This window comes from Callithrix jacchus, chromosome 1 (assembly GCF_049354715.1).
Source record: "Callithrix jacchus isolate 240 chromosome 1, calJac240_pri, whole genome shotgun sequence".
In the NCBI taxonomy this organism is placed as follows: Eukaryota; Metazoa; Chordata; class Mammalia; order Primates; family Cebidae; genus Callithrix; species Callithrix jacchus.
The window spans coordinates 10,302,237-10,445,000 of record NC_133502.1 but is presented as its reverse complement, the minus strand read 5'-3'; the positions used below and the strand labels follow the sequence as shown (position 1 = coordinate 10,445,000).

At 40.0% G+C, this 142,764-nt stretch overlaps 2 protein-coding genes, 1 long non-coding RNA gene, 1 other non-coding gene and 2 pseudogenes across 9 annotated transcripts; 3 read left to right on the top strand and 3 right to left on the bottom strand.

The window, feature by feature from the left end:
• Window positions 1–11,119: 11,119 nt before the first annotated feature.
• LOC118148060 (U6 spliceosomal RNA) lies at window positions 11,120–11,222 on the top strand. Its single transcript, XR_004734841.2, has one exon. It is a non-coding gene; the product is annotated as a U6 spliceosomal RNA (small nuclear RNA).
• Window positions 11,223–34,828: 23,606 nt separating this feature from the next.
• LOC128929331 (protein GVQW1 pseudogene) lies at window positions 34,829–35,219 on the top strand (annotated as a pseudogene).
• Window positions 35,220–54,554: 19,335 nt separating this feature from the next.
• Window positions 54,555–64,584, bottom strand: LOC144581775 (uncharacterized). Its single transcript, XR_013533013.1, has 2 exons — window positions 62,897–64,584; window positions 54,555–61,492 (listed from the first exon to the last, which is right to left on the bottom strand). It is a non-coding gene; the product is annotated as an uncharacterized LOC144581775 (long non-coding RNA).
• Window positions 64,585–69,630: 5,046 nt separating this feature from the next.
• Window positions 69,631–102,527, bottom strand: GPR180 (G protein-coupled receptor 180). Of its 2 annotated transcripts, none has more exons than XM_078366467.1 (9): window positions 102,336–102,527; window positions 99,033–99,191; window positions 91,553–91,753; window positions 85,985–86,165; window positions 85,797–85,846; window positions 83,926–84,083; window positions 80,357–80,548; window positions 78,126–78,203; window positions 69,631–77,236 (listed from the first exon to the last, which is right to left on the bottom strand). In XM_078366467.1, exons 1-9 carry the CDS (start codon window positions 102,478–102,480, stop codon window positions 77,078–77,080), a joined length of 1,323 nt encoding a protein of 440 aa, XP_078222593.1. In that variant the 5' UTR covers window positions 102,481–102,527; the 3' UTR covers window positions 69,631–77,077. The 2 variants fall into 2 exon arrangements, with proteins under 2 accessions (XP_078222593.1, XP_017825427.2); XM_017969938.4 differs by having other exon boundaries at window positions 80,395–80,548.
• LOC108590681 (NADH dehydrogenase [ubiquinone] 1 alpha subcomplex subunit 3 pseudogene) lies at window positions 92,057–99,110 on the bottom strand (annotated as a pseudogene). The gene has a single exon (XR_013532989.1). The product of XR_013532989.1 is annotated as an NADH dehydrogenase [ubiquinone] 1 alpha subcomplex subunit 3 pseudogene (transcript).
• A 6,915-nt stretch (window positions 102,528–109,442) lies between the features above and the next one.
• On the top strand, window positions 109,443–140,644 carry TGDS (TDP-glucose 4,6-dehydratase). 4 transcript variants are annotated; one of them, XR_008475199.2, is made up of 13 exons: window positions 109,443–109,556; window positions 111,966–112,032; window positions 113,295–113,363; window positions 114,652–114,742; window positions 117,721–117,863; window positions 120,660–120,758; window positions 121,801–121,860; window positions 122,919–122,962; window positions 123,545–123,710; window positions 124,324–124,382; window positions 125,038–125,135; window positions 130,304–130,623; window positions 134,745–140,644. XR_008475199.2 is itself a non-coding variant. In XM_017969953.4 (12 exons), exons 1-12 carry the CDS (start codon window positions 109,471–109,473, stop codon window positions 130,357–130,359), a joined length of 1,038 nt encoding a protein of 345 aa, XP_017825442.1. In that variant the 5' UTR covers window positions 109,443–109,470; the 3' UTR covers window positions 130,360–130,986. The 4 variants fall into 4 exon arrangements, 3 of the variants coding, with proteins under 3 accessions (XP_017825442.1, XP_054098141.1, XP_078222733.1); XM_017969953.4 differs by lacking the exon at window positions 134,745–140,644 and having other exon boundaries at window positions 130,304–130,986; XM_054242166.2 differs by lacking the exons at window positions 130,304–130,623; window positions 134,745–140,644 and adding an exon at window positions 127,252–128,065.
• Window positions 140,645–142,764: the final 2,120 nt, after the last annotated feature.

Sequence of the window (142,764 nt, the reverse complement as noted above, 5' to 3'; positions counted from 1 at the left end):
GGGTTTCTTTTAAATTGGATTATCCGAATGGTCGCCTACATGGCCTTACTCTGCCTGCATAGACTGGCCGGGTGAAGACGAGTGAAAAGACGCACGGAAAGCCTGGGACAGGAGATAGAGAACTTCTTTAGAGCAGCGTAGGAAAAGTGGGTGCTGGGTGAAACGGAAGTCAAAGACAGAGGATAGAAGAAAGTGCGAGAACGAGAAAAGAACTGCAGCACTTCCGACGCACCTTCGGGTTCACCTGCGGAAGACACGCCCAGGGCTAAGGAGTGGCGGGACTCGCGGAAGAGCTGGAGGCGGCGGAGGACCCCAGGTCCCCCAACCCAGACCGCTCCGCAAAGTCCCTGCCTGAGAGAAGAAACTGGCCAGGTCTGGGTGGGAGGGGAGTGCGAGGCGATGATCACCCGGGCTCTTGGAGGATCAGCATGGAAAGGAGGGACCTGGAAAGGAGAGAGGATCTTGGAGAACACCCCAGCCTCCAGTCCCGGCGACCCCTCCCTCTGGGGCTGGAGCCACACTAGAAAGAAGAGTGTCAGAAAATAGGGCCAGCCTCTCACCCCCACGAGTTTAACCCCTGCAGACCCACAGTGCACAGCAGATTTTGTGCAGCCTGAAACTTATCTAAGTCGTGGGAGCTTGTTTAGTAAATAATATGAAATAAATCATTATTCTGACAGGACTTTAGAAGGGGTCTCGGTACAAGTGTGGGAAGCTTTCTTCCCGGGACATCGAGTCTGCCGCTGGTAGACACTTCGGACGACCTCGGGGTCTTGTTCCCAACTCCAGTGGTGAGGCGAGCGCCTGGGGGCATCAATGAGCCCCCCTCTGATCGTCGCCCTTACCCTCCTTCCCACCGGCCGCCCAACTTCGGGCAGCTGGGAGAAGGGTCTGGCGGGACAAAGGCACCAACTGCTTTACCCCCAGACCAAGGCGTCCCTGTGCTTCCAGAGCTCGGATTGCTGTTCTTCCTTTTCGGGGACTACGTTTTCTCCAGCAAACTTAGACTTGAGTAGGTCGAGCGGTTGATTAATATGGATTGGAACCCGGCTGCTCAAGGCCGCGTGAAGTAACATGAACCCGCGGCGGCTGCGCTCACCGTTCCCTGAGCCTCTCTGGGGCGCCGGGAGCCGGAACCGCGGAGCTGCTGGTTCCCGACGCGGGCGGGAGGGCGGGTTCGCCTAAACCAGCGTTGTCTCTGTGCGCCCCCAGACCTGAGCACACGCACCCTACCCTGGGTGCCCGAGCGCACCCCAGGCGGCACGGATATGCGCGCACTCACTCTCCAGGGTCCTTGGACACCGTTTCTTTTCTTTCTAGAAGCTACCTCCATTCTATGATTAAGATTCAGATTTAGGAACGGGAGATTCCTCCCATTCCCCAAGTGTTGGACAAGGATTACCCAACTTGAGTTACTGCTCAAAACCAAGGCGATCCTAAACCTGTCCACGAATGCACGGGGTGGAGATCCTGTCCTTCGAGCGGGAAAGTGTTGAGCTGCGGATTCCGGGGAGGGCACCGCGCTCACAGATAGCGTTTGCTTTCTGAAGTCTGTGGGCCTACAGGCAGCCGCGGGGATCATCACCTATCCAGTGCAAGTCCAAAGCCTTCACCATCTTCCGCTCGGAAAAGTCACCCTGGCGACCTGTCTCCCTGAAGCCACCGCGTCTTCGTCTTTGGAACCTACGAGAAGTGACAACGCTAAGTGTACGTGTAGGCCTCAGCAGCTTCACCACCCGCCCCCGCCCATGGTCTCCAGGTCTCTGTCTCTTCGCTCTGATCCGCACACACTGGGTGACCAGGCCAGGCCGGGGCGGAATTGAGTGCCCTCCAACCCCTGCGCAGTTCAGGGTCTCAGCGAGGAGGCGAAGGCTTGGTGGGATGAGGCTTCCGTGGGCCTTAAGGCCTTCTTCAAGCCCGCAGGCTCCTGCTGCTGCAAAACCAAGGCCCTACGTCCCACCCTGGGCTGCCACCTCTGCCCGCACCGCGAGTCTAAGTAGTCGGCTGGCTTTGCAGCATCCCCAGGACAGCGCGCTTCAGGCGGTGCGGGGCGCAGAGCAGCGCTGGGGAGGTGGGAAGCACTTTGCAAAAGACACACAACGTGACAGTCATTAGGTTGGTGGGATGAGCTCCCGTCCAGGGCGAGAGCGTTACTTGGAGCTTGCCGCCTCCCGCGCCCCCCCACCCCCCCGCTGCCCCCTCTGTCCCTAGCATTTGTCGGAGATCACCCAAAGGCGGCGGCGCTTGAGATAAGGAGCGGGGTTTTTCTGCTAAAGTGTTGGGGACGAGACCAAGCCTAGGACCCAAACCAGATCCCAAGGCTCAAGGCTTTTCTTGAAAACTGTTCCCTGGAAAATGGTGTGGGCTTGGGACGTCTATTGACCCACACGCCCAGGCCAGGTCCTGGGCTGCCTTCCCACATCAAAATCATGCTTATCGGCCATAAATGCAGCCCTAATCCATGGCTGGGAGCTCTTCTCTTTGCGGGAATAATAGAGGCAGACAATTCTAGAAGCCTAGGGCAAGCCTTGGAGGAGCTTTGTGTCTACTGGCAAAGGAGACAAAGCTTTCTGCTGGGAAAATGTTGTCTCATAAGATGGTCAGGAGTGGGCGACAAGACACGTGGGGTCCTGGACTGAAAGATGGAGGTGCAGAGCTAAACAAAGCCCACCTGGGAGAAATTGTATCTATATAATACCAAAAGAGAGACAACCCTAGTCATTTGGGGATGCCGATGAGCCCCTAGTAACTGCTTTTCCTGAGTTCCCAATTTTCTGCCAGTTGGGCCTTTCTGATGAGCTAGGCCAGGAGGCAGCCTTCTCCTTGTATTTCCCATGAATGGCGACCCCTAGAAGCCTCTTTCCCAGGCTTGTCTTTAACCTTCCCGACAAATATTTCTGATATATAGATAAGGAGGGACTTTCCCAAGGTCACACATCAAGTAGAACTTCTAGACGTCTACCCTTCCCCACAGCCGAACTCCTTTAACCTCGCTACCCTTCCTATAGATGACAGGAAGTACACTTCTACAGTTTTAGCCACTTCAGATGTTCCCTGACACCTTTGCAAACCAGAACAGAAACTTACTGATAATGCGCTGTTTCTGGAATGCCCCTCTGGGTCAAAAATCCATCCTATCGTGACCACAGACCGATGGGTGTGGGGATGCTGTAAGCAGTGGGGAAAATCTTTGTCTCACTTTTCTGCCATAGTAAAACAAACCATCGTCAAGGCTTTTTCTCTTGAGCCACAAATGTTCGAAGTCAAGGCCTCTGGCTTAATGTGACTTTTTAAAAGTAAGAGAAACCAAGGAAGGAAAACCCAGCTGGTGAGCAGATTCCCCAGATGATGCCTCACCTTTTCTTCTCTCTCCTCATTTTCCTTCTCCTGGTTATAGTTCCATATGGACCTTCTGGCATTTTTCTTAGTTCAGGGAAGTGAAAGTGTTGCTAAATCCTGGTGTAATGCCTTAAATTCTTCCTTGTTAAGCATTTGAGAGGCTGGAGAGCTGTGTTGTGCTGGATTTAGAATCCTTCTGTCTACGGTGAAGGGTACAGTAGAGCAATGAAGGACAGTGAACCCCGGTTACTAATGCTGTCTCCTGCCATTCTCCCAGGCACCTGGTGCCAGTGAGCAAATACCTTCACTTCCACCCACACAGCTGATCACCTACTATGCTCTGTGTACCCACAGATGTGCTGTGGAGGAACACTCCCTGCTCCCAGCGAGGGCCAGCCTTTCTACTGTGCACCAGATCTCATTCCTTCTCTGGGAAGCAGCCTTTAAGACGACTTCAATCCCCACCGCCTGGTATCCCTGCCTTTGTGTAAATTCAAGTGTAAGCTGGACTTGCTGCTGACACATAGAATATGACCAAGAGATTTCCCTTCTCAGATGGTGACTTCTGTTCCTGCCCCTCTGTGTATCCCCCAAACCTTCCCTGTCTCTTCCTCAGCTCTTGTTTTAAGAGAAACAAGCAGCTCTATGGAAAGGCCTGCTTGGCAAGAGCTGATGTATCTGGCCAAAGGACAGCAAAGACTTGAAGCCTGTCAGCAGCTAAGTGAAAAAGTCACCCAGTAGAGCCTTGAGATGACTACAGTCCCAACTGGCACCTTGACTGCAGCTTTGGAAGAGACCTTGAGCTAGAGGGTACTCAACAGCAAGCCCCCCTGGATTCAAAACCCCTGAAGCCATGAGATAATCCATGTTTGTTGTTTTAAGCCATTAACTTTTGGAGTGACTTGTTACACAGTAAGAGGTAGCAAATATACTGTGTGATGCAGTCAAGGACATAGCTCCAGAAAAATCTCACCCCTTTCTCTTGCGACATCAAACCAAATAGCCTGTAATACCAACTATTTGGGAGTCTGAGACAGGCGGATCACTTGAGCCCAGGAGTTCTGGAGCATAGTTCACGATGCCTATTGGGTGCCTGCAATAAGTTCAGCATCGGTATGTTGACCTCCTGGTAGACAGGGACCACCAGGTTGCCTAAGGGGTGAATTGGCACAGGTTGGAAATGGAGCAAGTCCAAACTCCTGCGCTGATAAGTGGTAGGATTGCACCTGTGAATAGGCAAAACACTATAGCCTGGACAACACAGCAAGACCCCATCTCTTTAAAAAAAAAAAAAAGAAAAGAAAAAGAAAAAAAACAAAAATTTTCTTCCCTACTGAATCGTTTTTGTCAGCATAAAAAATTTATTTCTTATTTTTTTTTTCAAAAAAACTTCTCAATCAAGAGTGGTGGCTAATGCATGTAATCCCAGCAGTTTGGGAGGCCAAGGTGGGAGGATTGCTGTAGCCCAGGAGTTCAGGACTAGCCTGGGAAGCATAGAAAGACTTCATTGCTACAAAAAATAGAAACTTAGTTGGCCTTTGGTGGTATACGCCTGTAGTCCTCGCTACACAGGAGGCTGAGGCAGTGAGGCAGGAGGATGGTTTGGGTCCAGAAGGTTGAGGCTGCAGTGAACCAAGTTCCCTGCCACTGTACTGCAGCGTGAATAACAGAGTGAGACCCTATCTCAAAACAAGCAAACAAAAACCAAACCAGAACAAAAAACTCTCAGGACCTTTTTTTTCCTCTTCTCTCTTTCCTTTTACAATGAATTCCTTAAAAACAAAACATATCTATATTCTCTATTTCTCTGTTTTCTCTTTTCCCTTGAATTCCCTCCAGTTAGGGTTTGCCTTCCCTCCCCAACACCACTTCACCAAAACTTGCTCTGATCCAGGTCCCCAGTGACTCCCCTGGTGCTAAATCGAATGGTCAGTTCTCATATAACTTGATCTATCAGCAGCATTTGATAGAGTTGATCATGCTCCCCCCAGGAAAGTTTACTTGTTTTTGAGGGCTCCACCCTCAGTCTTTCTGCTACCTCACTGGATGCTCTTTGCTGTTCTCCTTTCCTGGTTTCACTCCTCTCCAACCCCTTATCAAGTTTTATCAAGAAAGAAAGGAATTCAGCTGGGTGTGGCAGCTCATGCCTATAATCCCACCATTTTGGGAGGCCAAGGCAGGAGGATCACTTGAGCCCAGGAGTTTGAGAACAGCCTAAGCAACATAGAGAGACCCTGTCTCTACAAAATAAAGGTGGGGAAGGAGAAAGAAAGATAGGAATTCATTCAATATTCTCAAATCTTCAGGGAAGCTGCAATTTTCTTCTGATGTTATTATAACAGCTTTAGTTGGAAACCAATATACTGTCAATCACATATGTTTGGAACTAGCAATATTTACCTGTCACTATGAGCAAAGGTAAGCTGCAAAAATACGTAAGCCCCAAATTTCAATGACTTACTATAAAAAGTTTATTTTTTATTCCAGCAGGAGTTGTGCTCATTCTGGCTGGTGGAGATTCCATCTTAAACCATGCTTCTCTGACCATCTGAGCAGGGGAAGATAGCCCTACAGTCATATACTGGCTCCTAAAATTTCTCACTGAAAGTAATACTCATCTCTTCTGCTCACATTTTATTGGCCAAGGTAGGTCTTATGGCCACACCAAACCATAAAGGGGGCACAGAATAATAATCCTACCATGTAGGTGGAGAGCCAGAACTATTTGGTGAACTGCACTACTGACCACCTTCATAGATAAATATCCACTGATAAACACCCTCGCTCTTAAAAAAAAATCATATACTATTAAGCACCAGTCTTGGTGGCTCACATCTGTAATCCCAGTACTTTGGGAGGCCAAGGAAGAAGGATTGCTTGAGCCCAGAAGTTTGAGGCTGCAGTAAGCTAAAAATTTATCTTCTCTGAATTCAGCAGTCCCATTGCTGCTAAGGATTTCCGGAAAGTTCATAACAACACCGTAGGATTTGAAACTGTCCTTCTGTAGGGCATTAAAGAGTTCTTTGTTGTCTATGCTTATACCAAAGAAGGAGAAGAAGGAGGAAAAGGAAGAGCAATTGACAAACTGTAGCCCTAGCTTTTCCTTCCATCTTTCCAATCTTCTGTCCACCCACCCCCCACACTTACATGCATTCGTCCTTATACACAGGTCACACCAAGTGAGTTCCTTTCAGGAACTTGTGTTGTAATTCTCCTACCTGTGTTCCCCACACCCACTCCCAAAGTCTTATACATCTTTCAACATTCTGCCCAAGTGTCACATTCTCCATAACTTATTTTTTTAGAGATGGAGTCTCACCATGTTGCCCAGGTTGGACTCAAATCCCTAGCCAGAAGGCAATCCTCCTGCCTCGGCCTCCTGAATAGTTGGGACTACAGCTTCAAACCACCTTGCCTGGCTACCCCATCAACTTTTTATGCCATTTAGGATTTTTCTTATCCTTCTATTTTAAAATTTATTCTGCGTTGTTTTTGTTCTATTAAGCACCTATTGGCTTAATTGGATTTAGTGAATCTGTGTATGTGTCAGTATTGGCACAGTTGTGTAAAAAGCAGAGGTGAGGTGTCCTATTTGCCTTTGTATATCAGTATAGCACCATCTCCTCTCCTCAGTGCCTAGCTCACGCTCTGAACCTCAGTATATATTTGTAATAATTTATTCTGTCTGTGATGGGATATTTTCTGGTACCTCCTGGACCTACAGACAATTGAAAACGCTTCTAACTTTAATCACTGCAAGATGTCTCTTCTCTTCTGATCTTGCTACACTCTCACTAGGCACTTTCCAATCAACTCGAATCTAAGTGCAAGATCTATTTAAAGAAACCTAAGTTTTAGCATTCAGATACTCGATTAAGTCATAAATCCTCTGGGCTTCTATCTTATCTTTCTTGTTCATACCTTCTTGGGCATACAAGGCAGTAAAGGAAAGAGATCACTGAAAACACAATATAAGAGGAACCTATATTAGTTGGGATAATTATTGTGAGCTATGATGACAAGTTACCCAAAACCTCAGTGACTTGACACAATAAAAGTTTATTTTTCATGCAAGCCACAGTCTAAGGCAAGACATGTCGTTCTTCTCTAAGCAGTGAGTGAGGATCTAGACTTGCTTCATTTTGTTGCTAGGCCACCACCTAGGATTTTCTGGATCTGATTGACAGGCATTGATGGCTCTTTCAGGGCATTTATCCCGAGCCTGGCAATGAGAGGCTTTACTCCAGCTCATATTGCTCTGGACAAGACACCAACCTAATTGCAATGAATGCTGGGACATATAATTTGCTGGTGTGCCAAAAAAAAAGAAAAGAAGATTGGTGAATGTCTCACCTGCTTCTTCTAAAGTCTAGGAAATTATTTATTCACTTAACAATAATAAAGACACTGCTCCAACACTTTGGTGACAGATAAATTCAATTCTATATAAAGGATGTATGGGGAATTCCCCCATGTCAACAACAAATTTTTGCTCTCCTCTATTTTTCATAAAACCCAGAATTCACTCACTCTTCCCCCCCAAAATCAAGAGCTAGGTAGGGAGCCTCTCCCTTCGGATATTTTTCCTTTTTCCCTAGACTCACATTACAAAAAACTTTCTAGGACTTTTTTTTTTTCAGCTCTGCAAAGCATCAGAATCAATGTGAACTTTTTAACCATCATAGATAATCAAGGCTCTCTCAAGATCTACTGAATTCGAATTTTCTAGGACTAACGTTTGGACATCTATTGTTCTAAAAATATTCCTCTGATGATTTTGGTGCACACCCAGGACTGCCAACCATTGATCAGACCTGAGAAAGGGGTACCCAGTAAGGCCCCAGACAGATAATTTTAATGTTTTCATGCTGTAGTAAATTTTTGTGTTTATTTGTGTTGGCAAATGCATTAGTCCATTTTCACGCTGCTGATAAAGACATACCCAAGACTGGGTAGTTTGTAAATAAAAATTGGTTTAATGGACTCACAGTTCCATGTGGCTGGGGAGGCCTTACAATCATGGTGGAAGGTGAAAGGCATGTCTTACATGGCAGCAGGCAAAGAGCAAATGAGATCCAAGCAAAGGGAAAAACCATCATATCTCCTGAGACTTTACTAACACAAGAACAGTGTGGGGGGAACCACCCCCATGATTCAATTATCTCCCATTGGGTCCCTCCCACAACACATGGGAATTATGGAAGCTACAATTCAAGATGAGATTTGGGTGGGGACACAGCCAAACCATATCAGCAAATAAACATACAAACAGATATCAAAATATCTTCTTCTCAACTAGATTCAATTTAATAAAAAATAAATTAAAAAATTTTGTACTGGTGAAGACATTATGGTGTGAATGAAAGAGAACAAAACCAGAAGCCAAAAGATCAGGTTCTACAAATGTTCATTTATATTACCTTGGACAAGTAATTTGCCCTCCTGGTGTTCATTTGTTTGTTTGTTTCTTTCTTTCTTTCTATACAGCAGAAACATCCAACTTGACCTATCAGTAATCTTTAGCATAGACCATTGCTTTCTCCTTCCAGAAACACTTGCTTCGGTTAATCTCCGGGACCTCACAGTCTACCGGATTTCCTCCTACCACCCTGTTCTCTCCTTCCTATCTTTTTTTTCTTCTGGTTTCTCCTCTTTTCATTAGCTTTAAACATTAGGATGCCCAGAGCTTAGCCCATGAGCCTCTCCTCATCTTATCTACACTCATTCCTTTGGTGATTGTATCAGTTTTCTATTACTGCATAATGAATGACTACAAATGTAGTAGCTTAAATGACATTGACTTTTAGTTCATAGATCCGCAGGTCAGAAGTCCAGGTATGGTGTGATTAGTTCCTCTGCTCAGGGTCTCAAAAGCTGAAGTCAAGGCGTCAGTCAGGCTGAGCTCTTACCTGGAGGCTCAAGGGAAGAATGTGCTTTCAAGCTCATTCAGGTTGTGGGCAGAATTCAGTTCCTTGAGATTATAGGACTGAGGTCCCCACTTCCTGCTAGCTGTCAGGTAAGAGCTGCTCTCAGCTCCTAGTGGCTGCCCACATTCTCACACTGGAAGTTGGCTCCTGTCCTCCAACCTTAAAGCCAGCAATGGAAGATTTATGCATGAAATCCCTTGTGCTTCAAATTTCTCTCTTTGTTTCTACTCTCTGCAGCCAGATGTAAAGGACCCATGGAATTAAGTTAGATCCATTTGGATTATCTCCTTTAATTAACTCAGAAATAGACATATTAGTAGTTGTTAGGAACTGAATGTTTCATACCTCGAAGCCCTAATCCCCAGTGTGATGGCATTTGGAGATGGAGCCTTTGGGAGGAAACTGGAGTTAGGTGAGCTCATGAAGATGAAGCTTTCATTATGGGATTGATATCCTTTTAAAATCGATGCCAGAGAGCTTGCCCTCTGTCTTTCTCTTTGCTACGTGAGGACACAGTGAGAAGGTGGCCATCTGCAAGCCAGGAAGAGAGCCCTCATCAGAACCTGACCATGCTGCCACCCTGATCTCAGACTTCCAGTCTGCAGAATTGTGAGGAAATAAATTTCTATTGTTTAAGTCACCCAGTTTGCGATATTTTGTTATGATAGCCCAAGCTAACTAATACAATAACCTTAATTGTACCAGCAAAATCCCTTTTGCCATATGCTGTAATGTAATCACAGGAGTGACATCATAATTCACAGATTCACCCACAGTCAAGGGGAGGAGATTATAGAAGGGCAGTATCATTGGTAGTTATGTCAGAATTCTGCTTACCATGACAATCTAGTCTCATGGCTTTAAAATCATCTACATGAGTGACACGGTGGCTCATGCCTGTAATCCCAACCCTTTGGGAGGCCAAGGTGGGCAAATCACTTGAGATCATAAGTTCAAGACCAGCCTGGCCAATATGGTGAAACTCTGTCTCTACTAAAAAAAAAAAAAAAACATTAGCTGGGCATGGTGGTGTATGCCCATAGTCCCATCTACTTGGGAGGCTGAGGCAGGAGAATCATTTGAACCAGAGATTGCAAAGAGCTGAGATGGTGCCACTGCATCCAGCCTGGTGACAGAGCCATCTCAAAAAAAATCATCCATATGCTCATAATTCTCAAGTGTATTTATCTAGTCTAGACATCTCCCTTGATAGCTAGACTAATCTATTCAACTACCTCCTAGATATTTCCACTTGGATGTTTTATAGGTGCCTTAAACTCTATATATATGCAACAAAAACTCCTGATATTCCCACCCAGATTTGTTCCTCCCATAATCCTTCTCATCTCCATAAATGGCCTCCCATCCTTTCAACTGCTTGGGGCAAAAACTCCTCTCTTCCCCTAACACTCTGTATTCTACCCAGTAGGAAACCCTCTGGATTTCAGCTTCAAAATATGTCCAAGATCTAAACCATGATCATCTCCCACCCCAAATATTGCAACAACCTCTGTATTTATTTTCTATTGCTGCCCTAACAAACGATTACATATTTAGTAACTTAAAACAATAGCCCTTAATCATCTCACAGTTCTATAGGTCAGAAACCAGGGGGCTTGCCTAGGACTTGTGCTCAGAGTCTCACAGACTGTCTTGAGCTCTTATCTGGAGGCTCTCAGGAGAATCCATTTCCAGTTTCCTTCAGATTGCTGGCAACACTCAGCTCCTTCTCATGGTTTCCATGTGGCCCCTTCAACAAGAGAAAATCAAGTCTCTCTCATACTTTATGTCTCTTGGATTGATTCTTCCTTCTGCCAGAGAAAACTCTCTGCTTTTAAAAGCTCTTGTGATGCTTGCTTCAGCAGCACATATACTAAAATTGGAATGATACAGAGAAGATTAGCATGGCCCCTGTGCAAGGATGACATGCAAATTCGTGAAGCATTCCATATTTTTAAAGAAAAGAGAGAAGAATCAAATAGATGCAATAAAAAATGAAAAAGGGGATATCACCACAGATTCCACAGAAACATAAACCATCATCAGAGATTATTACAAACAACTCTATGCACATAAACTAGTAAACCTGGAAGAAATGGATAAATTCCAGGACACTTGCATCCTCCCAAGCCTAAACCAGGAAGAAGTTGAAACTCTGAACAGACCAATAACAAGGTCTGAAGTTGAGGCAGCAATTAAGAGCCTAACACCCCAAGAAAGCCGAGGTCCAGATGGGTTCACAGCCGAATTCTACGAGACAAACAAAGAGGAGCTGGTACCATTCCTTCTGAAACTATTTCAAACCATCCAAAAAGAGGGAGTCCTTGCCAAGTCATTTTATGAGACCAACATCATCCTGATACCAAAACCTGGAAGAGACTCAGCAAGAAAAGAAAACTTCAGGCCAATATCCATGATGAACATACATGTGAAAATCTTCAATAAAATACTGGCAAACCGACTGCAACAGCACATCAAAAAGCTTATCCACCATGATCAAGTAGGATTCATCCCGGGGATGCAAGGCTGGTTCAACATACACAAGTCTATAAACGTAATTCACCACATAAACAGAACCAAAGACAAAAACCACATGATTATCTCAATTGGTGCAGAGAAGGCCTTTGACAAAATTCAACAGCCCTTTATGCTAAAAACCTTCAATAAACTGGGTATTAATTGAACGTATCTCAAAATAATAAAAGCTATTTCTGACAAACCAACAGCCAATATCATACTGAATGGGCAAAAGCTGGAAGCAATCCCTTTGAAATCTGGCACTAGACAAGAATGCCCTCTCTCACCACTCCTATTCAATATAGTATTAGAAGTTCTAGCCAGAGCAATCAGGCAAGAAAAAGAAATAAAGGGTATTCAAATAGGAAAGGAGGAAGTCAAATTGTCTCTATTTGCAGATGACATGATTGTATATCTAGAAGACCCCATCGTCTCAGTCCAAAATCTCCTGAAACTGATAAGCAACTTCAGCAAAGTCTCATGATACAAAATCGACGTACAAAAATCACAAGTATTCCTATACACCAATAACAGACTTGAAAGCCAAATCAAGAACAAACTGCCATTTGCAATTGCTACAAAGAAAATAAAATACCTAGGAATACAACTAACAAGGAATGTAAAGGACCTCTTCAAGGAGAACTACAAACCACTGTTCAATGCAAGAAGAGAGGACACTAACAGATGGAGAAACATTCCATGTTCATGGTTAGGAAGAATCAATGTCGTGAAAATGGCCATACTGCCCAAAGTAATTTGCAGATTCAACGCTATCCCCATCAAGCTACCTTCTTCACAGAACTGGAAAAAATCACCTTAACCTTCATATGGAACCAAAAGAGAGCCCACATATCCATGTCAATTCTAAGCAAAAAGAACAAAGCAGGAGGCATCACACTACCAAACTTCAAACTATACTACAAGGCTACAGTAATCAAAGCAGCATGGTACTGGTGCCAAAACAGAGATATAGACCATTGGAATCAGAACAGAGGCCTTGGAGGCAACACAACACACCTACAACCATCTGATCTTTGACAAACTTGACAAAAACAAGCAATGGGGAAAGGAGTCCCTGTTTAATAAATGGTGTTGGGAAAACTGGCTAGCCATGTGCAGAAAGCAGAAACTGGACCCCTTCCTGACACCTTACACTAAAATTCACTCCAGATGGATTAAAGACTTAAACATAAGACCTGGCACCATAAAAACCCTAGAAAAAAATCTAGGCAAAACGCATTCAGGACATAGACACAGGCAAGGACTTCATGACCAAAACACCAAAAGCATTGGCAACAAAAGCCAAAATAGACAAATGGGACCTAATCAAACTCCACAGCTTCTGCACAGCAAAAGAAACAGTCTTTAGAGTGAACTGGCAACCAACAGAATGGGAAAAAATTTTTTGCAATCTACCAATCTGACAAAGGGCTGATATCCAGAATCTATAAAGAACTAAAACAGATTTACAAGAAAAAAACAAGCCCGTTCAAAAGTGGGCAAATGATATGAACAGACACTTTATAAAAGAAGACATACAAGAGGCCAACAAACATGAAAAAATGCTCATCATGATTAGAGAAATGCAAATCAAAACCACACTGAGATACCATCTCATGCCAGTTAGAATGGCGATCATTAAAAACTCTGGAGACAACAGATGCTGGAGAGGATGTGGAGAAATAGGAACACTTTTACACTGTTGGTGGGAGTGTAAATTAGTTCAGCCATTGTGGATACAGTGTGACGATTCCTCAAGGATGTAGAAATAGAAATTCCATTTGACCCAGCAATCCCATTACTGGGTATATATCCAAAGGATTATAAATCTTTCTACTATAAGGACACAGGCACACGAATGTTCATTGCAGCACTGTTTACAATAGCAAAGACCTGGAACCAATCCAAATGCCCATCGATGATAGACTGGACAGGGAAAATGTGGCACATATACACCATAGAATATTATGCAGCCATCAAAAATGATGAGCTTGTGTCCTTTGTAGAGACATGGATGAACCTGAAAACCATCATTCTCAGCAAACTGACACAAGAACAGAAAATCAAACACTGCATATTCTCACTCATAGGTGGGTGTTGAACAATGAGAACACATGGACACAGGGAGGGGAGCATCACACACTTGGGTCTGCTGGGGAGGAAATAGGGGAAGGACAACAGGGGGTGGGGAGTTGCGGAGAGATAGCATGGGGGGAAATGCTAGATATAGGTGGTGGGGAGGAAGGCAGCAAATCACACTGCCATGTGTGTACCTGTGCAACAATTTTGCATGTCCTTCACATGTACACCAAAACCTAAAACGCAATAAATAAAAAAAAAGCTCTTGTGTTTCAGTTGGGCCCATTTCAACAAGTCAGGACAATCTCCCTGTTTTCAAGTCTGTAACTTTAACTACATCTGCCAGTCTCCTTTGGTCACGGAATGCAACGTATTCCCAAGTTTTGGGGATCAGGGCATGGACATTTTACCAAACCTTTTCTGTGTGCAGCAGCCTCCCAAACTGGTATCCCTGCTGCACACCCGTTCCCCTTCCTATTTTCAACACAGGAGTCAGAACCGCGATGACTCCTCATCTGACGCAGTGCAAATCCACATCACAATGCCCACATGCCCTACACTGGAAGGTAACTAGGATTCTCCTTTACTTTTTTTATTTTCCGGCCTCACCTCCCTACTGCCCTTCTTGTTGCTGCTCAAGCACCACGCACGCCCTCCCTTCCCACGTTGGCCCTTCCTTGGCCTCAAGTTCGCTTTCCCCCAGTGCCTGCCCGGCTCACTGCCCCATCTGCTCAAAGTTAATGCTGAGAAGCCATCTTCACATTTCCTCTCTGTGGGGCAAGTTCTGCTCCTCATTGAATACTCATGTATTCAATCATCCAGCAAAGTTTACTGATTGCCAGGCACAACAGCTCATACCTGTAATCCCAGCACTTTGGGAGGCCGAGATGGTCAGATCACTTGAGGTTAGGAGTTTGAGACCAGCCTTCTCAACATGGCAAGTGAGGCCCTTCCAGACACCTATTGAAAATTTCATCCTCCCAAATCCAGGATTCCCTATTTCCTTTCCAAGTTTTCTCATTCTCCACAGCACTTTTAACTTTCAAACATAACATATATTCTATCTTTATTTGTTTACTGTAGTCACCAAAGCAAGCACCACAAAGTAGGGATTTTTGTTCACTGTTTTATTTCTAATTCCTAGAGCAATGCCTGGCACAAAGAAGGCACCAGTAAACTTTTTTTTTTTTGAGACAGAGTCTTGCTCTGTTGCCCAGACTGGAATGCAGTGGCAAACCTCAGCTTACTGCAACCTCCGCCTCCTGGGTTCAAGTGATTTTCCTGCCTCAGCCTCCAAATAGCTGGGATTACAGGCTCCCATCACCACACTGGGCAATTTTTGTATTTTTAGTAGAGACGGGGTTTTGCCATGTTGGCCAGGCTGGTCTCAAACTCCTGACCTCAAGTGATCTGCCCGCCTTGGCCTCCCAAAGTGCTGGTATTACAGGCATGAGCCATTGTGCCCGGCACTCAGTAAAATTTTGCTGAATGATTGAGCACGTGAGTATTCAATGAGGAGCAGAACTTGCCGCACATAGAGGAAATGGACATTTGGGAATGAGAGAAATGGGTTGGATCTCCCATCTTATGAAGTGTCCCTTCTTTATCAGACAAAACTGTAAGTTCCATGAAGATCAGGCTGGGGTCACATGAGAGTACCTGGCACAAAGCAGATTCTCAGGAAGTATTTGGTAACTACTGCTGATGTGATGTGTTAGATTCTGCACATACATCATCTCATCGGATCCACACAAACTATGGATTACTAATAATCATTTTACTTCCTTTAATCCTATTCACTGAGTTGCCAGTGAGCCAGATGAAATATTACAGTGTGAAAGTACTTTATGAATTGTCAAATAAAGTATTTCTGGAAAGAAACTTTGGGTTCCCAGTCCACCTTTACATGCCAAGCAGGCTTCTCCTCCACAAGTGTGCACATTTTGGAAAGCATTAATGTTAGAAAGACAGCATGGTGGGCACCGTGTCAGAAGTTGGAAGTCTAGAGTCTACCAAGGCAAGGTCTGACTGCTGCCTTGGCCACTGAGGAGGTGTGTGAACTTAGGGTGGTTACATAACCTTGCTAAGCCTCCATTTTCTCTTCTTTAAAAATAGGGCTAATTGTTGCACCTTGTAGGGATATTGTGAGAACTGAACGAGATAAGACAGGTGAAAATACCCTGCAGAATGCCTGCTACTGAGCAGACACACAATAATGTGAATTTTCGGTCTTCCTGTTATGGGAGCCCAAATCCACCTCTCGGTAACATTTACTCTTTAATGCGAGCTTTGCTCTTGGGAGCAGTGGAGAATGAAACGACTCTCCGTTCCAAACAGCTTTTGAAGCCAGTTATCATGTTCCCTCTCAATCTTCTCTTTCTAAAGGTGAAAATTCTCAGTTTATTCAACCATTCCTTATGAAAACTGGTGTTGATTTCTGAATGGGAGCTAGTTGGACAACACAGCTTTTAAAAGGTACTGTCTAGGAAGAACTTACATTAGAGGTTTTTTTTTTTTGGTCTGTTTAGTTCCTGATGTACCCCCTGCACCTAGAAAAGTGGCTTGCACACAGTAGGTTCTCAGTAAATATTTGTTTGTTCATTTGTTTATTTTTTTTGAGACAGAGTCTCACTCTGTCATCCAGGCTGGAGTGGAGTGGCGCAATCTCAGCTCCCTGCAACCTCCACCTCCTGGGTTCAAGTGATTCTGGGATCACAGACAAGTGTCCACCACCACCCCCAGCTAAATTTTGTATTTTCAGTAGAGACGAGATTTCACCATGTTGGCCAGGCTGGTCTCAAACCCCTGGCTTCAAGTGCCCACCTTGGCCTCCCAAAGTGCTGGGATTATAGGTGTGGGCCACTGTGCCCAGCCAATATTTGTTTATTTAAAGCATGAATCTATAGCTATGGTCTGGGGTTTTGTGTGTTTGTTTATTTTGAGATAGGGTTCTCTCTGTCACCTAGGCAGGAGTACAGTGGCGCAAACAGGGCTCACTGTAGCTTTGACCTCCTGTGCTCAAGCCATCTTTCGCCACTCAGCCTCTGGGGTAGCTGGGACTATAGGCATGTGCCACCATGCTCAGCTAATTTTTCTTTTTTATTTTATGTAGAGAAGGGGTCTCACTGTGTTGCCCAGGCTGCTACAGATATGGTCTGTACCACCCTGTCCTGGGGATCATAAGGTTTTTAATGCCAGAAGTCCTTCTCAAGTCTCTTTGGGTTCTAAGCAAAATAGAAACCTGCTTCAAATTTATTTTTAAAGTTAATTTGGCCCGGCACGGTGGCTCATGCCTATAATCCTAGCACTTTGGGAGGCCAAGGCAGGTGGATCACGAGGTCAAGAGATCGAGACCATCCTGGTCAACGAGGTGAAACACCGTCTCTACTAAAAATACAAAAATTAGCTGGGCATGGTGGCGTGCGCCTGTAGTCCCATCTACTCGGGAGGCTGAGGCAGGAGAATTGCTTGAACCCAGGTGGCGGAGGTTGCAGTGAGCTGAGATCGCGCCATTGCACTCCAGCCTGGGTAACAAGAGCAAAACTCCGTCTCAAAAAAAATAAATAAATAAAAATAATTTCTTGGACAATATCCTTAAAATTTCTCAGCTACCAGACTTGAAGTTTGGACCACATGATTCTCAGGGGACTCTTTCAATTCTAGGATTCTGATGTTGCCTCTATAAAAAAAAAAAAGAGATATAATTCACATAGCATAAAAGTCACCATTTTAAAGTATACAATTCATTTTAGTGGATTATTAAACGTGGATTTTTAGTATAATCATGAAATAGCACAACCATTACCATTACCATTACCATTACCATTACCATTACCATTACCATTACCATTATCTAATTACAGAACGTTTCCATCACCTCAAAAAAACCCTGTACCTATTAGCAGCCAGTCTTAATTCTATCCCTTGCCCCCAGCACCTGCAACCACTAATCTACTTTCTGTTTCTATGTTTCTATGGATTTGCCTATTTTGTACATTTCATATAAATGGAATAATACAAAATATAGCCTTTTGTGTCTGGTTAATTTCACTTAGCATAAGGCTTTCAGGGTTCAACCCTGTTGTAGTATGTATTCCTTTCCATACCTGGATAATAATCCATTGTATGGATATACCACATTTTGTTTTTTATTCATCAGAATTAATGGACATTTCAGTGATTCTATTTTTTAGCTATTGTGAATAACACGTCTGTCAACACTTGCGTACAAGTTTTGGTGTGGACATATGTTTTCAATGATCTTGGTTACAGTATATACCTAGGAGTGGAATTGCTGGGTCATATGGTAATTCTATGTCTCACCTTTTAAAGAACTGCCAAACTGTTTTCCACAGTGGCTATACCATCATACATTTCTACCAGTAATGTGTGAAGGTTCCCATTTATTCACATCCTTGCCAACACTTGTTGTTTTCAGTTTCTTTGATTCTAGCTAGTTCTTCCATCTTAGTGAGTTTGAAGTGATATCTCACTGTGGTGTCTGAGTTTCATGTAGTTGCCTCTTATATGTTAGAAAGTTTAGAGGTACTGCTCCCAAATGTTTATATCACCCTTTTTGTCTTACAATTAGTTATACATTTGTTAAACAATTCTTTTTCTTTTTTTCCTCAAGAGACAGGTCCAGCTCTGTCATCCAGGCTGGAGTGCATTGGTGTAATCATAGCTCACTGTAGCCTCAAACTTCTGGGCTCAAGCAATCCTCTGACTTCAGCCTCCCCAGTCGCTGGAACTACAAGACATGCACCAAGACACCCAGTTAATTTTTGCATTTTTTTTGTAGTGATGGGGTCTTGCTCTGTTGCCTAGGCTGGTCTCAAACTCTTGGCCTCAAGCAATCCTCTCTCTTGGCTTCCCTACGTACTGGGATTGCAGGTATGAACCATCACTTCTATCCATAAACAATTCTTACAATTAATTTTATTTTCAACTTGCACCACTTCTTGAAGTGACAAGTTTGTTAAATATAGTCTCTGCCTAAAATAATACCTGCGTTTGTCATGTAAAATAAAAACTGATTACTTCAACTTTTACAACTCAGTTCTAACAAACCATTAGTTAAGAGCTTTCACACTCAACCCTCACTCTTCAGGGTTCCATGAACATAATGGGTCCTGCAGAGTATTGTCTTCCAAGAGTTGAGTGTTTCAGTGTTCTGAGGTCTCTGGCTGCAGGGATAGGATCTTCGTTAGAAGTGGGGTACAAGGAGGGTGGGGAGATGTCATGACATCTTCATCCCTGCATAACTTATCCTAGACATAAAACTCAAGCCTTAGTCAACGAGCAAAAACCAAAACATCTCCTGGGATAAATGCAAATAATCCTGGACCACAAATTCATGGCAAAAAAAGATCGACTCTAACACACACACTTAGTGTATCACAGTGGTTCTCAACTGAGACAATTTTGGTCCCCAGGGGAACATTTGGCATTGCCTGGAGGCGCTTTGGGTTGTCTCCTGCGATGTAGTGGGTACAAGACAGGAGGCTGCTAGACATCCTGCAATGCACAATTCGGATCCCAACCAAAAACAAAGAAAAAAACAAAAACAAAAAAAAAACCCAAAACTATCTGGCCCGAAATGTCCATAGCACGAGCTTGAGAAACCCTGATATGATAGGATAGCAAAGAAGACTCTTCCTTTCTTTGATTTTTATCATAGTTCAGAGAGTTTGGTTGAGCCTAACTGGTTTAGCCTCTCCAGTTGAGCCTCCAGGTGGTAGTGGGGAAGAGTTCAATTTCTATACTCCTGCAAACAAGCAGTACTTGACATTCCACCTGTGGCTGCCGTGAACTCTAGTCATGTATGAAATATATATATTTAAAGGCCCAGTGCAGTGGCTCATGCTTGTAACCCCAGCACTTTGGGAGGCCCAGGCGGGTGGATCACCTGAGGTCAAGAGATCGAAACCATCCTGGCCAACATGGTGAAACCTCATCTCTACTAAAAAAAAATACAAAAATTAGCTGGGCATGGTGACGCACACCTGTAATCCCAGCTACTCAGGAGGCTGAGGCAGGAGAATCACTTGAACCTGAGAGGCAGAGGTTGCAGTGAGCCAAGACCATGCCACTGCACTCCAGCCTGGTGACAGAACGAGACTCTGTCTCAAAAAAAAAAAGTAATAAAAACCGTCACACCAATGAAACAATGAAACAATCAGTCATTTCAAATATATTACCTTGTACTAGCTGTTAGATTACAAAACAAGGAGTCTATATGTCATAGCTGCCTGGTTTGCTGCTTTGGATAATCCCCAGGTAAGCTGCCCATGGAGGCAGGATCTTCCCCTGGATAGAGCAAGCCCCTGTTTCACATTTACTTCTGTTGCAAAGAGGGAGTGTCTTGTGATCATTTAAGGCCAACCTCTTCACCTATCCCCTGGATCCCCTGCCTTCTTGCCTTCCAAAAGACTTTGACTTAACATTTTTCCCTCCGCTATATCATCACCAGTTTCTCCTTTCTATCGTTTCATTTCCAAATGTATTGGAACACTCTCCACTGTTTCACATCTCCAAAACCATGCCCAGGAGTCAAAGAGTTCACATCGATATGGCCTAAGACTCCAGTTTCCATTTTGATTTGTCAAGACTCATGCCTTGCAAGTTGTCAAATATGTTTAATGTCATTCTAATATAAAACTTGCCGTTGGCCTCACATCCTCCAGCTGATGCCCCATTTCTCTGCTTATGGGACTGTGACCAACAGCTATGTAAGTTATACATGGGGCTACCGCCAATGTCTATGCAAGTCATGCATCATGTAGAAGGTGCCTCTAGGAGTTACTTGGGGCACAGCCTACACAACCACAATTGGAGCCCCTCTAAGGCCAGTGAACGCCAGGGCCCCTCTCATGCACAGAACTCTTCCAAGTTCCTGAGTGGCTGGCAGTGGGCTCACATGAACTTTTGTTTTTTTGTGTAAAATAGATAAAAGTGAGATATTTTAACCATAATTGGTTAAGATGAGAGTCTCTTTCCTTCTGTCACACTTCCCTTGTGTCAGACAGCCTTGGAATGACTGAGGGCATATGTAGGATCCAGCTAAATAGAAGTTGGGGGATACATTGAGTCTGCCGTTAGTAGAATATATTTGCACATGGGTTTAAAGTTTGGTATAATTAATGTCACCCATCCGAGTAGAAATGGCTCCTAGGAATTCTCCCATGTCTTACTTGACTTGAGTCATTAGATAAAAGTATGAGGCCATAAGAACTTTGTGAAACAACTTTAGAATGAGAAACCAGAAGCTAGTCTCTGGAAATTTTTTTCACCTAGGCACAAAGTGGTTAGGGAGAAGTCAGTTCTTACTTTCTGAATGTAAGTTCTTAGCTTGATAATGCAACAAACATATTGATTTTAAATTTAACATTATTGGTGGGCAGGGTGGCTCACACCTGTAATCCCAGCACTTTGGGAGGCCAAGGTGGCAGGATCATTTGAGTTCAGGAGTTTGAGATCAGCCTGGGCAACATAGTGAGACCTTGTCTCTACCAAAAAATTAAATGAACAGCTGGGTGTGGTGGCATACACCTGTAGTCCCAGCTACTCAGGAGGCTGAGGTGAGAGGATCGCCTTTGCCTGGGAGGTCGAGGCAGTAGCAAGCCATGATTGTACCACTGCACTCTGCCTGGGTGACAGATGAGACCCTGTCTCAAAACATTAATTAATTAAACTTACCATCGTTTATTATAGGAATCAAACAAAAATAGGATATGATAGAATTTCTGTATTTGTGGGGCGTTAATGTGTTCTACAAACAATAAATATTACTGTATCTAAAATCATGCTTTATACATGCCATCCCTGTAATGAGGGCATCAAGAACTATTTAATCAATTCAGATCTAATAGAATCAATCAACTCAAGTATTTAAGACTAGTCATTACTTAAAGAAATTTAAAATACCTTGCATTCTTAGAGCTTTTCTGTTGAAAAAGAAAAAACTTGGTAGAGAGTTTCCCAAATATATCTATTATTCTGAACATCAAATTGTGAAGCTGAAACAAACTTTTCTAAACAGTCGATAAAAAATTGCAAATTTCTAGCATTCATGCTATGGGCAAGATAAAATTATCTTTGTTTTTTTTTAATAGAAAATATGACAAAGTCATCATCAAAAAAGAATGATAAAAAATACAGACAAAAAATAGAAAAAATTATTATGGTGTATCTGGCAGTTAATTAATGTAAATATTATTATTTTTCTATTTGTTTCTTTGTTTTTCCTAAACAGGGTCTTGCTCTGACATCCAGGCTGGAGCACAGTGGCATGTCATGGTTCACCGCAGCCTTGAACTCCTGGGTTCAAGCAGCTTTTCATCTTAGCCCCCAGAGAAGCTGGGATCGCACGTATGTGTTCCCATGTCCCACTAATTTTTAGGGTTTTTTTGTAGAGACAGGATCTTGCTATGTTGCCCAGACTGGTCTTGAATTCCTGGGCTCAGGTGATCCACTTTGGCCTCCCAAAGTGCTGGGATTACAGGCGTGAACTACCTTACTTAGCCTGTTTTTCTGTATTTTGTTGTATGTAGAATTTGTCAGACATTTTATCACTTTTTTTGTTTTTTTGAGACAGGGACTAACTCTGTTGCCCAGGCTGGAGTGCAGTGGCGTGATCTCGGCTCACTGCAACCACCACCTCCTGGGTTCAAGTGATTCTCTCACCTCAGCCTCCTCCTAAGTAGCTGGGACTACAGGTGCATGCCACCACACCTAGTTATGTTTTGTAGTTTTTGGCAGAGACGGGGTTTCACCATGTTGGTTAGGCTGGTTTTGAACTCCCGGACTCCAGTGATCTGCCCACCCTGGCCTCCCAACATGCTGGGATTACAGGCATGAGCCACAGTGCCCAGCTGAATTTGTCAGACTTTAAAAATTTATAGTTTATTTTGTAATTTCTGTAATCTAAATAAATAAAGATTTTGTAATCTAAATAAATATTTGTGTTCATACAGGATTTTGTATTAATTGTGTATTTAGATTTTGTAATCTAAACAAATATTTGAATTCACAAATACAAATCCTGTGTGAATACAAATATTCTGAGCAGACATTAAAGGCATCCTTTGGTCTGACCAAAAACAAAACAAAAGAAAATCTACCTCACAGTACTGGCATAAAGTCACCTTCAGTTGCAAGTAGGGCATGCCAGGGACTGCCAGCTTGGCCTTTCTAAGGTGCCCTCACGAGGTGAGTGTGAACGGGTGAGGAGCCAGCCAGCCACTCCCTGCCACCATCGTCCCCTGAGAAAGCAATTTCCTTCCCCTCCAACCAGCACAGGCTCTAAAATACGGTCTCAGAGACCCTGAGTCTGAGGTAATTTGTTTTGCTGCTTTGGATGAAATATTGTGGCCTATTCTTCCCAGCGCCCAAGTCACTTCCTGAAGTTAAATGTGCCTAAGGGGCGGCAATCATGCAATTAATGTATAGAGGCAGCCAGGGGTAGTGGCTCACACCTGTAATTCCAGCACTTTGGGAGGCTGAGGTGGGCAGATCACTTGAAGCCAGGAGTTCAAGACCAGCCTGGCCAACATGGTGAAACTCCATCTCTACCAGAAATACAAAAATTAGCCAGGCGTGGTGGAACACGCCTGTAATTACAGTTACTAGGGAGGCCGAGGCAGGAGAATTGCTTGAGCCCAGGAGGTGGAGGCTGCAGTGAGCTGAGCTTGCACCACTGCATGCCAGCCCGGGCAACAGAGCAAGACTCTGTCTCAAACACATACATGCCCCCCCCGACAACGTATAGAGGCACCACTAAGGAACTTGTGTTAATTTCAGTGTTCAACAGCAAATTCATCTCACCCCATCCTCCACTGTTTTCCCCAGAGTCACTTGTTGGATGGTGGGTTGTTGTTTTTGTTTTCCTTTCCCCAGCAGCCCCTTCTGTCCTGAAACCTAGAACAGCAGAATGCTTCCCATGTATTGTTGACTTTCTCCTTGTGTTTTCTGTTCAGCGTGTGACAACAGCAGAGGTAGAATGAAAGGATTACAGATCTTCGGAAATGAGTATTTTCAAGCTCGTTGCTTGGAGAAATACCAATCACTTTAACAAAGGTTATTCATTGGAAACCATGCAACTTAAACACACATTCCTCTCTTTCAGATGTAATTTTTGTAAAATGATAATAATTCAGCAGTTAGTAGAAAGAGCAGCACAGTCGTACATCAAGATCACATTCCAGCCCTCCACCATTTGTACTTCTGACACATAATAAAGGGCAACATATTAATAAGAGAAAATTCAGAAGGTGCTTTCAACCAAGAATGACTGCAGAAAGATTATTTTTTGACCTTTGTCTTTCTTTGCTGGAAGAAAACTAAGGCCAAAATATCAACTTTGGTTGCCACGAATTGACCAAGATTAGATTTCTTGACATAATGTCTTCTTTCTTTCTTTTTTTTTTTTTTTTTGAGTCTGTCTTACTTTGTTGCTCAGACTGGAGTGCAGTGGTGAGATCTCACCTCACAGCAACCTCTGTCTCCCAGCTTCAAGAGATTCTCCTGCTTTAGCCTCCCAAGTATCTGGGATTACAGGTGCCCGCCACCACGCCCAGCTGATTTTTGTATTTCTGGTGGAGACGGGGTTTCACCATGTTGGTCAGGCTGGTCTCGAACTCCTGCCCTCCAGTGATCCGCCCACCTCAGCCTCCCAAAGTGCTGGGATTACAGGCGTGAGCCACCGCACCTGTCTTCTTTCTTCTGCGTTGCTTAGAAATGGTTATTGGCAAGCTGTAATATATGCAGGTGTAAGTACTTTAATACCAAAATTAAAACATTATTATTTAAATATGGAGACAGTTAAATCTTAGTACATCAGAAAATTTGGGTTCAACTCAGTTAAAACTTGAGAGTGTGTGTGTGTGTGTGTGTGTGTGTGCACGTGCACATGCTCATACACGTGTTCCTCCTTATTTTTGAGCCTGGGAGCATCCAGCAGTTATTTATGGTAGGGGCTTCCCAAAATCAAGTGTTGAGGGTATCACTGGGGGAGGTCAGAGGCAGTGTTTTAGTTGAGTGGCAGATTCATGAACAGAGCACAATGTGGAAATGTCTTCACCGTAATCAAAAGACAGGATCGCATGGTAGGAAGGGCCCTTAAGAGTTATGTAATCTCATCACTCTGTATTCAAAAAAAGACTCTCCTGATAACTAATTATCTTATGAAGGGTGGAGAAGGAAGGAGCGCCTCCCCAGCTTGATCCAGTCTGTCTGGGTTGTTTGGTGAACTTCTTGATGACTCAACTACAAGTTTTGATTACAAATAAAGTAGAAGTTCTAGTGAGATTCTTTGTTCATTGTTTGAGTTTAATGCATAGGATTGAAAAATCTGAATATTTGCTCAATCCACATGCTTCTCGGTAAGGAAGGAGTGGGGCGTAAGGAAGGAGTAGGGGTGAGAAGATAGGCAGATTCTTCTGAGGTGCCCAGGGGATATCGATATTTTCCAAGTTTCCCAGGGGGATCATGGGGAGTTGAGCTCCAGCTTCAGTTAGAAGCTCTCTTCTGTAGGAGGGAAACTGACATTACCTCCCACAATCCAAGTAGAAATAGTTCAAGGTGCTGACAAAGTGTCCTGGAGTAGCCTGTGGAGCTTAACTCTGGAAGACAGCTATGAACTCTGCTGATGAAATCAATTACTTCTAAATGAGCAGAATTTTAAGACACTTGTGGCCAGGTGATAATCAGACATGGTGGTTACAATTTCCCTGGCAGACGTGGATCTTGCTCTTGAGACCCCCACATTGAAAGCACCATGGAGCTCCTATCTTCATAGACAACCTCCACATTTAAAACACCGTGGAGTTCCAAATACCCACTTGTAAGTCTCAAATAAGTGCAAGCACTACTGAAATGCAAATGTGAATTAAGAGGAATAATCTTTCTTCTGGGTTTGGAGGCATGCCATTTACCAGCATTTTTGTCTTCAGGTTTAAAAAAAAAGTTTTTCCCTTGATGTTCAGATACTAGCTCATTTCACCAACTTGTTTGGTTTCTTGAATTTCATAGCAGAATTCAAACAATGTCCACTAAGATCTGAGTCATGTGGGAAGGTTTTTGGCAGCTGAATCTGCACACCCAAGGGTACTTTCTGTTTTATTAATTTATTATTTAAGTCCAAAGCTGTTTTATTTTCACCCGGATCACATTTTGATCCATCACGTTCCACTGTTTGAAGGAAAGTGCCAGCTGGCATTTAGTCTGGTGGGCTTCCAAGTGGCCGTGTGCCACCGGTTATGCAGCACACATTAAAGACATGTGGGCCTCTTCTTGCTGGTTCCTTCTGCTAGAAGGATGCACTTTCCTGATAAATGAAATCTGGAAACCTCTCTTCTCTTTAATTTGCATGAGGGAATTAGGCAGAGGGCCTACGAGGATTATGAGGGCTCTTGTACCATTCATCTGGAGTCACACAGCAGTCACAGAGCTCTGTAGAGATAGCACCATCTCCACCATATTCAACATGGAAATGACTGTCTAATTGAACTCCATTAGACACTAAGGCTGAGCCTCCCTTAAGGAAGAAATTTAAATACTTGGGAATATTATCTGGGAAATTTGGCTTTAAAAAACGTTCACTTGAAATATTTGGGTGATTCATTAAAAAGCCATTCTCCAGAAGTTTAAAATATTCAAAGAATGACCTGGATTCTTCCTTCCTGTTGATATGTAAGGACATATTCTAAAATACACACATTGTATTCTAATTGCTTAGCCACTGAATTTCAATTCTTTCTCTGGAAAGAAGTCAGATTGACTTAGAGAAGAGAGAGGTCTAGGTCTCGTGCCTGGCCGTTCTCCAAAGTCTTGGTCTTGCATCTCTACCTACCTGCTGGACGTTTGAACTTGGATGTCTAGTAGTCATCCCAAAGTCCAGCTAGCTCTCAGCTCCAATCTTTTCCTTTCCCCACAACTGGCCTCCTCCTGATTCCCCTCACTGTTTACTGCACCAGCTCTCTCCGCTTCCTTCTTTTCTTTTGTCCTGCATAGCCATGAGTCCCCAAGGCTTGCTGGGCATTCCCTTGCACTATCTCTCACACCCCACCCTTCCTTTCTATTCCCATTGCCTCCAGACCCCTGCCGCTTCAAGCCTGGATGATTATAATAGCATCCTAACTAATCGCTTACTTGTTTCTCCCCCTCCAATTCACTGCTGCCACAGTAATCTCCCTAAAACACCATTTAATCATGCCAAACCCTTAATTAAAAATCTTCATTATCTCTTCATTACCACCAGGATAAAGTCCAAGCGCCTTAGTTTCCTTCCACTATCTGGCGTCAATCCACATTTCTAGCTTACTGCCCACTATTTCCCCACAGTTTTTGTAGATTCCACTAAAACCAGTCTAGCCACACCATTCACCCACGTGCAATGGTTTCTCCAGGTATCCTGAGATTTGTGTTTATTCTTTGAGGCCCATGTCAAGTCCTTCTTCCTTTTGTGAGGCTTTTTCCCTGGGCAACTGTGTCTTCCTTGGAGCTCCCAGAATACTCAGTGTTCTTTGCCAGTCTGTCATTATTTCGTTTTTGAAGCACTTCCGTTTTCTGCCTACTAAACTGTATGCGGCTTGAGATCAGATACATCTTTATATCTCCGTCTCATCATAATCACCACTACCACACCCCGACAGCCATCCCAACAAATTACAATTATGATATGATCTGGTTATATAATGTTTGGAGTTTGATAGCCAAAGAAAATAACTGCTGTAATGTGTCCATTGTGATTCTTTCTATTTTGGACAATTGGAATGCTATATTATAAAGGGAATTTATTTGGTGAATGCACACTCAGTTGAATTGGGCCAATCCCAAAGAAATAGAATTAAAGAAGGAAAAGTGCGGAGGGAAATCATTTGTAGGGAAAGAATGCACTACTCTATACTCATGAAGACTATGGAATACAATGGAGAAAGCCCTTGTGCACAGCTGTAGAATAGTAGAGAGGTTAAAGGGAAAGTGGGCACGATTGTGTTAATAAGTTATCCTTTCTGTTTAAGTGTTCCAAAATGTGTAGCTCTGCCCTCTTTGCATTTTACTAGACCCACATTGGAGTAAGGCACACAACACCAGGATGGAGAAGAAACATCAGACGGCTGTCTTGATTCTCTTTTGCCTTTGGGTTCTGATTAGACATAGGTACCTAGAATTGAAGAGGATGCAGTGGCTTAAGAACAAAACCAAACCAGCTACTGTCTTCCCTGCTCTATGCTAGCCAAGAGTGCATTTCACTTCAAAGGCTTGCTCCTTATACTGCACTCCCTGCATCTGTAAGATGCTGCAGGAGTTAGGTGCTCTCCTGGTCCCTGTGGCTTCCTGAGATCAGGCACTCATAATCTCATGTGCTCTGATCATGGGAGTAAGTATCTTCCTTAGAGTCATTTGCATACATAATGCCTGTTTCCCCTCTTTTCTCCCACTTACCAGGGAAGAACCATCAGGAAAAAGACTTCATTAGAAAAGCAACATCCAGTGGTTGAAGATACTGGAATTTTTTTCCTTTTCTTTTCATTCTTTTTGGTCTTAAAACATATTTTTCTTCCACTGGGAAACAGGAATCTGGGCCACATGTGCGTTAGCATTGTCTCTGGAAGCCAGAGGTACAAACAATCGCATCTACATTGCCACGCCCCTGGGCACCAGCTAGAGGTCTTCTCATGTTATCAATGTCCCTACTGCATGGCTGTCATCTGAGAGTCCCCAAGAACTAGCTAATGCTCTCCAACCTGCTTATATCATCTTTCCGAAAGAGTCCTCTGCAACAGGCTTTTCTTTGTTTTTCCCAATAAACATTAAAACAGTATTTCAGTCAATGAGATCTGAGGTCATGCTATGTGTGCAAGACACCCAGAAGACATAATTTTCAAAAACTCAAATTCATTTGGAGCCAGTGAACTCGTATTCACATGACTTGAAGTTGTCTTCAGGTTAAGCTGACATATACACACTTATGAGTTACAAATTATTAATATAGTATAGTCTTTTACTGAAGAAGGTAACTGAGTTCAAAGTTGTCCTAAAAGTGTCAAGGTTGAAGAAAATATTGATGTAGATGAAAGAAAATGGAGAAGCATGGTATTTAAAAACATATGGAGTTGAGCTGGAGTAATGTCTTTAATAAGGATGGAAGTTAGACTAAGAGAATTCGGAATGGAAGTTCATTTTTCCATCAGGCTTGAAACAAAAATTTAGCCTAATGCATCACTACATCCATGTCAACCAGCTTAGTGCTAGGCACAGAGCAGGTGTGCAATAAATGTCTCACCCACAACTGATGCATGAAAAATGAAGTGTTGCAAGATCAAACAGACCAAGTAAAAATTAACTAGTGCATTTCTAACCTTCCTCTAGTTTGGTTTAAAATTTTGTATCTTCTTGACTTTTTGACAGGGCTGAGTGGCCAAATGGAAAGACACACCTGTGTTGATTATTATTTAATGCACCCCTGTAATGGTCTACTTGGCACGTGAGGGTTGTGAGAATCAGGTGAGAGGCCACGTTATTGCCTAAGAAAGATAATAATACCACCAAGGCATGTTTAAAAGCTTTTTGCTATTGGATGGACACTAAGGTATTCAGAGAAAGGATAAGGGCATCTTCTAAATCACTCATGTGCTATCAATAACTTCTTTATTTAAAAAGTTCAATTTTCCCAAGATTTTTTTCCCACGTCAAAATAACGGTTGCCCTTTCTTGCCTGGATACCTTGCATAACATAACTTCCAGGCTAAAGAGGTAACTGCAGTAATTTCCCTCCCCTTGGAAGGGCATATATAGCACAGACCAGAAATATGAGTGAAACAACCATTCTTTAGAGAGGAGAAAATATGGAGGACTTGCTCTCTGTGTGATGCTGGAGGTCTCCACAGGAGCTGCATGCTAATTGGTGAACTGTGCACCTGCAGATGGCGGGGCAACTCGCTTTATGACCTTCAGGCACCGGAGCGCCACCTAGTGAGGAAATCCCACTTCAAAACTTTCCAAACAAAACCACCTAACTTTTTTTTTTAATCGCATTTTAGGTTTTGGGGTACATGTGAAGAACATGTAAGATAGTTGCATAGGTACACACGTGGCAGTGTGATTTGCTGCCTTCCTCCCCTTCACCTATATCTGGCATTTTTCCCCATGCTATCTCTCCCCAACTCCCCACCCCGCGCTGTCCCTCCCCTATTCCCCTCAACAGACCCCAGTGTGTAGTGCTCCCCTCCCTGTGTCCATGTGTTCTCATTGTTCAACACCCGCACCTAACTTTATTCATTTCATTTCACCTTGAAAAATAATTCTTTTAAGTTCACACAGACATAATTTTAAATATTTTAATCAAGAATCCTAAGTTCTGAGTAAAAATACTATAGCTAGTCAAATAAGTTGAGAATCACAAAATTCACTTTGCATTACTAACAATTTCTTTCAAATTTCTTTTCGCCCATGTGTATTTTCTAAAGTGCTGATAGGATATTTTTCAAATATAAAGAAAACCTTCAAAACTCTGAAAAAAATAAAAGAGGCATGGAAGAGGGGTTGGGAATAGAGTGAAGAGAAACAGAAACAAGATGTTATTATACATCATATATTGCTTGTTTTTGAACTGTGTGAATGTATTGCTAATAAAAATATTAAGCTAAAAACGAGAAGTCAGCATCTATTCATGTTGCAGTCACTTCACTTCAGCAAAAACAATAGCACCAGTCACATTAAATTTATTTTATAATTTGCATAGAAAAATAATGCATCCTCCCCAAGAGATTCAAGAATTATCTCCAATTACTTATCTGCTAAATGTAGATGAACACATATAGAATGTTGATCTCTCTCTCTCTTTCTCTCTCCTTTCACTCTCTCTCTCACACACAAATACCCACACTCACACTTCCTCTGAGTTTCTTACATCTTACATAGGCAGACATCTCAGCTATTGATTAAAAAAAAACATTTAAGTCGATGGTACTCAACTTCCTTAGACAACCTCTATCAGGTATTTTATACAATTTTATTCTTGAACATACAAAAACAAAAACAAATGGATGTTAAAAATTACAAAGCAAAGTTCAAAGGACATGTCTTTTGGTTTGCCCACAGTTGCTGAAGGAAGGCTCCCATTTGTCCTCTGCTACTCAGAACTTGTGCAAAATGTGGCTTATTGTCATGACAAAGACACTGTCAGGCCAAGCCTTGTCAGCGTTCCTGAGATGCCAGGCCACCTGTCAGTGTGTTTGGGAGGGGCAGACCACTGCCATGCATTCCAGCACACCTCACAAGGTATGATAATTTGCTTTGAGGTTATTTTATAAAAAGCCAAACTGTCTACTTTAAATATGTGAAAATGAACATGTTGTCTTGAAGATTTTTTGCCTTTATTTGCGGTTGAATTTTTTTCTGTCCAGAGACCACTTTACGATTAGCTAGGAGACCCTAAAGACTCCAATACTGTTTTCATAAAATGGGAAATAAGCAATATACAAGAAATTGGACAACTTTTGCTAGGTAAGTAGATGCAATTTTTTCGAGTTTGTTTTGGAATTTTGAATCAGATTGCCAGTGAATAAAAGCCATCCTATCACCACATTTTACTGTGATTTGCTTTTTGTATGAATATTTGGAAAAATATTGCATTTGTGCCACATTTAAAGCATAACAATGGAAGATAAAAGAACAGGTTGGGATTTTGCATATAAACTGCAGATTGTGGCCTGAACATAATCTAATCTTAATAGTATATGTTGCTGTACCTACTGCCAAGCATAAGTACCATCTTCTGTTACATATATATAAATGCAAACTATAGAGAATAGGAAACAAATAACTTCAGCAATTATTATATGACATGTGTCAACAATTTTTCCTTACTACTATCCCCTTAAAGTATTAGATTAAATAAAGGCTGAAAACGCTAAAAAATGAGAATTGAAGTAAACATGTTTTGAGATCTTTTAGATACATACATTTCTACCTTTCATTGTATAAGCTTGCAGTTTTAGTTAACTGCTATAAAATAGAGTAGGATCAATGACAAGGTCATTAGTCTGTAAAAATGGACTAGATGAGAGAGTATTATGTATTTGACAGTTGGTTTTGACATTATTTTAAAAGGGGAAAGTGTATATGATCACGACTGTTGAATAATATCTGGGTTATAACTCTAGTCTCAAAAGAGGGGAAAGTGAACTATCCTCTGGTAAACTCATGCCAATATCTCATCTAAACTGTGGTTCAATTATTCTCTTTACTTCATATCTGACTGTTCTGAAATTGTTCTTAGAGCAACAACTGTGATCCAACATTTAGTGATGGATCACTTAAAAAGAGCATCTCCCTGCCCCACAAAGCAGTCAGAATTTGATCCTGGATTCTCAAACAGGAACTACTCATATTGCTAGAGCTATAAGCAATATGAAAATATATTCTGTTTATATATATATATATTATATATATATGATTCTCAAGTTATTATTTTCTCTAAAAGTATAAGCCATTTTGGTTGCTTAGTTCTTTACAGCTGAGAACTAGCATTCTTTTTGGGTGTTTTTGAGACCTGTTGCCCAGGCTGGAGTGCAATGGTATGACCCCAGTTCACTGCAGCCTCAACTTTCTGGGTTCAAGCAATCCTTGCACCTCAGCCTCCCAAGTAGCTGGAACTACAGCTGTGCAACACCATGCCCAGCTAATTTTTAAGTTTTTGTGGAGATGAGAGCTCCCTATACTGCCCCAGCTGGTACTGAACTTCCTGAGCTCAAGCGATTTCCCCTTCTTGGCTTCCCAAAGTGATTGGATTCCAGGCATGAGCCATAGCACCCTGCCTAGCATTCTTTATAAAATATTACACTATCTTTTTAAAAAAACACTGCATGTTATGATAAGATATTGTATCATGTACTAGGTGGGTTTATATGGGATAAATTATTTGTAGCTCGTTCTTCAGTCAATGGATAGAAATGCCGGTTGTTTGAATTTGACCATTTTTAACAACTGAATTGGAGCTAATTAATAAACTTTCCATTCCGAATTCTACCCAGAACCAAATAGCAGATACATTAGCAAAATTATTTATATTAGACAAAACTATGATTAATATATAATTCTTATAAACACAGGATTACATATATACTGCATGATCTAAAGCACTACAACACTGCTCTCAACGTATTCTGTGAAAATTTCACTAACTTCCTAAGGAATTCCATTTTTCTCTGTAAATCTGTTTAACTCACTAGCCATCCCAGCAAATACATTAGCTGGAAAGTTAAACAGGAAATTTTTCACAGTAAGACTTTCCTTTCTTCATTCATTCATTCATTCATTCATCCACAAACAATGGATGAGCTGTACATCAGTGAACAAAGTATGTAAAAAAAAAAGTGAACTGCATATGTAATAAGTGTCAGACATTGAGTATTATAACAGCAAACAAAAGAGGCATAATCCCTGCCTTCATAGGGAAGATAGATTTGAATCAGATAAATACAAAAATGAAAATATACTTACAAATAGATGTGAGCGAGATGAAGGAAAAGAATAGGGTGGTCTGAAGAATAATAGAATTACCTACTCTAGATTGGTCTTCAGAGTGATCTCTTTGAGGAAGTGACATTTAAGTCACCTGAAGAATGAACCTGTAGCAGCCAGGTGATGAGTGAGGTTGGGGTAGATAAACAAGGTGTTTTTTGTATAAATTTGCAATATTGGGGGTATATTTCTACTAATGGAAAGTATTTGGTGGCTGGACATGGTGGCTCACGCCTGTAATCCCAGAACTTTGGGAGACCAAAGTGGTGGATCACCTGAGGTCAGGAGTTTGAGACCAGCCTGGCCAACATAGTGAAACCACATTTCTACTAAAAATGAAAAAAGTAGGGGGGTGTGCAGTGAGCTGACATGGCGCCACTGCATTGGGAGATTCTGTCACGAAAGATGAAAGAAAGAAACAGAGAAAGAGAGAGAGAGGGAGGGAGAGAAGGAGAAAAAAAAGAGAAAGAAAGGGAACAGGGAAGGAAGAAGGGAGGGAAGGAAGGGAGGAAGGGAGGCAGGGAGAGAGAGAATGAAAAAAGGGAGAGAAGGAAGGAAGAGAAAAAGAAAGAAAGAAAAAAGAAAGAGAGAAGGAAAGAAAGAGGAAAGCAAGAGAAAGCATTTGTTATCTAACTGGGCATCTTGTATTTTATCTGGCAATCCCAGGTGGGCGCCTGAGCTCAAATCAACTGGGGAGTCCCTGGGTTGGGCCGGAGCCTCACCACTTTGGAGGAGTTGAGGTGTCTGGCATGAAGAGATAGAAGAAGGGTATAGGTGAGTTGAGGTAGGAAAGCTAGAAGCCCAAGATTACTATGTGGCTTACTGAGATGATTCTTTCATGCCCTTGATTTTGCCTCAAGCAAAGTTTTGCAGCACATTAGTCAGAGGCTAATTTCAATTTAATATAACTTTTCAATTAATATAAAAACCTGAGAAACATTCTCGGCAAATACATTAACTGTAAACTTCAGCAAGATTTGTTAATTTTCTTGAAGGATAAGTTTAAATAAGGCTTTAGTGGATAAAGTATATGTATGTTCAGTCTCCTCTTTCCACTTGGCTGTTTTACCTGAAATTGGCCCAATCTGTCACTGCACATGTAGAGGTCCTGACAAATGCTGCTGTGGACTGAATCTATGCGTTCCCCCCAAAATTCAAAGGTTGAAGCCTCAATCCCCAATGTGATGGTATTTGGAGGTAGGGCCTTTAGAAGGTATTTAGGTCATGTGGTTGGAGAGCACATGAATGGGATTTGTGCCTTTGTAAAAAGAGCACTGAGGGAGATGATTTCTCTCCTGGCCATGTGAGGATACCATGACAAGACGGCCATCTGCGAACCAGGAAGGATGCCTTTGCCAGACCTGGGATCACCAGACCCATGGATCTTAAGACTCTCCAGTCCCCAGAACGGTGAACAATAAATTTCTTTTTGCTTTTTAAAACAGTCTCGCTCTGTCGCCCAGGCTGGAGTGCAGTGGCGTGATCTCGGCTCACTGCAACCTTTGCCTCCTGGGTTCAAGCGATTCTCCTGCCTCAGCCTCCCAAGTAGCTGGGATTACAGGCACGTGCCACCATGCTCTGCTAATTTTTTGAATTTTTAGCAGAGACAAGGTTTCACCAGGTCGGCGAGGCTGATCTCAAACTCCTGGCCTCAAGTGATCCACCAAGCTCGGCCTCCCAAAGTGCTGCGATTACAGGCGTAAGCCATCACGACTGGGTGAAAAATAAAATTCTGTTGTTTAAGGCACCCCATCTAAGACATCCTGCTACAGCAGCTTGAATGGACTAAGACAGATGCTCTCTGGAGAAACATAGGTGCTGGCAGGCTGAGTCGCCCTACAGAGGCATTTGACTCAACACTTGCCTATTACAGGGCCGTTCATCTCAGCCCCTTAGGAAGTCTCACATAAACCTCTCTGAGTAGCACATATAATTTAGCCTTTTTAGATCTTTGAGTCAAGTAAACATACTAACCTCTGTTTTATAATGTTCTATTTAGTGGTAGAAATCATATAATTACACAATCACCTCCCCCCATGGTTATCCTCACAGAAAATATATATGTCACAAGTATGTTTGCAACATTTAGCTGGTAGCTTTTTGTTAATATACTATTAAGTATTATCACAAAGTTTTTCATTCCAACCGCAAACCAGTCTAGAACGTATTATAATTCAGCTATCCGGGGAAACTAGGAAGCCAGAAGTTTAGAAAATAACAAGAAAAAATACCATCAAAAATACACAAAGTAACTCACAGAGGAATATCTGTATTCCATATGATTTGGGGAAAGTGGATCAGTTTCCCAGAGCAGCTGTGACAGAGGGGACCACCCATTAGGTGGCTTGAACAACAGAAATGTGTTGTCTCACAGTGCTGGAAGCCAGCAATCTGAAATCAGGGTGTTGGCAAGTCGACCCCCTCTGAAGGCTGCAGGGGGAATCTCTTCCAGGCCTCTCTCCTGCTTCTGGCAGTTCGCTGGCAATGCTGGTGTTCCATGGATCACACAGGCAGCCCTCCAATCCTCTGTCTTCACATGGCCTTCACCCCGTGTCCCTTCATATTCTCTTCCCTCTATGCATGTTTCTCCTTTTCACAAAAAGAACACAGTCGTATTGGATGAGGGCCCACCCTAATAACCTCATCTTAACTTGATTCCCTACAAACAACTTATTTCCAAATAGGTCTCATTAACAGGTACAAAGGGTCAGGACTTCAACATCTTTTTGAGGAAGACAATTTGTATTAGACTGTTTCCATGCTGCTGATAAAGACATACCTGAGACTGGGTAATTTGTAAAGAAAAAGAAGTTTGATTGACTCACAGTTCCACGTGGCCGGGGAGGCCTCACAATCATGGCAGAGGGCGAAAGGCACGTCTTACATGGTGGCAGGCAAGACAGAATGAGAACCAAGCAAAAGGGGAAACTCCTTATGAAACCATCAAATCTCGTGAGATGTATTCACTACCGCGAGAAGAATATGGGGGAAGCCACCCTCATGATTCAACTGTCTCCCACCAGGACTCTCCCACAACATGTGGGAATTATGGGAACTATAATTCAAGATGAGATTTGGGTGGGGGCACTGCCAAACCATATCAAAATTCAATCCATAATGGGGAACTGAACAATAATGGAAAACCTCTGGGTTTAAAAAAAGAAAAGAGGGAAATCATGCCAAGCTGGTACTATTTTCTTAACCTCCGTTTTAATTACTAAGGAGTCTGTATTTGAGTCCAAAAGCATCTTAATCTATGCAGTCCCAGGAAGACAAGTTTTATGCTGGATGACATGACACAAGATGCTGTTTCAGCAGACAGTCACGGGAGAGCTGATTACAACTTACCCTGCTGACCCACTGTCCAAAAATCAATGATCAAAAGCTTCAAAAGGACCCATTTGAAAAGCCAGTAGTAGTCTGATTTTGACAAATCAAGATTCCCTAGAAAGATAGATTGCTTAGTTATGCAGTGAAAGGGACAAAGGATTATGTAGGAGGCAGGAGCTCTGGCTTCCTGGTTTCCCCAGATACTGATGGCTTTGGGCAGATATTTAACTTTTCTTTCTTTTTCTGTTTTTTTAAATTGAGACAGCGTCTTGCTCTGTAGCCCAGCCTGGAGTTCAGTGGTGCAACCTTGGCTCGCTGTAGTCTTGATCTCCTGAGTTCAAGTTATCTTCTTGCCTTAGTCTCCCTAGCAAATGGGACTACAGGCCTCTGCCACCACAGCCAGATACTTTTTATTTTTCATTTTTAGAGACAAGGTCTCCCTATGTTGCCCAGGCTGGTCTCAAACTCCTGGGTTCAAGCGATCATCCTACCTCAGCCTCCCAAAGTGTTGAGATTACAGGCACAAGCCACTGCACCCAACCACATTTTCTTAGTCTTCTCATGAGGGAAGTAAACAATGATCCCTAAGATCCTTCCCAGGCCTATGTACCAGTCACCACTGAACACCGAAAGCTCTGGTGCGATGTGCTCATGCATGCCTGAGACGGAGAAAGAAGTAGCTCTGTCTCATACTCCGGAGTAAGATCTTTGGGCCCTAATCCACTCCTGCACGCTGTGTGTCCCATTGACTTAACAGGTGCCTGTCAATAAATATGATATTAACTCCCACACAGTGATACTATGGGGTTGTGGAAATGGAAAAACTTAGCGGGGTTGTGGGAATATCAGTGCACCAATTACAGAAAATGGAAAAATGTAAAGAAACTCTTACTAAGCAGCCTGTCTCTGTGCTCCCCTTTCCTTGCATAACTTCCTCTCCACTCACTCAGAGACATGGGGGAGTCACTGTGTGAACGGTGTTACAAAAGAAATAGGGACTAAGGCCTTTGCCTTTGAGGAATTTGTTGATTCCTGTAGACGGTTGGCCAAAAAAAAGGCATAAATGAACTAAACGGAACATGAACATTGAGAAGTAGCCATCTCAGTAGAGGAAGAACCACTCCAAATGGAGCAGCAAGGCCTGGGACACTAGCCACATTCCCCCAAGATGACTCAGAAATGCCTAATGGCAGGGATGAGAGACTGACTTTTGTCTTTTCAGAGCAAGGATGTTACAAACTGCTTCACAACACACACATTTGTGTGTGTGTGTGTGTATGTGTGTGTGAACACACAAATGGCAGTCAGTAGTGGAACTACTTCTTTAACATGTTTTCACAAGAATTTCAGCTCACAGAGTGTGGAAAGTGTCTTGAGAGTCTCAGACAAGTACCCCAAATGTGGCTCCTTTTTATTCTTCAATGTGTCCTCAAACTACAGAAGATTGAACTGGACATGTGTACATCTGTGGATGAAGATTTGCCAAGGCCCTCTTTGTTTCATCTTGGCTGGGTTAGTGCTAAGGATTTTTGTAAACCTGTCTAAAAAACGATGTCTTTCACGTTCATTTGGCTATACATCATTGCAGGTGAAGGGTAAAGCAGATTATCTTGGTCGTGATTGCTCTAGAAGGGTGGGGACAAAGGTTGCCTTGGTTTGGTAGACTTCTTTGCATTTCCAAGAGGTCATGTAAGACTTGCTTTCCTTCTGGCAATGACTATTGGAAGAGAGACTCCTTTCCTCCGAGAAGCAGTAATTGCTTTTTCCCTGTCCAGTACCACATTTTAAGGGGCCTCTCTTTGGGCAACGATCATGAAGCTTCCAGCATTCCCTAAAGGGAAATGACTCTTTTTTGGCTGGATATTTGAACTGGCTCCCTGGGTACTAACATGAGCAGATATTTTTCTCTGAGAACAAGTTGCTGTTTTCTGCTGAGTAAGAAGGTTGCAAGGAGCTACCTCATGTCACTACTTGAATCAGGAAGGCTGAGATTGACAGATGATTTGCTCCCGTCACTAGGGTAGCCCTATTGATGCTATTGGCGAGAATTTTCCAGCATGGGGCACACTGCAGAAATCAGCATTGAGTGTATGTGTATTTGCACCTGCTTTATAACTTGGCTCTTTTGGGCCATACCATTATATCAATAGAAAGGGTCGTAGTATGGGGAAATAATCTGCTAAGGGATTTGTTGCACCTTCTTCCTCATCGAACATCTTCAAATGCTGAGCAATGCTGTGTCAGGTGGGTTTTGGGGTTTGCACAGGGGCTTTAGGCTTAATAGCCAAAAAAGAGGCCACACCACTAGACACAGGAATCCTTTATGATTCTCTGTGTATATCAATCCTGAATATACCCTATTCAAAAATAAGCTGGTGATATGTTTTCTTTGTCAGTTGCCATAAACTGATTCCAACTGCAAGTGTGTGCAACTTATCCCCGTTACTTCCTCTGTCACTCAGCTTACCACAGCAATGACAGTCACTGATTATAGATGCACTTCAGGGGTGATTTATGCATAGAGGTAGCAGCATACTAAATGTTGCTTTAGAGAGGAAGAACTAATGATCATTAGTGGCAATGATAATAACAATGGGTGTAAGGCAAAGTTGGGGTTTATCATATTTCTTAGTGAAAGAGGAAATAGTCCATTATCACCAGCTGATCTGTCCCGTCAAAGACAAAGGGCATCCTTTGGACGGGAAAACTAAATGGGTTGTCATCTTGGCTGCGTCTCACCCCATGCATAGTTCCATTTATCTTTTCTCCTGACATTGTCTGTAATCCAAAGACTCCCATCCACAATAGAGACTTCAAATGGGTAGGGAGGAGAATTAAGAGCTTATCAGACATCTGGTGATAGGCAACTTGGGTTTAGGCTTAGACGTTATAGGATCTCCATTTAGAAACATCAAAATGTTCATTTTGTGCCAGTTTGAAATGTGACTTTCAAAGATGACCCTAATCTTAGGGGAGTAGATAGTCTGTCTGACATATGTGAATTTCACTAGACAGCCTGGTTTTGCTTCCCTGTGAGGAATTAAAGTAGATATGCTAAAAGGTTGTACCTCTTTCAAAGCCGATTCTTCCTGTAAGAAAGTGTTAAACCGCAGTTGGCGATGGAAATGGCTGATAAGGCGTCTAGTCGGTGCCACTGCCTCCGTGGGTGGCTGCTTTTTTGACTTATCTGAATTCGAAGTGAGGGGCTGTTTGTAACAAAGTCTTATGGACCAAATTTACATGGTCAGAAAGGTTTATAATATAACGAACACCCTTATCATCACTAGAATCTTTACAACAGCTTGGATGACTTTTTAATTGTGGCTTAATATAGTTAATTATGGCAACCCTTCCCCATTTTCCAGGATGATGAATTAATATTACAGATCATTAACGTTACTAAATTGGCATAATGATATAGTAGATTTAACGTCCCAGTTATGTTAAGACCTGCTTTATAATTCGGCTCTTTTGTTATTTGCCTTAAACGGGAGAAGTATGCAATGTGCTTGCCTCTTACAGCAGGCTGCATGTAACCACTTGTACTATTTTCCTTAATAAATTATTGATATAGAAAATCCCAAATGGAAGACTTCTTCATCATCACACTCCATATGAAGCCAACATTTTCTTTCTAATATCCACTTCATCAGTAATAAAAGTTAGAAAGCTCTGGCTCTTGAGCCAGGTTTTCTAATTAGACAAGACTGTATTTTACATCTGCAAAATACTCATGCTTAGTGGGAAAAAATGAGAAATGCGATATGTTCCATTCTGTTGCAATGGTTATACCATTTTAATCTCTTAAGTTCAATACATATCCTCTAGCAGGCTATACTTCTAGGATTTCATTTTTAGATCCTTAAGGCTGCATATATCTGTCAAACCGACATAATGAATTTAAAGTGCTAATGCCTAGAAGACCAGAAAAACATTGAAATATATCCTTGGTTGATTAAATTACCACCTCCAGCTACTTTACATCCTCATGTCCAAATAGATTTTCTTTTTACTTACCAAGTGCTGGATCTGGAAGATGTGAAAGATGTAATTTTATGGTAAAAGCATGCACATGTCTTTAGACAAGAGCATTTTATTTAAGCATCTTTTTAAAGTCTGTGCAGTACTTCTGCGATAGGACTGGCAATTTGATTACGGTCCTTTCAATTATCCTCAACCTGCAGGTTAACCTTAGGATCTAATGTGTAACTTACAAGTGTGTACTTAGAATGAAATTTATGTTAAAAATCTGGGGACTAATATTCAAATGTTCACGATAACAACATTGAAGACATGTCAACTTGTTTTGCAAAAATAAAAAGGCAATGATGGATCCTAATCTTCATGTGAGAAGTTGTTTGTTCAGGAACTGCTTAGATTGACAACTCAAGGCAGCAGAGGACTCAGAGGCATTCCTTGCTCCCAAATGGGGTTGCCTGGTCATCTAACGAGTCTGTCACAAAAGAGAGACCTGGTGGAAATCTTATTACTGTCTGTAAAAGTAGCAGTCAAAATAATCCTAAAATAAAAATGCTATGGACCCGAGTGGGGAGAAAATATTAATTTTCCATTCAACTTTTACTTCTGGAATTTAGGGTAGGATCAAAGCTGAAAGATAATCATGCCTTTCTATATGCCTGTATTCACAGACCTACGCTGCCTTAAAGAGCTCCACACAACTATCCATACTGTCATGTAGTCTAATTCATACACATGTACAAACACACACATGTATACTCAAGCAAACCATCACAAAATTCACATATACACATTGTAGTATCAGTAATCACTCTCTCACCATATTTAACAGGAAAAGTAGCAGCAAACTCAGCAGCAGCTTTGGGGTTTCATTTTCTATTGAAAGATGACCCATTATGTAAGTATCAACTACATGACACCCTGTCCTAACCCTGAGCCACTGGAAGGACCCATTATGACCCATTGGTATATTCACTGTTCATACCCATCTGAACTTAACCAAGGTTGGGAGAGAATGTTCTGTCATTTCAAGGTTAAGTTTCTAGAATCTTGTAGTGCAAAGACAGTGAGTATCAGTGGTTAGCCATCAGGGTGCTGCGATGTCTGGGGTGAAACTAAAGACCACGATGAACGTGAAATAAAATGACAAGTATCAGAGGAAACGGGGGAAGGTACCGAAGGCAAGAGAGCAGATTTGTAGTGCTTTCAAATGAAACGTTATAATCCCTTTGACAATCCTGTTGACTATGAGCTATAGCACTAGGAGTACAACACAGAAAAAAAGATACATTGTGGGATAAACAGCTTCTTCTAAGGTAAAACTGAATGGCCAAAATAGATTAATAAGGAGACACAATGGAGAGAAAAAAAGAAATGAGTCAGTGGCGATATAAGAAAAAGCTAAAAGTGAACAGAGGACAGAAAGGCAGGAAAGAAAAAAAATGTAAATGAGTGAGACAAAAAAGCCAAAAGACGAAAAAGAAAAAGAGAACAAGAGGGGGAAAGAAGTAATATTTTCCTTGATAAAAATGCACAAAAGGGAAGATGAACTTTGTTCTTTTTCTCTTTCTACTCTCCTCTCTTTTTCTGCTTTTCGCCTCGCAGCACGCCAGCCTAAGCTGAGAGCTGTAATGTCATTAAATTGCAAATGCTTTTTCATTTCCGACACACACTGTTTACTTATCTGGCAAAAACATATGTTGGAAGGAATCCGTTAAATTCTGCCCATTGCCTTGGGTAAAAGTGCAATGGAAACGGCCTCACCGAGCGTCCTCTTTCTTCTTCTTTAGCACTCCCCTTATCTACAAGACGGCTTCGCAGAAAACTGGCTAGTTCAATGAAAAATGAAGATACAGCGGGAGATTAGGGAAGAACACTGAGCACAAAATTCCTGGAGAGAGGGTCACTCCATTGCAAATGATTTCACTCCTCTAGATCTGCATAAATTACTATTTTTAAGGCATCTCCAAAGTCTGTATATTTTTCTCACTCTGTCAAACATTTAATTTCACGCCCCGTGTTCTGAATATGCTAAAATGCATATCTCTGATGCACCTTTAAGCCAGAAAAACGAATGCAAAATTGAAGATAAAATGATGTGATTTGCACTACAAGCCTATTACTTGAGGTATTTACATATAGTTTACCTCTGCAGTTCTGAGGATGATTTATTAAAAAAAATCTGGATTAAGCTCATATAAATATGTATAAATCTTTGTTTAGAAAATAGATTTTGCAGCTGTTGTGTCAAAAAAGTTCTTTAAGATTCTGTGAAGAATTTTCCTTTTAGCATGCTTTAAGAGGGGAAAAAAAGGGGGACAGAATTTGACATTCTGTTTGGCGGGGAGAAAAAAGCCTATTCCGCCATTCGGCAGTTATAAAGATTCCTTTTATTGCCCTTCTTTGCCCAAAGCAGCTGGTTCCTCCTTGCTCTTTTATTGTACTCCTTTCATTTTCTTTTTCGCCCCCTTTTTGCTTGGGACCAAATAATAGCGTCCTGGATTACAAAGCTCAAATTAAATATCAGTGTTTAATGACTGAAACAATCATGAGTTTCTGAGATGTGCCCCCAGTTCCTCCTCTCCTTTTTCCAGACAGGCTGCCTTCCGCTGCTTCCCACACAGAGCCTCTGCACTGACTCCGACCCTTGGAACTGCTGAGGGAGCTGGCTTCTAGCTACTGATCTGAAAGTGATTATTAACGTAGTGCAAGCAAGATATCTGATCCTCTGGAGAAGCAATTCTAAAAATCCTGGAGTTTTGTTTAAACAACCTCCACAAATGCATTTCAGCCCCTCTCATTTTTTTTTTTTTTTTTTTTAATCTAGTTTTGCCTCTTTGTCTGAAAAGAAAAATGCTTCATTTAGTCTGGCCTCTTGCATCCCCCCCTGATCCCCACCCCTCCGTAATTATTATGGGGGAATTACTCTTTGCTATTTGCTTGTTAGGCTTTGGGTTTAAGAGAATTTAGATAACAAAGTTGGCTAATTCAGGACTGAATACACATTGGACTCTGCAAATATACCACCCGCTACATGATAAGGGCAGGACCCAGCTTCTGGGCTGCACCTGCCGTGATGCTGTGGGAACAGCTGCTTCTGGAAGCAGGTAGTGGGAACAGCTATTACTTCAAAGCCCACATTAATCCTTTCGCAATTAAAAGAAGAAAGGGATGTTTACAGGCATTTGATCGCTTTAGGTGGAGATATGAGTTTGCTTACAAAGATTGAATTCCAGTTCTCTTGTGCTGTGCCTGCTTAAAGTTGACTAATGATGATTTAAAATAATGAAACTGCAGTCATTTTCAAAAGTTAAGAGTCATTCTTTTGGCACAAAATGGCTTAACAATCCCCCCTAGTGGTCTGATTCTTGTTACTATGATTTGTGAATACTCGCCTTTCCAAAAACTGCCCTCTTGGTTTGTTTATAGGTTCGTAGCAAAGAAACTGCAGATAAAACCGAAGTCAGACCATTTAGAATTGGACTGCACTTCCACTCAATTCCTCCTTTCCTGCTCCTAGACAGTGGCTATTGCTCTTAGGGCAATCAAACTAAAGCTTCCCACAGAGCCAGCTTTATATCTTGAGGGTTTTCTTAAAACTGATGAATAAACTCAGGTTTTTGTTCATCACTGAAATCAGCGACTAGCGGGGTGTAATGCACTCTATCTTTTCATTAATGCTGGTGGTAGATTTCAGTTTCTGAAGGGAAAGTGACTAAATCATAGAAATGATCTATGCCTTGTTTTCAGGAAGGTTTAGCCCAAACTAGATTATTTCAATCCTATAGGATAGAATTATCTTTAAATGATTGAAAAATCCTATATGTTTTTCAAGTGTCACCTCCAAGAAAATGGTCATTGTTGCCATGCCCGTGTTTAATCCTTTTTCTTTGCTCTGTACACAAAGGGTGGGGCCTCCATTGCCTTCAGTGTTTCCAGGTGAGATGAACTGTCTTCTGCTTCCCTGAAGGCCTCTGTGGACACCCAAGGGAGGCTGTAAGTGAGCTGAAGCCACCTGAATATTTTAAACTGAGAACATGGAGACGGGGAGAGATTTCCAAACCCGAAGTCTAACTTCCTTTCCTTTGACCATGTTCCTAGGCACATTCCTCTTCTGGAGGATGTAGATTTGGAATCCAGCACTTCCATTCATCATGGAAGAGGCTATATAGTTTCCCCCTTAATATCACACATGGGGACAGTATCAAGATTTCTTATATTACTGGAACATTAGAGAAGAATATTAGATATGTACCAAATGTGCATCTACAAAAAATAGTGGAAAATAATCCTAAAAGCCTAAACCCTGACCCACAAGAAGCTTACAACGTTAGGAAAACGTAACAAGAATCCATTGCCAACCTCGCTGTACTTCAGCCTTGAAGACTTGCAGACCTTTCAGTCCTGTTTTCTTCCACGTATTTAGACTATTTCCTTTAACATCACTTGGATATGACTTCATTTCCTTCCTTTCCGTTTCTGCAGTCTCCATCCTGGTCCACAAAATCAGTATTTCTTGCTACAAATATCTCTAGGAGCCCTAGTACCGTCTTTTATTTATTTATTTATTAATCTTAAACTCAGTGGCAAGAAATTTTTCCCTAACCATACAACTTTCCTTCTTAGAAATCTGCTCCAGTTCCCAATTACATAATCATGAAACGTAACCTCCTTAGCTTTTAGGACCCCTAAAATGACCTGCCTTTTCAATCAACCATTTAGTAATATAATTGTCACTTTCCTCTATGCGTTAGCTTTCCTTTTCCACCCTAGTTAGTTAAACCTGTTGGCTCTTCTTGGAACCACCACTTAGGGTTTTGCACATACTCAGACATCTCCGGCAGAGGCAGACTAACCCAGATGCTAACGAATCTTAAGCTTCGTTAGCTTAAGATTGCTTGCACTGGCCATTTCTAAGACCTTATGCCTAACTTGGCATTTGTTTTCCTAAGGAGGACCCTTATGTAAATTGTATAAGCTTCACTTCCCACAAAATCAAGATCTACTCCAGCCTTTCTGCTTTATTATTTCACCTAGGTATGGACATCTACTCAGTTCAGAATGTTCTTAGGATATACACACATGCCTGTTCATTCTCTCTCTCTCTGAACTATGTATTACACTTGTGTGTGTTATCAGTTCTAGGAGCCTGAGGGTTTTCCTCCCTCTAGTTGTGCTATCTTTCCCATTAGATGATATCATAAACCATTCTAAAATAGGGACTAGTTCTTATTTATATTCTGTAAGAGTACTGAGTACCAGAATATAGAGTATTAGTTTAATATTTTAATATATTGAACAAACACATTTACCAACTGCTTCTTGAGGAAGCTTGAAAATTGCTTACTTATATGTGTCTATATTAAAAATTATTAGAGGCTAAACCTATAATTTCACAATAGCAAGATAATTCAAATGGAAATCAGAACAAACATTCATAGAACATGGTCATTGCTGTATCTTTAACCCTAGCATTGGCGGGTAACAAATACTTTTTGTGGCCACATGCAGTGCCTCACGCCTGTAATTCCAACATTTTGGGAGGCCAAGGTAGGAAGATTACTTGAGCCCAGGAGTTTGAGACATGTCTAACCAACATGGTAAAACCCCGTCTCCACTAAAAAAATACAAAAATTAGTTGGGCATGGTGGCAGGCACCTGTAATCCCAGCTACTTGGGAGGCTGAGGCAGGAGAATCACTTGAACCTGGAAGGCAGAGGTTGCAGTGAGCCCAGATCACGCCACTGCACTCCAGCCTGGGTGGCAGAGTGAGACTTCATCTCAAAAAAACAATTTTTTTTTTTTTAGACAGAGTTTTGCACTTGTTGCCCAGGCTGGAGTACAGTGGCACACAACCTCCGCCTCCTGCCTAGGTTCAAGCAATTCTCCTGCCTCAGTCTCCCAAGTAGTTGGGATTACAGGCATTCATCACCATGCCCGGCCAATTTTGTATTTTTAGTAGAAATGGGGTTCTCCATGTTGGTCAGGCTGGTCTCGAACTCCTGACCTCAGGTGATCTGCCTGCCTCGGCCTCCCAAAGTGCTGGGATTATAAGTGTGAGTCACTTGGCCCGGCCACAAAGTTTTTGAATAGATTATATATAAGTCAGGACTGGGAGTGAGAATAGAGAGACATTTTCATTGGTTTTTGTAACTGGAGAGCGAGAGTTTTTCACTGCCCCTGGCACGATGGATCCAGAAATGTCTCTTCCTCCATTTGGTGCTTCTTTCTTCTGCGTTGAATTCACTCTCAGGCAGGTCTACTTCATGCACTTGCATGATGACCTTCAGCACCTCTAAGCATACATCCTGTTGGTTCAGAAGCCGCAGAATAAAACATCAAAACAAAACAAAACTTTCCTAAAATTTTCAACAGAAGTTGCAAAATTGAGTCTCAAGGGCTGACATTAGGCACAACCGAAGTCATATGTCGCTGCTGATCTGTGTCTAGAACAGACATGCACCTTTGGGGATGGGAAGGGGAGTGAACCCTATTGAGTCTATGGATGGAGAGAGTGGTAAGAGGTGATTCTCTAGAGGGAAATTGAGGCGCTATTATCAAAAGACGAGAATGGATGGTGGGTAGGCAAAGATGGCCACATCCACCTCCTGACTGTCATGTAGTTTTTGATCTAGTTGGAGAGGAAAAGACAAACACCTGAAAAACTACGTAATAATATAAATAGATAAGTAATGGATATGTAAATACTATTGCACAGCAAACAAATGATGCACTCACATGTGTGAGTAGGAGTGAGATCATCCTGAAGGAGTCCTTAAAAATGAATCCTAAAAGACACCTATATAAAGTATCTTTGTCATTCTAGCCCACTTCTGTTTCTTTACAGAAAAATATGAAGAATACTTACAAAGCAACAAAAATCTCTATAAATTGATGGCTGGGGTATAATTTGGTGGAACCACTGTAGAAAATAGTTGGGGATTTTCTTGTAAAATTGAATATATGTGTTGTCTGTAAGCCAGTGGTCCCACCCCTCAGTGTATGTCTTCGAGAATTGCTTTCATAACTGTACAAGAACATCCAACGTCTTTATTCCTCATCATCACTGAACATCATCACAAGCCAGAGGTTGTGCCAGACATGCATAGCTGTGTCTTTAGCCACTGTGTTCCATGCCTTGGCAACAGCATACATGGCATCCTTCACACTAAACTCTTTTTTAAAACCTTCCACACGCACCTCTTTTCACTGCTCCTAGCATGCTATTCAATAAAATGTTTTTATATTTACTCCTCATTGACATTAGCATACCCTGGTTTCATGGCTGAATTAATGAAGTCACATATGGGGAAAAGTACATCGCATAGACATTATTTCTGAGAATTTCAGCTGGAGAATGAGCAGAATATTTGTCAAGGAACAACAAAATCTTGCAGTCATCATCCAGTCCAGCCTCCCTGCAGTGAGCACAAGCTACTTACAAAAAAGTGTTTGTGAAACAAACAAACAAAAAATGTCCCTGGTGACTCATGCCTTTTTGTAAGCGTACTAATGGACTGGTAAGAAATGCACTCCTTGAAAACAGCAAGGATGCGAGATATTCTACTATCATACCAAGTTTACATTTATGCATGCCTGCTGCATTGACACATCCTAGCACATTTGTTCTGTCCTTGGCCTTCTTAATACTGTAAAAACTGTCTCATCAGCTGGAATCAGAGTCTTTCTTGGGCAATAAAATCAAAACAGTGATGTTTTATCAGCATTATAGACTTGTTCAGCATCAGATTTTCATCAGTGATTACCTTAGCAAACCCATCGGTGAATTTCTCATTTGTATTTATTTATTTATTTTTTGAGACGGGGTCTCAGTCCATCATCCAGGCTGGAGTACAGTGGCATAAACATAGCTCACTGCAGCCTCACCTGCTGGGCTCAAATGATCCTTCCAACACAGCCTTCCAGTTAGCTGAGAAGATGGGTGCATGCCACCACACCCAACTGATTTTTTTTTAATTATTTTTTGTAGAGATAGGGTCATGCAATGTTGTCTAGGGTGGTCTCAAATTCCTTGGCTCAAGCAATCTTCCCATCTAGGCCTCCCAAAGTTCTGGAATTACAGACATGAGCCACCATGCCTAGCCCATGCATCAATGAATATCTTTGCTGCTTCATCATAAGCAGTTGCTTTATCACCGCAAATATTTAAACATTTAATGCTGTGTCTTTTCTTAAATATCTGCAACCAGCCTGTTGAATATTCACAGATCCCTTCAGTTTTCATTTCATCATGATACATATTTGTTTGTTTCATGATCAGCATACCAATAAGTGGCATGTGTCCTCTGTAATGCAGACAGATCCACACTTTCAATACACCATCAAGATCTTCATTTTTGCTTTATGCAGCATTTCTCCATTTTCAACTTCTGTTCACCACTTTCAACACAGAGCTTCAACAGCTCATCCTTCAGTTTCTTCAGGTCCTACATGGTGGTCACTCCAACATCATGCTCTCCTGTAAGGTGCTTCTCATTTACACTGCTGTCCAGTTCGCCAACATCTTGACTTTCTGTGCTATAGATAAACATAAATGCTTTTTCTCTTTCTTATCACTGTTACCCAGAGAGGCATCTGCAGGCCTTTTTTTGGCATTTTCAACAATATCTTTACACTGTAGAGCAGAGAGTAAGCTAAAAAACAGACTGAATAATGCACATAGGTCTTGGCCCCACATGGGGCATCATGGGGAACCTGGCAGTGGAGCATCCAGCTTGCACATATTCCATTTTATTACCCTTCGTGGGTGTGTTTGCAAGAGGGAATATCAGTGTGTTAAAAATATACATCACAGCTGAAGGAGGGTAGGAGGATCTTTTTCCCTTGGGGCACTGAACAAATTCTATGTGTGGCCTTTGTTTTGACTGCAACCTGTCACATGTGGCCCATTGTGGAATTTTTTACTTGTGGTGTCACATTGGCATACAAAATGTTTCAGATTTTGGAGCATTTGAGATTTCAGGTTCTAGATTAGGGATAGTCAACTTGTAGTATATTCCTACAATGAAATACTATACAGTGGTGAACAATAAAAGAATTTCAGAGACACAAAACAACAAAATGTATCTTAAAAACCTGACTGATCTCCTTCCACATTCTTCATGGAAGTTTTCCTCTCTTCTCCTCCCTTTTTCCCCCCTTTTCTCTACCTAAAATCACCTTTCTGCAAAAAACAAAACAATAAAAACCTGACTGAAGAAGTCACATCCAGTATAACACCATTTTTACAAAGCTCAAACCCATGAAAAATGAAACAGTATGATGTGTAGGAGTATTATTTTCTCTATATAAAATATTACACAACAAAAGGTTTTAAGTACCTTCAGTCATAGCTTCAGAAGACAAAAAAGGTAAAAATGGAAAAGAAAAAAATCCATAAACTCTTATATTTGTGCATCCTGAAAAATCTGTTTATGGATGATTTTCTTTGAAAGAAAAATCCCTCTCAGTTTCTGTTAGCTATTTAATATATTTTTAGAAAGTGATTGCAGAGCATTTTTAATCTATTAACAGTAGACAAGTTAGGACAGCAAAGCTCCATGTACTTATCACCTTGCTCTAGTAGATGTTAACCCATGGTAGTTCTTCCCCATCTAAACCTCCATCAACTCTCCCTAAAGTTGAAGCAAATGTCCGTGTATCATCATTTCATAATGACATTTATTTGTACATATTTCATACGTAGCTCTAAAAATGACTCTTAAGAAACCCACAATATCATTACTACACTTCTTAAAAGCCACAATTCCTGGCTTGGTGTGGTCACTCATGCCTGTAATCCCAGAGTTTTCTCAGGCTGAGAAGAGTGGATCACCTGAGGTTGGGAGTTCAAGACCAGCCTGGCCAACATGGTAAAATCCCTCTATACTAAAAATACAAAAATTAGCCAAATGTGGTGGGGCACACCTGTAGTCCCAGCTACTCGAGAGGCCGAGGTAGGAGAATTGCTTGAATTCAGGAGGTGGAGATTTCAGTTAGCCGAGATCATGCCACTGCACTCTAGCCTGGGTAATAGAGTAAGACTCTGTCTCAAAAAAAAAAAAAAAAAAGCCACAATTCCTTAATATCATAAAATATCTAGAATTCAAATTTCCAATTATCTCTTTAATGTCAAAAAGCTGTTTTGGTAAGGTTAAGTTTTTTTGTTTTTCTTGTTTGTTTTTTGGTTTGTTTTTTGAGACAGAGTCTCACTCTGTCATCCAAGCTGGAGTGCAGTGGCACAATCTTGGCTCACTGTAACTTCTGCCTCCCATATTCAAACAATTCTCCTGCCTCAGCCTCTGGGGTAGCTAGGACTACAGGCATGCCCCACCAAGTCTGGTTAATTTTTGTGTTTTTGGTAGAGACAGGGTTTCACCATGTTGGCCAGGCTGGTCTCAAACTCCTGACCTCAAGTGATCCACCTGCCTTGGCCTTCCAAAGTGCTGGAAGGCATGAGCCACTGTGCCCAGCCATTTTGGCAGTTTTTTAAAAGCAAAATTCAAAGAAGGGACACATCTTTTTGTCTGGTTGATATGTCTGTTAACTCTTCATTGTTTTATTTTGTTTTTCTGTAATCATCTTCCACATCTTCCATTTCTTTTTTCTTTGCAAATTTTTTTATTGAAGAATGTTTTGTCTTGTGGAGTTTCTCATCTTCTGGACTTTGCTGATTGCACCTTGTAATAAGTTTATCCTGTCCCTTTGTCTTCTGTTTTTCTAGGAACTTGAACACTGGATCGAGAGATATGATCAACTGTATTCTTTGATAAGCCCACTTTGTTAGGTGGTTGTATCCTTGTATCAGGAGGCACATAATCTTTGGTTATTTTTGTGATATTAGCAGGCTATGATGCTCAATGCATAGATCCATTAATTATTTGGAATTGCAAAACAGGAGTAGTTTCTTGTTCCATCCCTTCTTTTATTTATTAGCTGAAATACTTGTATAAAGAGAAATGTCTGCTCATTTACTAGTACAGTTTATACAGGGAAGGCATAGTAAATGTTAGATTTTTTTTCCCCCTTTAGCAATCTTCAGAATTATGATTTGGTTTCCTTCAACGATGACCATTTTTTTTGTATCATTATGAACTAATATATTTAGTCATGTTTGCTGCATTTCAATCCATCACAGTTACTATTCTTGTCCTTCATTTTTTTTTCTGTATTATGTTTTAATCCAGTGAAAGCAATTACTATTCTCACTGATGCTGAAGTTCTTGTGTCTCTGGCTATTGGGAGCCTTTTCAAACTGACCCCTAAATCCATTAGGCAAGATCTCAGTAATCTTTGATTATTTCCTTTCTTTCTGGTTTGACAAGATGTTCTGGCATCATCTTATAAATTTCTTGTCCCAAACCTGTGATATATGCAGTTGGCATTTGGGGTGCTACAGGTACTCACTGTTATGGGCTCGCCATTGTTTCTTGTTGTTTTCCAAGAATGGCACTGGGAAAGTATACATATTAACAATAAATATTAGGAAAGTATACACATTAAAAATAAACTACATGTAGAGTTCATAGCAATACTTCTAATTTAAATTCAGAGCTACAGAGTTTTTCTCAGTCTTGACTGTCTCATATTGGTAAGTTTCTCTTTCCTTGTTAAGAATGGTGGTTCTCCACATGAACACAGGGAGGGGAGTACTACACACAGGGGTCGGTTGCAGGGAATAGGGGAAGGACAGCGGGGGATGGGGAGTTGGGGAGAGATAGCATGGGGAGAAACGCCAGATATAGGTGAAGGGGAGGAAGGCAGTAAATCACATTGCCACGTGTGTACCTATGCAACTATCTTGCATGTTCTTCACATGTACCCCAAAACCTAAAATGCAATAAAAAAAAATAAAAAAAGAATGGTGGTTCTCAAAGCATTTAATATTTAGTTTAAAAAACTTACCTTTAGTAGTTGATCATTTTTACTAATTCATAAATTTAATTGGCAGTGTTTCAAATTTTCTCACAGTTCTAATTAAACTCGCTCAAAGAAAATTATCATAAATACAGGTTTCTTTTTCTAAAGAAAATTTTAAATTATAATATTTTATATCTAGTTCAAAACATTATTGAAACATTTCATTTCTTTTCTAGTAGTGTTAGTAATACATAACGTTGGTAATGTTAGTATAGTCCATTTCGGGGTCTGAAAGTCCAAAAAATAATTTTTGACTTTGAATAGTCAAATAGTCATCCAGCGTGCTTTTTTTAAACAGTCCATGTTTGTTCATGGAAAACATGTGATATGAAAACAGAAAAGTGATTATCTAGTCTTGCATTTTTAAAAGTATCTTGTAAGAGAGCTTAGTGATGGCTTACAATGGCATCATCATATGAAAAGATAGGCCCAAACTTTCAGTTGCTTCCAGTAAAATAAAGATATTATCAACCCTAACTAGCAAGTTAGTGGGGAGTTGGGATTAAATGCCAGTCTAGGATTAAATTCTTGAAAGGTGCCTTCCTAAAGGCCAATGTCCATGCATGTTCTTTCCACCAAAATAAACTGTTGTGACTTTAAAATATGTGAACTCTACACTTGCCTAAATCTCTACATACTCATCCTTTATCTTATTTGTGTATATATGTATATACATGACTACATGTGTATGTGCATAAACATACATATACACATATACATATGCACACACATATATAAATAACAAAAGGGATGAGTATGTAGAAGGCTAGGCATGTATATTACTCACATGTATAACTAAAACAAAAGCATGGCTGACACAGCTTCTTCAGATAATGAGTTCTACATATTTACTACAGGTTTTAACAACTTGTCTTTGAAGCACATGCTTAATTTGGATCATAAATCCAAGGACCAAGTTTACTTTCCAGTCTTGACCTTGTTTAATTCTCTGCTTGTATTCAAGATATATTAAATTGTGGCCATACCATCCATGCCACCCTGAATGCATGCAAGAACAGACGACACTGTCCGACCTGGGAAGGTTAGCAGGTTTGGTTAGTACTTGGATGGGAGACCGCCTGGGAATACCAGGTGCTGTAGGTTTAAAACAAAATGTAGCCATAATGTTACAAGACACAAAGTGAACAGCTCAAAAATCAAAAGTCATATCGAGGGAAAATATGGAAAACTAAGCCAACAGTCATTCTGATCTCAACTTTTCAAAGCAAAATAGATTTTAAGAAAAAGAACACTGTTCCAAGAAGGACACTGTTGAACACACTCCGGTCAATGTTCTGATTTCTATAAGCTTTTCTTACATAGCTGTCTAATAGAGCAAAATCTGGTCCTGGTAATCTACATTCCTGAGGCAAAGTGGGCAACTCAATTCTAGCATTTCAGCCATTAACTTTCAATTTCTTACAACTCTAATAACTACTGGATGTACTTGTTGGCAAACCTGTTAGCTTTTCAAATATATTACACATCATACCTAGTAACTATGAGGATTCATTTGTCACAATCTGGCAAAAGAAACTGGTGCTAAATTTTGTGTTTCTGGGTAGATCTAGGGAAAGTGAGCTAAAGTGTCACTTCCAGCACACCGTTCCACAAACGTGGAGCCAACGGGTGAATACTAACGAAAATGAAATGAGACATATCTGAAAAGTGGCTGCTGTACTTATGAGCTAATCGCACCTCAAAGCATAACATTGTTTTTTAAAAAATAACAGAAGCAATAAAATCCTATTATGGATTAATCTTGTGCCAAATTTTGTTTTTTAATCAAATCTATTTTGAGCTAAAGAAAATACAAAAATGCAAATGAGGGCCCTGATCCTCCAGATCTTGTGAACATGTAAGGGCTGATACACTTCAAAGATTTTTTTTTTTAACTCGTAAATTTAAATCATTATATGACACTGCAAAACATACTTATTTGTAAACCTTTTAATTTTGTATTCCACGTAAAGTTTCAGCCTCATAGAATTCTTTAGGAGAGAGAGTTTTAAAAATCCTAAAATTAGGTGTTTGCTAAATACATACTGATCTAATTTACTTTCTCAACAATGTACTATCCTCCTAAAGTGCGAATGAGAATTCAGTTGTTTCACAAGGCGAGCAAAACTAAACGACAACAGCAAAACCATGTTTGAAAAGACTCGGTGCCATCAAATATGCAGCCCCATCCTCTTCAGATAACACACACCACTTGAACACAGAGGGTGAGCGAGTTCATGGACTGGTTGTTTGTGCAATATTCCCCGGTGTGCTTTCTCCATCTGGGATGAAATATGCATTAGTAGACTTAAACAAACTCTTCAGAACATTTTTATCTTAAAGTGAGAAAATGCTATTCAAACACGCTGCTAATGAAGCCATCCACCATCTTGTTTGATGTTGTTCTTGTAGTTAAAGAGAGTCTCAAAGGCTTCAGGCAGTGCCTCTTCTCAGCTGGCAACTGTTTTAACCTCAGTGGGGCAATTGTGTAGCTGGAACACAGGCTTTTCCTTTAAAATGCCAACCCACGTGCTATAAATGTAAATATGGCAACATTCACCAACATCAACTGTGTAGTATCAGGCATCACATAAACTATGTTTACTGCATGAAGGCTACACTCTGCAGAAGTACATAATAACATGTCATTATAAAGATACTTTTTCTTAAAATTCAAAGCATAAGAAAGAATGTGGTTTTGTTTCTGTCCTGAAGCTGGAGAATCCAGAAGTATTGGAGAATAAATGTATACTGTTGGTAAAATAGGTCGAAGAAGCATTTTGTACATATACCTTACACAGGAATACCTCATACTACCTAGAAGCAAATATATAATGTGAAATAATTTTACATTATTCAAGACGCGTGTGTATATGTGTGTCACATACACAAAACTGTAAGTGAAGTGAAAGCATATAAGATGGATCTTTTACATTAAGATTGTAATGATGCAAAGGTATTTTAAAATGCTCTTGTCATTCACGTGATTACTACTTTTGTTCCGTGGGGTGACTACAGTGATCAGGAAGATCATTTTGTAGGATTTGGGCTGACACAAAATGTGTGCCAGAGCCCACGGGTACTATGTAGAAAGTCACCAAATACAGCATTCTCCACCAAATGACACAGACATTTCAAACAAAATTAATTTGAAGACAAAATTCAATATTTAACCCCAATGAAATTGCCCTTCTTTATGTACTTTCTGTTTTAATTTATGATGCACTCTCTGTGGTAGGCAGAATTCTAAGATGCCCCAGGGACCCACATTCTTGAGCGTGAGCAGGACCATGAATGTGATGAGAGCCTTCCAGTGATTCCCCACGTGGCAAAAGTGAAGGGATTGTGCAGATGTAATTCCAGTCCCTCTGCAGCTGGCCTTGAGTTAATCAAAAGAGAGAAAAGCCTGGGTGGGCCTGATCTAATCAGGCGAGTCCTTTAAAGAGGGTCTAGAGAGGACCTGTGAGGCAAGAAATTAGGAGCAGCCTCTAGACGCTAGGAGTGGCTGTAGCTGACAGCCAGTAAGAGAACAGGGACTGAATTCTGCTAACGACCACATGGGCTTTTGCTTGGGAGGACATTATGGGCTGCAGAAAAGAACACAGCCACTCTGACACCTTTGTTGAAGCTTTATAAGACTCTGGGCAGAGGACCCAGCTCACTTGAGCCCAGGAGTTCCAGAGCAGCCTGGGCAGCATAGTGAGACCTCATCTCTACAAAAAAATTTTTTTAATGAGGTGGGAAGATTGCTTGCCCCCCGGGAGGTCGAGGCTGTAGTGAGCCATGATTGTGCCACAGCACTTTCGCCTGGGAAACAGAGCCAGACCCTGCCTCAAAAATAAATAAATAAATAAGTAAATAAAAAATAGGCCAGGCGTGGCTCATGCCTGTAATCTCAGCACTTTGGGAGGCTGAGGCAGGTGGATGGCTTGAGCCCAGGAGTTTGAGACCGGCCTGGCCAATATGGTGAGACCCTGTATCTACCAAAAATACAAAAATTAGCCAGGTACGGTGCAGGTACCTGAAGTTCCAGCTACACCAGAGGCTGAAGCACAAGGATCACTTGAACCTGAACCCAGGAGGAAGAGGCTGCAGTGAGCCCAGTTTGCAGCATGGCACTCCAGCCTGGGCGACAGAGTGAAACCCTACCTTAAAAATAAATACATGAATACAATTTGTATTCCTTAGTCTGATATTCAAAAGGCTTTTTGATCTGGCCACCTTGCTAGCCTCTCTGGAACTCTCCAACTTGTACCCTGCCCTCTATCCTTACCAAACAACATGTATTTCCCCAAATGTGCTCATTCAAACCTCTGCTTTGCATGGTCATTTAATTTGCTTAGAATGTCCTACCTTCTTCTGGTAAACTTCCTGGCTCATTCTTCAAGATTCCAGTATCTTCACCTTGAATTTCATCGCCACGAAGCCCTCCCTTTCCACCATCAAAACCCCAGAGATGCTTTCTCCAGTCTTTCCACTGAACTGTGTGCAGAACTCCTCTGGTATTTACTCTCTGTAATGCCATTATCTGATTCCATGTCTATCCATTATCTGTAAGAGATTTCTGAGGACAGAGCCTCCATCCCCTTTCTCATTCCTTTGTATGTTCACCTCTAACACACCCCTTGGGACATAGCAGGCAGTGAGTAAAACTTCACCAATGAAAGAAGATACAGTAGGAACTCAATAACATGATCAAATGTTATTTATGAAGCTTTCACAAATGCCTGGCATTATATAATGTGCTATGTAAAGTTTAAAAGGTACAATGAATTGAGATCATAAATTAATATTGCCTATAAAGACAAACTATGAAAACACTACAAGCAGGAAGGAAATTAAAACAAACTTAGACTAATAGCAGGAATACCATTACATTTGTGCTATGAATAAATGAGTACACTGCAAAGAAAGAAAGAAAGTGAATTTGGGTGTGGAATAGAAATCCAGAATTGAATAAGAAGTGGAGAACTTCACTACAGAGGGGAAAGGCTACTATCATGGAAACCTGCCCTTACTCCCCTTTGCTATCCTGTAAAACTCACCTAGTGCCTACCACATGCCAGAGGGAGGGACCGATAAAGCAGGTCCATTCCAGTCTAGTGGAACGTTCAGTGAAGATGCATTTCTGTGATGCTGCCTTCCCAGAGGCTGCTTGCCTTTACAAATCTTAGGAAATGATTTAGCATTGTTTAACAATGAAAAATGGAAAATCCACATATCTAGGAATTCGTTAAATAAGCCGAGGTATGTTCACACAGTGGAATAGTGTTCAGGCATTTTAACTGGTGTTAAAAATTAATATATGCTGAACATGATGAAGTAATATTATAGTATTATCCCATTTAATATGTGCATGATATTTACATTACACTTAACCTTAAGGGGAAAAATCTGCAATATACACAAATTTATTAACAGTGATGTCTAGCTGGTAGAAGCAGGTTTTTCTGGGGTTTTTTTGGCTTGGAATATTCTTTGCTTGATTATACTTTCTAATTTTTCCCTATTAAATTCCTCCAATTTTCCTGCGTATTTAGTTTTGCAATGGAGTATGAGAATAAAGGAATTTTCAATTAACACAAAAAAATACTTCTTTCTTCTTTTGAGACAGGGTCTCTGTCACCCAGAGTGGAGTGCAGTGGTGTGATTATGGCTCATTGCAGCTCATGGGCTCAGGGGACCCTCCCACTTTAGTCTCCCAAGTAGCTGAGACTAATTTTTGTATTTTTTATGTTTTTGTATAGTTTGTACTTGCCCAGCTAATTTTTTTTTTTTTTTTGTAGAGATGAGATCTCACTATATTGCCCAGGATTGCTTAAGCCCAGGAGTTTTTGAGACCAGCCTGGTCTTCCTTCCTGCATGTAGCCATTAGGAAGTCATTGTTCCTATTGGCAAACTTATCTAGGTGGATTAGTGGTCATCTTTCAACAAATATTTATTGAGTGCCTATTCCGTGTTAGGCTTCCTGCTAAGTTTTTTTTTTTTTATTTTTTTTTATTTTTTATTTTTTATTGGATTATAGGTTTTGGGGTACATGAGCAGAGCATGCAAGACAGTTGTGTAGGTACACACATGGCAGTGTGCTTTCTTTTCTTCTCCCCTTCACCCACATTTGGCTTTTCTCCCCAGGCTATCCCTCCCCACCTCCCCCTCCCACTGGCCCTCCCCTTTTCCCCCCAATAGACCCCAGTGTTTAGTACTCCCCTTTCTGTGTCCATGTGTTCTCATTTTTCATCACCCACCTATGAGTGAGAATATGCGGTGTTTCATTTTCTGTTCTTGTGTCAGTTTGCTGAGGATGATGTTCTCCAGATTCATCCATGTCCCGTTTGCGAATTCAACACGGGCTCCAATCCTGGGTTGTTCTCACAGCGCCATCTTGAGTCCCCCTCCCTGCTAAGTTTTGAGAACAGACTAGTTATACACTTCTTGCCCTCAAGGAGCTCAAAGTGTAGAGAAGAGGAAAAAAATGGAAAATGGAAGTACAGTATGGCAAGGCAAGAACCACAGGAGCATAAAGGAGGGGTATCTAACCCACCTGGGGGACCGCAGCCAGAGAGGCTTCCCAGAGGAGCTCATACCTAAGTTGAACCCTGAAGATCAAAAGCCAGAGGATTCTTATTAATCTTTTTTTTAAAAAATTAACAAACACTTTCCTTCTTTCAATAATTGATGAGAGCCAAAATGAATGAGGATGTGGACTGACTTAAGGTTTTCCTTTCATGGATTCCATTAATTCATACCCTCTGATGTCCTGTGGTCCCCAACTCAGGGCTGAGAGAGGCTCTCAGTGGCCAGTTATCCTTTTCTCTGCTTCCAGGCAGCATCACCAGCATCGGACTACGGCAGCTGACTTTCAGCAGGGGAGAGCATGCCCAGTCTCTGAGTTCTTTCTTAAAATCTAACTTAAATTGCTTTTACCATAGTTTTGAATTATTGCATATAATTCTCTTATCTGTGAAATATAAAAGAGCTATGTCTCGCACATCCTATACTTCCCCTTCATTTGCTTTTAAAAAAAAATAGTCTTGCTGTGTTGCTCGGGCTGGGGAGTACAGCAGGGTGATATCATAGCTCACAGCAGCTCAAACTCCTGGGGGCTCAAGCGATCCTCCCATCTCTGCCTCCTGAGTAGCTGGAATACAGGCGCTTACCACCATTACACACACACACACACACACACACACACACACACACACACACATATGTATTTGTAGAGATGGAGTCTCACTATGTTGCCAGTCTGGTCTCAAACTCTTGGGCTCAAGTGATCCTCCCACCCCAGCCTTCCAAATTGCTGGATTACAGGTGTGAGCCACCTCGCCCAGCCTCATTTACATTTTTGTTTTTAAGAAGTCCCCTCAGCCTGTTCTTCAATCTTTATAACTGTCTGTCATTTAACATTTCGTCATAGGATCTACTTCACATTGTTTTAGCTAATGTTCTTTTACTCTCTTCAGTAGTCTTCTCAAAATATTAAAATCCAAAGTAATCTAACATTCCAATGGGTTTAGCTAGACTAAGTAAAACAAAATAATACATTTCCAGTTCTTCTATGTAATGCTTCCATTACATTTAATGTATTCAGTAGAGTAAAATCTACTCTATAACTTAGTGACCAGATTTTAAGTACAATATGAATTTTGCTTGTATGCTTTGTGCCTAGTTAATTAAGCCCCCATCAGATGTGGAACAACTTTATTTGTTAGCTCCCTTCACAGCTCTGATTAAAATGGCATCTTTAAAAAACATTTTTGGGTAAAATTTACATAGAATAAAATGCATGCATCTTAAGGGTAAATTTTGGTGAATTTTGATAAATGTATACATCCATGTAACCAACATCAAATCAGAATAAGAATATTTCCAACACCCCAGAAAGTGATCTTGTGTCCCCTTCTAATCAGCTCTCACTGTTCTTATTTCTCTCACCATAGATCAGTTTTGCCTGTTGTGGTCCTGATTCTGCCTCTGTGTGACCACATGGTCCTCAGCAAATTTTTATCTCTGGAGGCTTTAGATTACTGGTCAGTAAAATAAGGGGATTATTTTAATAGAATCTCCAAGACTCCTTTTCAGATCTAAGATTTTAAGAATTGCCACTCTGCTCTGATCAAACTAGTCAAATGTTGAGGATAACATGTTTCACATTCCGTTGCTGCACTCTAGCATTTAGGGAAGATCCTAGGGCTGTCAAAGTACTCTTCTATGCACTTTTAAAAAAATGACCAGAAAATAAAAAATAAAAATAGGCCGGATGTGGTGGCTCAAGCCTGTAATCCCAGTAATTTGGGAGGCCGAGGTGGGCGGATCACCTGAGGTCAGGAGTTTGAGGCCAACTTCACCAACATGGTGACCCTGTCTCTATTAAAAATACAAAATTAGCCAAGTGTGGTGCTACCTGCATGTAATTCCAGCTACTTGGGAGGCTGAGGCAGGAGAATCGCTTCAACCTGGGAGGTGGAGGTTGCAGTGAGCCAAGATCGCACCATTGCACTCCAGCCTGGGCAACAAGAGTGAAAGTTCTTTCATAACTTATCAATATACGAGTAAAACATGATCTCTGTCAGAGTATTTGGAAAATGAAAAAAAGGACAAATAAGAAAATGTAAATTCCACCACCCTGAGATAATCACCAAGATTTGGTTGTATTTTTTTCAGTGCAAAAGTGGAATTGGAGAATATTGGCATATATGAAGTTTTCATCCTTTTTTTTAACTTAATGCTTATTTTATCATGACAAATTGCACATCAATATTCTTCAAAAATGTCTTTGCAGGGTGGATTGGAACAATTTGGAAAAAGAAAATGTTGGATCCCTACCTGACCCTTTACACAGTGGTTCTCGAATCTGGTTGCACATCTCAAGTCTCCTGCAGAAATTCAGAAACAATACATTGGCCACACCCCACCCTCTGAGATTCTCGATGAATCAGTCTGGGATGGAATCTAGGCACAAATATTTTTTTTTTCTCATTTGATTCTAATGCATAGCCTGGATGAGAACTAGTCTTTTATATCAAAATAAATTCTAAATAGATTAAAGATTTATTGTAAAAACTCAAAGACATGGCATTAGAGTATATACCAGTGAGATGGAATCTTGGATACTGAAGAACACCAAACGCGGGAACCCCAGAGGAAAATATACACATACTTGATGACATAAAAACTTTAAATTTCTGTATGCCAAAACAAGTATATAAAAAACCGAAAAGCAAAGCACAAAGCAGGAAAAATATTTTCAATATGCATTGTAGCCACAGTTCTTAGAAAGCAAAAAAAAATGGAGAGCTAACAGAAAAGGCCAAGCATAGGCAAATAACCCAGAAAAGAAGTCATTATTTATATGGAGATAAAAAGCATTTCCTTTTCAAATAAAAAATAAGCTGATCTTCACTTCAGAATATATTCCTCCTTTTCTGACTCCTCCGCTGACACCACCTCCACCCCTACCACTTACAACCCAGGGGCTGTATAGCAGTGTTTACATTCCTGCCCTGAAGCTCCTTAAAAAAAATCCAACTCAAAGCAGATATATTAAAACTAAAACATGAATATATAAAGAGGAAAGTCACACTGGACACATAAAGATCTCATAAAACCAGATGCAAAGGAACATAGCATCATGTTATTACTGCCTCAGTTCAGCTCTGCACAGGCTCAACTTGCAATAAAAGGAAGTCTTTTCAATCAGCTCTGGTGACTTTATTCTTATTAGAATGCATACTCATTATTTTCTGATTACTCCTCTACATAAAACATATCATTTTGTACCTTGGTTTCCACACCCCTGGTATGGTATTTATATTTTATCTCTAAAGATTGTAATAAATCACTTCAAACACAATAACCCATTTAAGAATGGATCTCATAGGCAAAAAGGTGCACCTTTAGTGATGTGATTGCAATCATCAGATGCTCCAGTTCTCTTCAAGCATGTATTAGTGTGTACACAAACGATGCAGCAGTGTCGAAGAGGCTATTGCAGGCTGAGTGAGTCAGCTCAACTCAGTGTATACGTCCTAGTTTCAGGATGTATCCACAGGAACCCTTTGAAATGTTTTGTTTTATTAATTTGGCTCCTTTCTAGTTTTCACTAGAGCCAACACTTTCAAGATAATGCAGTTTAGACATGTCACAGCTGTTGAAACTCAGCAAAGCTTGAGCTGACAGTGGTGTATCATCAAGAATCAGAAACACCAAAACAACGTTATGATAAAGAGGAGAAGTATGAAAAATACAGAGAAGACAAGGGGCAGAAAATATTGCCTTACCGACTTAAAGCAGAGCCCCGGAGGAAAACATCTGGTCTGGAGCAAAGGGTGGTTCTTTTAGTACACTGAAGAGGTCTCACTGGATAGAGTGAGGAGAGCTGGGGTCTGAGAGAGGGCTTCCTGGAAGCTGAAGAGCAGGCAGTGAAATGTTGCTCTCTAAAAGGGAATTTATATTTTAAAATGTGAATGACCTATGACCTTGAAATCTACACAGAAGCCATAATCTGCAATTTTTGCTATGTGCTTAAAACCTGACCTTACTATGCCAGGAACATTTTCCATCTTGAATTCTCAGGTTAACTTTATGAACCACTCTACATTCTTTGAAGAACAATCAAAGATAGAATTCACAGGGATTTAAAAGAATTGTTAGTTAGGAAACATTAAAATTTAACAACTATCAGGTATCATTTATTTCCGCAAAAGCTGTTGTCTTTACAAAATGAAATGAAACATAGTCTAGTAATTTGATGAGGAAAATAAGTTAGAGCAATTTGTGGTGTACCAAGAAAGAAAGGACTTTGCACTTAAACAATCCGTCTCTTACCTTCCCCCAGCCCCTTTGCCAAAAAAAAGCCTTTTACAAACACTGACTTCTGAGTAAGTCTTAAAAACTAATCTTCTGAAAGATCTATAAGGCTCACAGGCTAGCCAAGAGATTTAAAAGTTTATTTTGTGTGGGAGTAAGTTGGAATGCAGTCATGTGTGAATTAGATAGAATCTTGAACATATCCCAAACACACCTACTTTCTGTTCTAACCACATATGTACGATTATTTAAAACAAACATTTCATCTCATGGACATTTAAATATTATTTCCACGAACAGACAGATTAGGAAGAACCTCAGGCTCACTGAAAATTTTACATACAACCTTTAGGTCTATAAATAATGAGCATTGCACTGAGTGGCGACAAGCACCATACATAGTTTTTACAACAAGCCCATGAGTGTTTAATATTAGAACTTATCTCTCATATCTGGCCACTTCTCACTCTATCTTATAGGACTCTTTTCCTGTACTAAAAGAATCACTGTTTGCTCTGAACCAGATTACAGATGAGATCATTGTTGAAAAATGGCAGAGCCAGGATTTGAATTCAGGTCTGTCTTGCCACAGAGGCCATGCTCTTCTCCAGTATATCGTAATACCTTCTAATTGTGAAAGATTTCAACATGTTTTATACCTAACCAGCCATATTCTAAAGCACCTAGTGGAAATAAATCTGAAATATAATTGATGTATAAAGCAAACATTCAAATAGTACAACTGGCCGAGCGTTGTGGCTCACACCTGTAATCCCAGCACTTCGGGAGGCCAAGGCAGGTGGATCAGTTAAGGTTGGGAGTTCGAGATTAGTCTTACTAGACGGTGAAACCCCGTCTCTACTAAAAATACAAAAATTAGCTGGGCATGGTGGTGGGAGCCTGTAATCCCAGCTACTTAGGAAGTTGAAGCAGAATTGCTTGAACCCAGGAAGCGGAGGTTGCAGTCAGCTGAGATGGCACCACTGCACTCCAGCCTGGGCAACAGAGCAAGACTATGTCTCAAAAAAAAAAAAAAAAAAAAAAGAAACAAACAAATAGTACAACTGATTTTAAATAGACTTTTCAGAGCAAACAGATATGACTTGAGAATAAACTCTAGCAGTATGAAGAATGAGTGTTCTATTTGTTTCTCATTCTTCATACTGCTAGAGTTTATATCCTATTAAGTATTCAGATTTTTAAATTTCATCAATTTGTGATAAAACTTTCCAAAATGCATTGAATGATGGTTCAACATCAGAAAATCTCTTACTACTGCTCACCATATGCAAAAGAGAAAAATTATATCATCATATTTTTGGATGATAAAAAGGCATTAAACAATATCCAACATTCATTTAAAAAATTATCTTAAAAATTTTTTTAAAAACATGATACAGTAAAACTGACTTCTTTGATGTACAATACTTTGAATTTTAACACACATATAGACTGAGATAACACCTACACAGTCAAGATACAGAACAGTTTCACCACCTCCCTCAAAACTCCTTGGTGTTATCCCTTTGTAATCAATACCCTGCCCTCACCTGTAACTCCTGGCAATCACCGATCTTTTCCCCATTACTGTGGCTTTGTCTCTGTCAGAATGCCATCTAAATTGAATCATAAAATAAAATGTAACTTTTTAAGACTTGCTTCTTTTGACCAACATAAGGCCTTTGGTTCTCATACAGGTTGTATGAATCAATAGTTTCCTTTTATTATTAATATTATTCCTTTGTAGGGATAGATCATACTTTATCAATTTAGATCATACTTTATCAATTAGGACATCTGGGTTATTAACAGCTTTTGATAATTATGAATAGAGCTGCTATAAACACTATGTACAGGTTTTTGTATGAACCATTTATTTCTCTAGAGTTAATACTGAGGAGTGGAATTGATGGGCCATATGGTAATTTGTTAACTTTATAAGAAACTGCAAAACTGTTGTTCAGAATGGCTCTCCTATTTTCCATTCCCACAAGCAATATAGGAGAGTTCCAGTTGCTCCATATCCTTGCCAGGACTTGGTAATTTCCATATTTTTATTTTAGCTATTTTAATAGATGTCTAGTGGTATCTCTCCATCTTCTTAATTTGCATTTCCCTAATGACTAATTATATTGAACATCTTCTCATGTGTTAATTTGCCAACTCCATATTTATTGTCTTTGGTGAAATGTCTGTTTATTATTTTGGCTCATCTTTTAATTGGGTTGTCTCCTCACTGTAGAGTTTTAAGAGTTCTTTATACATGCTTTATATAAATTCTTTATCAAGCTTTATCACGTTTACAAATATTCTCCCAGACTATCACCTATCTATTCATTCTCTTGACAGTGTCTTTTGCAGAACAAATTTCTCATTTTGAAGTCAAGTTTGTTATTTTTTATCCTGTGGATTATGCTTTAGATGTTTAAGAATTCTTTGCATAACCTTGTCACAAAGATTTTCTCTTGCATTCTAAAAGTTTTATAATGTTTTACATTTAGATCTGTGATTCACTTTGTGTTAATATTTGTATGTGTGATATGGTATGGCTGTGTCCCCACCCAAATCTCATCTTGAATTGTGGCTCCCATAATTCCCACACGTTGTGGGAAGGACCTGGTGGGAGATAATTGAATCACTGGGGTGGTTTCCCTTATACTGTTCTCCTGGTAGTAAGTCTCACGAGATCTGATGGTTTTATAAGGGGAATCCCCTTTCACTTGGCTCTTATTCTCTTGTCTGCTGCCATGTGGGACATGCCTTTTGCCTTCCCCCATGACGGTGAGGTCTCCCTAGCCACGTGGAACTGTGAGTCTATTAAACATCCTTTTTGTTATCAATTACCCAGTCTTGGGTATGTCTTTACCAGCAGTGTGAAAACAGATGAATACAAGGTGTGAGAATTAGGTTGAGGTTCATTTATTTGCATATGGATGTCGAATAGTTTCAACATCGTTTGTGGCAAAAGCATTCCTTTCTTCACAGATTTGCCTTTGCACCTTTCTCTCCCACCTCTTCTATTTTTCTGGAATAGATTGTGCAGAATCAATGTTATTTCTTTTAATGTTTGGTGGAATTTACCCATGAAACCATCTGGGACTAGAGATTTCTATTTCAAAAGTCATTTAAACAAGAATTCAATTTCCTTAATAGTTACAGGACTATTTTGGATATTTATTTCTTGAGTGGGTGTGGGTAGTTTGTGATGTTGGGAGAGACAATCTACCATCCTTTTGCATCCCTGCATGTTCCTAATGGGCAGACCAAGAATACGAGTTTCTAACTACTCTTGATCTAGGCCATGTCTGAAGGTTATGTATCTGGTGAGCAGGATGAGGAAATATTTCCCCTTTACAAAGAACCAGTTATAAAGGAGATAAACTGTCTAGGTTAAGGGTTCCTTGGGTGCAGCATAAATCCACTGCATGTGTTATATTCATGTAGTCCTGCCTGTATTGCCTCCATAAACTTCAGATATATGTATAACCAGTATAAACCAATATGAAGCTTTGGTGCTTGCTATAACAGGTTAACTAGTTAGCTTGTAAGTATGGTAAAATCTCAGACCTTTTATAGTTCTTGCTATATAATCTTCAGGGAACTGGTTATTTCATCTCAATTGCCATATTTTTGTTAGTAGAGAATTTTTTGTAGTATTTTCTTACTGTTCTGTTAATGTCTGCAGTCTGGTATCACCTTTTATTCCTGATATAAGTAATTTGTATCTTTTTTCTTTTGTCAGTCTTGCTAGAGGCTTATAAATTTTACTGATCTTTTCAAAGAATGAGCTTTTGGTTTTATTGATTTTTCTCTATGGTTTTTCTATAATCAGATTCATTGATACCTGCTCTTTATTATTTCCTTCTTTCTGCTTGCTTTAGGGTTTTCATTTTTAAGTTGAAGGCTTATTGACTCAAGACCTTTCTTTTTTCTATATTAGCACTTAATGCTATATATTTTCTCCTAAGAAATACTTTAGCTGCCCCTCACAAATTTTGATATGCTGTATTTTCATTTTTCAGCCAGTTTAAAAAGCATTTGTTAAACCACGGATGATTTTGAAGTGTTCGGTTTTCAAGCATTTGTAGATTTTGAAGTCATATCTGTTACTAATTATGATCAGGAAACATACTTTGCATGATTTCAATGTTCAGATTTGTTACAGTTTATAACCCAAGACAGGATATGGTCTGCCTTGGTGAATGGTCCATGTACGCCTGAAAATAGTGTATTTTCCTGAGGATGGGTTCAGTGATGTATAAATGCCAGTTAGACCCAGCTGATGTCAGTGCTGTTCAGTTGTTCGATATTCTAGCTGATTTTCTGTCTACTAGTTGTATTGACACCTGAAAAGATAGTTGAAGTCTCTGTATTAGGCCATTCTTGAATTGCTGTATATACCTGAGATTGGACAATTTAGAGGTCTAATTGGCTCCTGGTTCTGCAGGCTGTACAGAAAGCATGATGCTGGCATCTGCTTTTCTTCTGGGGAGGCTCCAGGAAACTTAGTCATAACAGAAGGCAAAGCAGGAGCAGGCATGTCTTACATTGCAGGAGCAAGAGGGTGGGGAGATGCTACACACTTTTAAACAACTAGATCTCATGAGAACTATCTCAAGGACCGTACCAAGAGGATGGTGTTTTACCATTCAATAGAAACTGCCCCCATGATCCAATTACTTCCCACCAGGCTCCACCTCCAACTTTGGGGATTACAATTTGACATGAGATTTGGGCAGCGACACAGATCCAAACCATATTAATCTCCAACTATGATTATGAACTTGTCTATTTCCTGTTTCAGTTCTGTCAGTCTTTGCTGCATGAATTTGGAAGATTTGTTGTTTGGTGTGTACATTTAAGACTGTAATGTCTTCTTAGTGATTGTTTTATCTTTGCTTTATCCCTGGTAATTTTTGTTACTCTAAAGTCTACTTTTATATTAATATAGCTATTCTAGCTTTTATTGTTTGCATGGTGCTAGGGTCTGAATGCTGGTGTCCCCCCAAAATCTGTATGTGGAATGAGATACCTTATGTGATGATGTTGGGAGGTGGGGGTCTGTGGGAAGTGATTAAATCATGAGAGCTCAGCCCTCATGAATTGGATTAGTGTCCTTATAAAAAGGCCCAAGAGACTCCCCTGGCCCCATCTGTATTTGTGAGGATGCAGCAAGAAGTCATCATCTTTGAAGCTGAGTGCAAGCCCTCACCAGACACTGAATCTGCCAGCACCTTGATCTTAGACTTCACAGCCTCCAGAATGATGAGCAATAAATTTCTCTTGTTTATAAATTACTCAGTCTAAGGTGTTTCATTATAACAGCCTGAATAGACTAAGATACATGGATATATCTTTTCCCATCATTTTATTTTTAACTTACTTATATCACTATATTTGAAGTGAATTTCTTGCAAATAGTATATAGATAGCTGGGTCACTTAAAAAAACTGACAATCTCTGTCTTTTAATTGGCATCTTTACATCATTTACATTTAATGTAATTATTAATGTGTTTGGATTTAGTGCTAACATTTTGTTTTCTGCTTGTTTTCCTGGCTTCATGTTTTGTTTTAAATTCCTGTTGCAACTTTTCTCTATTTTGGGGATTATTTAATTTTAATTTTCCCATTGTATTTTTGACAATATCTGTTTGTACAGTCTTTCAAATTTTTAATGCTCTAGTAGGGATTACAATATACATATTTAGCTTTTTAAAGTCTACTTGGAACCACCACATGTGGAAAACAGAAATCTTACCATCGCATAAATCAAAATTTAACATTGTTCTAGGCTGAGCACAGTGGCTCATGACCTGTAATCCCAGAGTTTTGGAAGGCAGAGGCAGGAGGATCACTTGAGGCCAGGAGTTTAAGATCCACTTGGGCAACATAGTGAGATTGACACTATAAAAAAATTAAAAAATTAGCCAGGTGTGGCGGTATGCACCTATAGTCCTAGCTACTCAGGAGTCTGAGGTAGGAATGTAGCTTGAGCCTAGGAGTTTGAGGTTGCAGTGAGCTGTGATCATGCCACTGCACTCCAGCCTGGGTGACAAAGCAAGCCCCTATCTTTCTAAAACAAAAAAAGCAAAAAGCACTGTTCTGGAGATACCAGCCATAAGGGGAAACAATTAGAGGTAAAAAATGGAATAGAAAAGACAAAAATTATTTGCAGCGAATAATATCATTGTTCACCTAGAAAATGCAAGAGAACCAGCCAGAAATTTATTACAACTGTTACAAGGATTCAGTTAGGTGACTGGGAACAAAATTAAAATGCAAAAATTAACAGTTTCCATGCATAAAACAACAGCCATATGCAACATTTAATGAAAGAAAATATTAAAATTGTTCATGGGTATCAAGAAATATACAAGAGCTATATAAAGAAGTTTTTAAAAGGTGATTGAGAAACACATACTTCTGATTACTTAATATATAGTATATACAATATGTATTATATATAAGTATTAAAAATCAGAAAGGCATTTCATACTATTTTCTTGGATCACAATGGGAAAAACCAGTTTCAGACAGCTGATAACACACTTGGCTGAGGAGTCAATGGCATGCTACCACCTGTGCGTTTAACAGTCCACACATTAAGAAGGTCGAATTTCTCTAAATTGACATGGAAATTTAATTCATTCCACCAAGAATACTAAACAGGATTTTTTCTTTTAAAAACCAGAAAAATTGATTTCAAAATATAAAATATGAGCAGGACTAATTGGAAAATTATAAAAAGCAAAAACACTTAACAGAAAATTATCCCTACCAGAGAGTACAGCAATTTTAAACTCCAATAATTGAAACAGTGTGGTACCAGATCACGAATCAACAGTTCATCACATAGCCTTAAAAGTCCAGAAATCAATTCGCAACAAATCCGTAAAAAAAAAAAAAAAAAGATGGATTACATAACATGATATTGCAGTAAGTGGGCAACCATCTGAAAAAAATTAAGTTGCATCTCTAGTTCATATTTTAACAGCAAATAAATTTCAGGTAGATAAAAAAAATTTAAACATAAAAAATAAAACCACTAGATGAAAATGCAGGGCATTTAAACAATCTGAAAGAGATAAGTCTTTTCTACCTGTGAAAAGGTAGAACACAAAAGAACAAAAATAAAAGACTGATAATTCCACCTGCATTAAAAAAAAAAATCTGAGAAAAAGATACCATTAAAAAAGTAAAAAATGACAAATTGAGAAACAGTTTTTAAACTCATATCACAAATGACCAATTTCTTTTATAAAGAGTTTCAACAAATCAATAAGAAAAAGATAACCAACTCAATAGAAAAGGAGGAAAAATATATTAACAGATCATAGAACTGAAAAGAAAATGGTTTTAAAACATATATATTAATAAGAGAAGTACAAATTAAAACTATAATAAAAGTTACTTATCAGATCGGTATCTAGTACAATCCATGAAAAACAAAAACAATTAACAGAAAATTATCTCTACCAGAGAGAGCAGCATAATTTTCTGTCAAGTGTTTTTGTTTTGCATGGATAATCAGGATATTTGCAATGGTTTCTGACACCAACTGGCTAAAGTTAAGCCAAACTTCACAGGTTAAGGGCCCAATTCTCCGTATGACTGACTGTCCTAACTTCAGAAACCAGCAGCAACTTGGGCATTCCCAGAGCCATCCTTACTTCTGGCCACTGGTTGCAAGTTCAGGGGTTCCCGCGATGCCCTCAGGCTCGATAGTTAGCTAGAACAACTCACAGAACTCAGCAAAGTGCTATGCATACAATTATAGTTTCTTATAGCAAAACGATATGCATCAGAACAGCCAAAAAAAGATACACATAGAGCAAGGTGTAGGAGGGTCCCAAACACAAAGTTTCTGTGTCCTTGAGGAAACATCACCTTCCTAGAACATGCAGAGTATTGCCAAGCAGGGAAGTTCACTTGAGCATCACTGACCAGAGCTTCTCTCGGGGTTTCATTACAGGCATGACTGACTCAATCTCTATATAAGGCTGAACTCAAATCTCAAGCCCCTCTCTCCACCTCAGAGGTTAGGCTAATATCATATGACTCACAACTCCAACCCTCTAATCCAATGGTTTGTCTTCTGGTGTGGCCAACGCCTATCTGAGTCATCTCGTAGGCATAGTTATCAGAGCTCACCATGAATAACAAGATACTTCTATCACCTAGAAAATCACAAGGATCTAGACCTGGAACCTGGAGTGGAGGCAGTTTGAGAGGAGGGGAGGAGACTTGGCAAATTATCGATTATAGTCTTAATTTCAGCCTTGTCTGTATTAGCAGAAGACTGGAAACCAACAATGTCCAGTACCAGAACTGATTCTTTAAAAAAATCGAAATACATCCATATAATGGAGTTCTATGCAATCAGTGAAAAAAATGGGACAACTCTGTAGGCAGGGCTACAGAATAAATTGCTGAATGTGCAAAAGTCTGTATGCTATGCTATAACTTGTGTTTCATATATACGTATGTTTATATGTGCATGGGGCCATTTCCAAAAAGCAACTGGTAACAGAGGTTAGATCCAGGGAAGGGAAATGACTGGGAGAAGGACTTTTCTCCACCTTTTTCAACTTTCTGGTTTTTGTACAATGTGCATATATTACCTGTTTAACAAGAAGAAAACATTACAAGGTTTTAGCATACCTCTTGGAGGTTACTAAACGTAATTTGTAAGTTAATATTTTCTTGATTACCATCGGTCACTGCCATAAATATATTGAACAATAAAGCTCTTAAGAGTCTACTGAGATACACAGGGCTGCTTTCACCTACACTAAATGACCCCAGGCTGCTGCAATTTGAGTGTTATTGTCATTTCCAGTTTTTCTATCTTTTCCCAGCTGCTTCCGACTACTGTCAACATTCCCTCCTCTAGCTGACTAGAAACTTCTCTTTTAAATGGGGCATGTAGTTGTGGCAGGCCAAGAAACAAGACACATGGCCCTATTACAGGACTACACAAAATAAAGAGAAACTGCTTCTGTGAGAACTTGAGAAATCCTCTTGTAATTGATGTTTTATAACAACTACTTGACCAGTCAAGATTTTTACATAATACCACGTTCCATACAACTGAACAAAGAACAGACAAGGCATTTCTGAAGTCACTATGGGCAGTTCCATTATTTAATTGATACTACGCTGCTAAGTACAGATTTGAAACTTTTTCAGCACTACCTTCACTCATTCACTCAAAAATGTGTTTGAGCATCTAGTATTCACCAGGGAGTGTCCTAGTATTAGGCATACAGCAATGAACAAGAGACAAACTCACTTAAAATTTATATTCTAGAGAGATAACAAAGATAAACCAGCTAAGTACAACAAAGAAAAAAGGGGATAATATGATAGAACTAGGATGGGGGAATAGCATTAGATAGGATGGTAAGTTAATCAGGGTCTGACCAGAAAAGAACCACTAGAATCAAACACACATACACACATCTTAATATTCAAAATAAGGGACTTATTATAGGAATTATAGGAGGCTGTTTCTTTTGTGTTTGTCAGCTGGAAAGGGAAGACATGGGACATGGGGGAAGCAAAGAACCTGCTAGGATGAGAACCTGTGGGAATGGAGTGGAACCTGTGAGGATGGACTAGAAGCCATAGAGGTCCCTTACTGCCTCCAACCCTCCAGTATGAATGATGGGGTTGTTGAGCGGAAGCTGGCACCCTTTGTCAGAGCAAAATGCACCCCTGACTCAGGAGCCAGAGGAGCTGGAGGAGGCATTCCAACAGGAGCTGGTGTTCCTGTGGGCCTGACTGTTGTCCCACACGCCAAGATGAGCCAATAGATAAACAATAATGTGGATAAACTGCAACAGTGCTTTGTGCCTTGTTTGGTCCTCCCACTTATAAAGAGAATCCAGATCTGGCTGCTGCTTTACTTCTGCTTTCTGTATCTTGTATCAAACATTTCTTATGGCCCACATTGTCCTCAAATTATACATGGAGAGAATTCTGGGGAACACATCTCCAGGCTGACTAACCTGCACCATATAAATCCACCAGAGATGGTGTGAGTTCTCTAAAAGACATCATCTGAGCTGAGAACCTGAAGGATGAGGATTCAGCCATCCAACTATTCTCTCCCAACTGTCTGGGAGAGAATGTCCTAGATAGCGAATATGGCTAGTGCCTAGTATCTGAGGCTGTGATATAAGCTACATCTTTTTATGCTGAAGGACAATGAGGCTGGATATGTGTGAGAGAGTGGTACAAATTAAGAGATAACCAGATCATATGGGCCTTGTAGAACATGGTAATGAGCAAGGACTTTTTCCTCAGTGCAATAAGAGGCAAATGGAGTTTTTTTTTTTTTTTTTTTTTTTTAAATCAGGGACATAGTAGTAGTTTGATCTGATTTATATAATTTTAAAACTTTTTGAAGTAATTTCAAAGTTACAAAAAGTTGTAAGATTAGCACAAAGAATTTCTGTATGCTCATCATCCAGATGACTTCTATTTTTAAGAGACTGTTTTGGCTACACTGAGGAAAATGGCCCTACAGGGCAGAACCACTTTCCTCACCTCCAGGCTTCCCGGCACTCCTTACAGCACAATACATATGATCCCCCTGGAGCTGGGCAGAAAGCCACCAAGTGTGGAAGCAGTAATATTACTTAGAGAGCTACTGCAAGAAATCAAGCTGCAGTGCTTCTACCACACTATTTTCAGATCACAGAGGAAAACCAATCTCATTATTTTACTCTCAGTTCACAAATACATGTTGGAAGAAAAAACGGTATTACCTCTCCGGATCTGGCTACTTCTGACAATCATATCAATTCTCAAAAACAAAAAAAAAACAACCTCATGATTTGGTACCACAGAAGCTATTTAAGAAAATGTTTCACAGATAATTCCAGGTTTCCAATTTCCAAAGAACATGCAGTCTCCTAGAAGAAACATGTTGAAGGAGCCCAGGTTCATGTCGACAGATAGGTTCTAGTCTCATTATTTTAGAGATCATCTCAGGTTTGTGGATCTCCTGTGTTCATCAGATGTGACTTACTTTACTGGAGATCATAAATAATTACCCTAAAGCAAGGTCTTCTTCCTTAACGCTCCTGCCAGTAATACTGTCTGGCTAAAAGCCAGGCTCAAATACTGAAGTGTGCTGAGGTCTTACAGGTATTCAAGCTCATTTTCTGACTTCAGCATAATTCCAGTTTTAATGTTCACATCAACAGCGAAAATTATGGATGGCAATTCATTCTCAGTAAAACACAGCTAATACGTGTTCATTAAATCATGAAGGTAAAGTGGAAAAACTAGTTTGGTGACCTTAGAGAAATCATTTATTCTCTCTTATACTCAGTTAAATGGGAGCCTGGCTATTAGAGATTAATAATAATGAAAGCAAAATGCCTGATGCGTCACAGTAGGCACCCATCTCATTATACACACATCAATAAAAATAAACATCTATTTTTTAAGGGAAGAAAAGAAACGTTCATTAATAAAGCTCCGGATAAACCATTCATTTTCTTTTAAAAACATGTAAAAACACATTAAAAAGCATTATCTTACAAAATAGAAAATATTTTTATCTTTAATTAGAATTTGTAGTATACACTTAACGTTCTGAAATCTGTAGTGATGAATCTCTATGTAAACATTCAGAAAAAGAGGGGATACTGTGTCATGACTTATGAACTATAAATTTTGTCCCTGATAACTAGTCAAGAACAATGTTATACACTTATTAACAACTAATTTCCTTCACTTAACAATGGCTCTTTAATAACAAAATAAATTACCAGCAATTTCAACCATAAATTTAAGAATTAAAGTTTAAAAAACTTGTTTCATAAATGCAAGCAGAGTAATAAATTTCATATACGTTAAATTCAGTCATTTATGTTCTTTGAATAAAGTAACACAAAGATTTTTCCCTTCCCCTTTTGGCAAGTTCACAAAATTTATGAAACGGCTTCACCTTTTTCCTTTTCTGCTTAATTAACTGCATCTCAGCTGAACACAACAGGCAATAGCTGCGGTTACTAGTGAGACATGATAAAAGAAAAGGTTATGACCACTCAGACGATCATGCACACCTAAAACATAACCCAGACTTTCTAGTCTTAATGTGCAGCTCTAACTTACTAAATGATTTACAAAGAACTAATAGAGAAATGATTTAATAAGCAGGTTGAACTTTGTAACTTGGTCATTTTGCAAGTCACAAACCCATACTCTGACCTGAAATTGGAGCAGAATACTAGTTATTTCCAATGAGACGAGGTGCAAGGGAAAAACAAAGACAGAGCCATAGATACTTTTTAAGTTGCACTACATTATTTTAGCTATTAAAATATTTAACTACCAGATCAGTGCACTGTTTCTTGCTTAAAGTAGATTAAAAATATTTTTAAAATAAGCCAGAAGTAAAAAGAAAAAGGCCTCAACAGCCTGACAAAGAGCAACAGAATAATTTCCAATCAGTGACTATTAATGGGAATACTTATTTTGTACAGCAAGTATTGACAACCATTTAGCAATTCTTTAATCAGGCACTTGGTATTTTTTAGCTAGCATACTCAATACTGGGGCATCACACACACACAAAAGTATGGCTTTATTACAAAGGATTCAAGATGGCAACTACTTAGAATCCAGTGCCAACACGGATTATAACAAATCCAGTGAGTGTTTTGTTTTTCAATTATTCATAGAAAATTTAATCCTGATTAAGTATCCTTGGGCAGGAGTTCATGGGTAGTTGATGACTGAAACCAACATTTATGTGAAATGCTTCTGTTAATTTAATCTGTGTATACGGCTTAATTATGATTGGGGATTCAATGTAAGAGAAATGAATTATATTGGGATTAAAATTTTAGTACCGTATCACATAGTACCTTTTCCCTTCTCTCTTTTTAAACACATAAACCTGCTTGTCCCTTCACCTAAGTGCCCAGATTTTAAAATCCTTTGTCCTTACAACCCGTGTAATGTATTTAAGTTTTATTTTTTCATAAACTGTTTGTCAAAAACCTTTGCTAATCAAGCTGAGACCTGAACTAGAGCCAAAAATGGCAGAAAAAGATGGAGAATAACTCCACCCACATATAAACAAAAGCTTATTAATTTAACTGTGAACACATTTTATATTCATCTCCTGAAGTAATTTCAATTTCAATTCCTTTAAATTCAAATATGAAATGTATTTTCCTTAAAGCATAAAAAGCAGCACTTTTAAAAATCAGGGTATTACACTGATTTCATAACTGGACTAGTTTAGATATGTATAAGCAAGTAATCATTTAACTGATTACTTTTTATAAGACTATTAAACCTGAGTTAGCTATTAAGATGAGGCATTATAAGTGGTGAATATTTTACCAAAATATCATATAGTTATTTTTCACATTTATTTCCATATAGAAATTGCTTCGATCATTTTATAACAACGCTTTCTTCAAAGTTTGTTTAAGTACATTTCAGAACATTTCACGTATTACCTTTTTTTTCAGTTTTGGTACTGCTTAAATGCAGTTATATAAATAACATGCTCTGCTTTCGCTGTTCACGTTTTCACACAAAATGTATGAAGAAAAGTCACTGTATTTGGATCCTTATTGCACTCTTAACCAATTCACTTTTCCTCTCAACAAAAATCAAGTATCAGAAATGAGGGCGACTTTTGTGTCCAGATGATATGGTCAGTGGTAGTGTTACTGAGGAAAGTGAGGAAACTTCCCAGTATAGACTGTGAGATAGAAAGAGTCTGTAGAGAATAACCATGGAAACAGACTGGCAAAGGATAACACCTATTGTAACAACCTGAAAAGGAAAGGAAAGAAATGCTTTTACTGCATGCAGAAACAGAGAAATCATATTCAATTTACCCTGAATCTATATAAACTTTTTATATAAATGCAATACCCTATCCTTCATCTTTACTATAGATACATTTTATCAAAAGTTTTCTGACTAATGCTCAGAAATCTTATTGTTTAAACATAAAAATCCCTTTAACACTTAGTTTGTAAATGACAAAGTAAGGCACAAAAGAATAACTGGCGAAACCATTTGTTCCTAAGGGTAAGCACTACGAACAAGGGTTTCAGTAAATAAGAAGAATCAGGTTCCTAGCTAATTGATTGGTAGGAATAAAGCATGCTCCTACCTGAACTTTAAAGAGTACTCTAAAAGCCCTTTCAAAAATTCTCAAATTGCTTCTCTATTTTTGTAGACTACTATCCCGTCTATTCACTCTTTGTAAGTACCTCAGGCTCAAGAAACATTTGTGCATTCAAACACCTACTGCATTGCTTGTAAAAGGGCTCCTGGCAGACTTCTATTTTGAAATGATGGAGCCATTCACCTAAGAAGGTAGGTATTAGCACAACCGAAATGTGTCATACTTGAGCACGGCACTCTGGTTTGTAGTCTCTTAAAGAAACTAGAAAACACAAAATTTCTATTTTAAAATTCTCTATTTTAATTTCTAAAATAAGCTGAAATAGAATCAAGAAAAGCTATTTCCACCATTTGCCTTATAAATATTTTAAACTTCTAATTTATACACTTAATGGTTTACTATTTTGTTTCAAAGTTTTAAACAACATAGAAAATGTCTAAAAAATAAATAGGTTCCTCCTATTCAAATATTCTCCCAATTAAGACTATATTTTCATTAAAAACTATTTTGATCATGTGTATTACTTACCTTGTCCCTTTGGTAGTCACTAAAAATGACAGAAATGCATGCAAGAACTGGATGGCATAAAAACCACAAGATACAGCCCTGAAACAAATGAAACAGTGAAGTAAGTACATGTATGTATTTTGTCTTTTTCAGAATGTACCAGATAAAAAAATGTTACTAGCATATTTAAGTCCTGATTAACCTCAACAGGCCTTTAGAGTAGAACTTGCAAAAAAATGTAGAAATAAATTTCCTGCTGCTGTGACATTTTTTGTTTCTAACCAAATGAGTATTTTTGGAGTATTTATAATCTTCTGTTTATAAATCTGTTGCATACACATTTTGATACACTACAAATATATTAATATAAGCAACAAATTATTAAGTGACAAAAGCAAGGCACAAGTGTGTAATATTCCTGTAAAAAGAATAAAGAACGTAAATTCATATTTGCATGCTGATACACAAAGAAATCCTGTAATAATACGTAAAAGACACTAATAGTGGTTACTTGTTTGAGGAGTACAACAGAGGAAGGGGAAGAGAACCGGGCAGGTAAGAATGGGTAACTGTTCACATTATACTTTTCAAATATTTTTCTATTTTTCCTTGAACCATGGCAATGTATTCTCTTTTCCAAACTTAAATTTGAAATAAAAAAGTAAGTTAATAAATAGCAGCTGTTGAAATGTCTGGTACACTGAAGATATAGGGAGAAAAAACAAGTTATAGAAAAATGTTTAGTATGTTACATAACATACATTTGTATATGACATTTGTAACATAGGCATATATACTTAAAACTCTCTGGAAAAATAAATTAAGAACTATTAGCAGCAACTGTATGAGGAGGTGAGAATAACTTTTTGCTACTCTTTAAATACTTTTGGATGTTTGACCCTATTCAGAAAGTTAAAGTGAAACATAAAATACTTTAAGTTGAAGAAAAAGTCTGCACTGCTTTGAACATAAAGCAAAATAAGAAAACATAGTGCCTAAACACCTCAAATACATATTAACTTATCAAACCATAAGCACTACTGTCCCTGTGGGAAACTCAAAGGCAGCATGGCATCTTCTTGTCTGATGCTCAGAGGCCGGAAGTTGGTTCCTAGGACTGTAGCAGCAGCTTTGCAACGCTCAACACTAGGAATAAAGCAGGAATTTAGCTCTCCTTCCATAGCTACCTCAGAATAATGGTCAATGACTCTGGACGAGGTGGGCTCACTGAATAGAATCAGTCTGATCAAGAATGCTGGTTTGAGGTGCTAAAATGGAGGCTTATGGATTCTCTCAATCTGACAGAAAAATGAAACCTTCTAGGGAGGGAGGCTTCTATGCTACTGCTCTAACCCTCCTTATCTCTTGTTACTAAACAGGTATAGAAAAAAATCGATTTTGCTTTTAGATCTCACTAGCATAAGAAGGACAAGAAAGAAGGAATAAAGTGACATGACCTCATGTGGATGGAGTGAGGTGGCTGAAACACATGGACTCAGCCTCCTGGCTCCATCTGCTTATGCTGAAGGACAGCTCCGTATAGTTTGTTAGAAAACATTGCATAACTCTTGAGAAAAACAGTTTATAGTCAATTTAAACTGTTAAGAAATCCAAACCACATCTGAATTTATTTTAGATATTTAAAATTCTGATATTACAGAAAAGAAATATAAAATCCCTATTGATAAAGAAGCTATGAACCAAGTAAAATTGCCCTGCCAAAGGGTATACAGAAAATACTGTTTCGCAGGTCTTGTAGAACGGGGATAATATCTCTATCACGTAAGTTGCTAAGGTTAAATGAGGTGAACCACATAAAGAACATAAGGTAGCATCTGACTGTCACATAACAGAATTTGTTTTTTCTCTTTTTTTAAACAAGGTCTCGTCCTGTCACCCAGGCTGGAGTGCAGTAGTGCAATCTTGGCTCACTGAAGCCTTCAACTCCCAGGTTCAAGGGATCCTCCCACCTCAGCTTCTCAAGTAGCTGAGACAACAGGTGCCCACCACAAAGCCCGGCTAATTTTTTGTAGAGACGGGGTCTCACTATGTTGCCCAGGGTGGTTTCCAACTTAGGGGCTCAAGAAATCCACTTGTCTTGGCCTCCCAATGCACTGGGATTACAGGTGTGAGCCACCGTGCCTGGCCCAGAAGTTTAATAAAAGTTATCACGTGGTTGTTTAGTAACTTCCCAAAGAAACCAGAATAAAGTAGGATAAGCAGAAGAAACCATTTTCTTTCCAAACCCATACTTTGGCAAATGTGATGTAGAACTCCCTTTTGAGCGTACTTCTCTCCACTGTGATGATCTGATAGAGTCCACAGCCTAATGACAATGCTAGGCAAATTCTTAGAACGATTAGGAGGATCCCTGCTAAGTTCTGGTGTGAATGGTAGCTATGATGACTGGTATCTTCAAACTGTTCCCAAAGTAGCAAAATACTCTGAAAAAAAAAATTAGATTTAGAAAAAAAAAAAATCATACCTAATTACAATAAAGTACTTTTTTCAACTCTTTAATAAATATCCCTTGAAATATATAAACATTTCTATCAGAACATAGAGGTTAATTAATAAAGTACAGTCTTTTCATCACTCTAATACCCTAAGCTAGTCAAAATGAATTTTTATCAAGTGAAGACCACAGTTAAAAGATTTTTTAAAAATTCAATTGCTGTCATGATTCAAATAAGTTATCTCTAAGGATAAAAATGAGCTAAAAACGTTAAAAGGACAAACTTTCTTCTAAATTCAGTTCCTTCTTACTTCAACACCATCATTGAATGTAAACTGTTCTGCATTCAAACCGGCTATCTCAGGGTAACCTTCAAATATTTCAGTGTTTTTTGTATAATTCAGAAATTTAAAAGTCAGAATTGTTTATTTCAGACTTTATTATTTTTCACAGTAACCTCCCTTAGTAAAGGACAGCATATTTTTAATGTTCACTATAAATCCTCAGGGCACTGTTATTCACCACTTTTATTCACCTTTTCTCCCATACTGCTAACAGTAAAAAGCTCAGCTAGTTCCTCATTAAGCTATTCTGTTTATTACTATTCAATAGCAATCAGTGTCTACGTTCCCTCCATCTTTACTAAACATTTATCACTTCACTTACTTTAATGTTTTAACCATTACAACACATATCTGTAGCTCTCTGCACTTCTTTCCTTTGTCAATTCAGCTCTCAGAATTGAGTTTTCGGTGACTTCCAAGAACTTTTGGAAGAGATCAAAACTCAGTATTAAATCCAATTATTAGGTTTTATGGAGTTTACCAGCAACTTCTTCCTTTCCTCATTCTCACATCCTCTACCCTAATTTTAATCTTGCTACCATTCTTGTTAGGTAAACTCCTTTGTTACTATGACATGTGAAATTCCTTCTTGGGCTCAATATTTGCTCTGTTACTGAAAGTTTTATTCCTCTAAACCACCAAATTATACCCATCTGATTTCTTTTCTTGTTTTTTTGAGACAAAGTCTTACTTTGTTGCCCAGGCTGGAGTGCGGTGGCACAATCTCAGCTCACTGCAACCTTCACCTTCCAAGTTCAAGTGATTCTCCTGCCTCAGCCTCCCGAGTAGGTGAGATTACAGGCATGAGCCACCATGCCTAGCTAATTCTTGTATTTTTAGTAGAGACGGGGTTTCACCATCTTGGCCAGGCCGGTCTTGAACTCCTGACCTCAGGTAACCGGCCCACCTCAATCCCCCAAAGGGCTGGGATTACTGCCATGAGCCACTGTGCCAGGCCTCCCATCTGATTTCTTTTTTTTTTTTTTTTTGAGACAGTGTTTCGCTCTTGTTACCCAGGCTGGAGTGCAATGGCGCGATCTCGGCTCACCGCAACCTCCGCCTCCTGGGTTCAGGCAATTCTCCTGTCTCAGCCTCCTGAGTAGCTGGGATTACAAGCACACGCCACCATGCCCAGCTAATTTTTCGTATTTTTTAGTAGAGACGGGGTTTCACCATGTTGACCAGGATGGTCTCGATCTGTTGACCTCGTGATCCACCCGCCTCGGCCTCCCAAAGTGCTGGGATTACAGGCTTGAGCCACCGCGCCCGGCCCCATCTGATTTCTTAACCTACATTTCTAAACTTTACTTTTGCAACACAGAAGTGCTACTACAGAACTACCACAGCCCATGGTTCGTATTTTTACATATTTAAACTTCCGTTTTCACATACATATGCTAATATGTAATCTGTATAAAATATGCATGTATTTGTATAGTCTCTGCCTGTCTGATCTGCCTTGTCTGGGTTGTTGTTGAAGATCAGAGGTATGTTTAATGTATTCTTCATAAATGCTCACATAAACTCTAGTATAATATCATCTCAATTATCGATTCATACTTGTCTGACAGTTAATTAAAATTACAATGAAATGATAATAAAAATAAAATTAAAAAAAAAATGAAAAGTGAGAATTTACCCTGACATTGACACTACTCTGCATTAAGTTCTGGCTCAAAAACATTAAGTTGGTAGAATCTTAACCTTATTTTAATCAATTCTACTAATTCAATTATTTCTCATCAACCCCTTTACTGGCACTATCTCCTTTCTAAATATCACCAACTGTGATATGGTCTCTTTCTCATATGACTCATGTAAATTCAATACTGTTATTCCACTCAAAACCTACTGTACTAAATAAATACTAGGGATAGAAAGATGAATAAAGTACTGGTCCATCCTTCATTGATATATTTTTTCAACTTATTTAATGCATTAAACTTACATTATGATGCCCCTTTACAGAGCCCAAGTATATATTGCATTTTCATCTATAGCTAATGGTCATCAAAAACTCTGTATAAATTTTTATCTTTAAACCTTTCTTCTTAGCTTTTACAAATCCATTGAACATAGGCATGTGGATATCCTAGAATGTCGACACGATCAACATAGAGGAAAAGAAAAAAAGGCATACAGGACCTTCGTAAAAGATTGGTTTGTTTTTGTATCTGTTTTCATACTTGCTTTCAAAAACAAGATCTCATTCTTTTTTAGTCTATATTTTGCCTTTTAATTAATTTTAGCTAATCACCTGAATTCTTTTTTTTGAGACGGAGCTTCGCTCTTGTTACCCAGGCTGGAGTGCAATGGCGCAATCTCGTCTCACCGCAACCTCTGCCTCCTGGGTTCAGGCAATTCTCCTGCCTCAGCCTCCTGAGTAGCTGGGATTACAGGCACGCGCTAATTTTTTAGCCCACCATGCCCAGCTAATTTTTTGTATTTTTAGTAGAGACGGGGTTTCACCATATTGACCAGGATGGTCTCGATCTCTTGACCTCGTGATCCACCCGCCTCAGCCTCCCAAAGTGCTGGGATTACAGGCTTGAGCCAACACGCCCGGCCTCACCTGAATTCTTTTATGTACAAAGTAGCCAATCCTAAAGATTCTTGACAATGGATAAATCTCAAATTCATCGAATCACTCATTCAATATTAAGTACTTACCATGTGCTAGAGAAATATGAAAGAAAGCCATTATTAAGTAGGAAATAAGACTCCAACCTAGTGTTAAACATACTGTGCTTAAATAAGCTGATAGGAAGTTCAAATTCAGGTAAATTATAATTAAATTCTGCAATCTACATATAGTAGCACCCAGATGATTAAGCTTATTTGATCTCTCACTCTTTAAACTCATACTTTAAAATGACACAAATTGTAGAAGCTCAAGAATTTCAAGAAAAAAAAAAATGACACAAATTCCTCATGGGTCCCAGGTTTCAATTTTGAAATGAGGTATGCTCAAGTTTGCATTTCTGAGGATTACTGAGTAGAAACACTGAGTATCAACACTCACCTGTGTCATGACAATAAATACTGCAATTCCAGTGGATGCAGGGGTAGAATCCCACTGAAGAGGTCTGCTTTGAGACTTCTTCATTCTGACTATTGTCCAACCCATGCATAGACTCAAAAGTAGGTATAACATCTGAATTTGGGAAGCGATGTCAAAAACTAATGGGACAATAAAACCAATGTCAGCCAAGTTTTCACAATATAAAAAAAAATTTAGTACTTTTTTTTTTTTTTTTTACATGGGGTTTCACCATGATGGCCAGGCTGGTCTTGGACTCCTGACCTCAGGTGATCCACCTACCTCAGCCTCCCAAAGCGCTAGGATTACAGGAGTGAGCCATCACGCCCGGCAAAATTTAGTACTTTTTGCAATAAGATGAAGACATTTTTTTTTTTTTAAACCACAAAAAGCCATTTTCAAAGAGAAGCTAAGGAAATTCATTAAGAGATATTTGCATGTAATAATTCTAAAGAATTTAAAATTGCCATACATTTTGTATATATTTATAACAGTTAAAACAGCAATACTATTTAAAAATACATACATAATTGGCAGCTATCCAGTGTTAAAGAAAAAATAGAAATACATATATATGCCCATACCACGTCTATTAAGTCCAACCTTAACTCTGTTTTCCATTTTTCTTAGCTTTTCTAACTACATAATCCTGTTCTCTATAACTCATTGCTTATTAAAACAAAAAATTCTAAATATGATTTCTGCAACGTGGAGAATATGAGTCCCTTTGTTTCTGGGTAAATTTTTTTTTTTTTTTGATCGCTGAACTATGATGTGAAGAGTGTTTTCTAAAACTATTAACAAGATACAACAAAATGAAATGCAAAGTTCCCATAACATCCAAACATTGGATCCTTTCAGAATCCTGAAGACAAATGAAAAGCTCCATGCATTAGTGTGATGTGCCACCAGGTGGCCATCACCTACACTGCAGGGGAAGCATGCTACTTCAAACAGCAAAGATGCACCCAAACCACCTGTATCCAGGTCAACACTACAAGAAAACAACAAAAATCCATAAATGCTTCAAGTTTCATATATACTTATTTTATGAGATAGTATTTAATGCTTTTTAAGAAAGCTTATTACTTTTCTTCATAGAGTATATTGATGTAAATTTTAGGCTTTGGGTCAGAAATAGAAGAGTCAGTATAACAGAGAATGGGATTTTAACAGGAAGAAACCCTTCAGCTTTGAGGTAAGAAAATTTGGGTCTAAGTCTAGTCTCTACCACTAAATAGCTGACGGACATTTGGAAATATGTTTCATATCACTGAGCCCAGATCCTTTATTTGCAAAATAAGGATACGCAGACCTACTTTTCTACTGAGGATAAGGTGAGAGAATATATATAAATAAATATGTCTAAAACCAAATAAGAGGCAGAGTGTAGAGACTCATGCCTGTCATTCTAGGACTTTGGGAGGCCAGGGCAGGTGGATTCCTTGAGCCCAAGAGTATGAGACTAGACTGGGCAACATAGTGAGACCCTCATCTACAGAAAAAGAAATTTAAAAATTAGCCAGGCATGGTGGTATGTGCCAATAGTCCCAGCTACTGGGGAGGCTGAGGCAAGAGAGATCACCTGAGCCTAGGAGCACTGTACTCCAGCCTGGGCTACAAGCTAAGACCCTGTCTCGAACAAACAAAAAACAATGAGGAGCTGCACATATTACCTACTATTAAGAAGAAACTAAGTAGGACATACGGAAATTTAAACTGTAATCCTGTTCTCAGTCAATCTGATTTCTAACCAATCTTCGACAGAAAATTTATACTATCACAAATAATTTTAAAAAACCAAGCAGATAGCAAGTGTATGCTTTTAAAAAAATGTTCAGAAAGATACTCACATTCTGCCAAACTTCCCATAAATGGTACCCCTATTCCATCTCTGGAGTAACTGAGGAATTGAAGAAGATTAGCGTAAATTACAAATGTGAAAAAAAATTGTTCATAATCAAAGCAAGCATAATTTTGGTGGACTAATTAGGATTAATTAGATGTAATGATGAACACAGTTTTAGTGGTTTTGAGTTACCTGGAGAAATGAATGTAATTAGCTAAAGCTGAACCAGCTTGTAACAGCAATGCAGTTGTCAGAACCTTTAAAATCATGTGCATGGGTCCTCCTTTCTTAATAGCCTGCCACAATGATTGAGCATAAATGCAAGCAATCACAAAGTACACTAGGACTAGGAGGAAAAAGAACTCATGTAACCCTGTGAAGAGAAGAAAGGGAGTTTGCTTCAGTAAAACAAAGCCAGTTATCATATTGGGTTGCTTTCAAATCTCCCTGTCAATATATTTCTAGAACTTGTTTTATAACTGGAGTCATCTCATTTTTTAACTGGAGTCATAGCATTCACCTTTGTAAGAGAAAAAAAATTATTAAAACTTAAACAGTTTTGTACCTTGGGGCAAAATTTTAACTACAAGAAAGCAGATGAAACCAAACTAGTTAAGGTCAATCTGTAAGAAAGCATAATGGTCAGGGAAACCTAAAGACCACTCATAAAATCACAGTTTTGTTTGAAAACAGTAAATGAAAATAATGATTTCAGCATTCAGTTAGGTATACGGTTTACCCCCAAAATGAATTTCTTTTGTAAAAAGTTTAGAAATAGATTAGTTCACAGTCAATAATAGTTTAATATACCGACAATGCTTCTCAAAGTGTGTTCTCTTGCCCAGCAGCATCACCAGGGAACTGGTTATAAATGCAAACTCTTGAGTTCCATCCAGTTTTTGATCTATTGAATCAGAGACTCTGAGGAGAGCCCAGTAATCTGTGCTTTAGTAAGCCCTAAGGGTGATTCTGATATAGCTAACATGTGAGGACCACAGCTCTAGAATATCCCAATACCTTGAATTTCCATTTGGACAAACCTTCAAAATACCTGTCAGGTCCAGAGATCCCTTCTGAGATAAACTGTCCGCAGCTCTTGCCAAAAAAAAAAAAAACAAAAACCCCCACTAAGGAGATCACGTGGCTCCAGGCCAGTATTGACTGAAAATTGTTAACACCTAACCAAATGGCTACCAATGCAAGAGGCCAGCAACATAACAATTCTGCAAGCTAAGTTAAGCTAATCACTTCTCTTAGTACATCAAACTATAAAACGGAAATGAAAGAGGCCATAGAAATCGAAGTTGAAAGGAGCTGAGAGTTGATGTTAGGACAGGCCAGAGAAACCAAATGAGCCATGATAAAAATCAAAGTTCTGAGGGAGTAGAAATTACAAGTAAGGAAAGAGAGATGGCTGGCAAAGAACAAAGAATGTGCAGACTTTATATTAAAAATGGAACCAGTCATTACAGCAGCTTTTTAGTCCAGTCTTCATGTAACCTCATGATAAATGTCACTTCTTCTGTTAACTTGAAATCTTTTGACTGAGTCTCCATTTTTCAGAAATTTCAGAAAATTTTTATAGTAAAGCAGCAGGCTAGCTTTGAGTTTAATTGCTAACATTGACTTGGTTACATGTGAAGCCAGTCCCTAATGTTAAGGTTTTTACATTCTATCTAACACCAAACTGCTGTAACAATGGTATGAATAGAGCTGTCTTGAGTCTGTGGATGAACTTTCATTCCAATTGTGAACACCAAGCCTACTCTAGTTGCCCATTTGGGTAAACTCCAATTAACAGTCAGATAAGAAAATATTTCTATTATGTGGAAAATAATTTTGGAAAAGCAATCAGAAGATACAAATCACAAAAATCAATAAATAGTTCAATCATGTTTTGGCCTGGTTGGGGGGAAAAAAAGCAGCAGAAAATATTTCTGCCACTGGGTGTCTCTCCTGCTCTATGAATATAAATGTGGACAGTAAACTTTTTTAGTGCAGGTGAAAAAGCATGTTTACACTTCAGGAAGGGAAGATCAAGTAAAAGAAAGAATATATTTTCTTTTTAAACTCCTTACATACAAAAGCATTCCAGCCTTAGAAATAATGACGACATAATCCTGGAATTACTATAGTGATGGAACAAGACAGAAAATACAAATGCTAAACATAATGGAACTGTGGGTGAGCAAAGTTCCCTATGCTATCCTTGTTTCAAATCTTGGTTTTTTATCTTTCCTTCTTAGTATTAAATAAACATGGCATTCAATTTAAAGTTCTATTTATTTATAATATTTTACAGAATATTTTATAAGACAAAATTTCTGACTTATAAGATAAAGTTTCTGACATTAAGTTACAATTCTGAAAATCCTCAGACTACGTACTGAGGAATCAGAACAATACAGAAGGAAAGGACTCTGGAAAATAAGATATATGTCACAAGCAAAAACGTATTTTAGGGTTATCCACAGTTAATCTTCCAGAAAAAGCTAACATTATTACCAATACAAAAATTATTTCATTGACATATTAAATAAATTAAACTGGGTCACGTCCCATACTTTATTCATTGAATTTTAGATGCTTCTTACCTTTAACCTGTTCATAAAATGCTAAAAAGATGGGGGCTGGACACAGTGGCTCAAGCCTGTAATCCCAGCACTTTGGGAGGCCGAGGCGGGTGGATCATGAGGTCAAGAGATCGAGACCATCCTGGTCAACATGGTGAAACCCCGTCTCTACTAAAAATACAAAAAATTAGCTGGGCATGGTGGTGTGTGCCTGTAATCCCAGCTACTCAGGAGGCTGAAGCAGGAGAATTGCCTGAACCCAGGAGGTGGAGGTTGCAGTGAGCCGAGATCGCACCATTGCACTCTAGCCTGGGTAACAAGAGCGAAACTCCGTCTCAAAAAATTAAAAAAAAATGCTAAAGAGATCACATCCTAGCTCTGCACTCAACGTTCTTCTAAACAAATCATCTCTTTTGTCTATTTTTTGATCATCAGCTACTAACTTTATTTTTTATTTGCCACAAGCAAAAATTGTTTGTTCACTTTGAAATTAAACTCATTTTGTGTTCACTTTGTTTTGTTTCTGTTCACTTTGAAATTAGTCTAATTTTAAAACAGGTGGTTAAATTAACTAATTGTTAAATCTTACATTTAACACAATATACACTGAAAAAATATACAGTGAAGAAGAAAAATACTCTTAATGGGCATACAACAGGTGGTGAACACTTGTAAGAAAATGTGTAAGGTTTAAGGCAAGCTTAAAGGAAGCAGCATTGGCAAAATAAAGTAGCAAGAAAACTTAGTGGACAGCTTCAATAAATGCAGCCCCAGCTAAATGATGGTAAATGAGAAAGGAGGAGAGGGTGAGGGGAAAGAGTCCTTGGGTTCCCAGACAGCACCTGGAACAGACATTCCTGCCCACCTTATCTCAGAGCCCCAGGTCCCTCACACTCAAGTGTCTCAAGATACATCCTGATTAGTCTAAATCAATTGGAAATTCTCATACCCTTGCCAGTAGAAGGTAAACCTAACCCATTTGACAGATTCGCCTACTTTTATCTTCTTTCTTCCACGTCAACTTACATTTCTCTTAGGATGCTATGACCCAGATCTGAAAAAGGAAATGTGATAGGAAACTTCGGGGAAAGATTTGCTTCCTCCTCAAGACACTGAATTTTGCCATCATCTAAACATGATGCTCAGAACTGCCACGGCTAACTGTGAACTTGAGGCAGCTAGCTTAAGAACAACGGTAATAGTCTGAGGATAGCAGGGTAGACAGATGCTAAGTAAATCACCCTGAAGAAGCCTGAAAACTTCTTGTGGTGTAAGATAATTCATTTCATTACTGTCTACGCCACTTGCATTAGGGTTTTGTTACTTTAAGCCAAAAACATTCAAACATGTTACCAGGAACGTATTACTGAAGCTAAATGGAAGCTCCAACCCACTGTCATTTGGGACATGGAGGGTAAAAGGGATAGCACTAAAGAATGAACACAGTTCCTTTTGATTTGGGTAGTGAAAATTAAAGAAAAAGAAAAAAAAATAATGAACATAGCTGCTGGAATCTTAAAAACAGCGAGATGGCAGATGTGGCAGAGCCTGTAATATTCCAGTGAAAAGCAGTCTACATGTCTTTAGGTAATAACACTCTCAGGATTCTAGGTACTTCTTGGTCTCTAACTTGAGTACAACCATAGTTAACAAGGATTCTAATCTTTTAAAGAAGCAGTTTTATTTTACCTTAAAGTATTATAATTCTATTTATTACGTTGTCAAGTGGCACCACACTTGCCTTACTTTAATCTAGACCAACTCTGTAAAATAGAGGATTAACCAACGTCTGGAAGATATAAAATACATAATTGGTTTGAAAGAAAACAAACTATAAAATTTAACCAGAATAACACGTAACATTAATTGCCGCTATTTGCACCAGGTTATTCTAATTCAAACCTCTGAGACATGTGGTAATAGTCAATTCTCTGTAAAAAGCATAGCAAATCAATTTTTCCTACTTGGAGCAGATAATTAGACAAACTAGCAGAAGTTTCTAAAGTGAATTGAAGATTTCCCCTGTAAACAAATACCATACCTGAGGCTACAGAGTAGAAAGAATCCCTCAAGGCTCTATTTTAGAACACACTATTATAACAATGTGAAATATGGACTTTCAGATCAGTGGTTTTGTACGGACAAATCAGCTTTAGAGCTTTCAGTAACTGGCTTCCATTCCAAACCAAATCTATCTGAGTCTCTGGGTGTGAACATCTGAATTTTTGTTTTAACCTCATAACCTTAAACTAGATGTGACAAATTTATGCTCTGAACTAAACAATCGGTTTAAGCTAAAGTGGCCTCGCTCCTGCCTGACCTCCACCCACCCTTCTATGGCCAATGGGATACAATGGAATTAAATGTTTCTCTTGAGCAGACTGACTCTTTCAAACAGCCAATGAACTCAATAAGAGGTAAACCCTTAACCGTTTTCTTTGACAGATGGTCTACAAATCCTTATTCCAACATGTTCATTTACAAATCAGTTATACTTCATAGCATGCTTATCATGATCATAAGAAGTCATTCATTTCTGCTGGGGCTAGGAATCTTACTTCAGTAGGAAAGGACAGACATCCAACATTTTGATGAAATATTTTATATGAGTAAATGATTCTGGGAAGTATTACAGACTCCGATCATTCCTGAATTGTTGTAAGCTTCAATGAAGGCAATCCCTAAATTTGTTCAAACAACCTAGAAAAGAGTTAACCATACAATGTAGTTCATTTCTAATTTCATTTAATCGTTGAGTGATCAATTTAAATTGTTCAATTTATTACCATTTTTCTGTTTATAAAAATAATACAAGGTTATCATAAAAACAAAAATATTTAGAATGTATAGAAGAAACTAAAAACTACACAACTTGTTTCCTGTTAAGAGCCAAAACAAACAAGCAAACAAACGAAACTATACAACTCTATCGCCCAGAGTATCAAAACAATCTGTTAATATTTTTGTACTTCTGTTTTATTCTATGCAGGTTTTAATACACTCAAATAATACTCTGCTTTTAAAAACTAATATTATGGCTATCAAAATGCTATAAGATTCATTTAACCACTTCTCTACTTTTGCACATATAGGTTGCCTTCATTTTTTATTTTAAAAGTACAACATGAATATGTTTGTGTATAAATGAACTCGTAAATTTACGATATATTCAAATACATATTCTTACCAGATTCTCCAGCACTAAAATGATCAAATGGATTCCCTTCAGCATCTGGGTTTAGTAACACCATTTCAAATGGGATATCTTCCACCTGAGAGTTCTCCTTGTCATCTTGGCACGTATACTTGTCTGCATAAAACACATGCCACGTTTGCGGAGATGGAATCTGGGACACTGTCAGATTATGTTCAGTCTGGTTCATGGTCACTTTAAAGAGAAAGAAAACAACACCTATCATAACAAAACTCTCAAATGTGTTGTTTTAGTCATACAATCAATTTGAGGTTAGGACAATCTTTTGTTTAGTTTTTACTGCCTCAGAAATCTAAGACCTTGTATAGTATTTGGAATCAGTCTTAAAAATGAGATATTTATGGAATAAATCAGAATTTATCTGCAAAGGAGATAAAAATAATGTTTTAGCTAAGGAATCACTATAAAAGTGAGATTATAAAGCACAAGTGAGTAGAATAGTTTCACTGAAACTTAGAAATTTGTTTTGTTTTCACATTTTTATTGGGAGCCATGGGAGGGGCCGCCTCTGTCACTGGAAGTGCTCACAGTTTCTACAGCTACCCCAAGCTGGAGCCCTGGGGGTCCTGGGAGTGGCCGGGCATGCTGGGCATGTTCCCATCATCGTGACAGGCACTGGGTAGTTGTAGGGCGGGGCCTCACTGATCATGATGGAGTACTTGGTGTAGGGGCTAAGTGGTAGCAGAATTACAGCGAGGCTCCCAGTGACGAAGGACATGACCAGCTCTGGCTCCTTGGCCCAGGCATTCCCGAGGAAGGCGCCGAACCTTGGGGCCATCTTGGTCTTGGCAGCCAAAACTTTGAATTTTAATTTTCAATATTTTCAAAGTTTCCAAGTGGGTTAATGACATTCAAAAAAATTATTGTGGTAAAATACACACAAAACGACACAATTCTACCACCTAGAGTACCAAAATAATCTGTTAATATTTTTGTATTTCTTTCTAAATGTACCATTTCAACCATTTTTAAGTACTGTCTATGCATTAAGAACATCCACAAAGCTACGAAACAATCACAGTGACATTTTTGAAAATTACTTGAGTTAAATTTTAAATGTGGCATTCAACTTAGGAAATCATTATATCTAAAAACTATGGCTAATACTTTCAAAAGATTTTCCAAAATCTTCTGAAGTAGTATGATATAGTCAGGGGTGGGGGCGTGTGGCATCATTCAGATGTATATTCGAATCCTGGCTTCAATACTTAACTGTTATGTGACCCTGGGCAAGTTACATAAGCAATGACCCTTACTTTCTTCATCTGTAAACGAAGATACTACCTATAGCAAAGAGCTGACGTAAGGACTAAGTTATACGAGTCACCTAGCAAGGTATCTGTCACAGCGTAGTTGCTAAATGTCAATTCTGCTTTTCCTTTCTTTAAAACAATGTAGTTATACTAATAAGTGATTCTCAATCCAGGGTAATCTCCTTTCCTCCAGGGCATTTAAAAATGTGAGGGGACAATTTTTTGTCACAACAGCTGCTTATATTTGGAGGGGGGCTGTGTTCAACCTCATGCAAAGAATTATTCCCCCTAAAATGCCAATGGCACTCCCTTCTGAGAAACACAAAATGACATCGAAGATTCCTTCTGGATCTAAAACTATTAGGTTGGTGTAAAAGTAACTGTGGTTTCTGAATATGACCTGACCTAAGAGGCACTGACCAACACTAACACAAAGCTGTCTAGGGGAGGAATGTCTCAAGTTTTGAGTATAACAAAAAGAGTAGTACAGTTAGAAGAGCAAGTCTTGGCCTTGTGACTCAGCAAATAAATGGTAACTTCTCTAAATTTGTTTCTTCAATAGTAAAATAAAGATACTTGCCCTGTCTAGCTCAGGGTTTGTGTGAGGGGCAAATGAAAAGTATATGGAATGTTATGTAAAAAGCATGATTCTAAACAAAGTATTTATTTATTTATTTATTTATTTTGAGACGGAGTTTCCCTCATTACCTAGGTTGGAGTGCAATGGCACGATCTCAGCTCACCGCAACCTCCATCTCCTGGGTTCAGGCAATTCTCCTGCCTCAGCCTCCTGAGTAGCTGGGATTATAGGCACATACCACCGTGCCCAGCTAATTTTTTGTATTTTTAGTAGAGACGGGGTTTCACCATGTTGACCAGGATGGTCTCGATCTCTTGACCTCGTGATCCACCCGCCTCGGCCTCCCAAAGTGCTGGGATTACAGGCAACAAAGTATTTTTAAAACAGTACTATGATGGGTCTAATCCCCAACTCTAGGTTGCCCCCACAACATGTCAATATTTAAGGACAAATTAGTCTTAACCTTTTTCTCAATTGTGGAAAAAAAATTTTAAATAAATGAAAGACATTTCTTGAGGTAACCAGAAATTTAGGTATGGAATAGACTTCAGAGGACATTATAAAATTATTCATTTTCTTAGGGTATGACAGTTAAACAGATGAATGTCCTTACTCTTAGAAGATGCATGCTTAGGTATAGAGGGGCAAACTGTTCGTGATACCTGCTACTTATTTTCATACGGTTCAATTAAAACAAAAATCACACACATATAAACATAGAGCAAATTTAACAAAATATTAATAATTATTCAGTCTAACCAGAGGATATACAGATGCTGACTGTACTATAATTTCAACATTTCTGTACGTTGGGAAATTTTCCTAGTAAAAGTTGGGAAAATGTTATTTCTAGGTTGTCTTTATGAATGAGATACAGATGTAGTTAGGATTGAATTGTAAGGACTCGGACAGTACAAACGGGAATTTCCTTCACTGGTAGTTATATTGGACAGGAGGATTTGATTAATACAATCATAGCATTGCTTTTTTGGCTACTGTAAGTTAGCTGACATTTAAACTACTTTTTTTTTTAAAACCATATAGCTTCTAAAAAAATGTAGCAAAGACTCTACTTTCTGTTAAATATTTGAAGACTTTTAATAAAAATTTAATATATGCTCAATAAATGATTCAGAAATAGGACTGTTTAAATGTGCAATTTGCCATTATAAAATCCAGACCTCTTTATATAAAGGCTCTGCTGTGTCACTGTTTTTATTGTTTGCACTTTTTCTCTTAGATAAAATAATATAAAAAAACACACTTCTACCAATATACTTTTGATGTTTCATTTTCAGTTACGTGGATTTACTCCAAACAGAAATAAAAGTGTGCTTCATAAAGTGATACCAGCCTTTAGTTTTTGTCTTGCTGTCTTTTCAGCAAGCCTGGGAAACAAGCCTCTTGACAAAACTGTGTGTTCATTGTTTCTGAGACAAAAGACTACAGCACAGCCTGCATATTCTATGCTGGTGTAATTAGTACCTCAAATATTAACAAAAGTTGAACTGCAGAGAATGGTGTTGAATAGCTAATTGTCCAATTATATTATAAAAGGAAATGAATACTGCTAACCAAAGCACACAATAAAATACTAACACCTTTAAATGATTTAAAAATATACCAAACTACGAAAGGAATCATATGCATAACTTGTAAAAAGAACACTGAAATGTTTTATATACAATATTATGTTTAGCTCCTGTAATCTGACAGAAAATTCCTCTGAATCTCGATGTTAAATTTTAGATAGAAATACATAAAGTCATCATTTTCAGTGCTTTTAAATGTCTTGTTGGCTTGCTTTAAAAATCTACAAAATAGTTTTTAGTATTAAGTCAGATTTTTATGACAGAACAAAGAGATAACTGAAAAATAATTTCTCAAACATTAATTTGGGAGAGTCAAGCAACATTCAACACTGAGATTTTTTAAATCTGCTGGTCTTTTCATAGTACACAGCAGCAGCAGGGTTTTACGTAGGAGCTGGGCACAGTCACCAAGTTCACTACCAAATAGGTGAAAGGCTGTTAACTCTTAAGTCATTAATAGCTAGGAAAAGCACTTGCTTTAAGGAATTATTCTTAAATATGTGTTACTATTACATTGTCATGAATTTAAGCATATGCCTTTTGTTTAAATGTACCTAAGCTCCCAGATAACATACTATAAATGTGACCACTAATATATAAAAGTTAGAGACTTAAGATTTGGATTTTGTTATTGGAAAAAAAAAAACTGGTGAAATATATAGAACATATGTAGAAATCAGTACTAAATTTATTTTAGGCCCCCAAATTTGACAAAACAACCTTCACTACTCCCAAATTCCTGTTTCCTGATATCTTTCATTCCACAATTTTAAAGAATACCTCTGCACTCAACAGAACATAGAAAAGAAAGAGAAAATAGTAAAAGAAACAACAGCAGAAGGTTTTGTTTAGTTGTAGTCCTACACATAAGTAACTCCATCCATAAGAATTAGGATGAGAATGGCAGCATTATCATGAACCTTAGGGAAACCTAGTCTAACTTGCTTGTTGTACAGGTAAGTAAAATGAGGTTCAAAGATAACACATTATTATTATAAATCATTAGCATGATTCTCAGTTTAGTGGTCTTCCTATTGCACCTTACTGTCTCACTGTATACAGAAGTTCTGGGAATACAGGAATATGACTGACACAAAAATGATGTTTTTAAGTATATATAGTATAACACTATATAAGAGAACAAATCAATATTCCTATAGCTCAAAGCTTTAAACTGCTTAGTCAGTTTTTACTGCAAACAGAAAAAGTCTTTGAGATGCCAAACACAAAAAGCAAACAACCTACTGAACAAAAAGCCCTTAAGCACCAAGGTCTATGACTATTCATTCTACAAATACTTAGTAAAAACTTAACTATGCGCCAAGGTACATAAATTCTCACTCTCATAGTGCCATACAGTTAGTATTCATAGTACTTATCAAAATTGCAATTTTACATTTATTCACACTGATCCCCTTCATTCTGGTCACCTCCGCCAGCCTTAAGGACTGAGAGTGTCAGCACTTTGGCCACAGATATATCACCAGTGCCTAGCATAGTTCATAAAACAATGGAAGTGCTCAGTGAATGAACACACTGGAAGAGCCCTACTGCTCTCAGTGACTGATTTTATAACAAATAAGTAAAATGTAAAGTGATAACTATAGGAAGGACTGTGCAGGAAAGCAAGAGGCTATAAAAATTTAGGTGTTGCCGGGCGCAGTGGCTCAAGCCTGTAATCCCAGCACTTTGGGAGGCCAAGGCGGATGGATCACAAGGTCAACAGATCGAGACCATCCTGGTCAACATGGTGAAACCCCGTCTCTACTAAAATTACAAAAAAATTAGCTGGGCACGGTGGTGTGTGCCTGTAATCCCAGCTACTCGGGAGGCTGAGGCAGGAGAATTGCCTGAACCCAGGAGGTGGAGATTGCGGCGAGCCGAGATTACGCCATTACACTCCAGCCTGGGTAACAAGAGCGAAACTCCGTCTCAAAAAAAAAAAAAAACAAAAAAACTTAGGTGTTAACTTAATCGAGGGAGGAGCCAGAGAGGAAGCTGAAGACAAAAAGCCTATGCCACGGCTCAGGGTGGCACTGAAACAAAATGCACTGAGATGAAGTGTAGGGGTAAGCAGCAGCCAGTCTACGACAGCTTTGCTGATCAGGTTAAGGAGGCCTACCTTTGTCCTAAGAGCAGCGGGAAACCATTTATTTTAAGGGTGTGGTGAGGAAGTGAATGTAACATAACCAAATCTGCTCTTTAGAAAGATCTAGTTACAGAAGGAGGACCAGCATGGCTGTAGAATTGCGATGCAGGAGACTGTTGAAATAGTAAAGGCAAGAGATTATGGCAACTTGGAATAACACAGTGGCGGTAGAGAGGAAGAAAAGTAGATGAATTCAAGAGATATTTAGAAGTAAATCCTCATGACACTGATGGATGGGGGAGGTAGAAAGGTCAAAGATGGGAGTATTAGAAGACACCTTGGTTTCTCAACTGTTTACTAGATGGATGGTGGTGCCAGCTCTTAAAACGGGGAACACCGGAAGAGGACCAGGTCTGGATGGGGAAGATGGTGAGTTCAGTTTAGACACTAGAGGAATTGGGAACAGAAGGACATGACCTTATACACATCGGTGGAACACTTAGATGAGCAAATTGGCAAAGAAAGGAAGAGATAACTGAGCATGAGAATCTGCATACATTTCCCAGGTAAGTTTTGAATTCAGGGTCGAAGCAATTTTATGTAATTGTCTCTTTGATATCTGAATCCAATCATTCATCTTTCAGGATACTATCTTCTCACAATGTCATCTCACAAATCTGTATTAAAGATCCCCACGATGGGTGGCAAGGACTGCTCTTATCACTGCTCCAGCTAGTTGCCTTACAAGGGAATCAGACAGCTGCTAAGATAAAGAATGGATATTTAGAAATGAATGTTTCACTAGACTAGGCTAAAAGAAGAGACTACCATGTTCCATATATGGATGAGTCCCTGAATAATAAGAGGAAAGAGGGGAAGAGGAATAATTCCCATTTCTCCTCACAGATGCTTAAAATTCCTAATGTCTCCTACAACTAATTAACTTGCAAGATGCAAAATGGAAAAAATGGCACATGTCCTTCATTTCCGTATTTTAAAAAATTTTCACTCCCTCTGGATGGCTAACACCCTAAGGCATGGGACAGTGTTGATGAGAATGAATGGGATCACAGATTTAAGTCCCTAGACTAAGATTTAAAAAGTAAAGCCTCTCTAGAGGCAAACTCAGAAGTGTACAAATGATGTGGTGCTGGAACATCTCAAAGTGACTTTTTTTTTTTTTTGAGACAAAGTCTCACTCTGTCATCTAGGCTGGAGTGCAGTGGTGTGATCTCAGCTCACTGCAACCTCTGCCTCTCAGGTTCAAGCGATTCTCATGCCTCAGCCTGTTGAATAGCTGGGATTATAGGTGTGCACCACCATGCCCAGCTAATTTTTTTTTTCTTTTTGTATTTTTAGTAGACACAGGGTTTCACCATGTTGGCCAGGCTGGTCTCAAACTCCCAACCTCAGGTGATCTGCCCACCTTGGCCTCCCAAAGTGCTGGGATTATATGGGTGACTGCACCTGGCCGTCAAAGTGACATATTGTATCACCATATAACTAAGTCTCATGTTCGAATGACATGTTGTGAAACAGCATCACTCAAGCTAAATTATCCAATTAACTAAGATAATACATGTTTAGCATTTAGCTCAGTGCTGGTAGATAATTAGCAGTCAACAAATGTTACCATTCATTCCATGCTGCCACTAGGTCTAAGTATATCTTCCATATTGGCATAAATTATGCAAACTGTAGAGAGTCTGAATGAAGGATTCCTTTGTAAATTACCTGGAACTTTTTTTTCAGAAAATGATGAATGATACAGAGGGAAAAGGCATTCTTAAAACTCAGCTTAAAATGTACTAGACAAAGTGTCATCACAGTGGGATGTATACTGTCATGAAACATCTTGGTATGTACATATGGTACAATATTTCAACATTAGGAGGAAAAAAACCATATCTAATGATCAAAGGAAAAAGGGTATACTCACTTGTCAACTGAGCTTTGGATAATTTTTCACTACAGCTATAACCATGACTGCTTTCCTGCAGCTTTAGCCATTCCTGAGCCTGGAACAGGTAGAGTTTAGCTTCTTTTCCAACAGCTACTGCTATGTTGTTGATTCTGACGCACAGAAGAGCATGGTCACCTTGACATTAAAACAAAAATTATCAACTAGTTCAGTCTTACGTGAAACTTGAGACATGAGGACAACACCTCTACTTACCAAAACGGAAATTTAAAAAGCACAATTCTTCTTAAATCTTGCTTAACTAGGTAAATCACATCAGAATGAACGCCACATTCAGATGCAAGAGATTATTCAAATTAATGTGTATTTCCTTATAATTCAGCTGATAAGTGATAATATTGCTCTCAATAAACAGCAATATCTGGAATATTCAGACAAGTCACTGTATTAAAAGTTTTGCCTCACTTAACAACCACTTCACATGTTTTACATTTTATTCATAATCTATAGAAATGTCCCACCAAAGTTTGTTTTTTATTATAACATAGGTGTGAATATTTAATTATACTCAATATAAAAAATAAACATAGCTAATAGCAGGGAAGTTTAAATGTATGTGTTCTAGAGTAGACATATTATACCTAAAACAAAATTTGGTATCTCTGACTTTTACAAAAAAACTATCAGGGGCAGGGCTCAGTGGCCACGCCCATAATCCTGGAGCTTTAGGAGGCCCTGATGGGAAGATCCCTTGGGCCCAGGAGTTTGAGACCAGCCTGGGAAATAAAACGAGACCCTGTTGCTACTAGAAGAAAAAAAATTATCTGGGCTTAGTGTTGGTGGCTGAATCTGGTCTCAGCTACTTGGGAGGCTGAGATGGGAGGATGGCTTAAGCCTGGAAGTCTGAGGCTGCACTAAGCTTCAATCACACCACTGCACTCCAGCCTGGGTGACAAACCAAAAAAAAATTTTTTTTGACAGAGTGTTACTCTGTCACTCAGGCCAGTGTGCAGCGGCACAATCTGGGCTCAATGCAACCTCCATCTACCAGGTTCAAGAGATTCTCCTGCCTCAGCCTCCCAAGTAAGAGTAACTAGGATTACAGGTATGAGCCATCTCACCTAGCTAATTTTTGTATTTTTAGGAAAGACAGGATTTCACCAGGATGGCCTTTTAATTTAATTTTATTTGAGACGGATCGCACTCTGTTGCCCAGGCTGAAGTGCAGTGGTGCGATCTTGGCTCACTGCAACCTCCACCTCCCTGGTTCAAGCAATCCTCCTGCCTCAGCCTCCCGAGTAGCTGGGATTATAGGCAGTAGGCACCATGCCCAGCTAATTTTTTGTTTTTAGTAGAGATGAGGTTTCACTGTGTCAGCCAGATGGTCTCAATCTCCTGACCTCACAATCCACCCACCTCGGCCTCCCAAAGTGCTGGGATTACAGGCTTGAGCCACCCACTGAACCCAGCTTCTTCCTTCTTTTTTTTAAAAAAAGAACGTTCAGAACAATATATGTTGTAAGATGAATACAGAATGAACCTGGTTGCACACACCAATTATATTTGAGGCCCAGAACAGAAATGGCAGTAAGTTATTGTCTCTAGGGAAAGGGACTGGGTGAGAGGGGTAAGACAGGAGACTGTTTTTCATTTTAAGATCTTCTGTTCTCCTGGAAAATTTTTTTTCTATGCTTTTGTTACTGTAATTATGTTGATTAAACATTTTAAATACATTTAAATATACAGTATATATATCAAAGAATGTGTAAGTTCTTACATAAATTGATTACGTATTATGAAGTCTTAAAAGTGACTCTGAGGCCCAATTAACACTAAATCGCATTCTGCGTTACAGTTCATTATTTCAGTATTTACTGAATTGGGATTCATGAAAATTGGTAATAACTAAATATACATATATTATTTTATACATACGAAAAAGAATGAATGTACTTGAAACACCTTATCCCCAATCTGTCTTGAGAAATCTCAATTTAGTACATGTTTCTCCTCCTTGTTTACCAGATGATTATCATGAACTATGAGGTCATCCAAGTCTCTGTACAGGTCCTAAGCAATGACCCATGTCTTCTATACATCCCAGATTTTCCAACACTGTCCATATTGTGCCATTTAATATAGTGGCTGTCAATACTCAAAGTAAGGTTACAGTCCACTGATTGGGAAACTCAAAATGTGACCAAAAACAATAAAAATGTTTCTAGTGTTTCTTCTTCATTCACCCAAAACATATTCTATATTGGATTTTGAAAAACTGGATTGCTGAAACTCCTTTTCTCGGCTATCTTAAAAACTTAACAACAGCAAAAAAAATCAGGACCCCCTCCCTTTATTACATCAGTTCTGTAATTTCCCAATACTTTAAATTCCTTTTCTCACCAAAGTAGCTCCTAATTTCTATTAGCTTCTCCTACGAATATTTTCTAGGCCAATATTCTGATGTTCATCGCTGCATCTTTTAATGCTAAAGACTGTACAAACCAAAGATCCTAATGTCATTGAGGCAAATAATGACTGAAATACAGTACTAGTCAAATTCAGAGTACTAGTGAGGGTGCAAATGAGACTAAAATTAGAATGAACTGCAAATTCACTTACTGAAGGAATCATTGCTGATTTTTTAGGGAGACCAAAAAGTAAGAATCAAATGCAGCTCTGATTTCAGAAGAGCCACACAATATAAATGAGGGAGCTTCCAGGACGCTACTTACATGCATTTTCATCAGCTTAATTCTAGGCCTCACCGCCTATAGTAAATGTACTGCACTAGTGGCCGAGTAACCAAACTGTTCAATATGACAACTACGTTATCAGGTGTTTTAGTTGTTTTCCAAAACCTCTCTGCAAGTACGTCTCAGCAAATTGGTCTTCAGAAAATAAAAAAAGGAAATTTAAGTTCCTAGGCTTTAATGTTCCCACACAGTGTGGCCGAGACAGGCGGGAGCAAACGTGCTTCTTTGGGGGAAGGATCTGGAAAGATGCGGCCGACCACGCATTTGCACATTCGTTTGCAAGGAGAGGGTTGGAGAAATGGAAACCAGCTTCTAAGTGCAGAACACGATCACTAGTGGCGAGAGGCCGCTGAGCTGCCTCGGGTTGGGAAGCTGCATCAGCGGGGTTGGCAAGGAACACATCCCACCATTCTCCGCAGCCGCGGCGACGCTGGAGGTCCAGGTGAGGCTGGGGAAGTCGCAGACCTCGCCCAACGTGGCGGGGAGGAGCCGGGGAGGGGCGGCCCGCGGACCCCGCCGGCGGGAAGGGCCAGCACGCCTTCATCCCTCTCCCCGCCCCCAGACCTACCGTGGAACTCGAAGTGACCGATGCGCTGACCCTGGGCGTCTTGGGCCACGGTGCTGCTGAAGCTGCCCCGCAGGGTCTTACCCTGGCTGCCCTGCGGCCACCAGCAGCACGTGAGGGCCACAGCTAGCAGCCGCAGTCCCCCCATGCCCGCCTCCCGCTCCGCACAGACGCGGCGGCTCCCAAACGCCCTCTGCTGCCCGCCCCTGCCCGCCCCACGTCGCCAGCTGGGGGAGGCGGGATCGGCGCCGGAGATCGGCTCCCCTGGAGCCTGAGAGCCAATGAGGTGGGCTCCTCTGACATGAGCCGCAAACATTCGCCAATCAGAGGCCGAAAGGGGCGGGACGCGCAGATCCGAGCGTCCCATCACTCCCCGGCTTTTGACTAGTTCCCGCCTTTTTCTTTAATGAGGAATCAAGAGGATGTAGCTTCAGGTTACGGAAAACTCATCCCCCTCTTCATCGCCTTGCACGTTGTGCTACTGCGCATGCGGCGGCCCGCTGGCACGAGTCCGCGGGGCCTTCGAGGGGCATGTGGGATTCGGAAGAAACTTCAGAAACGCAGGACAGGACGGTTTCTGGTCGAGAGAGGAAAACTCCTGCAAAGAAAAAACCGTGTTCGTAAGCAGCTTTTCTCCCTGGGTGCCTGTATAACCTACAGGATGTGTCCGATTTTAATGTCTCAAAGACACTTAGCTCCGCATGTCCACAGTTTAACGCATGACTTCTCTTGGCATCTCCAACCGATTTTTCCCTGCTAGGTTCTCTGGCTTTTCAAATTACATTATTCTCCAATCCCTGCCCGCCAAGACCGCTGGCAATTGTAGCGTCCTCCATTCAATCAAATCAATTACAAGTCTGGATTAGCCCCTCTTCTGGTAAGGATGGAAAGCAGCAGCCGCAGTCCTACTCAGACCAACACTTTCTTGGCCAATGGCAAAGACCGCCCTCCAGTCTTCCTTCTCTCTAATTAGGTACAGTCCATCTCTACAATAGGAAACAATTTGCAGCACTTGCCTTCAAGGATTCTCAACCTCCTTTAGCACACAACCCAAACTCTAGAATATGGCTCTCCAGCCTCTCAAATGTTAATTTCTTCTCATCTCCATCCTTAGCGCCATCTGTTCAGTGAACACTCCCAAGCTCTCCCTTCTAGGCCTCTATCACTCCCTGATCCCTCTGGCGGGAATACTTGGGCTTGTTCCCCGCTGGACCTCCTCACCTTCCTTTTCCTCCTTTACTCCTCCTTCCCAAGGCAGTTTAAGAATCTTTCTCAAATCCCCAGATCTCAAACTCCCCAATTCTGGAACCAGAATCCCTTACTTCCCTACCAGAGCACTCATGCACTGTAAGTATCCACTCATGCATCTGAAATCTCTGCCTATACTGTCAGCTCCAGCTGACTATACCTGTCTTAATGAAAGTGAGGAAGGAGTATAGGGGCTGGGGGCAGGGAACCTAAGGCCTTTTCACACCTAAATACAAAAGGACCAGAGGCTACCCCTTTGCAAATCCCCACCTTTTTCTCAAGGCAGATAAGAAATTGGTTGTCCCCAACCAATCAGACTGATTGCCAGCTGAGTCTTTGTTTGCACTGGAGTGCAACTTTGTAACTGTGTAACATTGCCTTTTGCAACCAATCAGATGTTTGCAAAGGAGTGTGACCTTTGTAACTCCACTTCAGCCTATGATTAGTTGCTTTGAGTAACCAATCAGACCGACTGGGTCCACCACTTCATTTACATGAGGTGAGTTCCAAGTAGCCAATGAGAAACCTCTCAGGGGTGTTTGGACCCTTGAAGAGTCTGTATCTGGGCGCTTTAGCGCTGCTGTAGACCCATACTGAGGAGTGTACTTTCCTTTTCTTATTATCATTATTATTATTATTTTGAGACAGAGTCTTGCTCTGTCACCCAGGCTGGTGTGCTCTGGCACAATCTCAGCTCACTGCAGCCTCCACCTCCCAAGTTCAAGTGATTCTCCTGCATCAGCCTCCTGAGTAGCTGGGGTTATAGGTGTGCACCACCACACCCAGCTAATTTTTATATTTTTAGTAGAGATAGGGTTTCACAGTGTTGGTCAGGCTCATCTTGAACTCCTGACCTCAGTAGATCTGCCCACCTCAGCCTCCCAAAGTGCTGGGATTACGGGTGCGAGCCACTACCCCTGCCATGGACTTTCATTTTCAATAAATCCCTGCTTTTGTTCTTTCACTGCTTCATTTTTTGCTTGCTTTTCTGTGTGTTTTGTCCAATTCTTTGTTCAAAACGCCAAGAACCTGAGCAACTTGCAGTCAAGACCCTCCACCAGTCACAAAAGTAGGAGCTCAAAATTATTTCAGGAATACATGTATGCAAATTATTTTCATTCAACAACAGACTTCAATAACATAAGCAAGTTCTCACAACAGACCTCATTATTCAGAAAAAAAAAATCTTGAGGGACCACTCCTCCCATATACCCAGTATCTTCAGTATTTCTGACTGACCAGGAATATGCTGGAAGTATTAATTGGATAAAAAACTGCAATGGTTCTTTATTATGAAAGTTATTTATGTGACTCAGAAAAAACTTACAGTCAAAAGTATATAAAGTGGCCTGGGCTTGGTGGCTCACACTTGTAATCTCAGCACTTTGAGAAGCCAAGGCAGGCAGATCACCTAAGGTCAGGAGTTCAAGACCAGCCTGGCCAACATGGCAAACAAAACCCCATCTCTACTAAAAATACAAAAACTAGCCGAATGTGGTAGCACACGCTTGTAATCCCAGCTACTTGGAGGCTGAGGTGGAAGAATAGCTTGAATCCGGGAGGTGGAGGCTGCAGTGATCCAAGATTGTGCCACTGCACTCCAGTCTGGGTCACAAAGAGAGACTCCATCTCAAAAAACAAAACCAAAAAAAAGTGTATAAAGCAAAAATTGAAGTCCCCATATCCTCCTTTCCCTGCCTATATCCCATCCCCAAAGATAACTTCTTTTAAGAGTTTAGGGTGAATCCTTTCAAATAACCCTTTACAAATATATGTGGCATTTGTAAACCAAGGACAGGAATAAAATTGCTTCTGAAAAAAATTATAACACAGGCCTTGAATGCTGGTAGGCCTCTCCTGTCTTTTCTTTCTTCTCAATCAACTTTGTTTTTCTCACTGTGAGGACAGGCTTTTGGGCTCCTCCATTACTTTGAAAGAACGTGACCACCAAAAAGTTCCAGCTTTGTAGGACCTCAGAGTTCATGTAGAGAAACCAGACTATACTAGCACCTTAGTCAAATTCTAAATCCCAGGAAGAGGCTTCAGTTGGCCTAGAGTCAGCCGGATTCCATTCTGTGGCCTGCCTGGGTCAACTTGGGGAGATCATAAAGGATGGTTGAGGGGAATCTGGTCAGAAAAAAAAACTGTACATACCGACTGCAAGATATTTTTGTTAAAACCATGCTCTGAATGAAGGGACTTCCCCCAACAGGCTTTGTGTAAGCAACATGGCTGTTTATTCACTCAGGTGTGGGCTGGCTGAGTCCAAAAAGAGAGTCAGCAGCAGGAGGTGGGACAGGAGTTGGTTTTATAGGTTTGGGGTAGGCAGTAGAAAGTTACAGAAGTTACAGTTTAGGGCAGTTTTTGCAAGCTGGGAGGGGGGTCTTAAAATCCGGAATCACAAGGTTGACCAAAGTTGGTTACAAAGTCCAATTGCCTTATCAATTGGGGTTGGAATAAGGAATAGAAGAATGTCTCAAGTTAATTAGTTGCCCTTGTGGGTCAAAATGGCCAGGGCATACCTTTGTTACTTCTAGTTAAATAATATCAGTTAAATATATCAAATATTGGTGCAGTAAAATAGAAATCAAGTGGCAATAGGAGGCCTAAGGTAAAGACCATCTGAGAGCGTTGTAAACCCGTGGAATACTGAGCAGTGGTTGCAGAGCAGGAAATATTGCTTTGGTCCCACGAATGCCTCCTCAACATAAGAGTCTGCATGAGGGTCTCGTAAAGAGGGCTCATGCAATATCTCTGAGAAGGCAGGCAACCTCTGCTCATAAGATCCGGGAAGGTCTTTGCAGATGGGAGCTTGCAAGGGGGAAAAGCCTTGCAGGGCAGAGATTACCAGAATGCCACAGGCTCTGCCTAGGTTCTCAGAATATGGAATAATCTAGATTGCTCTGTGTCTGCAATGCTTTGGGGATAAAAGCCCAGAGATGCATTGGATGTGGTCAAACCTGGTGGCACCATATCCACTAAGCTTCTCATGCAAATGCACCTTGGTAGCAACTGGAGGTAGAAACTCAGTGTTCTAGGTTTGCATAAGAATCATGTCTGCTACTGAATACTGCAGACCACACCTCTCCCCACTCAGCTATCTTGCCCACCTTCGTTTCAAGTGCTCCCCTGATCATCCCTCCCTGCTCTCTCACCCCTCGATTAACAAGTGTATACACCTAAAAAAAGCATGTGGAGCCCAGAGCTAAGTGCCCACACACCCTTCGAGAGCCTGCATTGGACCCCTGGACCCATGTGAATTTCTCGTGTCTTTGTCTTTATTTCCTTTTCTCACTCCCTCAGCACCACCGGGACATGGGGCACCCAGGCACAGGCTTGGGCTGGTTCCCAACAGCTGCAGGGCCAATTCTTCCCTTTTTGTGGTTTTTCAGTTACGTTGGACTTTCTATTTCCAGGAACTCATCTGGAGGTATACACGCAGGTCACAGAGGTTACCATGTAGTCCACGGCACTGTGAGTCAGCCTAAAAGACCTTACAATTTTGGTTTTAATTCCATGTTGGTATATTCTTTTTAAAGGCTATAAAACACATGTAGATGATTTCCAGTGTTTCATTATTGCAAGCAATACAGCTATGAACAATTATCTATATAATACATGATGGAATTTAGGGGGGGTCATAGAATAAGTACATTTGAAATTTTCATATATATTACCACTTTGCCCTGTAAAAAGGTTGTGACATGATACTCTCACATATACACCTGTACTGGATGTTTCCATTCATTTTCGGCTTTGCCAAACATTATATTGGGGAAAAAAAGTTATTTATTCACCTATTAGACAAATTTAATGGTCATTTACTCTGTGCCAAGTCTCTAAGGACTTGGGATTACAGCAGAAAACAAAACAAAACCACTGACCCCATGGAACACTAAACAGAGGGCAGTTACATCAGTGTAAGTGTCGAGTACTAGGAAAAAAAATAGAGAAGGGAAAGATGATTCAGCAGGGTTGGGTAGAGCTCCCTATTTTAATTGTGGTGGTCAACAGGATGACATTCAAGCTCAAAACGAGGCAGACGCCGGGTGCGGCGGCTCACGCCTGTAATCCCAGCACTTTGGGAGGCCAAGCCAGGTGGATCATGAGGTCAAGAGATCGAGACCATCGTGGCCAACACGGTGAAACCCCGTCTCTACTAAAAAAATACAAAAATTAGCTGGGCGTGGCAGCGTGTGCCTGTAGTCCCAGCTACTCGGGAGGCTGAGGCAGGAGAATTGCTTGAACCCGGGAGGTGGAGGTTGCAGTGAGCTGAGATCCCGCCACTGCACTCCAGCCTGGTGCCTGGCTACCAAGCGAGACTATGTCTGAAAAAAAAAGAACAAAAAACCTAGGCAGACATTTGGGGAAAGGCCATCCAGGTCTCTGGGAAGTAGCATGCCTGGTGCATTCAATGAAGAGCAAGGAGGACAGGAGATTGGGGCGGAGTTAGCAAACAGGAGAATACATGAAGTGGAGAAAAGGATAAGATACCAGGGTAGGATTTGGGGAATATCTTTATCATGACTGAAAGCAGCCTGCGCGCTGTCTGTAATAATACATAAATACATTTTTTTGAGACAGAGTTTCCCTCTTGTTGCCCAGGCTGGAGTGCAACCTCTGCCTTCAAGATTCAAGAGAGTCTCTCGCCTCAGCCTCCTGAGTAGTTGGGATTACAGGCACGTGCCACCATGCCCAGCTAATTTTTGTATTTTTAGTAGAGATGAGGTTTCACCATGTTGGCCAGGGTAGTCTCAAACTCCTGACCTCGCCGGTCTCAGCCTCCCAAATTGCTGTGATTACAGGGCTGAGTCGTCACGCCAGGCCTGTAATAATATTAACAACAGCAAAAGATCATGTTGCAGGTCAGGCACTGTGACTCACGCCTGTAATACCAGCACCTTGGGAGGCTGAGGAGGGAGGTTGGCTAGAGCCCTTGGACTTCGAGACCAGCCTGGGCAACATGGCGAAACACGACTCTACCAAAAATTAGGCGGGCGTGGTGGCACAGGGCTGTATTCCTAGCTACTCAGGAGGTTGAGGTGGGAGGATTGCTTGAGCCCCGTTGGTCGATCCTGCAGTGAGCCGTGATTGCGCCATTGCACTCCAGCCTGGGAACAGAGCGATACTCTGTCCCTGTCTCCCTAAAAACAAAATCATTTTGCGGGCCGGGCTCGGTGGCTCACGCCTGTGGTCCCAGCACTTTGGGAGGCCGAGGCGGGTGGATCACAAGGTCAGGAGATCAAGACCATCCTGGTCAACATGGTGAAACCCCGTCTCTACTAAAAATACAAAAGATTAGCTGGGCACGGTGGCGCGTGCCTGTAATCCCAGCTACTCGGGAGGCTGAGGCAGGAGAATTGCCTGAACCCAGGAGGCGGAGGTTGCGGTGAGCTGAGATCGCGCCATTGCACTCCAGCCTGGGTAACAAGAGCGAAACTCCGTCTCAAAAAAAAAAAAATCATTTTGCAATTGCAACCTTCCATCTCCATCTGCAACAACTCCCCGTTCTCAGCTCAACTGATACGTAACCTCTAGAGATGGCTGTATTGACAAGAATGAAAGAAGGTACTCATTCATAATGCTGACCCACAGTGGTGACACCTCCGGGAAAAACGTTCCATACCCCCATGGTCCCGGCGACCCCAATCGCACCTGGTCGACCAGGCGAGGGCGGAAAGGAGCTGCGCCTACGCGATGGTGAGCGCTGGCCCGCTCAGCCCGCTCATGGGCGGGGATAAATCGGCCGCCGCGCCGTCTCCGGAAGCTGCCGCTGGCAGCTCTGTTAACGTGTCGGGCGAGCGAGCTGTGTCGCAAAATGTCGTGGCGGAACTTCTCGGCGCTTTTCAGACAATAAGCTTTACGGAACTAGGCTTTGCCGAGCTGGGAGATGTCGGCGGCCGGTTGGGCGGAACCGTGGGGTCCTCCCGGCGGCTTTGCGAAGCGGGTCCTGGTGACCGGCGGTGCTGGTTTCATGTAGGTAGTAGCGCCGCTAGCTAAGCAGTGGCCCCCCCAGAAACCCCTACCTTTTCCCGTGGCTCTGCTTGCCCTGGGCAATTTGGGTCCAGCTTGGAGGCGTTCTTATTCTGACCTGGGAGGGGTCCTAATGCACTACCTGGATCATCGTAGCTTTTCTCTCCGGGGCCTGCGAAGACGTGGTTCCTTTGGAAACTGTAACTTCTTTAAAACCCCTCTTCAAAGCAAGAGTGTGGCCCCAGGTGCTCACCACGTCACTCCTTGAATGCCTGCAAGTTACCCTAAGCGGCTCACCGACTGCTTCCCACCCCCAGCCTAAAGCACCCCCACCCAACGGTGCACAGGCCCTGTACGTACAGGCACCCCAAAAACGATTTGAGGATTACAGTAGGACATCCATGTAATAGCAAACCTTTACAAATCCACTGTTGACAATATTTTTCTTCCTCAGTCGCTCAGCATGTCCTCTCTGCTTCCAAAGTATATCCTCACGGCGACCACTTCTCACCACTTTCCTAAGGACCTCCCTAGCCCATGTTTACCGTCATCTTTCGCCTAGACTGCTGCTGTAGCCTCCTGGTTGGCCGTAACTGCGTCCACTCATGTTCCTTTAAAGACCGTTGCTCACGTACAAGTCAGTGTTTCTTAAGTCAATCAGATCGTGTTAGTGAGCAGGATTTTACTTCAGTCGTTCCTGCCACACTTAAAGTCCAAACTCTACCATATGTAGAAAATTCAAGTGCCCAAGCCCTACTTTTGCAACCTCATCTGCTTTTCTGTACCTGCCACGCTTCCCCTCTTACAGTTCTTGGAACACACCAGGCTAGTTCCTCCTCCTGTCTTGAGGCCTTTGCACTTGCTTCCCCTTTGCTTAGGCTATTTGCACCACTCAATTCTGGTTTTTATTCAGATATCACCTCCTCAGAGAGTTCTTACCTGACCACCATATCTAAAATAGCCCCTCTCCCAACTGGCACACTTACCTCTACCTGAAATTATATTGCTGATTTGTGTTTGCTTGTTTATTGCTTGTGTCCCCACTCTAAAATGCAGACTCGGTAAGGACAGAGACTACTGTTCACTCAGCACTTGGAAGAATGCTGGCCCATTCTATATAAGTCTTTAGTAATTGTTGAATGGATGAATGTAAGAAACTCTCCCACCCGTCCCTCAAGGAACTCAGTGTTTAGTGGAAGAAGAGGGAATGTGAGGAATCTTGTTTATTGCCATTGGTACATGAAATCACCCTTTCTAATAGAACAAGTCACTTGTTGGAGGGCATCAGACTGCAAGTTGCACTTAATGAGAAAGAGGGGCCGGGTGTGTTGGCCGACACCTGTAATCCCAGCGCTTTGTGAGGCTGAGGCAGGCAGATCACGAGGTCAGGAGTTCAAGATCAAGAGTTTGAGACCGGCCTGGCCGATATGGTAAAACCCGTCTCTACTAAAAATGCAAAAATTAGCTGGGCGTGGTGGCGCGCACTTGTAGTCCCAGCTACTCCGGGAGCTGAGGCAGAAGAATCACTTGAACCTGGGAGGCGGAGTTTGCAGTTAACCGAGATCCGAAGTCGCGCCATTGCATTCCAGCCTTGATTACACAGTGAGACTCGGTTTCAAAAAAAAAGAACTATGGGCATGAAAGGGTGATACTCGTGTGAGAATGTGGGTCCAGGAAAGGTGCGACTTAGTGCTGTGAAAGGAATGCCGAATACAAACTCCAAGTTCATAATTTTGTCAAGGGCTGCCCTTTCCTGGGAGCCCAACTTTCAAGTATAGCTGGTAAGTCTGATAGATCATTTCACTGAGATATGCCTGATTCCCCTTCGGGGTCCTCTGAAGCCAGGGACCCACTGTGGATATTCAACTCAGGATGGTTTCGGCTGTTATTAGCCTGGGAATCCTGGCTTCAGTCTAGAACCCTTTTGAGGATTCTGGTTTACATTACCAAAATCTTTATACTAAGAAACTGCAGTTGCGGAGGTTACTATAAATATGGACAACTGACTATGCTCATAGTAATTTAATTTTTACATGCTTATATCTGCAGTTCCTGGAAGGGCAGAGGCTGTGCTGACTAGCTCCCGTTTATCATCCCTTTTACTCCACACTTGTACATGTATGGATAGTGCATCATTTGGTTAAACTGACTTTTTTCCCTATACCCAGAACCAGTACATTCTCTCTTCTGCATAGTCTAAATGGAATGTAAAACTTTTGTTTATACTGCTGAGAAGTTTGGTAAAAAGTATGCATGTGTGTATATTTAGTGTAGTTGTATCGTTTTCTGTTATCTCAGAAAAAATTAAAGTTATCTTTGAGTATTTTCCTGATATTCAGCAGCTTAGGAAAATATTCAAGAGTTTAGGGAAGTTGAAGTTTTTCGCTAACAATATATGCTTTTTTTAAATAGCGCATCACATATGGTTGTCTCTTTAGTGGAAGATTATCCAAATTACATGATCATAAATCTAGACAAGGTAAGTTTTATTAAAATGAGCTTCATGCTTCTTTCCAAAGCTTAAAAAGGAAAATCAAATGAGCTTCATGCACTGAAATTACATGTCAATTTATGTTTTTTTAAAAGTAGTAGAATTCTGTCATGCTTATATTTTAATTTTGTATTTAGTCATTTTAGCAATTTAGAGGCTCTGTATAATAATGTGCTCATGCTGTGTTTAATCTTATGTAAAATCTTTTGAAACGTTCATTTCTTTTGATGGTCCACAAAATAAAATTTTTGTTTTGTTTTGTTTTTTTTCAGTTGCAACTTTGCAAACGGACTTTTTGGATTTTCATTCAAAAAAACTATAAAAAAAAATTATAAGGCAATTTGGTGATTATAGGCCTTAATTGGATTTAAAAAAATTTTTTTAATTGACATATCTTAGTTGTATGTATTTTGGAGTACACGGTGATGTTTTGATACATGTATATGATGTGTAATAATCAAATCAGAGTAATTGGGACATCCATTGTAAGAATAACCCTTAACTCTTAATGAAGTTTTGCCTGACTTGCTGTAATGGACAGGAATTTTTTTCTGTATCACCAGTATACCAACACTTTGAGGAATAGGTATCATGAATTATAATATGTATAACACAGGTCTAATTACCTTCAATCACTAATTCCTTTTCTATAAGAAATAGAAAACTTTTCGAGCCACCAGTGGCTACAGGCAAATTTGGCAGGAACTTTTTTGAGATGGAGTCTTGCTCTGTCGCCAGGCTGGAGTGAGGCACGATCTTGGCTCACTGCAATCTGTGCCTGCTGGGTTCAAGAGATTCTCCTGCCTCGGCCTCCTGAGAAGCTGGGACTACAGGCATGTGTCACCACACCCAGCTAATTTTTATATTTTTAGTAGAGATGGGGTTTTACCATGTTGGCCAGGATGGTCTGTATCTCTTGACCTCATGATCCACACACCTCGGCCTCTTGTAATGCTGGGATTAAGCCACCATACCAGGCCAGGAACATTTTTTAAAGTAGAGATTGTGAAAAGGTTTTTGTTTTGTTTTGTTTTTTGGTACTTTGAAAAGGTAACAGAATTAGTTGTTTTTTGCTTTTAAGATGTCAGAAACTTAAAATGTGTAAAAATAGGGAGCAAAGACACTTTAAGAGGACATACATTCTTGTGTTATAACCATTAACATCTATAGTCTTTAAAATAAATTGGCATTTTATCGGAAAAGCTAATAACACTTTTTGTGTTGCCCCTGCTGTGCTGTCTTCTTTCAAGCTGGATTACTGTGCAAGCTTGAAGAATCTTGAAACCATTTCTAACAAACAGAACTACAAATTTATACAGGTATGAACATTTTCTTAAAATTGTACTGGGCCTCTTTAGTCATGCAGGGGTTATAATATCTTTTTACTTTGCAAACTTGTGTAATATGGGCTTGAAAGGCACACTAATTAAAGACCTTTTAAAAGATGAGGTAGTTAATTTCCAAAAGTACCATGTGCTCTAGAGGATACCATTTTTGATTGACAACACATAAAAAGCTACATGTGATCTTTGGTACCTTGGCAGATCTACTAGCAGCAAAGTTGATTTATATGGTTTGTGTTTTAGTTCCTCCCTAGTCTTTCCCTATGAAGGTTGATTGACTCTGGAAGTTTGACTCTTACCACTTTTAGACAAGTTCAAAGTATAAACCACATGACTTGTTCATTAATTTGCAAAGGGAAATGTTATTGTCAAATGAAACTATCTTATGATATATGAATTTTAAAAGTTATTCTATAAACTGTCTTTTTAAGTACAAACTTAATATACTAACAACCGTTTCATAATTCTATTCTGTATGATGGTATTTTCTTTAGGTGCTGAAGAATTGTTGAGAATACATATTTTTAGAAGATTAAATGTACATATAAACATCAGAAGTATCATAATTTTACTTAACTGTGATAAAATGTGTTTTCAAAATATCATTTCAGTTGTTACACTATTTTTTGGAGTCAGAGTCTCGCTCGGTCGCCCAGGCTAGATCGCAGTGGCACAATCTCGGCTCTCTGCGACCTCCACCTCCCGGGTTCAAGCAATTCTCCTGCCTTAGCCTTCTGAGTAGGTGGGATTACAGTCACCCACTACCACATCTGGCTAATTTTTATATAGAGACGGAGTTTCACCATTTTAGTCAGGCTGGTCTCGAGCTCTGTACCTCAAGTAATCCGCCCTCCTCGGCTTCCCAAAGTGCTAGGATTATAGGCTTGAGCCAGTAAGCCCAACCTATGATATATTTTAATAATGGTTATCACAAAGGTTTTTTTAAAAATGCTAAAAAAAAGTTTTTTTATTAGTATAGTGGCCTTGGGTTGGCAAAAATATTGTGGACAACACTAGTATGGCAGTTAGTAGTTGTTGGTGCTCATTAAAATATTTGGAAAAATAGTTTGAATTAAGTATCTAATATCCTAAGATGCTGGAGAGATAACATCATTGCTATACTTGTTTGAGCACTTAGTGGAATTTTCAAGACATTCTAAATTAAACTTCTCTAGTGGGAAGTAGGGGGATGTTATAGTAAAAATGGTTATGAATGAGAGTGCCCAATGAAACCTAGCCCTTTTATGTTTGCTTTTTCACATAGGGTGACATATGTGATTCTCACTTTGTGAAACTGCTTTTTGAAACAGAGAAAATAGATATAGTACTTCATTTTGCTGCACAGACACATGTAGGTAAGCATTGCTTTATGTTACAGTTATGATTGGCAGATCCCCCACCTCCACCTGCTGTGGTTAACTAACCTAAATCCAAAGTCCAATAATGGAGTTAAATAAGTAGGTACAGTAGAAAAACAAGCCCATAGTCACTATGTTATCAATAAACTCACCACTTTTTAGATACTTTTATTAGCCTTGTGAGGGTGTATTAGTGAAATACAACCTTGAATGCTGTCTGAAAACTTGAGTTTAACCAATTCAGGATAATGAAGGGGAGCAATGGAGAGATGGACCTTCAACTGTATTTTTACGTTGTTTTTCTTAAGTTTTGTGGTGGGTATGCAGATGAACATTATTTATACCATTTTGTGAATTTTAGATATTTATAATAATTTGACTTTTATTATGAAATATATTTGAAAGCATTTTGAAGTACAATTAAATAATGATAATGTGAGCACCCAGGTATCCATCATCTGAACAAAAGATAGAATATTGCTGAATCCTCTTCAGTAGTAAGTACTACTGCTGCCTGTTAGATTTAAAGTTATAATTTTATTTGCTTTTCTCTACACTTTTGCTGTCTATACATTTATCCCTAAACAATATAGCTTAGCTTAGGCTGTTTTTAAGTTAAAAAAATATATATATATATATTTTTATATATATATATATAAAATGATATGTAAAGGTTTTTTTGTTTTGTTTTTCTATGTGTATGTAGATTCATCCATGGAGTTGAATACAGATATGGTTTGTTTGTTTTCAGTGTCATAATATTCCCGTCTAAAAATATATACATACATATATATACCGTAGTTAATATACTTTATTCTTGATGGGCATTTGGGTTCTTTACACTTTGGAGCAGTTTTGAACACTGCTACCATGAACATGTATCATGAGACGTAAGTATACATTACACTTGGATGTGTAACTGAGATCATAAGATCTGTATACGTCACATTGACATAATGTCAAACTATGATCCAAAGTAATTATACCAACTTCCACTCCTCCAGAAGTGTGTGACTTCCTGTTGCTCCAGATCTCACCAGAGCTTAAGTTTCTCAGTCTTTCCATTTTGCCAAATCTCAGTGCCGTGTAGTGGTGTCTCATGTTTCTAATTTGTATTTTCTCTGATTACTAATAAGATTAAGTATCTTTTATATATTTTTTTTGTAATTTGAATTTCTTCTTTGTGAAATGCTGTTGAAATTTTTTGTCCGTTTTAAAATGGAATTGTTTACCTTTTTCCTCATTGAAAGAGAAGTTTCAATGAGAAAAAATGGCACTTAGAGTTTTGATATATTCGGGACACTAGCTCTTTATCATTATGTATGTTACAGATGTCTTCTACTCTGTATGGCTGGTCTTCTCACTTTTTGATAGTACGTTTTGATGAACAGACGTTTTCAATGTTAGTGTAGTGAATGTACGTTTTTTCCTTTATGCTTAATGCTTTTTTCAGTTCTTACATACTCCTCTCCCCCAAGGTCATGAAGATATATTTTTCTATATTTTCAAAGCTTTATAATTTTATCTTCTACATTTAAATTTGTAATCCATCTGAAATTAATTCTTATGTAACACCAATTTCATTTTTTGTATGTATGAATACCAATTGTTCCTCTCCCACTTACTGAAAAGTTCATTCGTTTCTACTCTGTGTCATATCAAGTTTATTTGATATCTCTGTCTCTTTTCATTTTTTGTCCCTATCTGTCTGATTCCCCACTATATTGACAAATACAGTGATTTCATGTCTTTTAAAGCAAGTCTTTCTACTTGGTCAATGATAAAAGCAGTTGTGCTTCTGCCAGCAATTTATGAGATGCTTGCCAACACTCGCTGTGTCGATTTTGCGGTTTTGTTTTTCTCTGATGAGATTAAAAACCTTTTTCATTTGTTTACTAGACTTTTCTTCTCTTTCTTATTAGTATGTCCTCTTTGGAAAGTTTCTGTTTAAGTTTCGTGACCATTTCCTATAAGGTTGTCAGTTTTTTCCTTACAGATTTTTATAATTCCTATGTATATTTTGGATTCAAGCCTTTTGCAACTACCTTTTTTTCAGTCTGCTTTGCCTTTTCCCATCCGTAATGGTGTCTTATTATTAGTGAAAGTTCTTAGTTTCCATGTGGTTCAGTTTATCTTTACTTTTCTTTAGGGTTAGTGCTCTTTCTGTCTTGATCAAGAACTCGTTTCCTACCTCCAAGGTGAGGGACATGTTATCTTACAATTCTTTTCTTAAAAGTTACTGTTTTTCCTTTGACATTTAGATGTCTTCCCATATTGATATCAGTTTGACTCAAAATCATTTATTGGAAAGACTTGACTCTCCCTCATTGTCACTTTTGTCATGGTCAAATGTTTATATATGTATGCTTCTATTTCTCAGCTCTGTTTGATTACATTGGTCTTTGTGCTTATACTGTTACCATTCCATCTTAATCACTGTAGCTTTATAATAATTCTTTAGACTGTACAAATTTTTATATGGTCAAATTTATAAGCCTCTTTGATTATTGCTTCTGAATTGTGAGTATAATTAAAGTTTATTCCATTTCCTGGTTATGGAGGGTCTGTTCTTTTAAGGTGAATTTATTTTAAATAACTCATTCAGCATTTACTGCTTTCGGCAGTAACAGATTGATCTGAAAAGCCTAGTCCTGTAATTCATAATTTTTAAAAATTTAAGAACATTTTAAATTTAGATGTATCATTTTTTAAAGTTTCTTCCTTATAGAATAAAAAACAGTTTTCTGCAAATTTAACACTGATAGTTTTCTGGGTTCTAAGAATTTACATGTATTGTGTAATTTAGGTTTTAAGAAATCATAAATATCACTGCCTGTGTGTGTTATTACTACAGCTGTTGCAGCTGTGGTATGAAGAGCAGTGAAAGGTACTCTCCTTAAACCTGAGTTCAGCATTTGGCATTTGTTTTATCTCTTGGGTAGACTTGTTTTAGCTTTTCACTCTTTGTTTTTTAGATCTTTCATTCGTACGTGCCTTTGAGTTTACCTATGTTAATGTTTATGGCACTCACGTTTTGGTAAGTGCTGCTCATGAAGCCAGAGTGGAGAAATTTATTTATGTCAGCACAGATGAAGTATATGGTGGCAGTCTTGATAAGGTGAGCTTAGTTTTCTAACTACTTACCATCTACCATGATACAGTTCTATTAAACCTACAATGGGCTTTTTTCATCCTCAAATTAGGTACACTGTGACACTCTTCAGAGTTCTAGAGGGACAGAACTGATAGAATATATATATATATTCTATCACATGATCATAAGGTCCCACAATGGGCCATCTGCAAGCTGAGGAGCAAGGAGAGCCAGTCTGAGTCCCAAAATTGAAGAATTGGAGTCCGATGTTCGAGGGCAGGAAGCATCTAGCATGAGAGAAAGATGTAGGTTGGGAGGCTAGGCCAATCTAGTCTATTCATGTTTTTCTGCCTGCTTTATATTCTAGCCATACTGGCAGCTGATTAGATGGTGCCCACTTAGATTGAGGGTGGGTCTGCCTTTCCTAGCCCACTGACTCAAATGTTAATCTCCCTTGGCAACACCCAGGAGCAATACTTTGCATCTTTCAGTCCAGTCAAGTTGACACTTAGTGTTAATCGTCACAGAATGTTATTCCATGTTTCCTCTGTTCAGATCAAGTGATACCACCCCAAATAGGAACAACAGCCTAGTCCTGATAGAGATATATTTGTTAATTTTTTCATGCCCCAGAAATCTCTTTAGTTACAGATTTATTTGTAATTTTGCAAGAGAATTGTAAGGTCCAGCCCTACAAGTTTCTGTGAGCCCCTCCCAGCTGGTGCGGAGATGAGAAATTGTAGAAATAAAAGGCATAAGACACAGAGATAGAGAAAAGAGAGTTTGGGCCCAGGGGTCCACTGCTACCCAAATCGTGGAGACCAGCAGTGGCCCCAAAGGCTGGGACACTCTCACATTTATTGAGTTGCAAATCTGGGGGCAGGGTAGGTAGGGCGTGGCCTTGGTGGTCGGAGACTGGGGGAAAGGTAGATAGGGCATGGCAGTGATAGGGTCAAGTATATCACGTGTCATTCAGGTACGGGCTCAGGAATTTCTGGCACCCAAAGTGAGGTAAGGAGCATAATGCATCAGCATTTTTTCCATACTTATCAAGAAAGAACTAAAACATTAAAATTTATATTACTATTACTGATTATCTTTTCTAAGAAAGAAGGAACCAGGTGCAGAAGCAGGACATGAGAGTAGACATGGAACGTGGCCACTGAGGCACAGCATCATCACATAGAGACAGTTAACCCCCGGACATCTGTGGGCCTCCCTGACAGCCCTCAGGCCCTACCACAAGAGCTTGGAGAAGCAGAGTTTTCTCCATATTTCCCCAGGAAGGAGATGTCTCGGCCATTTTGGACATCTCCTTCCCTAGCTGGTTAAACAGCAGGCGCTTTCACAGTGCTGGCGCTGCTGCACAGCCGAGGCAACCTCCAGCAGCCCTCATACGGGTGTGACAGAGGGCTTAAGGCATCTTGCCTTAGTGTCATTCATTTCACACTGTCGGCCGGGCGCAGTGGCTCAAGCCTGTAATCCCAGCACTTTGCGAGGCCGAGGCAGGTGAATCACGAGGTCAAGAGATTGAGACCATACTGGTCAACATGGTGAAACCCCGTCTCTACTAAAAATACAAAAAAAGTAGCTGGGCATGGTGGCGCGTGCCTGTAATCCCAGCTACTCAGGAGGCTGAGGCAGGAGAATTGCCTGAACCCAGAAGGCGGAGGTTGCCGTGAACCGAGATGGCGCCATTGCACTCAAGCCTGGGTAACAAGAGCAAAACTCCATCCCCAAAAAAAAGAAAAAACAAAAACATTTCACACTGTCACCCCAGGTTCACACTTCCGACCTGAGAGGTGTTAGTAAAAGAATTAAGATCACCTATGAATAACTAAGATTACATATGAATAATAACTACTATGGTATATTTCTAGTTACTTTATTTATATGGAAATAGGCTGAGGCCTTTTGCTCCAGTGCTGATGGGATCTCCCCACTACAGTGAAATGCAGATCTCACCTTTTTGTCCCACTCTTGCAAATGTGATAAATATCATTCCATGGACCAGAGCATAAGTGAGTGCAGCTGCAGCACACTGCTTGTTCATCTTTCCCTTTCAGTCAGGAAAACATGTTGGAATGCCAAGGACACAGTGTAAAATTCTTGTATAAACCAGAATCTATTTTTTTAATAAATCGTGCATAAATATTATGGTTTTTAGGCAAAGAAGACTTCATTGTCCAATCTATAGTGTTGATAGTTAGTGTTTGCAGTGACCTCATTTTATTTTATGATTTTTTATTTATTTTGCCAGAGCACATAGTGAAAAAAAATCAAATAGTCCAAAAAGACTTACAGTGAGAAAAAGTAGACCTTGACCACTTCTCAGTTCTCAATTTTGCTTTCAAGAGGTACCATTTTCAATTTTCTGCAGTTTTTATCTTCTTTCTTCATGCACACTGCCACCCTACATCAGCTCCGACACAGTAGCCAGAATGATTTTTAAAATATAAGTCAGACCTGGTCAAAATCTGTTGTTGTTTTATGGTGGCCCTCAAAGTTTTGGCCTTCCTCTAGCTCTCTGACCTCCTCTTCCATTGTCTCTCCCCTCACATCAGCCTGCCTGCGGCTCCTTTGGACACGCTTCTGTCTCAGGGCCTCTACACATGCTGCTCTCTCTCTCTCTCTCTGCTATCTAGGATTGTTGTGCATGTTAAGGAAGTTACTACATGTCCTTGGGAAAACACCAGGCACATAGATTTAAGAAGTGGCTTTTAAAATTTGGTGATTGACATTTCAAGTTTTAATCTGTGCTCTGATTTTTATACTTAAAATATGCATAATACTTTTTTTAATATATATTTTTAAAATTAGGAATTTGATGAATCTTCACCCAAACAACCTACAAATCCTTACGCATCATCTAAAGCAGCTGCTGAATGTTTTGTACAGTCTTACTGGGAACGATATAAGGTAAGAACTGATTGCAGAAGCTCTTGAAACATTTTCCATTTTCCTAAAGATATTTAATTTTTTTTTTATTCTTTGGAGACACTCTTGATCTGACAGTCAGGCTGGTCTCAAACTCTTGACCTCAAGAGATCCACCCACCTTGGCCTCCCAGAGTGCTAGGAGGATTATAGGCATGAGCCACACCCAGCCCAAGTCAGCTTTTAGCAGCATGCTTAGAGTAGAAGGCATAAATTGGGAAAATGTATATATTATAGAATTTTAAAAACTAATTTTTTCTATTTTGTGGACAAAGTAGGACCTACCCCTTATTCAGTTCATCATTAAGGGAATAATTTGAATATATATTTTTTTCTATTTCAGTAATAGGTAGAATGTCACAGCTATAGTCAGAGTGCTGTTGGAGTCCTTTGAGTGGAGGAAGAGGGAGGACAGATCCCCTTTCTGCCGATGTGCTTCTCTGCATGATTCTGCTTTCGTGGCTCCTCATGAATGGGAAGTAGACTTGCCCCTGGTGGCTCTGACACTGTCAGTAGGGGAGCCTTACCCGTATGAATCCTCATCTTGAATCTCCTACATTTGGCTTTCTGCTGTTTGTGCGTTATTAGGGACTGGGTCAGAGAGGCAAGCCTTGAAATTCCTAAAGATTCTCTGACCATTTGGGTTCTGGTGGCATCAGTCCTTTTTACTTTCATAGTAGCTCTTTTTATTTGTAGGGATTGGTACAATGAAGAGAGTCCTTGAGGTGGTTTTTAAAATAATCAGCTAAAAAGTTCTTCAGACTTACAAACATGTGCCATCTATACTCATCTTCTTGTACTAATAAAAGAATGTTCGTCTTCTTCCTTTTGGAACCTCTGCCTTTATCTGAATCCTGTCCTCTCCATTTTAGAAACCTTGCATTAGAAAAATATCTCTTCCCTTTGACCTTAAGGTGTGTGGAATTATTTAGGCAAAAGTGTCCATATTTTGAAATTCTGCTCATCTTTAAAATAATCATTATTATTAGACTTTTCAAAAGCCTTAATGTTGAATATTCTTTAAGTTTCCAGTTGTTATCACAAGAAGCAGTAATGTTTATGGACCACATCAATATCCAGAAAAGGTAAGCTTTACTTCTGAATTCATGGTATTTTTCAGTGATTGCAACTTCTCATTATTTGAAATAACCTCTCTTCAGTTGTTTAAAATAATATGTTGTAAGTTACACATAATTTTATATGCCGTATAACACCACATGCAGATTCCTTCAGATGTAGAGTTTGAATTCTTGGGTTTTAATTCTCAAGCTGGCTGACACTCACCAGCTGGCTTCAACACTTAGCAGGGATTTTGAAGGATCCAGTGAAAATGATATATGTGAAAATACCTTGTGCTTTTAAAGACTCTAAAGCATCACTACTGACATGCTGTAGCTGACTCCCTGTTTGCAGTCAGACCAGTATGTCAGGGTATACAGAAAGTCAAAAGCTCACTAGATAGTGATGCAAGAAGCTTGCATACATTAACTGTGCCTCAGCTCATCTTTATTGTGTAGGCATGAATGTCTTCCAGAAAGTGCTACAAGTAATGAATTTAAAAATGTAGTTTAGACGCTGAAAATGCCTGTGCAGTTGGTTCTATATCATCAAGGGTGATTTTATGTAACTTTGGCCACTCTGCCTAAATTTGGAGACTGGGTTTTCTTGCTTCCTAGCTGGTTGGATTGATCTGTTTGCCCAAAGGAAAGGGCCATGTCATGAACTGCAGGTATTAATATTTACTTTGCTTAATTTTTCTTTGACTCCAAGAGCACTGGAAGTTACTTTCTATAAATTCAGCAAGCACTTAATGCATAGGTGCTATATGTAAAGCAATAAGAGACAAATATTTGCCCTTATAAAGTCAGCACAAAGTGAACTTCGTGATGAGACCAACTGTTTGATGAAGACTTTTTCTGCATTTTTCCACTATTCAGATCATTTGGTCTTCAAGTAGTCTGTCTTTATAAAATAGCAACCTTAGAGTTCTTTTGCTTATCAAATATTATAGTAGGTTTTTTTATGAACTGATAAAAAGAATTAGAAGCAATCCATATGCATATTTCTTAATCTTTTTATCTTATGACAAGTTCAGATTCATACTAATGAGTAAATTTCCAGTCTGATTTAAATATTCTTTTAGGTTATTCCAAAATTTATATCTTTGCTACAGCACAACAGGAAATGGTATGTAATTATTTACCTTTTTACCCATATGCTTTTTTTGGTATGTTAGAGTATTTGGTGACACTCGTTCTTGAATATCATAAAGTCTTAGAGGCCATAGAATTGAATGTCCCACTAAATGTAAGAATCATTTCTCCAGTGTAATAGTTTTTAAAATAATCTGTATCTTGTTTTTATAATTTACTTGTTGAGAGAATGTCAAATCTTAATGACCTATCACAGAACTTTGAGTTATAGCATTAAAATTTGAAAGCTATTTTTATATAATTTTACTTTCTCAAAGGCCTTACTTAAGTCATAGAACTGTAGCTATTTCTTTACAACAAACTTATGGTATAAAATTAAATACACATTTCACAGGGGTCACTGATATGTTTGCCACTTTCCTACTGAGTACCCTTGGAGAGTTTAGAGGTTATTTAAGAAATAGGAACAAAATTTAGAAAAGCTATGATAATTTGTATTTTCAGTAAAAGATTCTGAGATCCCCATGGGAATTGGCTTCTCTGGAGTTGTACCTAGTTGATGCTTTAGGAGAGCTTACCTTTTTACACTTACGATTTCACTTCATTTAATCTCTAGTTGCATTCATGGATCAGGGCTTCAAACAAGAAACTTCCTTTATGCTACTGATGTTGTGGAAGCATTTCTCACTGTCCTCAAAAAAGGGAAACCAGGTGAAATTTATAACATTGGAACCAATTTTGAAATGTCGGTTATCCAGCTTGCCAAAGAACTAATACAACTGGTATGTATCTGTTTAAAAGGGTGGTATTTTCAGAATTGTTAGTGGCAGTAACCATTAATTTAGGCAAAATCAATAGCATACAGTTTACTTAATTTAAAGGTAAGCAAGTAGAAAATGAAATTAATGTTTATGTTTACCATTTATATCTTAAGTTGTATCATCTATTTAGTAACAGCTTTTCAGGAAAAAATAATTCATTAAATGTGCATTCCCTAATTGTAAGATACAACTCATTTTCAGAAATATAAAATTGTGTCTTAAAATAAGTAACAGTGATATATAAAATAATTATATTAGTAATTATGAATATCCATATATATATGAATATACATCTGTACTGTTAATAGTTATGAATATCCATAGGGGACATCAATTATAAATCTTAGTTTAATATAAAGAGGGACTGAACAATAACCAAAATCCAATGTGTATCTCTGAGCTTCAGATGGAATTTAGGTTATAAAGTATAGAAAGTGTTACTAAAATGATGTTCATTTTAGCTGTCTTCCCTGCTGAGAAGCAGTTATTTTCTTTTTAATCAGCCATTAAATACCATTGTTATTCTCTGATCTCATTTTATAATTTGACTCAAAAGCCGTCTCCATTTTGACAGATCAAAGAGACCAATTCAGAGTCTGAAATGGAAAATTGGGTTGATTATGTTAATGATAGGTGAGTAACAAGTTACTCCAAGTTAAAACACTGGGGAAAGGTTGTGAAATCTTAGGTACTTATAAAATCATAAAATATGTGGACTTGACCAATAACTACTTTATCTCTTTTGAATTTTCTGGCAAAACATTTTTTTCCATAATTATAAATGCCATACAGATTAAGTATAGCATTATTACCTACTAGCTATGTGACTTAAAAATTATTGACCTTTTCCAAGTCTGAAGTTTCAAACCTCCAGAGTGAAATAGGGATAATAACGTCTTTCTTATAAAAGTATTTTAACATTTATTTATAATGCATGTGAAATACCTGACCCAGGGCCTGGCATATGAGTCCTAATACATTTTATTTGTTTGTTCATTCATTGAACGTTTATAGAGTTTTTTTTATGGCCAGGTACTTCACTTATATCTAGATCGTGGCTGAAACAAGAAGATAAGACACAGAGGGTTAGGCACCTGGTATTATGGATGATTTTTTTTTTTTTAACTATATACTTGATTTTAACAAATTTTCTGCAAAAAACCTATTGGAAATTTGTGTAAAGAGAAAACTTGGGTTATGGTAAAAATGCATAAACACATATCTCCTAGTATCTAAATTTGTAAATATATATCTACAATGTCATTTTAAATCTGTTTTGTTTTCCAAGACCTACCAATGACATGAGATATCCAATGAAGTCAGAAAAAATACTTGGCTTAGGATGGAGACCTAAAGTGCCTTGGAAAGAAGGAATAAAGAAAACAAGTATGTTATGAATTAATCATTTTGGGGGCAAGTCAGAAAAATTTAAAGGAAAAATAACTTATTCCCAGAACATTATACAAACCACTGGAATACTGTGTTGAATCATTTGTTCTTTTCAAAATGCCACCTTGCATATATTTCTACTCAGAGTCCTATGTTTTCTAAACATCTTGAATTTTTATAAACCAACTTCCGATCAGCCTTCCCATATCTTGTTAGCATTAATAATATACCTATGTCATTGATTCTGAGGTACATATTTTTTTACTTTCTTCGCACTTCTGAAAGGTGTGTCTTCTTATAATCACTGGTGCCTTATAATTATTATTGCAGCTTTTTTTTCTTTTTTACATATATGTGAAATAGTGATCCATCAGTGGCATCTTAGATTTGATGAAATATGAATGCAGTCTTTTTTGTGTCTTGAGGCTTGTTATATTGAAACCAACAAAGGAAATAAATTTAGTATGTGCAGAAAAATCTATTAAAATAAGTACCTGTACAGTCGGTGCGTATATGTTAAAGCACTATTTAGAAATGTATTCATGAGAAAGCTCTACCTAGATGTAGAAAAAAGAAGTGTTGATTCAGAGCTTGGAATACAAAATACTTAAGTCAAATATTAAAAAAAAAAATTTTAATTATCAGATTTCTTTTAAAAAGCTTTTACTGGTGGCATAGCAATTTAAAATAATTTCAAATTAAAAAATTTTTTTTGAGACAGAGGTTTGCTCTTCTTGCCCAGGATGGAGTACAGTGGCGCCAACTCGACTCACTGCAACCTCTGCCTCCCAGGTTCAAGCGATTCTCCTGCCTCAGCCCCGAGTAGCTAGGATTACAAGCATGTATCACCACACTTGGCTAATTTTTTGTATTTTTAGTAGAGATGGGGTTTTACCATGTTGTCCAGGCTGGTTTCCAACTCCTGACCTCAGGTGATCTACCCTCTTGGCCTCCCAAAGTGCTGGGATTACATGTGTGAGCCACTACACCCGGCCACTTTCACATACCAATAAAAGGAAGCTGCCATGTGTAGTGGCTCACATCTGTAATCAAAGCACTTTGGGAGACAAAAGTGGGAGGATCCCTTGAGGTCAGGAGTTGGAAACCAGCCTGGGAAACATAGTGAGACCCTGTCTACAAAAAGTAAAAAAATCAGCAGGGCATGGTGGCACATGCCTGTAGCTATTTAGGAAGTTGAGATAGGAGGATCTCTTGAGAGCAGGAGTTTGGGTTTATAGTGAACTATGATTGCACCACTACACTCTAGTCTGGGTAACAGTGAGACCTCATCTCTTACAAAAAAAAAAAATACAAGGAAGTTCACATAATCTCATTGTGCCTCTGATGCAGTGTTACCATATTTATGTGACCAAACACTGTATTATACTTTACTATATAAAATCACCTTAAAACCAGGGCAGATGACTTATTTCCCATACCCCAAATTTCTTAAAATCAAAATGTCTCAAATATCTGTACCAACAAGTTTAGTATTGAATGACTTTTGAAGTTAAAAAGAAAAAAAATGGTTGACTTTTTTGGCCGGGCGTGGTGGCTCACACCTGTAATCCCAGCACTTTGGGAGGCCGAGGTAGGAGGATCACGAGGTCAAGAGATCGAGACCATCCTGGTCAACATGGTGAAACCCCGTCTCTACTAAAAATACAAAAAATTAGCTGGGCATGGTGGCGCATGCCTGTAATCCCAGCTACTCGGGAGGCTGAGGCAGGAGAATTGCCTGAACCCAGGAGGCGGAGGTTGCAGTGAGCCGAGATCGCGCCATTGCACACCAGCCTGGGTAACAAGAGCGAAAGTCTGTCTCAAAAAAAAAAAAAAGGCTGATTTTTAATTCTAAATTTTTTAGGTGATTTAAATGTCTTCTGAGTAACTTCATTGTTAACTTTAAAATCAAATTGTTTATATTATTACGTAGCCCTTATCTGCTGCTTAGCTGATGGGCAAGACTTAGCTGGCAGGAACTTAGTAAATGTTGGTTAACTGATGTTTGGTCTCTCTTTCTTTCTTTCTTTCTTTCTTTTCTTTTTTTTTCTCTTTCTCTCTATTTCTCTCTCTCTTTCTCTCTTTCTTTCTGTCTTTTGTTTTTTCCTACTAGTTGAATGGTACAGAGAGAATTTTCACAACTGGAAGAATGTGGAAAAGGCATTAGAACCCTTTCCAGTATAATCACCATTTATGTAGTCAGGACAGTTGTCAAGGGAGAAAATTATCCTACCTCCGCAAGTGATATGAAGTCAAGTGGCAAATGAAGTGCTCTCTTTTCATTTGGAATTAGATTCATGACTTTTTCTATAAAATTCAAATGCAGACTGCCTCAATCTTTGGGAGAGTTTCAGTACTGGCAAAGGATTTAAATGTCAAAATTCTTTCTGAAACGCTTGTTCCTGGAAACTAGGAAATAGCAGGCGTAGAAGACTCTCCCTAAGGGGAGCCAGGAAGAAGTCTTCTGGTTCTGACAACCGTGATGGGTAATGGTGCCAGACAGATGGCAGCCTTCACTGGTTTTGAACTCAGCTTCCCAGCCTATCCCAGTACCTAAGAAACTCTCTGAAGTGTTCGTTTTTAGGCAATATAGGATGAGTCTTATGCCCTAATTCACCTTTTCTAAGATCCGATTAGCTATCATTGCTTTAATAGTGGAACAAAATACTAGCATATCTAGCACTTTTTAACTTTTGATAATTTTGTAAAATTGATTACGTTGAATACTTTTCAAGAATGTAAAGTTTTTATATTTTCACAATTCATTGTGAATAAGTTGACCTATATAAAACCTTGTATCAGAGAAATTTATCATGTATTTACTGTTTAAAATGATTTTATTTATAAAATTGTCAATATCTGAATGTATTTAATGTAGAATATGGCTTTTTAAAATAATACATTTTTGCTATAGAAAAATTTAAAAACTTGAGTATGTATTTTTAATCCTTCTTTGCCCTAAAGACTTTACAATGACATGAAAAAGTAACTGGCTACTGGGTGGAGAAAGGGAAAAGAAGCTGGGTGACCCTCGATTAAGAATGCAGATTGTGTTGTGGAGGCTTCATAATTCCTCATTAGAAAGTCTTACACTTTAAAAATAACCTTAATACCAGCCTCCTGTGTGCTTAGGGGTCCCTAAGTCCGTACCTCTTCTGTTCAGTTTCTCGTTTCCCCTTTCTAGAGAGAAAGGGAGGAAAGACTAGTGTGTCAGTTGAGTCTTTCAGGAAGCAGATGCTGAGACAACGTAATGCCTATAACGATAAAAGAGGGAGGAAGCAAAATGGAGCAGGCTGTGCAAGCAGGAAGGCGAACCCGTGTCCATTGTGAGAATCAGCTACTGGCCTTTCACAGTGGAAAGGGCCCAGTGGAGTTCATGGGCTACCAAGTAGCTGATGGGTTTCCTTGAAGAATAGTGCCATACTGGGGACTCAGCATTTGTCTCTGTTGCCAGCGGGTGTGATATTCACAGGTGGCAATAGCTCGGTTGGCCGTGGTAAGTGAGAATTCGTGCTGTGGGTCGCAAGAGTAGGGACCATCTGTACAGTGAGGCCTATTCCATTCAGATGTTCATCATGGTAGTTCTGGGGTGGCTGATGATGAAAGCTGACTAAAGTTAACTGACCAAGTCATTTAATCTACTGGATGGTTCAGTGCCTTTTGCTATGGTGGTTGCTTTCTAGTCATTGTTAACATGGAATATACAGATCTTCATACTCCCCATCCTCTCCCATAGATAGGCCCATCCACACTTCTCCAACCTTTACTTCCTTGTTTTCTGCTTCTCTACACTTCTTCCTTCTAAGCCCCAAAGTATCTAGCCAGGCTGCTGCTCATGACTAAATGTATATTCTCACCACAGGTCACTAGGATACATAGTGCATGAGCAGCTATACTACTTGAAGCTTTATTCTTTGAAAGGTTTTCTCTTTCCATATTCTTTTTAAGGCCACCCTGCATGGCTTTCGGGCAGCCACCCTCCATTGTTGGCTTTTATTCACATAACAGGCCAACCCATCTATAAACTAAGATCAGCTTTTTCTTCTTTCAGTTGGTTGTATGGGACCCTCTATGTGGCTACAGGTATAAAGAACTAATGCGGTGACATGGGAGTCTGGCCTACCTGCTCTTGCAATTTACTTATGCTCTCCCATTCTGCTCATGGTCGATCCCAGATGTGCCATTTCCACCTTCCAATGGACTGCTGCTGGCTCCACCTGCCTCTGAGCAGGTGAGCACATTACTCTGCCGGAGCTGCCGTAACAGAATATCAGAGACTGGGTAGCTTCCACAACAGAAATTAATTTTCTCACAGTTTGGAAGCTAGAAGCCCAAGGTCAGGATCAAGGTGTCAGCAGGGATGGTTTCTGCAGACGCCTCTTGGCCTGCAGGTGGCCATCGTCTGTCCTCACATGATCTTTACTCTGTGTCTAAATTTTCTCTTCTTATGAGGACACCAGACATATTAGATCAGGGTGTATTTTAAAGATCTCATTTTAATATACCTTTTAAAAGACTTTGTTTCCAAGTATAGTCACTTTCTGAGGTACTAGGGGTTAGTACTTCAACAGAAGAATTTGAGGGAGACACATTCCAGCCCTTAGCAGTGGGTCCAAGTGAACTTAGCACATATGGGCAGTTCTAGATGCATGGTCATTTGGTGTCCTGTGGTCAAGCATTCTGGCTCTACCATGGCACAGTAATTTGTTTTCCAAAAGCATGATTCTCCACTGTGCTTGGAATGGTCTTTCTCAGGTCTAACCATGAAAACTTCATGGTTATTCTCCACTGGGTCTCACCATAGAACCCACACTACATCTGTCTCTACCACTGACACCATCAGCACCATAGGGTTTACCACATCATGTAGCCCAAATGGCAGGAATGGTTGCACCCCACCTTAGACCTGCTGCAGACCTCTTTCCCGTCCTAGACCCCTCAAAGGTGGCAGCCTTTTCTGTCGCTCCATATAGGAGCTGGAGCAGTATCCCCAAGTGTGGCATGTGTGCCCTCCAGAACCCAAAGCTAGTCTCTGTTCTTTCTTTGTGAAAGGGGATAGAAGATAAAGCAGTTTGACCTCTATATGGAGGGCATGTTCTGGCACACCCTGACTGTTCGACTCCTAAAAACTTGACTGAAATCACAAGTCCTTGAATCTTCATCAGGTTATATCTCCACCTTCTGGGGTGAATGTGAATTACCAAAGCCATCAGGGTGCTAGCCACCTTTGCTAATTCTGCCTGATCAGCGTGATAGATGTGTGCCATTCTGCAGGACGTTCAGGAGACCCAAGTCTCCGAGAAGAGCAGAACTTACATAGCCCTAAGGTGAAACTGCAAATGCAGCCGGTTTCTGATCGTTTATGGTTGAGATGGAAAAGAACACGTTCAGCAGATCAGTAGCTGGATATTGTGTTCCAGGAGCCTTCTCATCTGCTTCAGCAAAGAAGATGCCACATGAGCACAGCAGCTACCATTGGAGGCTGGTATAAAAGTTTGGATATTTGTCTCCACCCAAATCTCATGTTGAATTATAATCCCTGGTGCTGGACGTGGGGCCTGGTGGGAGGTGTTTGGGTCATGGGGGAGAATCCCTCATGGGTTGACACTGTCTTTGCAATAGGAAGTCCTTGTGAGATCTGGTTGTTTACAAGTGTGTGATACCTACCCTGCCTCCCTGTTGCCTCTCTTTCTTGCTCCTGCTTTCACTGTGTAATGTGCCTGCTCCCAATTTGCATTCTGTGATGGGTAAAGCCTCCCAAAGGGCCGCCCAGAAGCCAAGGGACATCAGTGCTATGATTGTACAGCCTGCAGAACCAAGAGCCAATTAAACCTCTTTTCTTGTAAATTACCCAGTCGCAGCTATTTCTTTACAGCAGTACAAGAACAGCTTAATACTGAGCCGCCACTTAATTGAGCTGGCCTTGACTGCAGTCATTCCCCAGGATCTACCCAGTGCCAGCAGTGGCCAGATTGGTGAATTAGCTAGAGCTTTGGTGGGGGCCTCTCTGTATCCTTGAGATCCTCAAGGGTGGCATCATCTTTATCTCCTTCAAGGTGTGATTTTTGTGCTTTAAATTGAGACAGAGGATCTCACTATGTTACCCAGGCTGGTCTTGAACTCCTGGACCTAAGCAATCCTCCTGTCTCAGCCTTGGTTCGAAAGTGTTGGGTCATGGAGGCGAATCCCTCATGGCTTGACGCTGTCTTCGCGATGGTAAGTTCTCATGTGATCGCTGCTCCCAGCTGTGATTTTGTTTTTTATTTACACTCCCAACGAGGCAGGGGCTCAGCTGAGGCAGGTTTATTAAGTTTGCATAAGCCACGGTTAGGGCACTGGTTGGGAAAAGCTGGGATGCTGACACAAAGATGAGACTGAGTGGATTCCTTTAAAGATGTCTGCAGCTCTTAAACTATTAAACCCTGAGTTTGGTCTTGACCTTCTTCTGGTCTCCCACCTTATGATAAGGCTGTCACACCTAGTTGTCACTTATTTCTTGTTCTCAGCTTTTCCTTACACCTCTGGAGAGCATCAGTACAACTTTTTAAAGACCAACAATTCCACTGCCCTTGTAAGACTTGTTCTCCTGAGCTTTTCAAGTGCCTGAATTATTGTAGTAAGCAGGGCAAGGTGGTCCCCTTCCCAGGTACATTCTCCTGAGTCACCACCATGAAAGTTTTAGCAATTGCGTCGCTGCCTAATGCTAGGGACTATTTGTGCCCCCTGCGCCCCCCAGGATGATATTCTTATGACCAGCCAGGCAGAAAGGGATCCAGTCCAAACCCATCTTATCAACTGTTTTGTTCGATCACTCTTAGAAGTGACTGTGTCATTTGAGTCCTCTGGGAAGTAGTGGCTGAGGCCAAATTAGAGGTCCCAGTTTATTAATGGGGAGGGGAGTTGATGCTTGTGAAAGATATAAAAGGGAAGATGCATAATTGGGCAGGAGAAATCTTCAGGCTGCAGTGTAGATGAGACACCTGTGAAAAGGAAGGGGCGAGGACGAGGGTTGGCCTAGTGAGCCTCGGAATCTCACCCAGCTCCACAGGGGTCTGCAGAGCAAAATATCCTGAAAAATGTCCCACCTGGGCAGAAAGGGCAGGCTTTCCTATTGTGCACAGTCATTGGCCAGGGGCTACTTAGAAATGGCCGGGGGGATCCTGAAGGAATTGCAAGTGGAAGCTGCTGCTAACTGCACTCTTGCCAGCTAAATGGCAAGCTTTTTCTTAAAGGAAAATCAAAATGGTAGACCATTTAATTGCCATTTTTAGAGGAGAAGGGTTCTTGGGGTTTAATTGCCCTCTATACAGACTTTCGTAACCGAACCACTTGTTTTGTTGTTGTTTAAGGTGGAGTCTCGTTCTGTTGCCCACGCTGGAGTGCAGTGGCTCTGTCTCAGCTCGCTGCAGCCTTCACTTCCCGAGTTCAAGTGATTCTCCTGCTCAGCCTCCCGAGTAGCTGAGACTACAGACACGTTCCACCATGCCTGGCTAACTTTTTGTATTTTTAGTACAGACAGGGTTTCACTGTGTTAGCCGGGATGGTCTCAATCTCCTGACCTCATGATCCACCCGCCTTGACCTCCCAAAGTACTGAGATTACAAGCGTGAGCCACCGTGCCTGGCCGCACCACTTGCTTTTTATCCAATGCCTTGCCCTCCCCCACCTCCCTTACCTCCACCTTCATTGCCCCAGTTGCTGCCAGGTTCTGTAAACTCAGCTTACCTAATTTGGAGATTCCTAGAAGGCTTGCTAGAGATGACATTTGAGCCGTGACTTAAAGAATATGTGGGAGTTAGTGAGGAAGCTGAGCATGATTCCAGGCAAAAGGATCATCAGAGTGAAAGCACCAAGTTTTAAATAATGCTGTGTGTTCAGGGACCAACAGGCCATCAGTTTTACTCTAGCGTAGTCATTCCCAAAATGTGTCTTCATTTCATTAAGGAAATCAAAACTATAATGAGATATCATCTGACACTCCTCAGGATGGCTATTATTTTTTTTAAAAACACAGTGTCAGTGAGGATGCAGGGAAATTGGGACCTTGGTGCATTGCTGGTGGGAATGTGAAATGTTGCAGCCTCTGTGGAAACAATATGGTGGTTCCTTAAAATATTAAACATAAAATTTTAATACGATCCAGCAATTCCACTTCTAGGGATATATCCAAAAGAATTGAAGGCAGAGACTGAGATGCCTGCACACCAGTGCTCATGGCAGCAATATTCACAATAAGCCAGAAGGTGGAAACAACACAAATGTCCATCAACAGATAAATGGATAAAACAAAATGGCGTATACAATGGAATATCATTCCGCATGAAAAAGGATTGGAATTCTGACACTTGCTGCGACAGGGATAACCCTTGTAGACATTACACTTAGTGAAATAAGCAGACACAAAATGACAAAAGTGGTGTCGTTCCACTTAAATGAGGTTCGTGGAGTAGGCAAATTGATATAGTATCATAGGTTTACCAGTGGCTTGAGGGAGAAGGGAAGGAGGAGGTATGGTTTAATGTGTACAGAATTTCTGTTTGGATGATGCAAAAAGGCCTGAAACCAGACAATGGTGATGGCTGTAAACATTGAGTCTACCTAGTACCCCTGAATTGTACACTTAGAAGTGGCTGAACGTGACTTTTACATTATGTGTATTTTGCCATAATAATAATTTTTAAAAACGTGGCCCTGGACAGACAGCATTCACATTACCTGGGAACTTGTTAGAAATACAAATTCTAGGCTGGTTGCAGTAGGTCACACCCATAATCCCAGCACTTTGGGAGGCCAAGGTGGGTGGATCCTGAGGTCAGGAGTTCAAGACCAGCCTGGCCAACATGTTGCAACCCTGTCTCTACTAAAAATACAAAAATAAGCCAGGTGTGGTCGTGCACACCTGTAATCCCAGCTACCTGGAAGGCTGGGGCAGGAGAATTCACTTGAATCCAGGAGGCAGAGGTTGCAATGGGCCGAGATTGTGCCACTGTACTCCAGCTTGGGTGGCAGAGCAAGACTCTGTCTCAAAAAAAGAAAAAATAGAAATACAAATTCTTGGGCCCTACCCCAGACTTACAGAATCAGAAACACTGGCGGGGGGCGGGGAGGGGGCAGTAATTTTAATGCCCCCTAATGTTTGAAAGCCACTCTTCTGCAATGTGAGATGGGAAGATGAGGCTGGAGAGGAATGTGGTAGCCAGGTCATGGAGAGCCCTGTCTGCCATGGTAAGATGCTTGGACTTTATCCTACTAGCCAAGAGCTAATTCTGGATTTTAAGGAAGACATTGACATGGTTAGATTTGTAGGATTTATCTATTTTGTAGTTACAAAAATAACATGCTCATTATAGAAAACTTGGAAAACTAATCAATAAAAGAAAATCACCCATAATCTAACACTGGAAGATAATTCCTGTTAATATTTTGATGTATGTCATTTCAGTTTTTGGTGCATTTATACATAACATTTTAAAAACCAAGTAGAGGATCATAATGGACCTACTGTTATAGAGCCTCTTTTTTCATGTAGTGGTATATCATGAACGTTTTTACATATTATGAGATCTTTTGCCATTTTTATTGACTGCAGAATTACGTATTTGATAGCTTTTTCTGGCAATACTGTGGAAGATGAATTGAAGGAAGACAAGATTGAGTTCCTGCAGGGATTGAAGTTATGAAGGTGTTGCAGTAAATCAGGTGGGTGATGATAAGGCCTAAGGCACAGCACTGCAAACAGGGAGAGTCTGGGACAGACGTGGGAATGTTTCAGATGTAAAAACTTACTGACTGATGATACATTGGTGGTGCTGTTTCTTGATGTGGGTGGTGTTTTAAGGTTTTTAATGTTGGATTGGAAAGTGTGGAGGATAGTGGATTACATTTAGGAGATGTTGAGCTTGGGAGACGTTGAGCTTTAAGGGTCCATGGGACATGTTAAGTAGAGATACCTGGTCAACAGTGAGGTATGTGTATCTGAAGCTCAGACTGGTGGTGAGGGCTCAAGATGTAGAGATAGGTATTTGGGAGTTGAATGGCTATTAACATCTGAAAGTGGATTAAATCCCCCCAAGCAGAGTATATGGAATGACAGGGTTGATGGTTGGTGGAATGATTTACGGACAAGCCATGAGAAACACCAATATGTAAGTTGCAGGCAAGCAGCCCAAGGAAATTAAGAAGGAATGGTTAAAAAAAATCACTCCCACTGCTTCACTTGACTAGCCTTAAAAAACAATCCATCAATCAAATTTGAAATAAGAAAGAAGGAGTAGTCGGCCAGGCGTGGTGGCTCACGCCTGTAATCCAAGCACTTTGGAGGCCAAGGCGGGCGGATCACCTGAGATTGGGAGTTCGATAAAGAAGGAATAGTCGGAGGAGAGGAATAAGGGAAGAAATAATGCCACCAAAGCAAAACGAAAAGACGTTCAGTAACCAGCAGACGGCCAGCCAAAGTTCAGTAAGGCAAAACCAAAGTGTCCACTGGTTTTTGGCAACGTGGGGGCAAATTTTCTAGTGTGAGAAGAGGGAGAGAGCCTCTGGATAATACAGATGGAATAGTAATTAGGAATCAAGGGATAGAAAAATGGAATTTAGCCTTTCAATGAGCTGAGAAGAGTCAGGATGGGGCCATCCCTAAGGAAGGCACAGGCTTAAGGAAAGGTCTTCAGAAGCTGCTGTATTTTGTTTTTGGCATGGAATGGACTTCTGTATGATTATAAGCTGAAGAGATGAGCAATAGATGAAGAAAGATCAATGATATTCAGGAGTATGTAATTAATGGAGTACAGTGTCCATGGAAATGGGCTCCCTAGGGAAGGACTCATTTGGGGATGGGGTTGGTCTCATCTTTCTGGATCAGTAATGGCAGGAGTTGAGATGAGATTGGATACAGTGACTTTTTGGGAGGGATGTGAGGGAATTCACCATGGCCTCAATTTTGCTCCTGAAAGTGGGGGAGGCAACAGGAGATAAGTGAGTTTTGTAGTCTCAGAGGAGAATGAGAGCAGCAGCTCTATCACTGCCCAGTGAAGGTACAGCCACGTTCGAAGGCCATAAATTTATACTCTTACAACTACTGAAAAAATGCTGCATTGACCATCTCAGTGTACACCTGTGTGTACACAGGAGAGTGTATTTCTGAAGGATTAATGCCTAGATATGGTATATCTGGGTCCAAAAGTACGTGCACTTAACATTTGAACGATATAGATGAAATTCCTGCACTCTAGTCAGCCATGGGTATTAAAAGACCTTTAATTTCTGTCAGTGGGAAAGATGCAAAAATTGTTTTATTGCACTTCTAAAATCTCTAGAAGCTTGAGTCTCTCTTTGACCTCACCTGCAGATATTGAAGTTGTGCCCTCCATATTACCATCACACTGTACTCATACAATTTACCTGTTTATAGGTCTGTGTGGTTCACTAGACGTGGAGCTCCTGTGGGTGTAATCACCACCCTGTTCCCAGACCTAGATATTCAGCATTTTTATTCATTTACAGGTTTTTTAAAGAGTAGGGCGTTTGCCACTGTCTGTCTCTCAATTTCTCTCTCCCTCTCTCTCCTGCATCCTCCCTCCTCACACACATATTTTCTCCTCCCTCCACGCCCCAGGACGAATCTCTTGCATTTTTACACCCCATTTGACTGCATAAAGCTCACTTTCTCCTTCAGATCTCACACTGTAAGAAAGAGGTGAACCAGTTTTCCAAGTCTTCTGTCTGATTGCACTTTTGTTTTGTTATTGTTTAGAAAGACTGACTGTTAATTCTCACTTTGGTGCTTCTTTATAGAAACTTCTATCCTTGATGAATTATTATTTGATCCTTCCTTAGCTTTAATAGCATTTTTAATACTGTCGTGTTTTATAGCTAAACTCACTATGCTTTAATTGCCATACTCTTAAAAATAATGTTACCCAGTGATAAACAATTATATTTTACCAATGTAACCTTTCTGTCCCAAATTTAGGAAGTGGAAGCCCCCTTTTATTATCTCTACTTAAGTAAATTTTGAAGAGCAAAAGAAGCAGTTCTAGTTCATCTATTTCCCCTGGCTCCAAACGACAGGCAGATCTCATTTTATTGTGCTTCACATTATTGTGCTTTGCAGATAATTGTGTTTTTCATACATTGAAGATTGGTGGCAACCGTGAGTCACGCAAGTCTATGGCACCATTTTTCCAACAGCATGTGCTTACTTCATATTTCTGTCACACTTTGGCAATTCTTATAACATTTCAAACTTTTTCATTATTATATCTATTATGGTAGTCTGTGATCAGTGATCTTGGGTGTTCCTAGAATAATTGTTTGGGGTACCACATATTATGCCCGTATAATATGGGCCAACTTAATTGATAAATGTTGTGTTATGTTCTGCTCTACTAATGGGCCTTTCTCCCATCTCTCTCCCCCTTTTTGGGCCTTCCTATCCCCTGAGACAATATTGCAATTAGTCCAGTTAATAACACTACAATGAGCTGGGCACAGTGGCTCACACCTGTAATCTCAGCACTTTGGGAGGCCAAGGTGGGTGGATCACCTGAGGTCAGGAGTTCCAGACCAGCCTGGCCAACATGACAAAACCCCATCTCTACTAAAAATATAAAAATTAGCCGGGTGTGGTGACAGGCACCTGTAATCCTAGCTACTCGGGAGGCTGAGGCAGGATAATTGCTTGAACCTGGGAGGCAGAGGTTGCAGTGAGCCAAGATCGTGCCACTGCACTCCAGCCTGGGTGACAAGAGCGAAAACTCCATCTCAAGAAAAAAAAATTAGCTGGGTGTGGTGGCACACATGTAATTCCAGTTACTTGTGAGACTGAGGCATGAGAATTGCTTGAACCCAAGAGGCAGAGGTTGCAGTGAGCCAAGATCGTGCCACTGCACTCCAGCCTGGGTGGCAGCAAGACTCTGTCTCAAACAAACAAACAACAACAACAGCAAAACCCTACGATGGCTTCTAAGTTTTCAAGTAAAGAGTCACACATCTCTCACTTTAAATCAAAACTAGAATGATTGAGCTTAGTGTGGAAGGCATTTTAAAAGTCGACACAGACCAAAAGCTAAGCCTCTTGTACCAGTTAGCCAAGTTGTGAGTGCAAAGGAAAAGTTCTTGCAGGAAATTAACAGAGATGCTCTAGTGAACACATGAATGATAGGAAAGTGAAATAGCCGTATTGCTAATGTGAAGAAAGTTTGAGTTTTATAGATAGAGGATCAAACCATCCACAACATTTCATTTTTTTTTTCAGTTGGAGATGGAGTTTGTTTCTGTTACCCAGGCTGGAGTGCAGTGGCACGATCTCAGTTCACTGTATCCTCTGCCTCCTGGGTTCAAGCAATTCTCTTGTCTCAGCCTTCCAAGTAGTGGGGATTACAGGCGTCTGCCACCACACTCGACTAATTTTTGTAGTTTTGGTAGAGGCAGGGTTTTACCATGTTGGCCAGGCTGATCTGGAACTCCTGACCTCAAGTGATCTGCCTGCCTCAGCCTCTCAGGTGCTGGAATTACAGGTGTGAGCCACTGCTCCGACCCCATAACAATTCTTTAAGCCAAAACCTAATCCAGAGCAAGGCCCAACTCTTCAGTCCTGTGAAAGCTGAGAGAGGTGAGGAAGCTGCAGAAGAAAAGTTGGAAGCTAGCAGAGGTTCATGAGACTCAAAGAAAGAAACTGTTTCTGTAACATATAAGTGCATGGTGAGCAGCAAGGGCTGAGGGAGAGGTTGCGGCACATCATCCAGAAGATCTAGATAAGGTCACTGATGAGGGTCCAGTGATGAGGGTACACTAAACCACAGATTTTCAATGTAGGCAATATAACCTTCTATTAGAAGATGTCATCCAGGACTTTCATAGTTAGAGAAGAGAAGTCAATGCCTGACTTCAAAGTTTCAGAGGACTCTTTTAATGGGGGCTAATGTAGCTGGTGGCTATAAGTTGAAGCCAATATTCATTGAGCATTCTGAAAATCCTGAGGCCCTTAAGAATTATGCTAAATCGGCCAAGTGTGGTGGCTCACGCCTGTAATCCCAGCACTTTGGGAGGCTGAGGCGGGTGGATCACGAGATCAAGAGATCGCGATCATCCTGGCCAACATGGTGAAACCCCATCTCTACTAAAAAATACAAAAATTAGCTGGGTGTGGTGGGGTGCGCCTGTAGTCCCACCTACTTGGGAGGCTGAGACAGGAGAATTGCTTGAACCCAGGAGGCAGAAATTGCAGTGAGCCAAGGTTGTGCCACTGTACTCCAGCCTGGGGCCTGGCGACAGAGCAAGACTCTGTCTCAAAAAAAAAAAAAAAGAATTATGCTAAATCGGCCAGGCATAGTGGCTCACGGCTGTAACCCCAGCACTTTGAGAGACTGAGGAGGGCAGATCACCTGAGGACAGGAGTTTGAGACCAGCCTGACCAACATGGAGAAACCCTGTATCTACTAAAAATACAAAATTAGCTGGGTATGGTGGCACATGCCTGTAATTCCAGCTACTCGGGAGGTGGAGATTGCAGTGAGCCAAGATTGCGCCATTGCACTCCAGCCTGGGCAAGAAGAGCAAAACTATGTCTAAAAGAAAAATTATGCTAAATCTACACTTCCTGTGGTCTAAAAATGATACAACAAAGCCTAGATGACTTGAAAGATTTCTTTCAAAATATTACTGCTCATTGACAAGGCACCTAGTTACCCAAGAGGTATGATATAGATTTACAAGGATATGAATGTTTCATGCATGCCAACACAACTTCTATTCTGTACCTCATGGATCAAGGAGTAATTCTGACTTTCAAGTTTTATTATTTAAGAAATAAGTTGTGTATAGTTGCCATAGGTAGTGATTCCTCTGATGGATCTGGACAAAGGGTAGAATTCACCATTCCAAATGCCATTAAGAACATAAGAAGGTCAGTCTATATTAACAGGAGTTTGAACGAAGTGGATTCCAACCCTCATGGATGACTTTGAGGGGTTCAGCACCTCAGTGGAGGAAGGAAGTAACTGCGTGTGTGGTAGAAATACCAGGAGAACCAGATTTAGAAGTGGAGTCTGATGATGTGGCTGAATTGCTGCAGTCTCACGATCAAACTTCAACAGAGGAGTAGTTGCTTTTTACGGATGAGCAAAAAAAGTGGCTTCCTGAGATGGAGCCTACTCCTGGTGAAGATGCTGTGAGTGAAATGACAACAAAGGATACAGACTATTGCATAAACTTGGTTGATAAAACAGCAGCAGGGTTTGAGAGTTTTGACTCTAATTTTGAAAGACGTTCCGTGGGTAAATGCAATCAAACGGCGTGGCTCGCTATGGAGAAATCTTTCGCAAAAGGAAAGAGTCAATGCAGCAGACTTCATCATTGTCTTATTTTACAACTACCACAACCACCTCAGTCTTCAGCAACCGCTGATAAATCAGCAGCCATCAACATCAAGGCCAGACCTTCTGCTATGACTCACTAAAGCCTCAGATGATTGTTAGCATTTTTTAGCAATAAAATATTTTAATTGAGTTACACGTACATTGAGTTTGTACACATAATGCTATTGCACACTTAATAGACTACAATATCATGTAAACATAACATATGCACTGGGAAACTAAAATATTTCTGTGACTTGCTTTATTGCAATATTCACCTTATTGCAGTGGTCTGGAACTATCTCCAAGGTATCCTTGTTCTGGAAAGCTCTCCAATTGCGTGTCTAATAACGGTTCTATACTTTGCCTAGTCCCTCATCTATTGACTTGAAATGAAAACATTGCTCTCTTAATGAAGATCGTTGTGAGAATTAACTGTAGGGGTAGGAGAGGAGGGAAAGCATATTTTTTAGGTTGTAAGCCTGAATGAGAAATTGTACATAAAATAAGCCAGATAAGCTCTTGTAAAACATATTTCTATTTCCAGAAAAATTTAAAATGGCTCTGGAGCTCTGCCCTTCACATTTGTTTAACTGAATAAACTTAAGTGAAAATATAAAGCAATGTTTCTTTGCTGAGAAGAAAAATTTCTAAAGGAAAGTGGCCATTATAGCTATTTGGATATTAGATGTCAAATGAAGACTCTATATGTTAATATTTAGAAAATGCACATTTCTCTTAAATTGATTTCCTGCTCTGCAGGGTTTTCTTTTGCTCTTGTAATATTCTTTTTTTTTTTTTTTTTTTTTTTTTGAGATGGAGTCTCACTCTATCACCCAGGCCAGAGTGCAGTGGCACGATCTCAGCTCACTGCAACTTCAACCTCTCGGGTCAAGCAATTCTCTGCCTCAGCCTCCCAAGTAGCTGGGATTACAGGTGCCCGTCACCATGCCCAGCTAATTTTTTGTATTTTTAGTAGAGACAGGGTTTCATCATCTTGCTAGGCTGGTCTTGAACTCCTGACCTTGCGACCCACCTGCCTCGGCCTCCCAAAGTGCTAGGATTACAGGCGTGAGCCACCATGCCTGGCTTGCTCTTGTAATACTCTAAATAAGTATGCTACCTCTGACTTATTCTGCAAATATTTCAGCAGCATTCATAAAAAAGGAATAGTGTACCACATCGCTCAAATTGAATCAGTTTAAAATTGTCAGGAGTTGAAATTGTGGTTGCTGAAGTTAATGGACTAATCAAACCATAGTTTTAGATGATGTTACTCCAGCATTCTAATTACTGCAATCTGCTTTTCCTCCGTAACTATGAAAGCAAAACTCAAAGCCTGATTCAGAAAGGAAATTAAAAGTTAAAAGACAAGGAAGACATTTTTATCCTCACATACATTATGGTAGATTATTAAGCTGACCTTGTAAAGTTAAAGATTTTGCTGTAAATCACATTGGAGTTGATTACAAGACATGGAAACTATATGTTTGAAATCCTTGAAACAGCATAATTTCATTTATGTGATTTTTAAATAAAGGTGATTCATTATATATTAAATAAAAAATTATATCTACGAATGTTTTGATTTGTATGCTTTCATAAGGCTTTCTTATGAGTAAAAGCAGAAGCAAGAAAAAAATTTTTTTCCAGACCACATATCCTGACTCGAGAATTAAAAAAATATGGTCCTGGTATGTTCCAGACAAGCCTTAGCAATAAAAAGATAAAGAGGCTACTTAGGCCGTTTGTGGATTTGAGGAAAGGTCTGTTCATTTACACAAAATGTATCTCTAATCACTTTTCCATGCCTAAAATCCTATTAATAAGAAGGAAAATTCTTCAGTCTTTAATAAAAATAGGATTAAAATCCAAAATTTCTAGGATCTGTAAGACAAGACTAATTTGTTTACATTTTTATTATACAAAATTTAAACATATGGAAAAATTGATATATGTCTTTACCTGAATTTAACAATTGTTAACATTTGCCATATTGATTTTTTCCTGTATGTGTGTGAAAATGTGTGTGTGTGCTTGAAAATTAAGTTGTAGCTGTCTAAATACTTCACTTCTAAATACTTTAGCACAAATCTTCTGAAACCAGTAGCATACTCCTACATAATGACCATACTATTTTTGTACTTAAGAGAATGGAGTAATATATTTTATTCCCTCATATCTAATATACATATTCTAATTTCCCCATGTTCCCCCAAAAGTCTCTTTTTTTATACCTTTTTTGTTTTTTCCATAGCAGGATTCAATAA

Coding starts and splice junctions, on each gene's coding strand:
- GPR180 (XM_078366467.1), bottom strand. CDS start 102,480: ATGGGGGGACTGCGGCTGCTAGCTGTGGCCCTCACGTGCTGCTGGTGG. Junction 91,754..99,032: donor ATCCAAAGCTCAGTTGACAA/GTGAGTATACCC, acceptor TTCTCTTTAAAG/TGACCATGAACCAGACTGAA. Junction 84,084..85,796: donor TATGGGAAGTTTGGCAGAAT/GTGAGTATCTTT, acceptor TTGTCCCATTAG/TTTTTGACATCGCTTCCCAA.
- TGDS (XM_054242166.2), top strand. CDS start 109,471: ATGTCGGCGGCCGGTTGGGCGGAACCGTGGGGTCCTCCCGGCGGCTTT. Junction 113,364..114,651: donor AGAACTACAAATTTATACAG/GTATGAACATTT, acceptor TTTTTCACATAG/GGTGACATATGTGATTCTCA. Junction 122,963..123,544: donor CTACAGCACAACAGGAAATG/GTATGTAATTAT, acceptor TTTAATCTCTAG/TTGCATTCATGGATCAGGGC.